This window comes from Ascaphus truei, chromosome 3, assembly GCF_040206685.1.
Source record: "Ascaphus truei isolate aAscTru1 chromosome 3, aAscTru1.hap1, whole genome shotgun sequence".
Taxonomy (NCBI): Eukaryota; Metazoa; Chordata; class Amphibia; order Anura; family Ascaphidae; genus Ascaphus; species Ascaphus truei.
In genome coordinates, this window is record NC_134485.1 from 342,755,340 (window position 1) to 342,899,518 (window position 144,179).

The following is a 144,179-nucleotide window of genomic DNA, read 5'->3' on the forward strand; positions in this document are numbered from 1 at the left end:
ATACACTCCACGACGGAGCAAACGGATGGCGGTCTGGATACATGTTAGGTCATGAGCTTGCTCATACAACGCTATACAGTATATTCTGTGGCATATTGTGGGTGTGCATTTGTCTTAGTTTGTGTTATTAAAACCTTGTACTCAGATTTTACACTAAGATCGGGCGCTTTTTTTTCTTCTTGTTTTTCTAATATATATATATATATAAAAAATAATTAATCCAATCAATATAAATATTATATCAACATAACAAAAAGTCCCAGTTTCATGAACAAGGATATAGGATGGATGGCCCAGTTGTGGTTTCGGGTCTGAGCAGCTTCTATGGAGTTAACCAGTTCCAAACAAATTAAAAAAAACAAAAAACAGAGGCGCATGCCCCATAGTGTATTACAGTTTAATACAATATTGGATATAGCGAAAACCCTCAAATGGCACGATGCCCTGGAGGAAGTCGCTTTCTATGCGATGAAACGTGTAGGGCTGTTTTCATTGGTGCTCCAGCAGGCACGTCATCTGATGCTGTGTGCATAGACACGGACTCAACAAGGGACTTTCAAAAGCAAAAATTGTTCTGCCAGCTTCTGTGTTTGTTCATCTGATGCTGCAGTGAGGATTCTCTGTGACTTTGCCGGAGTCTACCCACCCCCCTTCTATGCCCCAGGATATCCGAAATATACCTGGATTGGACTCGACTGAGGTTTTCCTTGTCTGGGGCATGTGGTGGTGAGGTGTTCCATCTATTCTCCTGCTTCACAGCCCAGCACCTATTCCCTACCTGTTGGCAGTTTTTCATTATTGCGGGTTTACAAAGATATATTTGTGAGTGAGCATTTTTAAGGATTCGCTCTAAATCCAATATTGTATTAAACTGTAATACACTATGGGGCATGTGCTTCGGTTCTTTGTTATATATAGCATCTTTCTCAAAATAAAACCAGTTGCTTTTGGTGGGGTTCCTTTGATTTGATAAATATGGTGCTGTTTCTTGCACTGGTTCTACCCCAGTTTTGCAGCCACATGAATATAGCAATGAGACCCCATAGAGTTGCTGCTAGTACTGCTCTGGAGGTGGAGAATTGTTGGCAATAAAGAATGCACTTACCGGGCTGTAAGGTCTTTATGGCAGACTAATCCCAGAGATGCTCTTTAGAGTGTTAGCTGAAGAGCTTCTTCTTGTTTGGGACAAAGAGAAAGGTGAGCAATAGAGATGTGCTAATGTCTACAAAGGGACAAGTGAACGGGAACATGCACATTTACTTTTAATGTGTGGCAAAATAAAATCACACAGCTGCCGCTTTTGCAATATTTAATTTTTTATTTTATTTTTTAAACCCTCAAATGTTGCCTCGTGCACAAACTTGCAAGAAAGTTAGCAACTCAATTAATCAAGAATATTTGTGCAGAGAGAGTGCAGTAGAGACACTTCTGATAGAAAAAAGACAGAGCTATGTAAGGTATACAGGTAGAGTTTTAAGTATATATAATGGGGGAGCAGAACAACTTCAGGAAGATGAAGACCATTTTGAATACATTAGCTGACAGCCAGAAGAGGGAATCGAGGTATGACGAGCTATTACTTCACCAGTGGTGAGATTATTGATAATTTAAATTCCTAAGATGTGTGATACTAAATTGATATATTTACTTCTGCTTTGTTCTTAGTTAGTTTTACTTCCGATGACCAAATATAGGCTGCCAGTATCACTTATATTATATTCACATGTGATCATTAAAGAAATATACCGTTTCCCTTTGTTGCATTATAGAGAGATATTATTTCTTTCTTTTACTCCCACGTTATTTCAGGCTGAAATCAAAACAATAAGAACTATTTTTTTTTAGCTATTGGAATCTCCTTTAGAGGTTAAGCTATTAGAAAGTAATACTAATGTAATATGTGATAAGCCTGTGATCATGAGCTTCCATCATCACATTTTTAACATCAATTGCATCATATTCTCGAGCAGGTAGGTTAATATTATTGTGACTTCTTCAGGCTGGAAGAAGAGCTGATTAAAGCCTGAAGCATCTGCTGCAACTTTCCTACTGATACTGTAAATGAATAAAGCTGCTTAATATTGTGAATTGCATCTGCGAAGCATATAGGATCAATCAGTATGCTGAAGGAGACTATCTTTCTTTTTGACTGATTATGGGATGGATAGGAGAGATCTTCCCACCTCCATGCACCATAATCATGACCACCACAAAGGGTGCTGTCTCCCTCTTTTCTCTAAAATGGAGATCCCCTGCCATTCATTATTCACATTGTTATGTTAAATGTACCTCTTCTGTTCGGAACTGTACTGCATGCATCCCAATAAAATCTATTTACAAAATACAACAAAAAGTACAATATTTCATCATTTTTGTTGTATATAATAGCAGTGGTAAATGCCATCAGTTTTCTGACCTCACAAGCAAAGTTGTTAGGTCATCATTTTCAATAACTGATGAAGCGTAGTGTCAGCAGTTACAGGAGAGTACCTTTCATTTAAACAAAGGACAATGCATTTCACAGGATTTAAAAGTTTGTATAATGATGAGAGGAAAATAGAGACCTATTCAAAATTGAGCTTTTGAGTGTGTTGAAGTACTAGTACATAAAAGAAGGCACACTTTAGGATTGTTGTACAATATCCATATGGAGCAATTATATTATCAACCAATTATAAGTGGGAGACAAAAAGTGAAAGTGGGTGTCACTAGCCAAGGCTTGAATCAAACCCACAAAGGTAAGGCCTTAACCACATAGATCTCATGCCAGTGCTTCACTTTGGAGTTTGCTCTCTAATGAAATAGTTGGCTGGAGATTCTGTAGAGACAGCAAGATCCAAAGGGTTGTGTTAATGAATCTATATGCTGCTGTCAATGAAGCTAGTTTTTGTGAATCTAATTGGAAGGAAAGGAATTAACTGATGTTGGCAGCAAAGAGGTCCCTGGTTAGAGCCTTCTTTTGTCATGGAAAGTGGGAGCAGATGCCTTTGGGGTAGAGAAGGGAGGGGAGGACCTGTTCAGCTGCAGCCCCATAAACAGTGACATCTTAATTTGATTGTCAAGGCATCTGACAGCCAGCATCACAGTTACTTGTTCCAATCACAACTTACTTTCTCAATTACTCTTGGACAGATTACCACTCTGTGGGACAACCAGAGTGGTAATTCCAAGTCTTGGTGGGTGATGGGCATGTATTTGCATAGGACTAGCAACCAAGTATTTTTCTAAGGCTTTCTTATTGCTGATGTTAGATCTTACAATGTCATTGCCAGAGATGTATTGAACTTTGGAGGTACATTACCATTAGGAGCAATTATGGTATTGTATGTACAATAGTATTCATATAAAAATAAACTGGTACAAGTCTCTGTGTGTTTGGCTATGTAGGAGTGAAAGAACTGTTGACTGTAGAATTAAATTACAGTGACATTGTCGTTTGTGGTTAGTACTGCAACACCAAAGGATGTAGCAGTGCAGGACTGAAGTGTGCACTGACCGAGGGTGAATTCCATATTATCAGGCATTTCTACAAGGTAAGATTGAGGTACAGTACTGTAGCTTGTGTTTTGGGATCAGTACTAAAGTAGCAGGGGGTTGCTAGGGTAACATTGGGGATGAAGACAGAGCTATTTGACTGTATTATTATTATATTTTATTTGGCGCCAACATTTTCGACAATGCAGTACACTGTGGGAGGGTTGACAATAACAATGTATGACAAAGAGTAAATATATATTAAGAAAAACTGAGAAAATAGAAAGGAGGCCCCTGCCCAAGGAGCTTAGAAGGATGGGAGAGGAGACATAAGGAATGGCGCGTGTGAGTTTCTTAGCAAGGGTTGGCTATCAAAAGCGGGAGAGTGTTGGATAAGTGTCCTTTTTTTTAAAGGAATTTGGAAATGTATGTATGGTATTGGAGAGTCTTATTGTGCATGGTAGAAAATTCCAGAGCTGGGGTGCAGCACGGGAAAGTCTTGGAGATGGAAGTTGGAGGAAGTAATAAGGGAGATGGAGAAATGTAGATCAAGAGCAGAGCGTAGACTGCATGTGGAGTGTACTATGAAATTAGGTCAGAAAGGTAGAGAGGAGCAGTGTTATGTATAGCTTTGTAGGTGAGCACAAGTGTTTTGAATTTGACTCTGTAGGGTATGGGTAACCAATGTAGTGACTTGCATAATGGTGCAGAAGTAGAAGTGCGGTTAGTGAAGTAAATGAGCGAGGCAGCAGGATTTAGAATAGACAGGAGAGGAGACAGGAGCCAGAGGTGAAGACCAAATAGAAGCAAGTTGCAGTATTCCAGTCGGGATATAATGAGGGCGTGAGTAAGAATTTTGGTGGATTGTTCCGTGAGGAACTGATATATTTTAGCAATGTTGATGAGGTGTAAACAACATGATTTGGAGAGGTACTGAATGTGGAGGATGAAGAAGAGGGAGGCGTCAAGAATGACACATGAGGCATCTACCTTTGAGTGTCGGCATTATGGTGCAATCATCTATTGTAAGTGAGAAATCTGTTACAGGTGTAGATTTGTACTGTAAAGAGGAAAAATGATAAGTTCAATTTTTGACATTTTTAATTTAAGCTTGTGACTGGAGATCCATGTGGAGCTAGCAGAAAGACAGTTAGTGGCATGGGATCGGAGAGAAGGGGAGAGGTTAGGAGAAGTAAATGTGGGTATCATCAGCATAGAGGTGATCATGAAAACCCAAAAATTGTATGTGATTAACTGGAAGTGGAAGTACTGCAATAGAAGAGGGAACTTCACTGATACGGATGTGCGGGAGAAAGTGTTCAGCCAGCACTGGAATAGCTAGTGCCAGATGCACAGAGCTCCATTAAGCGGGTCAATGTGATGATAACCTAGGCTAATATAATTTTTTGCCTTCAATGTTCAATACACCAACAGTCCTGTTTTCAACCAGAAAGATAATTGTGGTAATGATAATAACCGTTAGTAATGAAATACAAGAGAGGTGTTCCCCCTAATAGTGCATATCCACAAAGGTCCATTAGGCAAATGCAGGGATAAATCAAACCTAAAGGTAAATAAAATATTATATAAAATACGTGGAGAAATTCCTGTGAACACAATTGAACACAACTAAGATACCTGGGACATGTGCTAATTTTAAATTCAAAGTATATTCAAATGATTTCAATTAATATATTTCCCAGTTATCTCTCTCTCCTCTCGTTAAGACATGCTTAATGCCACATCAAGTGTTGTGCTAACTTAACATGACGTTAAGCCTGTGTTAATGAGATACACAACCGACTTTCCCCCCCCCATATAATAAACTTTGTGGATATGCGTTTGTTACTGTTTCAGGTAACATGATGTTATGAGCCTTGCATTAACCAAGCTTTGTGGATCAAGTATGCAATAAACCAACAACATTACTCAGTGACAAAGCTGCTTATTGGAAAATTGGAGGCAGTACTGCAATAGTAAGAGAAGTACTGTATATATGCATGTGAAGAAAAACAATTGGTGTGCATGCACTTCTGTGCAGTAGGTGTGTACTAGGTATAATATACTCTCTTCTATAATGATTGGTGCAGTATATATGTCTGTATAGTTCTGCGGAGTATGGATTGATGACCAAGTAAAATTATCCCATGGAACTCACTGACCATGTGAGTGGAAGCAACCACGTTAAGAAACAATTAGACACAATTTGAATTACAAATTAAATTCGATCAAGTAACCACGTGTGTAGTAAATAACCACTGATAGGACTATCCCTTAATAGATGCAGACCAATAGCTAGCACAGATATCAGCACCTAATTCGTTTCCTTAATGCAAATGAAATGGGTTTTTTTTTAAAGTCACTAATATAAATGTGGGAGGATGTTTACAATGTAAAGTCCTCCTCAGTGTGAGATATTCCTCATTTGTTGTTGGTAATTGATGCAGCCCCACAGAAGAGGATACCACTCCTCTTATTTAGAGAAACCTCAGGAAAAAAGAATTTGAAATGTAAATGCTGTATATGACACTTAGTTTAAATGATAATACACATACCAATGCAATGTTATACGCTCACAATAGCAATGCAATGGTATGTATACTCACACAAATACAAAAAATATTGTATAGCATTGTATTTACTTCATTCACTTTATCTAATACATTTGCTCAGATTGCTGTTTATAATCATAGAAAAAAGAAGAAAGCAGTGCACTGCCAGGAGTCAGGGGGTATAAAAATAAAATTCTATTTATTCAGCACAAATACAAAACATGACCCAAGGAGGTGTCAAGGAGTATACTCCTTGATAAAGGACACTTGTGTCTGAAATGTGTAGGAGGATTTTCACCTCCTTGGGTGATGTTTTGTATTTATGCTGAATAAATAGAATTTTATTTTTATACCACCTGACTCCCTGGCAATGCGCTGCTTTCTTCTTTTTTCTACTATTGGACTTCTGCACCAGCAGCCTGGCACGCCATTACGACTCTTCAAGACTCAAGGAGTGGGTAAGATCTTTCCAAGATATTCCTAATGTGATTTATGGTTATGGATGAGTACCAGTACATATTATATTTCCTCCAATAAGGTTACATCAAGGTGATATCCAGCATTATTGATTGTTTCCTTCAGGAGAAGTGTTATTGCATTTTGACTGGTCACCCACAGATCACACTTTACTATATACCCACTCCATAGTATAGTCTGTTGTAGGAGCCCTACATTTGAATGGTGGATGTTATTGCGTGAAAATTTCACCATCTTTGGAGCACCCACTTTCTATTCATATTGAATGCTCTTTATAATCAATTTATTTCCAGAAAACATTTAAAATGTGGGTGCAAAATATACAGAAGATGTTTCAGAAATAATGGTGATCCATATGATATAATAAGGGTTCATAAACTCAAGTCTTTTATCTAATAGAATCATCAAATACGAATGTGTTATTAACAGCAATGAAAACATACGTATACGTTAACAAACAGTTCTAACCACTGATAGCCATATTATCCCTTAGCCCAGACACTAATTTGATAGCCATAATTGATTAATTGGAACAGGTGACATTGATTGATTAATGATCAAACTATAAATAATGGGGCATGATGGGATGCAGACCCATCCCTGATGAAACCACACTAAGTGGAGAAACGTTGGAGGTAGCTGTAGCAGGCACAGGTTGCCACAAATCTCTTTAATCCAATCTATGCCTGCACCAAGTGAAGAGACATTGGGAGCTGTACACACCGGATGGATCATCAAGCAGGTCGCGTCACTTCCGGTCAGTGATGTCAGACTGGGAAGGAGCTGGGGGAGCAAACACTGCACAGGATACTGTTCAGGAACCGAAGACACCCTGGAGAGGAGTTGCAGCCACTGCCAGACAGCTGAGGTTTGTGGAACCTCAAACGGACACCTACCAGAAGTACTAATTAGACTGAACAGCCCAGCAGACACACAGGAAAGGCGTTGCACTCACATTTTTGGAGATCCAACCCACAGCTGATGCAAGAGAGAGAAGTGAAAACACTGAGACTCTTTTCAGGCAATTATGCCTTTTATTATTTTCTGAATTCATTCAGTTTTAACATTTTGTTTTATTATTTGTTTGTGTGAGTGCATACCATTGCATTGCTATGTGTATAATCATTTAAAGAGTCATCTCAAGCATTGGACATTTGTGCCCTTCAACTTCTTTCTAAATGCATGTGAACTATCTTTTAAAAAATAAATCAGACCACTCAATATACATCTTAGACAAGATTCACAACTTTATTGGAGTTGAGAAAGCTGTTTTGTTTCTGTCTTTTCTTTACAAAAGGATAAAACATTTCCCATTCAGTATAAAATAAAAATCTCAGGACTGGGACCTTGTGACTTCTTAAAGCCCCTACATTGCCAAGATGAGCATAGCATGGCTTTGCAATGCACCTGAAACAAATCCAGCAGTGAAGGGGCTACCTACTCTGTACAACATTTAAAATATCATATTTTTTTTAGGAAGGGATCAAGAGTTTGAAAGCATTGGCACCAGTTGCTTAACCCAGTTTTTACCTCTTCCTCACCTGAGAGATAAGTATGTGGGTCTGTCTAGCACTGAAGGGGTTACATGTATTCATGAAATTGCATAGTAATCATATAGTAAATAATCCAATTACCTGCCCCTTAAAGTTGGGGACATGCTGTTCTCAATATGTAATCTCTAACTCTTTTCTTCTTCACGGCCTGTAAAATGTCTTTTAACACTGGAATATGTCTCATGACATTTCATAGTTTAGTAAATATGGCCCCTAATGCTTCCTCTGTGCCGTCCGTATATGTAAATATGGTATCTTGTTATTGAAAACAAGTCATTTATTTGAAAACTGTAATCCAAAGACTGCATCTGGACTGCAAAAAATCTCCCTATGGCTTCTTCAGACCTACAAAACTATTGAATGATAATTCTGAATGATGTATTTATGTGTTCATGTTCAAATTTATCTTAGTGTTTCATAGCTCTTTTTAAAATGTAAGTATAGATTATGACAAATGCACAAAAATTGCTATGGAATATTTTGTGTTAGAAAATAAGAGGTGTTCACATACAGTACAGTATGGCCCTCTTCTTCTTAATAGCATTTGTTGCCTACAAATGACATTAACCCCTAACGTTGTGCACTTTTTTGCAAAGCCATTTACAGACTCCTTTGTGCTTACGATAACGCCCAAAATATACAGTATCAAGTGGAGATTCAGGGGGCTTAGTTCCACCTTGACCTTATGTTCTCTGCAATGTCTCAACATTTTTTGTCACGTAGCCCTTGTTTGGGTTGTACAGCTCAGTGAAATTAGCTGTCTTCTTTCTCACCACCACACATACACAACATAAACTACATGAGGGAACATCTCCTCAGCAGAGTTCTGTTGGTGTAATTAAAGTGACTATCACTTCACTGTAGTGACTGTATGGGGATCTGCTATAGACTAGAAAAAAAGGAGAATAGAAGGAAAACTAGAAGTGACAACTCCTCAGAATAAATCAAATAAATTAAAATAAATAATAACAGTATAAATAAAGATACAATACAAAAAAAAACATAGAAAATACACTTTCACACACCGTGTGAGGCAGCAACAAAGTAAGAGCATTTCTAATTTTTTATGCATAATTTAACAAAAACAAAATAAATAATACATTTTAATCAAATAAATAGAAAGTCAGTTTAAATAATAAATAGTAGGTGCAACCCTCTAGTTGTGTTTTCTTCATCTAAAATTATAGATGCAGCATCATGTGTGCATTTACACTACTGTATATGATCCCTGGTAAATGACCTTTAAAATGACCCTATTGCTACTGTATTCGCAGTGAATCACACAGTGCTGTTGAACTCTCAAACAGTTAAGGAATTAAGTATATTGCAGTATTTTTCTATTATTGTATGCATAAAAATGGCAAAGTAATTTTTAGGAGAACAGACTAAGGTTGAAACAGTGCTGGTAGATTTTTTTGATTAATAGGGTATTGGGGTATTGGTAGTGATAGTGCAAACAGCTCAACCCACACATACAAAAACAGTTTCCTGAAAAAATTAGCTATGAGGAACAGGAGCAAGGGAGAGCAAGACATTTAGAGCTTACATGAAACGGTGTCAGCTGTTACCATGCAATATTGGCAACCCTTTATTGGTAACCACTAATACATGTTTCTGAATGACTCTTGCACATTTGGTGTATCACCTTGAAACCTTTTTATTTTCTCAATCTTAAATAGTAAATATCTTTAGGGAAGGGATACTCTTCTCAAGTTGGGTCAATGATTATCCTGAGCTGACTCCATACTCTTATTATTATTTCTTCTTTCTGTGTTTGTGTGTTGTGTATGTACATGGTTAATGTTTTCTGAGACCTTATTCTGCATTCACATCACATGACTGCACTATTTTTTTTTTTATAAAATGTTGTCTTTCCAACCTCAAATCAAATTAATGAGGGTAGTACAATTCCTGCGGTTTTCTAGTGCCCAATCCTTGCATTCTATCCATTTGGCAACTACTCCAAGAGGGGTGAATATGCTGTACAAGCTACGAAAGAAAATATATATAGTAAGTATAATAGGAAAATTGAGATGACTGCAGACAGCATAGGAATAGTTTAAGAAAATAGAATATAAGCAGACAACTCATGCGATGTGCATGTGCAAGGAATATGCTAAGGAAATAGGAAATACTTGAAGTTAAGGTGTCAAGAAAGACATCAAATTTGTAGGATAATCTGATAATGACCTTACAGGAAAGTTCACTTCCAATCCAATAAATTCCCAGTTTAGGTTCTTTCATTAGGAGGATACCTGTTGAGGGTACCTATTCGGTGAAGATGGCATGATGTGGGTAAGACTCATAGGCCATGTCTATAGGAATTTCATATCTTGGAACAGCAGTTTGGAAATGTGACCCATGCCCATGAGACCCAGTAAGCCCCAGAGGTGGATAGTGTGACCGGAAGGCATAAGGCTTGTCCATATCTGTGGAGCCACCTTGCTTCAAGGAGAAGTTGCCGCTGATGCTCAGTGGGGGAGTTAGGGCATCTTCATAAGGTGGAGTGGTACAGTTCAAGGTATGGCTTACCATGGAAGGATCCACCACGGTTTTGAAAGAGGGAGGTTTTAAGTGCAAGTGGTGAGTCTCAATATTACCATATGGAGGACTTGGTAGACCTGGAGACTGGTAACTGTAGGTATGACCAGAGAGGGAAGACTCACAGATATGTGACTTCTCTTCATGCTTTTCCAAGAACATTGTCTGAGGCCCAAGTTGCAGACAGCCAGCTACTAGATTGCTTGTGGGTTGGGAAAGCCCTTTACAGAGCATTTCCAGGAAGCCCTTGCCCTCTGTAGTTTGCCCCCTTTCTAGTACCTCAGATAAGGCCCATATGTAGTTTCTGGCCAGCCTAAGGGTTTCAATCTTAGACAATTTCTGGGTTTTTGAGTAGCAAGGCATGACCGTCCTTAGGTTGTCCAGTGCATCATTAAGCCCATGCATTCTTGAACGCTCTCTGGCATTGGCTTTGACCCTGCGTACACGGAACCTCTCTATCCTAGCTTTGGTCATCTTCTTTTTCTTGGGTCCCCTCTTCTTTGGCTTTTCTCCATCATCCTCCCCTTCTTCATCTTCTTCCCCATCCATGCTCCCATGTTCCTCATGGCTGAGATCAGACAACATGTCATAAGCAGAATCCCGCTGACTTGTCTCTTTCATCTCATCCTGCAAGCTCAGGGCCTCCTCCATCCACCCGTGTACATTGACCAACTCTGACATCTCAGTGGTCTTATACGTCTTACTCATCAATATATCCTGCAACGAGAGACCAGAAGCCATTTAGTGTCAACTCAGAGCCTAGTTTTTGTTCATATTTGTATATACATATTAAGGATATAATAGCAGTGGGAGGATGGCACTCTCCCTAGTATATTTCCATGCCACCATTTTCCTGTAGATTAGATGTGAAATGTGTGCTGCTGCTATTTGTGCTAATTGGCAATATAGGGCTAAAAAATAAATAATACATATTTTCATTAAAAAGACTATACTGAAGTAATAAAATTGTTCTTTGGACCTCCAATTTGGCATGGGAAATATTTATTTTATAGTATTACTGATGGAATCACATGGAGAAGGCAGTTGAGCTACAAGTGGAAGCCACTCAACTGTAATTAACAATGTCCTACAGTGTGTCCAATAGTTGTTTGTTTTTCAGCTTCCTATTATTATGATCATTTTATTTATTATGTGCCAGTATATTCCACAGGGCAGTACAATGGGTGTGAAAGATAAAACAACATACACATACCATGTGCCACATACAAACATTTTACAACAGTTGCACAAACTGGTATACTAAGTTACAAGATCTGTGCTTGAAGGAGCTTACTTTCTGGGTAACTTCCACCAATAACTGACAAACAAAATGTTATTTTAACAATTACACTTTGCACAAGGCATCTTTTATATACAATGGAGCCTTATTAATAAATTTCGATATTGTCAAAGCAAAATCGTAAAAGACGGCATGTAATTTGAAGTGATACAAATGTGTTATTTTCGCAGTTCTTTATTAAGAATGATCTATGCATAAATATTGTATGGTTTGACATCTCATTTGCCTGTGCTTGCCGCCCGATTTGCTGCAATATCAGCCAGAAACTGACACAAATCTGACCTCATCTTACGGCAAAGTAAGGCTCTTTCACGCTCTTTCTCTGTTAATTACATCTGTGTGGCTCCCACTCATGGCTCAACTGCTTTCTCCATGTGATTCCATAGCAATTACCATAAAAAATATTTCCCAAGACAAAAGCAAGTTTGCCAACCTGAGGGAGGTGAGATTTCAGACCGCGACTTTCTGCAAACTTGCAGCTTAATGAATCAGTAATGAATATGTCATTTTGCCAATTTGCTTCATTTGCCCCCAAAATTAGCATACTGCACAGATATACATAGCAATCACTAGAACATATTTATTTGCACTGATCTTTCTTCCTGTCCATTAATCTGTTTGTCTGTTTTTCTCATCTAAGTTTAGTTATAAAATAGCACTTATTCCCTCCCCTGCTGTCTCTGTAAATTCCCCATCAAAACTCTTAGATTGTAAGCTCTTCGGGGCAGGGATTTCCTTTCTTATTGTCTGATTTTGCTGCACTTATTGTATTATTATAATTCCCTGTACTGTATTCTTTGTGAAGCGTTGAGTACACTTTTGGCGCTATATAAATAAAGACATACAATACAATAAAAGGGATGGTTAGGGAGACAGTGAAGAGGAGAAGTAAATCCCAGGGTTGTGCTTCCAATATCCAGGATAACGATTGCAATATAGCTTTAAAAGTCCAGGAACTTATATATCCATTAAAAAATGGTATGTGCAGTTGAAAGGCATAAGGCTCACAATAAAGCCATAATTAAGGACTTCAATGATAGGACAAAGCTCACTGTGGATGTAGGAATGAATTCCCAATGAAGAGAACCCACCCCACAGCCACTTTAGAGTAATAGTCCTCTGTCCCTAGGCTAGAGCAACCATAGCCTATCTGCATACAAAGTTATTTGAAATGTGAATGACTCACAGTAATGCTGTCCATAGCAGTCCTGGTTGAAGTGGCGTGCCTCTGTCCATAGAATGAGTGTAGATATCCAAAAAAGATGATGGAGCACTGCTTCAGAATGAAAGGGCTGGAGGCTGGCTTATGAAAATTAAAAATGCTTTATTCAGAGATGCATAGTAGCCATTGCTACAAACAGGGTCCTCTAACGCATTTCACGCCTGCGTGGCGCTTTGTCAAAGTGGACCCTGTTTGTAGCAATGGCTACTATGCATCTCTGAATAAAGCATTTTTAATTTTCATAAGCCAGCCTCCAGCCCTTTCATTCTGAAGCAGTGCTCCATCATCTTTTTTGGATGATTAGGGAGACAATTTGAATGCATTTAGGTAAAATACCCAGTATGTTTCACTCTGTTTTTTTTTTTTTTTTTATATATAAGGTAGTTAGAAGAGGAGTTATGGAGAATTTATCTTACACACATAATATAAAAGGATATATCAACATTTGCATCTGGAACCCTTTCTATTTTCTCTTTACAGTAGTTCCATCTGACAAATCTACGTTGAATAAGCTATTTTATCTAATGATCTACATCAAAAAATGAGGCCTCTTATTAACAAGTTTTTTTTGTTTTTATTAAATGTCTTTTCTCTGTGTTGATCCAGAGACCTGTGTGCGGGCATGTCACTTTTTTTTCCCCATGCCTTGTTTAACAAAACTCTGGGACAAGTCTTACTTGGTGCACTGTGAACGTCTATGACTAATGATGTGCATTAATTGTAATTAACATTGGTTAACACGCCTTCTATATTTGGTACAGAGATGAGTCTGTACTTTATGCACAGACACAATTTTCAGGACCTTAATATACAAAGCTGCCACAACACCCCTGTAACATTACGGGGTTGTTAGTCAAAATAATAACAGATTTATCAATTAAATCAAATCTCTTTTTACGCAGGTTTTTCAACTAGGAAACCTGCTAACTACAGTGGTTCTCAATTTAGTTCTTAAGATATGTGTTAACGTGTCTCAGTTGCAAAAAAGTAGAGCAACAAATAGCACCATAATCAAAATAAAAATGCTTTTGAAAGTAATACGCTTTTTTTTTTCTTTGCTAAATTAGACTTTTTCCTCCACTTTTGCGTTCACGAGCCATCACTAAAATATTGGCATTTTCTTTCTGCAACTTTTAATGAAAACAGTGCTCATTTTTAAAAATTCTTCCTGTTCCAAAAGTGGGCCAAAGTTGTGCAAAAACTAGGACAAAACAATAGAATATTTTTCTGTGATAAATCTGGTTCAGTTGTTTTGCACCAGTCCTCATTATTATCAGTGAATTTCCCACCTATTTTGATGTATGTGCATTCGTGTGCTTGAGTCATTAGAAGAGCATATGAAGCTTAAGAAGAGTATATCGTAATATGCAATTTTCTCTTTAATGTTCTCCTTTTCCTATAAACTTGTGTAATCAACTGTGCCCTTGGTGATGCACAGGAATGAATGTAAGGAAATTGGTGTGCACACTTTTCTTAGCATTGAATACATTAAGGGCTACTTATCATAGTAGTATGTCTGTAAAACTAGTGTAATGTTGATCCAAAATTTATCAAATAAAATAAATCCTATCCTAACTCTATCTAATGCTTTTTTTTATATGAGAGAGAGAGAGAGAGAGAGAGAGAGAGAGAGAGAGAGAGAGACCTGCTTGCACTTGTATTGCCTTAATTTGGCAACCATAAGACTTTGATGTATAACCACAACAGCTCCTCAGTTACATGTGAAGTGAAAGTATATGGAGCTACTGTGTAAAGGTTCCATGCTGCAATAGATCGTGCAATACTGGTGCAGGTAATTAGAATACAGGGTTATAAATTAGATTGTAAGCTCTCTGGAACAAAGACTGTTTGTGCCTGCCCTGGATTTGCCATGCAAAGCGTTGTATAAAAATAAAACGTGTCAAAAATTGATTTGAAAACTGTTTGGTGAAAGAAATGAATAATGCATACAATTCAGAAACTAACAGATGTGCCTGTGCTATGTTGTACTTTGAACTGCACTGATTAAAGCACTATTGAACATGAAACAATAATGAGTTTTTTCCCCACTGCAGTCTACAGTATGTCCTACTGCTCTAAATACAAATGCCAGATCCTTACTCTCAACAAGATACCCGTATAAGAAAATAAAACACATTCAAATAAAGACACTATTCTTGCCTTGTTCTTGAAAAGTGTACTCCAGGATCGGGACTTCTCCGCCTATACACAGCTCTTTCTTTAAACTGGCAGGTCGTGCTTGCGCTGTGTCTTAGCACTTGAGTTGTTTCAGGGAGATGGAAAGCTGGACAGCTCCCTGTGCTCATTTGCTGCTCGTCCTGTCTGTGGGACAAATGTACAGTAGCTTTGCAGCCTTCTTTTCCCTTACTAGGGTTGTAATTAAGCCCCTCCCCTCTGAGGAGGGTACTGGTACTCTCTCTTCTGCCAGTGCATCCCTTAACCCCTACACTGCCAGAGAACCTTGCATTGCAGGAAATGTAAGCACATTATTGCACTAATGAGAGAGAGGGAGGGAGGGAGGGAGGTATGGGTACCAACACTTTGTACCAACACTTTTTGTTTAACATCTAAATCCAAATGTTCACATAATTTGAAGCCTTTTTCAGTCAGGTTGGGTTATTAAAAGAAAAACATATTTAGCTTGAAAAGAGTCTCTATACAGATACAGGATATATCTAGTGTCAAATTGTTCACATTTGGGTGCAAAGAACTTTACTTTAAAAACATTTTTTATAAAAAAAAACTTTTAAATAAGAAACAGTATAATTTATCATTTTACCCAAGAAGTATATGTCTTGTGATATTAAAGTGAACAATTTACGAATGCGGCAAAAAAATATATCTATAATCTATCTATCTATCTATCTATCTATCTATCTATCTATCTATCTATCTATCTATCTATCTATCTATCTATCTATCTATCTATCTATCTATCTATCTATATATATGCACCCAGCATTGTAATGTTATGACAAAATAAAAAAGATCTGCTCATTAAATAATTTTCTTCAGGAGGGATTGCTGATATAATGACACAGGAGTGCCTGCTGTTTTGCTTCTAATAAAGTAGCCCATTTGAATCTGTAGAATTCTGATAATCTTTGAAATGTATTTGAGTTTTGAAAGTCATATTCCCCGACATGCATTTTTGCAGTTTAATGAATAACCCCCTCAGTGTGTACTTGCTTAGAAATAGCCCACAAAAACAGAACACTCCACGTCCAGCACTCATAGAGATGTGGTCTATCCAAGATTTCCTATCCCCGTCCCTCACCTGTAATATAGCTATTTTGTTTTGTGAAACTCACTGCTCTTTAGTACCATGTTAACTCCTGCAGTGTTGGAGGTGTTTGCAATGCATTGCAGATCATGGCCAGTCCTAAATATGTCAATGCACCTGCGTAAAAAAATAGGATGCATAAGCTCCCTGTGTGCCCAGTACTGTGACTTCACTGTGCTTGAAGCTCTATGACTCCTAACGTTGACTGCTGTCTGTGAAAATGGGATGCCCCTGCTCCTTGTTTTCACTGTTCTGTGGCTCCAAATTACATTTGCTACATATGTCTGAAAAAACTTTGCTATGTTTGTGCTAGTTTGTCTGCTGTTCTGTGACTCCCATACCCTATTCCTCCCTTTCCACCATATATCTAATGAGAGGATTAGATGTTGAGGCCCCCCGTCTGTGCACTCTTCCCCCAGCAGCATAACCATGAATGCCACTTTATGCATATTACTTTTCACTTCTTGGCAGGAAATAGTAATTAATTCATTAGCAAATACAACCATTTGAATAAAGCCACCAGCCACACCTCCCACGGCATCAGCAGTGAGAAATAATATGCCAGGATCCATAAATCTGTCTTTAAAACGGCTCCCTCTTCAAACTTTGAGCAGATGGGTGCAACAGGTTAATTTTTCCAGCTTCCCATGCTAACAATAGGGCAAGCGAGGTGGTAAAGGGAAAGGAGGGTTAAAAGAAAAACAGCCTGCAGTGTTATGACAGAGCTTTTTCCCCAACCAGTGGAGGAGAGCATATGGGGCTGCTATTTATCCCACTTTCTGTCTAACAAGTCAGCCTGTCTTCCCTTTGTCTCTCTTCCCGTGTCTCTGCTCGTGCCTCTCGTCTAAGGACCTATTGTCCTAAGGCAGTCACATCTGTTCCAGGGCCATGGCCAGACCAACCTTTCTGAAGGGACAGGACAATCTTTAACAGTCCTTTTTTTATGCCTGTCTTCCTCACCTACAGAGTCAGGGCTGTGATACTATTTTCATCTGAGCTGGATTTGAATCCATGTGCAAATCTAAGTTTCCTTCTAATATTTAGCATTCACTCGCTCATACTACAAACCTCTATATTTTTACTTACACAATTAATAGCTTCACATTTGAATGCTCCAAGAAGGGTCTTACTGTAAGTATCAAGCTCTGATATCTGCCCTATTGCCATTATATTGATACTAACAACATTACTTTTAACATGCATCTAATGTCAGTGTTTGAAAGTGATTTGTCCCATCTGAGCCAGTATACAATCTGGTGACTGACAATCTAGAGTAGGTAGGAGAAGTTAATCATGAAATACATGACAGATTTTTGTTGGATGTATTCATTTCTATGGTTGCTATGTATTAAAGTCTGGGTTAAAACATTGACACAGAATAGAACCCTAATAATGAAATCAAATGTCAGTTTACAATCAATGGGGGTTGAGTATAGATAGTTCCAGAAATATTGAACCGGATTCAGTTAAAAAAAAAAAAAATTGTCCCAGTTTTTGCTGCAGTTTTGCCTCAGTTTTATGGCATGGAGGACTTTGATATATAACCCTCAAATAATAATATACATTTTCTTCCTTTGCTAAAATCGGAAGCTACATTTTAAAAGGTAAACATTGTGAGGCAAATGTCTTTCAACAATAACAAGATGAAGGAGATTAGCACAGAAAACATATATACAGTAGCATATATCCAATATACATTATATACCATATATATTTTAAACTGAATGTAGCATTCCAAGGCGTTGGATACATTTTACTGTATTATGCATTTGCTGTATTTAAAAAAATGTTCTAGCACCAGTAGCAGCAAAATAGGGCACCAGAAGTTGTTACCCATTTTAGCCTGAGAGTTTATTACATTTGTAAATTGCGTATCATAAAATAATAATGCCACAATGGGCCAAGTAACCCCTTGGAAGTATTTTACTTCTGAATACCTGAAGTCCTTATTTTACCTGAAAGTAACCAACATGCTGAATACCTCTCTACATTATACTTTTACCTAACAGTAGCTCAATTTCTGAGTGCCTTTAACTTTATATTACCAGATGCTAACTCTACTCTTATGTCTATATCATATTAATAGTAACTCAATATGTGTACCTTGCTGGGGTTTTACCAGATCGTAATCCAACTCCTGTGTGTCTTATTACATTAGTACAGTGATGGCTTACCCCAACACATGAGTACACAAAACCGCGTCAATCATGCCCATACTATAGTGGAAACCGGGACATATAACTTGACAGTAACCCAAGAACTAATTGCCATATTGCCCCATCCATGATCTAATGGGTTATTTTTAATGAAGGTTTCCCAGCTGCCAAACGGTGACAAAAGTGGAGCAATACAAACACCATCTTATTTATATACCTTTCAACTGGATTTTATTTTACTTTGATAAATCTGTTGCCATTTTTTGGCTGTACTACCGGATGAAGCAGGACAATTATTGGCTGAAACTCTTCTAAAGCATTGCCCTGTGTCGTTTTCTCACAGCCCCTTCCATGGCCTGATCAGCCTGGAAGGTATTGCTTTGCTGAAGACCTCTCAAGGGAATACAAATTGAAAGCTGCCCATCTGTCAGCTTTTAGGTTTTCAACCGTCCTTGCATCGCCCCACTCTCCCTCTCTCTTTCTCTCCCCCTCTTCCCTCCCTCTTGCCTCTCACTCCCACTCCTCAATTGCTATGTTCTTCTCATTAACCTTTCCAGTTATATATTCCCAGCAAAATAGGGAACTTAAGGTGTTGAATTACCTTCTGCACTGCCACTGCTAGAGATTTTAACTAGATACTAAAGAGGGGACGTGGGTAACCAATTCATTAATTGATATGGGTGATCTCTGAGAGCCAAGAAGGGATTTGTCAAGGGTAACACTTGTTCAAGAAGAGAGTTGTGGCATATAAATCTATATTTCTTCTTTTGTCGTTGCAAAGTTGTATTGCATCAGTTTCATATCTTGTCAACTTGTGATCAAAATATGTAGCAACAGTGTAAAATGCAAAGACTATTTTCAATCTGTACTTTGTATTTTTAAGGTCAAATCAAATAAGCTTTATCGGCATGACGGAAAAATATTTCAGTATTGCCAAAGCATGAATAATAGTGGGTAGGGTATAATGATTATACAGTACATGAATAACAGGGGTTACGGTATAATGATTACACAATACATGGGTAACAGCTACACACAGGGATGTGGGGGTTAGTGGGCATCTCTCAGCCCACCAACCCCCATTTTATACTTTTTCTTTTTAAGGTTCTGTCTATAATAATTTACCTCATGTTCATAGTGCTTTAACATTACTTCTAACACTGTACACTAAGATTTTTTTGTTGTTGCTGGCTGTAGCATTGAATAGACACAATGGCCCATATTACACTCACCAGTGCTATTATACAGTAGCAGTGAGAAAAGTGAATGGGCTGTAAGATGTCTTCCGGTACTGAAAGATGTCTCATGGAATACCACTGCTTAATAAATATGGGCTGGTACCTGCTTGTTATGTTTAGATTTACAGGGATTGTACAAAATGACTGTTATTCTCTCTCATAGGAAGAGATTATTTGACTGGGTAATTATTAATTGTGTATCCTTGCATTTCTTAGGCATATTAGCACATAATTCTTAAGGAGCATTGTGACTAAATTATTGCAGAATTCTACATTTAGTTAAACATTTTGGAATATTTTAAAGGTGTGGTGCCTCTACAAAGACTGGGTAAAGCTCAGAAAGTAAAAGTACCCTGGAAAATACTATATATAACATTCTATTTTAGTTTCTTATTATATTTGACCTTTAATCCCCCAGCAGTAATTTCTATTACGTCAATAGGACAGAGGGCAATAACACGCATTAAAGTGGTTTAAAGCCTATAGCTTTCCAAGCAGGTACCTCTGGAGTGCTATGATATACAGCAGGGCCCCGCTTCTCGGTGCTCCGCTTTTCGGTGATCCGCTGATACGGCGGCACGAGAAGGGGGCCGCCATGTTGAATTGAAAATCGCGCATGTGCAGAACGGGCGGGTGCGCCCGGCGCGCATGCGCAGACCACCGGTTGCGCGCGCAGCCCTCAAGTCGCACATGCGCAGAACGGCGAAAATGCCGGTTTGCGCATGCGCAGCACTGAAAATCGGCGGATCCGCTTTCTGGCGATTTTCACTATACGGCGGGCCTCTGGAACGGAACCCGCCGTATACCTGGGGCCCTCCTGTACCATTAAAAAAATAAATAATCAGTGCACTGACTAGAAGGACTGTACGTTTAAGAGAACTTTAATTTTCTAACTTTCTCTCAAAATCCTTTTCTTTTTTGGAAGATTGCACCTTTAAGCCTTTTGTTTTTTTTGTTTTTTTTGATGGTGAGTACACATGTGTGAACCTGTCTGAATCTGACATTTTTAAAATTTTAATTTGAGATCAAATCCAATTTGTACTGTACATCAAGATCCGCAGAGTGACTTCCAATTGAGTAGTGTCTCCAGTTGTGTGTGTATATATCCCCTATAACCTCCCTCCAAAGAAATTAGGGAGAGATGCCTGTGCTTAAAAGGGAGCACACCTTAGGTACCCTGGGAGATATGCTAATGACTATGCAAAGTATATTTAAATGATTCCCATCCCACACTTCTTAAAAGTATTCCATACCAACTATATAGAGTTTATATGCCTAAGGCACCTAGTGACTGGAATCGTGTCAGACCCAACAATGTTAGAACCCACAACCACTGCTTTTCTCTGCAGGATCTCTAACATTGTGAGCCTCTCTCTCCTCCTCGCCTCTCTCTCCCCTGTCTCTCTTCCCTTGCCTTTCTCTCTACCCCGCCTCTCTCTAACTCTCTCCCCGCCTCTCTCTCTCCCCATGTCTCTCTCTTCCCATGTCTCTCCCCCTTCCTTTCTCTCTCCCTCTACCTCTCTCTGTCACCCTGTCCTCTATCTCCCCCTGTCCTCTATCTCCCCCTGTCCTCTCTCTCCCCTACCTCTCTCTCCCCTACCTCTCTCTCCCCTACCTCTGTCTTCCCTACCTCTCTTCCCCCGCCTCTCTCTACCCCTACCTCAATCAACCGCCTCCCCCTTTCACCTTCTCTCTCCTTGTCTCTCCCTTCCTCTCTTCGCCTGCCTCTCTTACTCTCTCTCTCCCCCTGCCTCTCTTTCTCTCCCCCCAGCTCTCTCCTCCTCCCCCCCCCCACATCTCGTACTCTCTCTCTCCTCTCTGCTTCTCTCTTTCTGAAGGTTGCAAATAATGTTTTGCCCATCTCTAATGGGTGAGAGGCCAGGAGTGTGTGCAGCCTTTAACCTTTTGGCTGCTAGCAGAAGCTGACAACATATTGTTGTAACATGCTAAGGCTGGTATTATAGTCTGTGCTACGGCCCTCGTGCATGCAACAGGAACAAAATTGATGAATCCCTATGTGGCCACCCCCAGAGCGTGCGCACGACGGAGCGCGATGGCGGGACCGTATTTTGAACGCATACGTTAAACCTGAAGAAAAAAGCAAGCCTTTGGCAGGGTCATTGTGGTACAGTAAGTTACTGCTTTGCCCTGGACAGATTGGTCACTTCTATTTCTGTGTTAATCTCAGGCTGCAAGGAAAACACTTGATTGATTGTAAACGTTTCTTGTCTGTGTTGCTATATCACTCATTATTGGTTTATTGCTTGTCTGAGACACAAAGGAATTTAGTGGGGTATCTAGCATTATTGGGGTTGCCTTTTAAGGACCAATTAATGCACTTTCTTTTATGCATTATTTTTTAACATAGATTTGAAGCATGGGGGTCTCTGGAGCTGAACCCCATTAATTTCAGCACTGGCGACCAGCTGCTTCTAGAGATAGTTACTTCTGCAGCGGGTGCTAGTATCTTTGCAAAGTTGAAAGCTCCCGCATCATGGGGGCCAATAGGAAGCCAAACCTGATGATGTCATGGCTTCCTATTGGCTCGCAGGGCGCGGGAGCTTTGAAACTCTGCCATTACGTGAACAATACTAGTCGAGCGGAGTGGCTTCTTGCACTCCCTATGGAGGTAAGTATTTCCGGAAGCAGGGGGTTCCCGGAGCTGAAATGAATGGGGTTCAGCTCCAGAGACTCCCTGCTTCAATTCTGTTAAAAAAATGGCATATTTGGTTTCTCTCTTTAAACCTTAGCAAATCACATTCATGGAGTCACTGAAGTAAGGTATCAACAAACATGTAAGCTGCCTGCTTTTGTCAGGCCTATTTTCTTTAGGCTGCGGCCAGGCAGGGAGCGGACGCGCTGGCGGTCATGCGCTGCGCCCTGCTCGGTCAGGTGATTCGTGGCCAGCTACAGTAGGTGCAAGCACATCTGGGGGCGCGGCCACGACGTCACGGAGCTGGTTCGCCTTCATTGGGCGAACTGCTCACGTAACGCGCTTATGAGCGGGAAAATCAAATTTGCTTGCTCTGCAAGCATCTAAGCGCCGAGCATGCACAGGCGCTCACTCACACTGGCCCCACACATTGCCTCAATGTGTTTCAGAGCGGCAAGCGTGAGCACGCCCGCCCGCTCAGCGCCACCCTGGCCGAGGCCTCATTAATCACCACAATAACACAGCCGTAGCAGCCATTAACACAATGCTGGCTCGTTCTTTGACAGTAACGCTATTGAAAACAGCAGTTAAGGAGACAACACATGCGTTATTAAACACTTTATTTTGCGTTAACAAGGGTAATAATGCCTGCTACATCTGTATGTCACTTCTGTAATTGTTTGTAGCATACATTTTCAATATCAAGTTATATATACAATGATAAATCTAATACTTAAGCTGTAGAAACCACCCCATTAATTGTTCTCCTACTCCCCATCTCTCTCTGGGGTAGATCCTCACATTTCCGTAAAATGTTTGATCGTGACGTTACCCCCATATAACGTATCGATAGTCTTAACATATATCCAATAAGGTGATTAGCGTTACGATGCCTTCACGTTAACCAGCGAAAAATTGGATCGCTAAATGCCAACAGACGTCTGACTCTCATAGGTAAACCCTATGCTGATGAGCTGTTAACCTAATATTGCAGATCCACAAACCTCTGTTAATGTTGGCTCATGGAAATAATATTACAATAATTAGGTCACATCAAAACCTGGCGTTACTCACATCCAGATTTTGATTATTACAGTGTTATTTCTGGGAATAGCCTACACGCAAAAATGGCAGGTCTAAAGTGCTACCCGATGATTGTAAGTATAAAACTTAACCCTTTCATTACATGTCTTACAAAGATACATTGTATATTATGGATCATATAAATAAAGAAAAAAGAAAACAGCGCAAAAAAACCTCATGGTGTAGTATTACAATTAAATTTTATAAAGTGAAATTGTGATTATTGCACGTACATCAATAAAAGCATAATTCAGCATGACATGTTAGGGACATGTTACCACTCGCAGGAAACAGCTACTGCTGCGGCCAAGTTTATTCGAGCATTTGCCCGTTCTTGGCCGCAGCAGTAGCCTGGCGCGTGCCCGAGAGTGACGGGCGCGCGCCGAAGCAGCGGAAGAGCGCCCTCCGATCGGGGCGCTCTCCCTACCGCTGCCGGGTCCGCCGGGTCCCCCGGAACCCCCTGCCGCTGTCCCGCGATCGCGGGACACCAGGGCTCCCTCGGGGAGCCCCTGGACGCGCGTGCAGGGGGCGCCCACTCCCGAAGACGCGTGACCGCGTGTCTATGACGCGCGGCACGCCGAGGGGCGGCCACTAGCAAGCCGGGAAATCTCCCGGCTTGCGGATCTGGCCGCAGAGTAATAAAGCGTGTCGGTAGTGTATGTGCAGGCTGATGTGTATCTGGATCGTCCTCTGGTCCTCTGTATACAGCTCAGCAAAGGGTTGCACGTCTCTTAGGAAATCCTCCTCGTGTGGTGTTCACCAGTCTCCGTCAAGCCGCTTGGTGGGAAGTTTGTGCCTCCTTCAGGGATCTCCCTGCAGCAGCCGTCAGCTCCGACACGATACTCTCACAGGCAGTTCCGGATTGACCGCAGTGGCGTCTGACGTCATCAGACGGCGCCCGTCTATGCTCGCGTCTCTCTGCTCACAATGTTCAATAGAGTGGGAGTCCCACAGGTCATATACACGAATTATGCAATGAAATGAAGCCGCAATGGGGTTCAGATAAGGATGGTATTGGAACGCGCCCTCTCCTACGCGTTTCGTAATGAATACTTCTTCAGGGAAAAATGGCAGGTCTAAAGTGGTACCCGATGATTGTAAGTATAAAACTTAACCCTTTCATTACATGTCTTACAAAGATACAGTGTATATTATGGATCATATAAATGTCTGAAACACATCAAGGGATACATCTGAGAATGTCATGAAGTTCATGTAATAAACTATAATATGGTTTTAGTGATTAAAGTGAATGTAGGATGTTTGTCTGACCTGATATGGTATATAATCTTGACTGTAAGAAGTATCCTGGGTGTATCCCTAGGTAGAGGTACTCACAATACTGAAGTACAATATACGCATCCACGGTTGCATGACCAGCTAAGTCCAGGGGGGACTCGTGTACAGTATGGAATGAATCACAAAAATGTTGGCACTCATGAGGTCTTTAAGTAAAGAAGAATATCAATTTATTAAATAAAAAGATCAATGTTTCGGTCCACTCTTGAGCCGTTGTTAAGTATGGGCGTACAATAATGTTTATCCATATTATAACAATAATTTCCAAGAGACAAGTTGGAAACACAACTTTTAATCACACACAGTTAATTGACTGTGTGTGAAAAATAAATTAAGAGGGGCAATAACCAAAAACTATGTACACAAAATCATCTCCTTTTGTGTGGCAGAGCTGCCAGGCTCACTAGGCCCCCTGGGTAACGCGTGTGCATTAATTGGAACAGGTGTTATAGTTTTGCCAATGCGCATGTGCAGTGTATTCATTAACACGTGTTGCGCAACGAAAATCCTTGTTAATACAGTTAACATAATGATGCTAGTTTGCTGAATGGACGTTGCTTTTCCATATCTTTAGCGTTAATGAACGTTACCTATTTAGGTAACATCCTGATAGTAGCCCAGATTTAACGGACCTCTGAGGATCAACCCCTCCGTTTGCCGACCCGTGTCCTCCAACCTCCTCTACTCTAGATTTAGGGTAGGTGGTCTTTCGGACCCAACTCATATGTACGCCCAGGTCCAAGTCAATCCCAATCCAACTCGTTTCATTCCACTTCAGTCTATCATAGGCCAAACACACAAATATAATTATAATCAATGTTGGTATGAGCAAAAATGTCTTAGGCGCAGGCCCTGATATACAATACCAGTCCAATAAAGAATACAGTCCTTGGATTATGAGGTAGGTTGAGACAGTCTTTAGTTGCAGCAGGACACTGACTATGTACTATTCACTCGATATCCATGCTGTATGGAAACAGAAAAAACAAAAACAACATTGCACAGTACCTATGAGACTTAGAGGCTCCCTCACCCCCTGCTAACTACTTATAATATAGTAGTAGTCAGCATACAGCAATTGGTATCTTTAGGGATGGGTCCTCTATGGTCATCAAATGTCAACCCTCAGATGTGATATGCTTCCGACAGTTTTGGATCCAGTGACTACAGATCAAACCTCCGTTCCTGGTCTCCACTTGTGTGACCTCGTAATATAATGATATGGAAAAACATGTGCGGTACCAAAATACAATTTATAAAAATATAACAATAAAAGACCCCAAACTATGCACTCACATGGTGTGGGGAATACTGACGTGTCTTACTAAGTGCCGTCCGCAGCTTGAACCTGAGGAGAGGGGAGAAGGAACGGGGGACAACCCTCCTCAAACTGAAATGGGTCGGGATAGGAGATTGTTTCTGATAAGTGGGGGTAGTAACTGTAGTTGCATTTAGTACGCAAAAACAAGGGATTTGTTCAAACCATAATCTAGTATTTTGTCTCTATTCAGTAAGATTATCCATGGATCCCGTGCAATCCTAATCCCGGTTATTGTTTGAATTCTGGTTACGATTTCTGTTAGAAAAGGACTAGTAAGTGTGTGGAAGCAGGAAGCGATCCCGTGTGGGGTCCGGAGGTGGCAGGACCTTCTGACACTGAAAGGAAGTAAAAGAGTATGTTGTAAATGGTATTGATATCAGGATATTTTCCGTGCCTGATATACACTGTTCAATAAAGAATGTTTACCAAGAGCTTCTTGTCTGTGTGATTTATTAATCCAACATTTATTGTCTATTTCTATATTCTCACAGTTATTTTTCTATTTGCACCCGCAATTTTGTCTTCTCAGTTGCATGCCACTCTAATAGACTACTGATTTGGTTAGCTAAATTAAACTAGTAAATTCTGGAGCCTCAGTCCCCATAATTGTTTCTGCCTGCAGTATATAAAATATATGAATGAACTCTGAGGTTTTTATTCTGCCATATACATTTATTAAACAGGTGTTTTATGGATTTTAGGAATTTGCAAGATAATTTTGATGAGTACTTTTTGGAACACATATTATTCCCAGTAGAACATTCATTTTAATTGTGTTTATTGATCCTACCCAATACATTTAGTTTTTTTTTTTACTTGTGTTCAGTTTCTTGGGGTAATCATGCTGGAAGAAGTGATTTGGTTTAGGAGTGATATTTATTCCAATAATATTTTACTTATGATGGCCTCCATTTAAATGAGAAATTGTCTTTTAGTGTTGCGATTATTTTATTTGACAGGGATACATCTAAAGCTTCTGATTTAGCTAAATTAATTTTAAAATCAGATATTCCACTGAAGGATATAATTTCGTTCATAGCATTGGGAATAGAGATGATTGGATTTGTCAAAATGAATAGGATATCGTCTGCGACTTATTTGGGGCCTAATTTGAATTCCTGTTGGTGTATGTCTGGCTTAACTCTTATACATTCTGCTAAAGATTCCACAATGAGAGCAAATATTAAGGGGGAGGGAGGGGGGTTAGTATGTCTGTGCTACTGAAAGTGTAACACTGCTTCCCCCCCTCTGGAAGATGTTGCTGCTACTACAGATGTTTATGGTGCGTGCGTAGCTGTGAGGGTTCAGGAGTACTGAGTGGTCCACGTTGTAGTATGGACCAGGGCAGGCTTGTAATGATCTTAGTGTTCTTTTACTGGTGACAGCGCCTCCAGCTCCAGTGGCTCAAGAATATCAAGAAACAGTCTTCCACTGAAACAGATTTCTCCCCCCCCCACCTCTGCCCAATGACTGAGAACTCAGGCAGGGGTATATAAAACAAAGGGGCTTTATTAAAGCAGTCACTACAGATGTTCTCACAGCGGATGCATGGGTCACAGATGCTTCCAGGCGTCTGGATGGTGCAAGCTCTCTTCTAATGTTGGCATCAGATCTTCCTTGGCCAGCCAGCTGTTACGCTTGTGCTCCCCACACAAGCGAGAGAAAGGAAGGGACCCGATAGCGAGGTGGGGAAGCCGCAGGAGACACGAATGGGAGTGAGTTGCCGTGCAGCTGGGGATCGGCGCACATAGTCACGTGAGTGCGCCGCGCGCATGAGAATGCGCAACGCGTCCGGAGGTGCTGAGACAAGCTCAGAGATACGACTAGCCCAGATGCATGTGTGCGCATGATCTGGCAGCAGAGCGGGGATGCAGGTGTCCTCAGACACCAACGCGGGGAAAAGTCAATTCTTCAGCACAGGAGTCTGGAACGGGAACCAGGAACTAGGAACATGGAACAGGAACATGGAAGGAGCCGGGGAGGAAAGAGTCCAGAGCACAAGGTCACAATAGAAATGCTTCTTGGAGGATGTCCAGCCTCCTTAAAGGCATAGTGCCAGTAACAGAAGAGTGCAGCAAATACTAAGTTCAAAGTAAGGGTACTTTAGTTGATTACTTTGGCCAAGGTATTGTAAGCCTAGCAGGAACCAGGGCAGGCAGCAAATGACTAATAGCAATGAGAAAGTCAGAGAGAGGCTTACTTCCTGACAGGAGGAAGAGGGCAGGAATTGCCAGAAAACAAGACGGAGTAGGAAGCTTCAGAATACTTAAAGACACAGGATCTTGACTCGCAGCTAGAGGGCAGCAATCAGAAGTTAAACAGGTAAGGAAGGAACACGCCGCAGGGGGCGTGTTCCGCTCATCGTTACAGTACCCCCCTCTTCATGATCGAACTCCGAGCGATCCAACAGACTAAGGGGTAGAGATGCATAGGAAGGTAGACTCGCAGCTAGAGGGCAGCGCCCGCCACACAGAGAATCAACAGGGAATCTTGACTCGCAGCTAGAGGGCGGCACATGCCACACAGACATCAGAGAATCTTGACTCGCAGCTAGAGGGTGGCGCACGCCATTCAGAGAGACAGGGAATCTTAACTCGCAGCTGGAGGGCGGCGCACGCCATACAGGGAGACATCAGGGAAACTAGACACACAGGTAGAGAATACGCCACAAGGGGGCGTGAAACTTGACTAACAGCTGGAGGGCGGCGCACGCCGTCACGTGTATGTGCCACACGTGAGAGAATGCGCAACGCGACCGGGGGTGGCCGGGCTCCGTGGTACGAGTAGGGAACCACGGGTGCGTGCATGCTCTATAAGGAGAGTGGGAACTGAGATGCGGCAGGTAAGGACGGAGCACGCCACAGGGGTGCATGTTCCCCGATTCCTTACAGTACCCCCCCCCCCCCCTTCAGGATCGAACTCCGAGCGATCCTTACTAGACAATGGGGGAATTTAGGATCTCCCAACCTTAAAGGGGTACAGGAACAGGAGAGAAGGCGGGGCCACCTCTGGGGGTCCGTTTGTTTGGCCGAACATAATGTTACGCTTGGGCTCCTACACACAAGCCGAGAGAAAGGAAGGGGACCCGATAGCGAGGTGTGGAATCCGCAGGAGAGACGAATGGGAGTGAGTTGCTGTGCAGCTGGGGATCGGCGAACGTAGTCACGTGACCACGCCGCACGCAGGAGAATGTGCGACGCATCCGGAGGTGCGGAGCCAAGCTCAGAGACACGACTGGTCCAGCTGCATGTGTGCACATGCTCTGACAGCAGAGCGGGAGTGCGCGTGTTCTCAGACACCAATGCGGGGGAAAGCCAACGCTTCAGCACAGGAGTCTGGAACGGGAACCAGGAACTAGGAACATGGAACAGGAACATGTAAGGAGCCGGGAAGGAAAGAGTCCAGAGCACAAGGTCACAATAGAAATGCTTCTTGGAGGACGTCCAGCCTCCTTAAAGGCATAGTGCCAGTAACAGAAGAGAGCAGCAAATACTAAGTTCAAAGTAAGTGTACTTTAGTTGAATAGTTTGGCCAAGGTATTGTAAGCCTGCTACCACGTCAATGTAAACCCTAATCAGCAGGTCCTACACTACCCGACGGTAAACTAACCTCAGTAGTAAATGAGAGACTGTCCCAGTCTTCCGGAATCCAAAAAAGATGAGTAAAGGTCCCAAGGAGGTCCAGGCAGGAACAGCATGCGATGGTAGTACTAGCAGGAACCAGGGCAGGCAGCAAATGACTAATAGCAATGAGAAAGTCAGAGAGAGGCTTACTTCCTGACAGGAGGAAGAGGGCAGGAATTGCCAGAAAGCAAGATGGCGTAGGAAGCTTCAGAATACTTAGACACAGGATCTTGACTCGCAGATAGAGGGTCGGCGATCAGAAGTTAAACAGGTAAGGAAGGAACATGCCGCAGGGGGCGTGTTCCGCGCATCATTACAATACCCCCCTCTTCAGGATCGAACTCCGAGCGATCCAACAGACTAAGGGGCAGAGATGCATAGGAAGGTAGACTCGCAGCTAGAGGGCAGCGCCCGCCACACAGAGAATCAACAGGGAATCTTGACTCGCAGATAGAGGGCGGCGCATGCCATACAGAGAGACATCAGAGAATCTTGACTCGCAGCTAGAGGGTGGCGCACGCCATTCAGAGAGACGGAATCTTAACTTGCAGCTGGAGGGCGGCGCCTGCCATACAGGAAGACTTCAGAGAAACTAGGCACACAGGTAGAGAATACTCCACAAGGGGGCGTGAAACTTGACTTGCAGCTGGAGGGCGGCGCACGCCGTCACGTGTACGCGCCACGCGTGAGAGAATGCGCAATGCGACCGGGGGTGGCCGGACTCCGTGGTACGAGTAGGGAACTGTCACTGAAGAAGCTAAGGGCGAAACGCGTCTGACAAACTTTGGGCACTACAGGCCACCGCACTGAGAAGTTGTAGCTTCATCCGGCTTGGAGGCAGCACTGCGACTGACACGCATGCGCATGCGCGAGAAGTGAGAGCGGGAGCTGCGTCAAAGAGGACAGTGAAGGGAGGAACCGGTCTGTGCACAAGTACCGGAAGAGCCCCCGTCGCTGACACATCTTTGCGGACCAAAACATCTTGAAAGCTGGAGCAGAACCCACACCGGCAGCCAGGGATTCTGGAGGACGACTTGTGGAGTCTGGATGCACTCTTTCTCATTGCCATAAACTGTTGGCTGTTTGTGAGTTTTCAATCTCTCTTTTTACTTTTTGTTTAATAAATGGTGTTACACTATATTTTCCTTTTCTCCTAATTTGAGGTAACATCAGGAAGTCTCCTTATCTCTACTGAGGAATCACTGGTTAATGTGAGTGTATTTCCTACAAAGACCAATCTTATATATTCTGCTGTGTACCTAACCACTCCTGATTGTGTTTTTTTTTCTCTTTTTAATTTCATGTGTCCTGGAGGCACAAGTGGAATAACGCGCCGGAGGATCCCTCCCCTTTTTATAACCGCGGGTGCGTGCATGCTCTATACGGAGAGCGGGAACTGAGATGCAGCAGGTAAGGAGGGAGCACGCCGCAGGGCGCGTGTTCCCCGATTCCTTACAGTAGCCCCCCTTCAGGATCGAACTCCGAGCGATCCTTACTAGACTAGGGGGGAATTTTGGATCTCCCAACATTAAAGGGGTAGGAACAGGAGAGAAGACGGGGCCACCTCTGGGGGTCCGTTTGTTTGGCCGAGCATAATGTTACACTTGTGCTCCTACACACAAGCCGAGAGAAAGGAAGGGGACCCGATAGCGAGGTGGGGAATCCGCAGGAGAGACGAATGGGAGAGCGTTGCCGTGCAGTTGGGGATCGGCGCACGTAGTCACGTGACTACGCCGCGCGCAGGAGAATGCGCGACGCGTCCAGAGGTGCGGAGCCAAGCTCAGAGACACGACTTGTCCAGCTGCATGTGTGCGCATGCTCTGACAGCAGAGTGGGAGTGCGCGTGTTCTCAGACACCAACGCGGGGAAAAGCCAACGCTTCAGCACAGGAGTCTGCAGCGGGAACTAGGAACATGGTACAGGAAAATGGAAGGAGCCGGGGAGGAAAGAGTCCAGAGCACAAGGTCACAATAGAAATGCTTCTTGGAGGACGTCCAGTCTCCTTAAAGGCATAGTGCCAGTAACAGAAGAGTGCAGCAAATTCTAAGTTCAAAGTAAGGGTACTTTAGTTGATTACTTTGGCCAAGGTAGTGTAAGCCTGTTACCACGTCAAGGTAAACCCTAATCAGCAGGTCCTACACTACCCGACGGTAAACTAACCTCAGTAGTAAATGAGTGACTGTCCAGTCTTCCGGAATCCAAAGGAGATGAGTAAAGGTCCCAAGGAAGTCCAGGCAGGAACAGCATGCGATGGTAGTACTAGCAGGAACCAGGGCAGGCAGCAAATGACTAATAGCAATGAGAAAGTCAGAGAGAGGCTTACTTCCTGACAGGAGGAAGAGGGCAGGAATTGCCAGAAAGCAAGATGACGTAGGAAGCTTCAGAATACTTAAAGACACAGGATCTTGACTCGCAGCTAGAGGGCGGCGATCAGAAGTTAAACAGGTGAGGAAGGAACACGCCGCAGGGGGCGTGTTCCACGCATCGTTACACCAGCCCAGGAGGGACTGACTGGCCTATCTCCCTCCCAGCCAGTAGGAGATGGCACACACTTCCACTCCCTAGAAGGGGTGGACGCAGACTCACTACAAATTTGCACTTCCTCCCTGAGGCTCAGAAGGGGAGGGCACATGATCTGCACCATGATAGGCTGCACACAGATTCCTATGTCACCACCACTTCAGTCACTCAGGGAGTCAGAATGAGGGGAGGGGGGCAATGCCCCCAGGATTGCCTGTCACAGCCTGTAGCTACAAAGGACTTGCGTAACAAGAGGCAGAGAGGCAATCTGGGCCAGCCATGTTACAAAAGTATTGAATGAATCTGAGATTGAACTGACCTTAATCCTAACAGTGGGATTATTATATAATGGAACATACTTTAGAAACATATATAAAATGTTTTATGTTTCTAGTTTTGTCTTTCATCGCTATACCAGGTATGAATCTAACTCGGTCTAAGTCGATCAGGTTGGGCAAGAAGGCTTTTAAGCGGTAAGCTAATATATCTTTAAATATTTTTTTTTCTACTGTAGCCATGGCTGGTTCTGGCTACCCATCTGCTCTCACTAGCACATAAGTCCTGGTAGATGCAGGCAGTGTGAGGCCCAATACTGGGTTTGCTCCCCCTCAAGCAGCTTCCCTGAGTGACAGGGGTGGAGGCGGGACATGGTCTCTGTGTGGCCAAATGCTGGGTGCAGACCTTGTACCCTCCCCATCTGTACTAGGGAAGAGGCAGTCCTAAATTAGAGGGAGTTGAGCTCTGACTCTGAGGAGTGAGGGTGTCTCGCCCTGTGAGGTGAGACTGTATGATCAGTCCCACTAGGGGACTTTGAATAAGGCCTAAAGCAAGATCTGACACAGCGCCCATCCAAAGGTCTGGCACCAGAGAGAGAAAGCAGTATTCGCTGTATGATCATGATGTATGCAGTGGATACCAAATAAAGAGCTCCTGTTCCAATATACTCCTGCAGTCAATCAGGACGGGTTCTACCATAGAGGCTACCTTCAACATTCCTGGAGCCTGCAGTGGATGGAGGCACTAGCACTCATAGACTGAACTAAGCATCTACCTCAAAAGCCTGTCCTATTTCCTCAATACCAACGGTGGAACCTCAGCTCCTCTGCAAGCCAACAGGTATCATGCACCACTACACACTGGGTAGCAGGTAGATCTCCCACAGATGGGGGGGAGAAGCAGCGCTACCCTACATTTAAAGAATATATTTGTCCACACTTCTGGATCTCTACCTGGTTTTGGTAATAATGCACACCAAATGTGTGCTTCCAACATTTGCTTAGGAAGTGAATTTGGAGATCGTAGAGAATTAAATGTAACCATGTATTATCATAACTCTGTGCCCGGACATACTTGAAAACGAGAGGTAACTCTCAATGTATTACTTCCTGGTAAAACATTTTTATAAATAAATAAAAATAAATAAATAAAGGCTGCCTTCAATTGTGAATGAAGAATATCAGAGAATTCTTTATATTAGATATGTATGAGTCCATCAGACCCAGTGCATTCGCCTGTTGGTAAAGATTTCAGAACCTCTTCCATTTCTTCCATTTCAATGGGTTAAACCCAGTGGTGCGCAAACTTTCCCCCCTGCGCCCCCCTGCCTGCTCTCTCTCCCTGCTCGCTGCTCGATTGTCTTCGGCATAAAATGCTGCAGTGGGGTCTCGTGGCGTAACGTTGCTATGGTAACATCACATCATGTGACCCCGCAGCGTCATTTGATGCCACGTTGCCATGGTGACGCGTTTGCCAAAGACAAGGTAAGGGAAGTTGCAGAGGCCTCACGCGATCCCCCTGGCATTTAATTTAAATACCTTGTGGAAGAGTGCGGGGTCTCAGCAACCGCTGCGCCCCCCCCCCCTTGAAAAATCTTGCGCACTCCCTGGGTTAAACCTATAACTTGGCAGCTTTATGGCTTATCTTCCTAATGTCTTTATTTTGTAAATATTATGTGATTTTACATTAATGTTATTTGTTTTATTCAAGTTTTATTGGTCAGAATAAAAGACCCTGAAGGCTTCTTTATTGGTCTCGGTGTTGTGTAATTACTGTATGCCCACTCTTGTTCTTATACTGTCCAACATCTGATTTTTTTTTCTTGTAATATCGCTACCTAGTCCATAAAAGGGCTTTTTTGCTCTTCATAATTCAGCAATGTTCAAGATTGACCCTCTAAGATCAATAAACTAAATCTTGTATTTTTTTTACGGATACGATTCATTTTTTATGTTATTTGTTTCCTTTGGGCAAAGCAAAATTTGTATGAATTCCCATCTAATAACATATTTGTGTGCTTCCCATTTAATAGCTGCAGACGTGTCTACAGAGTTATAGCGGCCCCCCTAGCCATAGGCGGGGGGGCTTCATGACCGGGGGGGGTCCGGCCTTCCCCTCGCTGGCCCGCCCCCACACCTCCCTCCCCAGGACAGGGGAGGAGTTCCAGGAAGGCCTACTTAAGGCCAGGCTGGCGGGCAGCACATCCTCTTTGGCTGCCCGCCAGACGATTTGGACGTCCCTCTCCTCCCTGCAGGTCAAATTAAGGTAAGGCCCCGAAAGGGGGGGTCAATCCTGGGCACTCCCCCCTCCTGTATAGCCGCGATTTTTGAATCGGCGGTGAGGGGGGAGGCGGGATGCAGGGAGGAGAGGGAACCCTTAGTGTAGCGGCCCGTCCCCATCCTCCATCTGCGGCGCGCAGCATGGAGCTGGGGGGGCCGGAGTTAAGCCTGTGCCATGAGGGGGGTCGGCGGCTGCAGGCGGAGAGTGGTGGTCTCGGGACAGAGGGGGTCTGACGGGCAGAAGGGGCCTGACGGGAATTTTCCCGCTTCTTTCCCTGGGGGTGGGGACTACCTGCTCCCGCAGCGTTGTGCGGGCGGGTGCCTCCTCCATCCGCATAGCCCCGCGGTGGCTGCCATCGGTAAGGGCACCCCGGCGGGGAGGGGGGGGGGATCCGGCCGAGGCATGCAGCCCGCGCGGAAATTCGCCGCGTGTGACTCATGCGGCTGCTCGCGGCCCGCTCGGGGGCTGGGGCGCAGTCCCACGTGGTGCGGGCCTTCCGTCTCCCGATGGGGAGTGTAGCGCGGGCAGAGGCCCCTCCTACCCCTCCCCCCTTTCGTTAGTGGTCTCGGGGCACGGGGGTTGGGGTGGACCGGTCAGCCATGCGGCTGTAGAGGCGGCTGCTCCCGCGCCCCCCCCCCTTCCCCCACACTTGTGGGGTCGTTAAAATGTATGCGTGAGGTGGGCTGTACAGGGGGGGCCGGCCGGGAAAAATCTATAATAAATAAATAACGTTGTATGGGTATATATGGGTGTGTATATATATATGTGTGTATATATATATGTATATATATATATATATGTATGGGGGTGTATATATATATATATGTATGTGTGGTATGGGTATATATATGTATATGTGCGTGGGTATATATGTGGATGTACGTACAGGTATTTATGGGTGTTATGTGCAGGTATGTGGGTGTGTATGTACATGTGTATATGGGTATGCACGTATACGTAAGTGGAGATATACGCATGTATAGGCTAGTGCAGCCGCTCTTAGTGGTTGCGGCCCTAGGCCGGGGGTAAGCGCAAAGAGGGGGCGGCCAAGGTTGGCGCTTCACGGTCTGCCCCCGCAGTTAGTTTCGGCGGGGGGACACACGCTGATGCGCTCGGGGCGATTATGGGCACACGTAGGCAGGTGCACGTGGATGCACGCGTGTATGAGCACGCGTGGATGCGCGCGTGTGTAGGGGCACACGTGGATGTGCGCGTGTGTATGGGCACTCGTAGATGTCAGTAGAGCTCTTTATCTAGTGACATTATAAACTATATAAATATACTGTAGTAATTATTAGATGATAAATACCACACGTAAATGCGCGCGTGGGTATAGGGGTGCATGTAAATGCGCGCGTGTATGTGGACATGCGGAAATGCGCGTGTGTATGGACACGCGTAAATGCGCGTGTGTATGGACACGCGTAAATGCGCGCGTGTGTATGGACACGCGTAGATGCGCGCGTGTATATGGGCACGCGTAGATGCGCGCGTGTGTATATGGGCACACGTAGATGCGCGCGCGTATGTATGTGGGCACACGTAGATGCGCGCGAGTATATGGGAACACGTAGATGCGCGCGTGTATATGGGTTCACGGAAATGCGCGCGTGTATATGGGCTCACAGAAATGCGCCCATGTGTATATGGGCACACGGAAATGCGCGCGTGTGTATATGGGCACACGGAAATGCGCGCGCGTGTGTATACGGGCACACGCAGGGCGCGCGCGTGTGTATACGGGCACACGCAGGGCGCGCACGTGCGTGGGTAGAGGGGCACACGCAGGTGCGCGCGGGTTTATATGGGTGCGCGCGGGTGTGTATGGGCACGCGGAAATGCGCGCGCGTGTGTGTATATGGGAACACGGAAATGCGCGCGGGTGTATATGGGCACACGGAAATGCGCGCGGGTGCGTACGGTTTGCTGTGCGGGGAGAGGGGCTGGCGGAGGCAAGCGGTCACAGCGCGTGAGGCCCTGGGTTGCTAATCCTGGGGCAGGCAATAGTCGCGACCCGTGCAAGCAGGGACGGGTAGGGACGGGCCGGTGCCCCGTCGCGCAAAAATTTTGGACAGGCATACGGGACAGGCACACGTAAATGCGCGCGTGTATATGGACACGCGTAAATGCGTGCGTGTATATGGACACGTAGATGCGCGCGTGTGTATATGGGCACACGTAGATGCGCGCGTGTGTATATGGGCACACGTAGATGCGCGCGTGTGTATATGGGCACACGTAGATGCGCGCGTGTGTATATGGGCACACGTAGATGCGCGCGTGTGTATACGGGCACACGTAGATGTGCGCGTGTATATGGGAACACGGAAATGCGCGCGTGTATATGGGCTCATGGAAATGCGCGCGTGTGTGTATGGGCTCACGGAAATGCGCGCGTGTGTATATGGGCTCACGGAAATGCGCGCGTGTGTATATGGGCTCACGGGAATGCGCGCGTGTGTATATGGGCACACGGGAATGCGCGCGTGTGTATATGGGCACACGGGAATGCGCGCGTGTGTATATGGGCACATGGGAATGCGCGCGTGTGTATATGGGCACACGGAAATGCGCGCGTGTGTATATGGGCACACGGGAATGCGCGCGTGTGTATATGGGCACACGGAAATGCGCGCGTGTGTATATGGGCACACGGAAATGCGCGTGTGTGTATATGGGCACACGGAAATGCGCGCGTCTGTGTATACGGGCACACGCAGGGTGCGTGTGTAGCGGGGCACACGCAGGTGCGCGCGGGTTTATATGGGTGCGTGTGGATGTTTATGGGTGCGCGCGGGTGTATATGGGCACACGGAAATGCGCGTGTGTATATGGGCACACGGAAATGCGCGCGGGTGCGTACGGTTTGCTGTGCGGGGAGAGGGGCTGGCGAAGGCACGCGGTCACAGCGCGTGAGGCCCTGGGTTGCTAATCCTGGGGCAGGCAATAGTCACGACCCGTGCGGGTAGGGACGGGCCGGTGCCCCGTCGCGCGAAAATTTTGGACAGGCATACGGGAAGCGGGCTGCATGGCAGCAATGGCAGAGCAGTTACGCCTTCTTCAAGTCGAGGCGGAAAACCATGACGAGGCATGGTTGGATCGGTGGCTGCAGGCGTTCTCTGTGAAACCAGCACGTGGCATAAAGGCTGCTCCCCGCGGGAAGGGGAAGCAGAGGGCGCTGCAGCACAACGCATCAGGCGACAGTCCTCAGGCAGCATTGCGCGCTAGACAGGCGGCATGTAGAGAAGCCGCGCTCCACAGGAAGGGAGCGCGGAGGGTGCTGCAGTGCAAGGCGGCAGGCGAAGTTCAGCAACCGCACGCAGGGCGGCAGCCCTCGGTCACGGTACCGTGAGGCAGGGCGTCAAAGCGGAGGGCGCTGCAGCACAACGCAACAGGCGACAGTCGACAGCCCTCAGGCAGCATTGCGCGCTAGACAGGCGGCAGGCAGAGAAGCCGCGCTCCACAGGAAGGGAGCGCGGAGGGTGCTGCAGTGCAAGGCGGCAGGCGAAGTTCAGCAACCGCACGCAGGGCGGCAGCCCTCGGTCACGGTACCGCGAGGCAGGGCGTCACAGCGGCCCTGTCGGGCCTCAGCGAAGGTGGGGAGGACTTCGACCGCTGGGCCGCAGGACACGGCGGATCGGCGCGCAGGTCGGCCCGCCAAGGAGGGGCGGCGACTTCCAGCCACCGTGACGCAGAACAGGGCGTCACGGCACGCCACACGGCCGCCCGTTGCTGACGCGGGCGGTGTCACTGTCAGGATTTCGCCTGCAGAGTCGGCAGGGCCAAGGAGACAAAGACGGCCAACCGCAACCGCGGTTGGTGCCAATGTGTTTCGTAGAGCAGAGAACCCAGCATGGTTCGACTACGTGGAGCCGGCATCGGGTGAAGGGCGAACCAAGTCGCAGCCCAGGTCTCTTCCTCACGGGAAGCCACAGATGGCCACGGCCGGGGTCACTGGCACCGCGAATCCCATTCCAGTACCAACAGCCATCAGCCGGACCCCGGTGTCTTTCAATTCTTCAGCCACGGCCGGGGTCAGGGGCGCGGTAGCCGACCCACCCGGCAGCATCACGCACTGCACAGATGGTGGAACAGCCCCGGCAGGCGGTTGATGGAGACACGCCGTGGAAGGTACGGCATATGGCGTATCGGGTAATGGTAAGGAGTCGCGTTTAGGGCGGTATCGAGGAGATGCGTCAAGGCTTGCAGTGGGCGACACAGAGCGAGCAAGGGAAGAGGCGTGGCCCAGTCCACTGCCAGGGTCGATTCCCTAGGGGTCACTGAGGGCGGGTAAGAAGCCTGCAGCAGTAAAAAAGGCGAAATCCCAGATAGCGCTGGGCAAAGGCGGCCTGCGGCTCCGGAGGTGGGTATGTCCGGGACCGGGTGAGGGATAGTGCAGCGAAAAAAGCGATTCTCAGGGCATCTTTAAAAAGCATGGCAAGTTGAGTAACTACTGCCCCAGGCGCGATTGGCAGCCCCAGGTGGAATGGAGAGGGCAGGCTGGGCCGGTAGAGGAGCATCGGTCCCGCTGCTAGGCATGCCAGGCGGGGTAGACTTATTTGAGTTTCCGGGAGGGCTTCGAGAGGGTCTGGAGGGTTGGCGGTACGGGCCTAGTTTAAGGGGGGTTAAATAGACCCGTCGGTGGCGGCTCTTGGGGGGTGGGTGCTTGTTCTTGCCAGACTGGGAGCTGGGCCGTTTGAGCCCGGGGGGAGTACGAGTGGGCAAGGTCAGTTATCCATGACCTCGAGAGCCCGCTCGCGTAGGGGACACGAGGTCAGCGGTTCGAGGGCCGGCTGACCGTCCCCTCCCCCTCCTGTCAAAGGAGCACACTCTGGCAGGGAGTGCGTTTACCCCATTAGGTTTTCTGTATAAATAAATAGCCGCGGCCATTTTACCTCCAGCTCCCGTTTCCTGTCTTTATTTGTACGTTGCATGTGGGTACAAGGCGGGGGGAGAAGGGAACCGCCTGGAACCTCCCTGGTCAAGCGGCACCCCCTAGCCATAGGCGGGGGGGCTTCATGACCGGGGGGGGTCCGGCCTTCCCCTCGCTGGCCCGCCCCCACACCTCCCTCCCCAGGACAGGGGAGGAGTTCCAGGAAGGCCTACTTAAGGCCAGGCTGGCGGGCAGCACATCCTCTTTGGCTGCCCGCCAGACGATTTCCCACCCACCCATCCCCTTAGTTAGTGATTGCAATCATGTAATGAACGGCAGCAGAAGGTTGAGCAGGGCAGGGTATTCCCAGGAATGTGGACATGTGCATTGTATGCCGTGTTAATGGTTCTTTGTTCCGTTACAGCACGAACAGCTGATACTGTGCTGAGTGAAAGGACGAGGTTCCGAACAGGAGGGGTCATTGACCAGTTTTGCCTTTGTCGCGGCGGCTCTTGGGGGGTGGGTGCTTGTTCTTGCCAGACTGGGAGCTGGGCCGTTTGAGCCCGGGGGGAGTACGAGTGGGCAAGGTCAGTTATCCATGACCTCGAGAGCCCGCTCGCGTAGGGGACACGAGGTCAGCGGTTCGAGAGCCGGCTGACCGTCCCCTCCCCCTCCTGTCAAAGGAGCACACTCTGGCAGGGAGTGCATTTACCCCATTAGGTTTTCTGTATAAATAAATAGCCGCGGCCATTTTACCTCCAGCTCCCGTTTCCTGTCTTTATTTGTACGTTGCATGTGGGTACAAGGCGGGGGGAGAGGGGAACCGCCTGGAACCTCCCTGGTCATGATTTGGAAGTGTTCATTAAGGGATATCCTAATTGTTTAATTTATTATTGGGTCTTTCAATAATGATTCCTAGTAGCCATGTCCATGTGGATTTTACATTTTCTGAAATATTTACGTTCAGTTCAATCAATGAGACCATGTCATTGGTCCGATCCTTATGCTTTTAATTCTATCAATGTTATATTGTTCTTCAAAATAGTAGTCCATTCTTGTGCAGATATTGTGTGTGTGCGAATAAAATGTGCATTCTTTTTCCGATTTTATATTCAGCAAGCGTCTCGAAGGTATGTATGTAGTATCTTGTTAATTGCTTTCATCTGTTGAAATGTCAAAGCCGATTTTCCGGCAGAACTGTCTATAGCGGGATTCAGCGTTATAACCAAATCTTCCCCCTACTACCGTACTAAAATTCCTTCCATAAAATCATATAAAACAGAAAAAATATGTTCTAGATAAGGCTTTTTTGGTCATTTGTTAGGTCTCAGGTGTGGTGTATATATTGGCAAATGTGTACAGTATGTCACATTTTTATGAGCAGCTTTTATAATTAAAAATCTTTCTACAGGATGTGTTTGTACTATTAACTGAAATGGAAGTTTTATTTACTGTGATACCAGCCCCATTTTGTATTTCTAGCTGAGCTCAAAAAGCTTGATTGATGTGGTGATCAATTCATTTTGGTAAGTTTGCTTTTTTTTTTAAAGTGTGTCTCTTGGACATAAATCACAATGTTTTCTGAATTCACTAAATGCCAACTTTTTTTTCTTAATAGTGTTTACACTTTTTACATTTGAAGAGATTATTTTAAGCCTCATAAGTAATTGCTATGTATAAACCCAAGAAAATGTCTTGGTCGGCGCTCCCAGTGCCTCTCAGTGAAAAAGTAAGGTGAATGTATTATACTGCAAATTCAAGTGGTATATTAAAGCAAGTAAAATATTAAATAATATCAATATACAAGTAGCACCCTTGCTACTTTCCCCTTGCCCTGCATGTTAGCCCTGGTAGCTGCAGGCAGTGCTGGGGTTAAACAGCCCTCATAAGGCCAGACGTGAGAAAGTAGAAGTGGCTACAATAATGTCTAAAATGTTTCCCCCTCAGGCCCTGTGACTTCTGCACGGTGCCAGAAGGTCACATGTTCAGAAGTGTGATCAAGTGGCAACAGGTATTTATGGCCAGATACTGGGGGCAGACTGTTGGCCATACCCCAGTTATAAAAGGTTGGGACCCACGCTTTTTATATCAGACCCCATGTAACATCAGGAAGATCCTGTAAGATCCAGGAGGATTCCAAGGGAGGTCTCCAGCCTAGTCTGGCCTGTAAAGCAGTTTTAATCAGGTAGTGTTAGGACCTGCTAATGGTCATGCCTTGATGTGGCTTGCAGGCTTATAATGATTTGGTCAAACGGTTTAACTAAATGACCCTTTTTCAAGAGAATATATAGGTATTTCACTGTGTATTTTTGTCATATTGGATGTTGCATTGGGCATTTCTGTCTTTTGATGTATACATTTGGCCACGCTCAGTAGCTCTCCTTTTGACACTTACATAATTGTAGCCAGGTCACATGATGGCTATTATTCTGCCCTTGGGCTGGCAGTAAACCCTGGTACAAGCAGGTTGCCAGTAGTTGTTATGGGGTTTTCCCCTCGAAGGAGCTGCACTTGAGTGACAGCAGGTTGCGTTGACATCAGGCCTGGGCATAACCAATCATGAGCCAGACCTGGTGCCCTCCTGGCTGTACTTAAGGTCAGTACCACCTCAAATTCTTGGGCAGTCTAGGCTTTTGAATGGGTGGTTCCCTTACCAAGCTTGCTAGAGAGGGTCTATGCCAGGAGCAATCAGGGTTAAATCCCCTGAGCAGTCCTGGGTACGCAAGAGCTCTAAGGAGAGTGAGCACTGCCTTTTTCCTTTATTAGCTGCTTTTCTACAAGCCGGCACAGACTCACCAATGACAACCCTGAGAAGATTAAGGTAACCACTGAGCTAAAACCCATGTGAGCAGGTGAAAACCCTGTCATAGTTATACAGACCCTGTCATAGTTACACAGACTGTTTATAATCTACCTCATATTATATGTATACACTATCCCTGTTCCCAGGGGGGACAGGGGTGTTACATATATGCATATATATAAATATTCTGTGCACAAACCGTGATAGTGGATGTGATTTAATAAATAATACAACAATTAAGACACATACATTGTGAATATGATGAAAATAGTGCCCCAATGAAACCTCCACTCAACCCTACAATGAGGAACCCAGCACTTTTCTCCGCACAGAGGACACTGTATCATGATACGTCAGCCATCTTGACTTTCCCGTTCGTGACGATAAGCTCATCAGAGGGTTTGTTGTGCACGTGCGAGACTCTATCATCGCGTCGGCTCTCCATCTTCAGAGCGGGTCTCTAGGCAGTGAGGGAGTGGCGACTTTTAACGACCCGAAAGGCCCACTTATCAGAGACATTCCGTGAGTGTATTCCTGTACATGCTGCGTGTCCAGATTCATAAATACTTTTTGCGCTAGTATTTCTTCTCTATTTATCCCCAGAGTATTTATCCCCAGAGTATTTATCCTCAGAGTTATTAAGAACCTGGTATTCTACCACTCTTGATTATTCCCCAGAATTTGTGAGTGTACCAACTAACCATTAATTAACTCATTTCATTTTCCACATGAAGTTACACTATGTTATTATTTCTGTTTCCATCTCTGTGATCCTGGGCGTTACTTTGCGCCTCGGATCCTTTTAAGTTATCTCAGCTCAAATTCTTCCTTTGTATAGATTCTGATGGATGGACATAATCTCAGAAGAGACACAATAGTAAAGATACTGTAGCACACAAAATATATATTTTATATTTAAAATATTACGAATGTGCACTTACAGTAAGCAAAATCTTTAGCGCATTTAAAAGCAGTTAGCAAACAGAAGCCGAAACTCTTGAATCAGGGACCCGCTCCAACCTGTATATGTTGTAGCAGTGTTAAATGAGAGGTCTCTTACAGCCGTTGACTTTTAGTTAGTATATATATATATTTTCAGTGTAGTATACACTGGTGAAGAAATGTAAACGTCCACTACAAGGGCCGTTATACACTGGAACATTACATGACTGATTGTCATATAGCGGTAATCTTTCAATTGTAAAGGTAAAACTTTATTTTATTATTCAAGTTAGAGATAATACAGTACTATTCAAAACACTAGTAATGCCTTTCAACTTAGAACAAATTCTAATATTTTAACTGTAAACAAAAGTATGTCTTATTACTGGTTTATCTTTTTCAGAATATGAGATGTCATACGTTACATCTTTTAGGTTCTCTTTGGAGGTCCAAACCATCCTGTATCCCTTCTCCTCACAGGTCTGCTAACTATGGCGATACTTACGCATCTGTTCCACCGATGTCTCCTTGGTAAGGCCATGGTCTCCGTGATCTCCATGATCTCCATGGCCAGTTTCTCTTTGTGTCTTTACACGTGGCATTGGTGGTATGTTCAACGTATTTTAGCTCACATCGCTTAAAGAATTGTGACAATTCTTGGGCTTACTTCTTTGAGAATCTACGAGGTAAATCAATTTGGTGGTTTTTTTTGCAGTTTCCTAACAGTCACATCAAACAGCTAACGTACCTTTCATTATGATTTAGTAAGAGAATAAGAATGATGGCTGCATTATTTCCTAATTGTGGGATTTTTTTTTATTAACACAGTTATAGCAAAACTAACTGTCCCCAGCGCTGCACCCATAAAAGCAAATGGCCGCGGTGCTGGAGACGGTGTCTGCTGCGATCGCGCTGCGGGGGGGGGGTCCATGCTTCCAGATCGGACCCCCCAAAGCATTCACCTGTCCGGGTTGCAGGATCGCGAGCCGCCTGCAGCAGCACGAACAGTAAGCTTTGCTACTGTATATGGACAACATTGTGCATTGAGTGAAAACTGCAAAGCAGTATGTGTCACTTACTGTAACAATTCACACACAAAAATCCCCCTTATATTCATTTGGGAAGGGGGGGGATAGAAAATGAGACGTAGGTTTCAGATCTCATGATATAATTTCTTTTCATTATATTACCTATGACTTGCCTGTAGTTTAAGCCCATAATCTGTCCATTAAACACATACTGTATTTTTCAAGTCTCCCTTCTCAAAAATGGATCCAAACAAAGCATATTTATAAAATAAAATGATTCCTATGAAAACAATGTGCTTTTTTCCCCTTTGGTAAACTAGAGCAGTGTTTTTCAACCACGGTTCCTGGGAAACCTTAGGTTCCCCCGGCATCCTATGGCTGCGCTTATAGTGCCTTGCGACGGCAACGCGACGTCGCTCCGAAACAAATACATTGACTCCATCGCAAGCGCTTATAGTAAGCGTGACGGGGACTGAGCGACCAAAAATGTTTTAGAGACAGTCGCCACATGTGACTGTCTCTAAACCAATCAAATTGTGCGGCATCGCTAAAAACCTAATTACAACTTTCGCTAATGGCGACGGCGACAGGTGACGTCATTGGTCGCTTCGCCGTCGCCAGCACTATAAGCGCGGCCTAATGGGTTCCCTGCAATTTTCTGGTCATTTGAAAATTGTATCAAATCCAGAAGAATTAAAATGCATCTGATCACAGACGTGCTATTAGAGAGGGTTGGGGGTTCCTCAGAATTTAACTTAGGGTTCCTTAACCAGAAAAAGATTGGAAACCACTGAACTACACGCTGTTTTGTTCCATTTTTTGGTGCATTTTCACTGCTGGGGGACTTAACCCTGCCTGCTCTTCCCATATGTGTTTTATATGCATTTCTCTGCTCAGCAACTTTAGCATGTAGTATTGAAAGATAGAACATCATATCAAGGATATTCTGGCATCATTTATTAGAGGATAATAAAAAACTTCATATATAGGGATTATGAAATTATTTGAAATAGGGGCTGGTTAATAATGAAGCATTTCATACTTGAGTATCTGAAAGATCCAGATCCACTTAGCTAATTATACTAGAAGTTTAGCTAATTATATTAGAATTCTATCTAAAAAAATATCATATTGGTCCTGTAATAGATATGTACAAGGACATATAAAACAATTATGAATTTAAGAAATGCAGAAACGTTCCTTCCTTCCCTGTTTCCGGCAGAGAAATCACATTTCTTGCATTTTATGCAAATCATTAGGCAAAAAAAAGTTCACTATACTTCACACTTAAGAGAAATTTCTGGTGCAGGATTGAGGGAAAAGCCTGACAATCCGAGATGTAGAAATTGATCACTGTTGAAAATGCAGAAATAAAGGGAAATTGTGAAGCAAAGTTAAAAAAAAAAAACCTCCATGATAAGCAAAAGGAAAAACAATTTTTGACTTTGATACTTAACTCCCATTACAACATGTACATTATTACATTATACATTGCAGGGTCATAAAATGAAATTAGCTTTTTAAATACAGTAGTAACAGCAGACCTATTTCTCACTGAAGTTTGCGAGCCAGGCAATATTTGGCAATGTTTGTTTGTGAAGACTGTCGAGAAGCACAATTGGAGACATTCACACAACTCAATTCTGTAGATATCAAATGTGTGTGGCGACCTCTAGTGGAGTCATTGCAGGACGAATGTGAAGATATTTTTGCTCAATTTTAGACGTGCAGTACATACTGTATAGGAGAAGATAAGAGAAGAGATATTATAAGCAGGGTTTGAATTGTTGTGGGACAATTCTTTATTTTTACTCCCAGGGCATCAGTACTTTTTTTTTACTTATGTAACGGGGTCACCCTTACCTGCCCACAGGATGGGGAGCGGCCCTGCATCGGCCCGCTGGTGCCCTGTGTGATCCTCGAGGCCTCCGTCGGATCGGGTCAAAGATGCGGTGGCCATCTTGGAATGACTCCGCAAGTAACGAAGTGGGACTACAATTCTCAGAAACCTCGGGGTGGTGATACGTCATTTGGGCCGTCCCAGCCAATAACATGTGTGTGGCCATTTTGTGAGACTCACGATATCCTTAGCAGGGCAGGAAGCATAGTCAGTCCTGAGGGAGCCAGCAAGGAGGACAGATGCATCCAGGGAGAAAGTAAGCCCCTGAACTAGGCCAGAACTTTGCCTTTGAACTTTGCACTCAACTCAAGGGTGATCGGGGCCTAACTGGGGCTTACCCCGATCACCCCTGAGTTGAGTGTTGCAGGGAAGGCCCTAGATAGGGACCCTCCCAATAGCGCTGACACCCTTTATCATTGCGTTGCCGGATGTACGTCCGCGCGGTGACCTGCTGCCTTCGGACGAAACTGCGCATGGCAGCCAGAAGCAAAGCACTCCGGCTGGAGCCAGCACCATGGGCGCGGCCTGGAACATAAGGTGTGAGGCGATTTATGTTGGAGACCCTGCTGGAGACCTGATCAAATTCTGCTACACACGTGTTCCCTGGTCAGGACCGTTGACCAGGAAGGTACCAACGTGGACCTACACTTCACGGGGTAGTGCTACCTCCCACTTTGGGGTGGGTCTGTTCTGCGGACACCAGGGTTCTAGGTGCCCAGGTCACATCAGTACTTTTGGGCCGTCCACATACTCATATAGTGCCCTTGCAGCTAGTCCCGAAAAGGAGCACCAGTAGGATGTCTATAATCGAGTGGGGCCTTTGGACATAATACGAGTGCTAATTGAGGGAATCTATGCTTCCGCTTTTCTGGACTCTGGTTCTCAGGTGATGATTATCTACAGGTCTTTCTATGATCTGCACTTCCAGCATCTGCCTCTGCAGTCAGCAGAGAAAATGACATTATACGGCCTCAGTAGCAAAGACTACCCCATCGACGGAGTGATTCAAGTGAGGCTGGATATACTGCAGCTTAACAGAAACAAGACTCACCCCATGGAAGTGAAAGCGTTGGTGTACCCTGAACCAGGGAACATCCAAATTCCCCCATTATATTAGGGACCAACGTTGATATGGTGCAATCCTTTGTCCTGGTGTACCTTAAAGGTGCCGGGGAATTACCCTTGTCTCTGAGGATTCATCCCACCTTAAAGGAAGAGTCTTACCACATTTCTGCCAAAAAAGGGTTTGGACAATTCTTCAACTTTGAGAAGGGGGTAACAGAGATTCCACCAAGGGGAGTGAGACATATGGCGGCTGTACCTACAGTAACTACCCTGCCCATGATGAAAAGGACTTGTACTTCTCACTGGAAACCACACCTGAAGAGGATGCGAAGAGAGGGTTCAAAGTGGTGCCAGAAATGAAGGAGTGGAAGTCCTCGCTTCCTTGTCGGTTCACAGTGTCCATCCAAAATATCTTGCCTCATCCTATTCAGTTTGACATCGATCAAGTACTGGAATATACCCAGTTGCTCAAGTAGAACTGGTTCGGAACTTTTGGGGAGCGCAGGTGTCACCATGAAAATAAAAATAAAGACTACATAGTGTAATCAATTTCCCATATATCTGCCAAATGGAAACTATCCCTTTACAGGATGTAATAAAGCGTTTCCCACTGTACATGTGGTATGAACAATAATGTTGAGGTACTCTTCTGTCAATGATCTTGGTATTCGTGGTCATTAGGTGATGTGTCCTCGATAAGAGAAATAACACAAATAGTGTAACTCTGTATTAGATCACATCTATATTATTCACAGTATTGCACTTTCATAAATCACAGAAGTAATAGGCAAGTAATGGTTATAGATGAGTGGCACGATCGGTTTTTCTCCCCTGTCCCATTCTGCGTCTCTTTGTCCTGTTTGCCAGGCTCACGGTAAGCGTTCCGTCACATCCGGTGGTGGACCGCGTCACTTCCGGTACCTTCGAGATCGGGATTGTGCAGGAGAATGGGTTGTGAATCATTTGGGGATTCCGGTCACGCCTACAGCAGCAACGCTCAAGTAGAACCACTGGTTCATGTGAATGCTGCTGCCATGTGGGAAGCCACTCCCGGGTTGCAATTTGACTTCGGAGAATTGTTCTTACCACTGGAGTGGAAGAAGCAGCTTGGTGACAAGCTCAGTGAAATGGATGTGGGCTGTTGCAAAAGGGCCCAAGATACGATTCAACTGAGCATTGTCACCCTGTAACGAGAACGCCCAGAGATGTGGATGATTTGAGGGACATCCTGAAAGAGATGGAGACTGCTAGCATCGTGACTGCCCTTACGTATCTCTTATTGTGGTGGTACGGAAGAAGAACGGCTCTGTGCGCCTATGTGTGGACTATCGCACCCTGAATCGCTACACGGTTCTGGATCAATACACCTTACCTCGGATTGAAGAGATCCTCAGTGCCTTGTCTGGCAGTCAGTGGTTCAGCATGCTGGACCTGCGGTTTGGGTATTACCAGGTCCCTATGAGCCCCGCAGACCAAGAGAAGATGGCGTTTGTTTCCCCCCTTGGGTTTTATCAGTTCATCTGGATGCCCCAAGGCATCTGTGGGGCACCTGCCACTTTCCAGAGATTGATGGAAAAGACCATCGGAGACATAAACCCCCAAGAGTGTCTGGTTTATCTAGACAATATCATCGTTTTCGGACAGGTGCTAGAGGAGCATGAAGAATGCCTCCTGAAGGTCTTGGATAGATTACAGAAGGAAGGTCTGAAGTTGTGCCTTGACAAATGCAGATTCTTCCACACCTCGGTCACCTATGTGGGCCATATAGTATCCGCAGAAGGAGGGGCCACCGACCCAGCCAAGGTGGAAGAGGTAGTGAACTGGCCAAGACCTGAGAACGTGATGGAACTCCGTTCCTTCCTAGATTTCAGCGAATTTCTCAACTTGCTGAGGATCTATCTGGAAGATCTTTGTCAAAAAGTAGCGACACCACGAACGCCGTTCGGCGACAAGTGGACATCCGCCTGTGAGAAGGTATTCATGGAGCTAAAGAAGAGTCTTACCGAAGCTCCTGTCTTGGTCTATGCAGATCCGAATCAACCGTACGCCCTGCATGTGGATGCCAGTTTCAACGAGCTGGGAGAGGTACTGCATCAAAAATTCTCTGTGGGCCTCTGGCCAGTAGCCTATGTTAGTCGCAGTCTGATGCTGAGCGAGCAGAACTATTCAGTCCATAAACTGGAATTCCTAGCGCTCAAGTGGGCTATTGTAGATAAGCTACATGATTATTTCTATGGGGTCTCCTTCGAGGTACGGACCGACAACAATCCTGACCTCCGCCAAATTGGATGCCACCGGTCACAGGTTGTTGGCTGCTCTAAGTACCAATTCAATACAACAATAACAATACAACAATACCAGTACCAGTAAAATACAAACCGGGCCACCCTGAACGTCGGAGCTGACGCTCTGTCCCGAAGACCCGGATTGAGCTCAGCACCTGACGATGGAGAATGGGAAGAGATTTCTGGTCCCGGGTTTCATGCTATGTGCTCCACAGCAGTTATAGGGGAGGACAAGGTAGCCTTCTCCGAACTCTGCGTGGTGGACTCTTTGGGATGCCAGTCAGGGGCACTCCCTGCGGCATACTACCATCCGGAAGCCATATCCATAACGCAATACTCCATAATGAGGTGGAAAGAGCTAGTTATGGCTCAGAAATGAGATCATGTGGCTGGAGCACTACGTCGGGCCATCCAAGGAAAGTATCTCTCCTTAGTGAAGCGTGCTTCGGCAGATACAGTCGCTATCCTCATGAGGGAGTGGGACAAGTTCCAAATCAACAATGGCCTCCTCTATCGAGTCATCCCCTATCACAATCACCCAGATAGGAGACAACTGGTTTTGACAAGAAGATTGCAGTACCAGATTCTAAAGACCCTACATGAAGACCACAGACACTTGGGAGTGGACAAGACCTTTGGACTCCTAAGAGACCGGTTCTTCTGGCCAAAATGCGTGAATCCCTAGAGCACCATTGCCGGAGATCCTTGCAGAAGGCGCTAGATAGGAACCCTCCCAATAGCGCTGACACCCTTCATCACTGTGCTGCCAGACAGACGTCCGCGTGGTGATCTACGGCCTTCGGACGGAACCGCACGTGGCAGCCTTAGGCAAGGCACTCTGGCTGTAGCCAGCACCATGTGCGTAGCCTGGAACATAAGGATGGAGGGGATTTATGTTGGAGGCCCCACTGTGTGGGATCTGATCCAACTCTGCTACACTAGTGTTCCCTGGTCAGGACTGTTGACCAGGAAGGTACCAACATGCACCTACACTTCACAGGGGGTATCACTACCTTACACTTTTGGGGTGAGTCTGTTCTGCGGACAAGGGGTTCTAGGTGCCCAGGGCCCTAGTGTTATTATTATTATTACTATTATTATTGTTATTGCATTTCCGTGTGTTATTATTGTATTGACCATACTGGAGACCCAGTAAAGAAAAAATATATATCTATAAATATATAGATATATATAATATATATATATATACATACATACATACATTCATGCATACAGTTGGGATAGTGTTTATTGGTTCCTATGAGGAGTAAATCCCACCTATGCTGGGGTCCTCATAGGTGGAGGCGCTGCACCGCGAGATATAGCATCACCGGCTCCCCAGAAGTGGAGACTTTGGCCTTCTGTGAGCCTCACAAGTAACAGCAGCATGCGTAATCGGTTTCCCTAAGCGAAAGAGGGTTAGGGCTGGGACCCGCTGCGCTCGGCGGCGCGGACGGCCATGCGAGCGTTCCCCACCAGCAGGGGAATCCTCCCTAGCCGGTCCCAGTCCCCCCTCGCTGACGGCTCACTACGTGCTGTGACGCGTCAGCCGGCAGGGGATTCAAGAAAATTGTGATCCCGAGCGGTGACGCGTCACGTGGTGCGCTGATGAGCCAATCAGCGGCGGGGGCGGGAGCGGGAGCTGTCATCAGACAGCTTCCTACTCAAGGTAGTGTGTGATTTTTTTTTTTTGTGGCAGAAGGGGGAGGGAGCTGCTTGCCTTACAGCAGCCCGCAGCAGCTCCCTCCTGCAGCCCGTGGAGGGAGGGAGGGGTGAGTTGCGTGTCCCTCCGCTCAAGCCACGCCCCCTCCCGCCCACCTCCCGCTCCGGCTCCCACTCCCTACAGACCGCATGTCGCGGTCTGTGCCTGTCAGCGCCCCGCCTGTCTGCAGTGCGGGCGCGTTGACTGAGGGAGCGGGGCCTTAGCCTAAGACTTACAAACCTACTATTCAACTTTATTTTTAAGGGACGTATTTTAGTAAACCTCTGTCCCTTTCTATCTATACAGCATTTAAGTATCATTATTGTGTTAACCACAGCGACCTCTGATTGTATTCCACAAAGACATGATTAGTAATGAGATCAGTAAATACTATGCATCCACTTCATTCTCTCTTCCACCACTACCTTGTGTCACAGCTGCTTGGCTGGACTGCAGCACTAGTGTCTTCCCCAAGCCTTATCATCATGTTCTTATTCAAGAAAGAGAACCTTCAAATATGATGGGGTGCAATAACACACTGATTTTGCATGATCAGGTAAACTATGCAATGTCACAAATTCTATTAGAAACACATTTGAAACTGTTATGACTTATATTTGCTGTTGATCTAACAACCTTATCCTTGTTTCCCGTCTTGCCCTTGTGCTTCCCTCCTGTAGCCCTGTCGTTCCTTCTCATTTTCTATCTTCTATCTTGTTTATGTTATTCTGCCTGTTGAGACGCATGGAACCACACAAACAAGCTATAGGGGTCTGCTGTATTTATGTGAAATATTGGAGCAGAACTGCACTGCAGTGTATTGAAAACTTATGCTGCTGTGAACAATTAGCCCATACTGCTGCAAAGTAATGTGTTGCAGATCCCTTTGGTATTAAAATGGTTAAAGCTTTAATGGACTGTGGAACAAAATAGAAACTATTTTTCTTCCAGAAATGCAGTCTTCTCCCCGCTTTCAAACTTGACGAGAAAATCCAATTTGCATGTGTTAAACATTCTGCAGTGGACAAATTGACAAGTTTGACATTTGCTGATATTTATTAACTCCCCCCAGACCCATCTAAATATGCTTAAACACAGATCCCCAATGCTGTAACAACTCATTACAGCTATTAACCCTTACTTATCTACTAATACGTCACAAAGTGGACTTGTTATGTTATATTGCTGTTAACAAAATGTATAAGCCCACCACCACGCTAGACATAAAGAACATTAAACATTAAAAGATACATTGTAGGACGTGCAATCAAAACAGTGATTTTTTTTTTGTGAATGACATTTTTTTATATATAGGGTTGAAGCAGGGGGTCTCTGGAGCTTAACCCCGTTAATTTCAGTTCTGGGGACCACTTGCTTCCGGAGATACTTAACTGCGAATTAGGTGTCGGTAGCCATTCTCCTTGGCTACCAGGGTTCACAATATGTCCGCTCTTCAGACATTTCCCGGCCTGCGAGCCAATAGGAAGCTGTGAAGTCATCGGTGTGGCATGTGACGCGGGAGCTTCAAACTTGAAAGCACAGCTTGCTGAGCCAAAGCAGCTACTGGCACCTACTTCAGAGGTAAGTATCTTCGGAAGTAGGGGGTCCACGGAGCTGAAATGAATGGTATTTAGCTCCGGAGATCCCGTGCTTCAATTCTGTATTTTTTTTTTAACGTTTTTTTTTTTAAAGCACCGTCTTGTATTGCTTCTTTAATTGGTGATGACATGGCACATATAAAGGTTTTTCATTTTGTGCCCAAAAATGTAACTTCAATAAATATACCTTGTAGTAAATTAAGAAAACAATAAATGGTTGACACTGTAATGGATTGTTGCAACAATGGGGTTCAAGATGTCTCCTGACATTGTGTTTGTATAAGGAATTACAGCTCAGCCTAACATTCAATAAGAAGCTCCCTGATTATTCATTGTTGATTTTAATAGGAGACTACTGCAGTGTTCCTGATAAGATGAAGAGCTTTCTATCTGACCTCTACTAGATGCCATGCTTCAGAATACTGTGCTTGTCTTCACAGTAACTACTGTACTTGGTCACTCATGCCTTGTATTTTGCACTGCTGCAATAAAAAACACAGTATTGCACTACATGTTGTAAATATGATATTGTAAATCGCTTCCCAGATATCTGCAAAAGCTGCATTAATGAGGCTGCAAATGAAGCACCTGGCATGGCTGGAGTCACATGCAATAATGTAATTACTTCGCCGTTTCCAAGATGGGATTGGGAAACCAAAATACATACAAAAGCAAAGTTCAAATGCTAAGTGGTAGCAAAGGATGAGAAATTGTAGCTGCACCGAACAATTACAATACTAGTACATTTTAGTTTTTAGTTTATTCATTGCATTTCTAAAATATGCAATATCTCTAGAAACAATTATGAAAACCTGTGTCATACACAAGACTGTTAGGGATTTTTGTTTTCTGAAACAGAGAGTTATGCTTTTAAAGCCTAGAAATCTGATTTACAGTACTAAGTGAACGCAGACCAAATCAAACACAGCACTTAATATAGATGGCGTAATGTCAGCTGGCAGTTTGTACATCTACTGTAAAATCATTTTTCTAGGTGAAAAAATAGCAATCTTAAGTATAATTTTGAAATTCAGATTCTGATAACCTGGTCAGGAACTACAACTATCCTCCTCTCTCTTGATCTACAGTACATGCACCTCTTTTTCTCTCCTTTTCTTGTCCTTCTAAACCCAGACCCTGGCTAAACTGCCACGCATGCTTCGCTCCTGCACTCGCTCCTCTGAACATCTGTGGAGGAAATCCCATACTCTAGAAAACTTCCTACACTACAGATTTCCCTACAAATGTATTCTATCCTGTTTCAACTCTGTCCTCTCCCAGGCTAAACAAACCTACTTTTCCACACTAATCACCACTCACAAGTCTAACCCATGCAGACTCTGCTCTGTCTTTGACTCTCTGCTCAGGTCACTGTCTGTTACCTATCTTTCTTCTTCAATTTCACCTTAGGACTTTGCTGACTATTTCAAGACAAAGTTGGATTCTATTCGGCAAGCCATCCCTTCGGTATCCTCCTCCCATTCTACACTTCTTCCTAACTCTCCTCCTGCCTTCCTCGACTCCTTTTTCTCTGTCACAGAGGAGGACGTGTCACTGCTGATCTCCTCTGCTCCCTTTACAACTTGCACTCTGGACCAAATTCTATCCCATCTCATCCAACCTCTTGGTCCTACTCTAATTCCTACACTCACACATATTTTCAACTCCTCCTTCTACTCTAGTACCTTTCCCTCCTCGTTCATGCATGCAACAGTTATACCCTTACTCAAAAACAACACGCTTGACCCTACCTGTCTCTCTAATTATTGCCCTGTTTCCCTCCTAGTAGTTGGTCTGCTCTGATCCCTAGTTCTCCTAGTATCCCTTATAGTTGATCTCTCCTGCAGCTTCTCAGTTCTCCCATGATTAGCGGGGTCAATAATTAACACAATAGCAAAATAAGGAAAGGGCAAGGAGAGAACTATCAATAAAAAGATATAAAGTGCTGTAAAAAATACACTTAGTTCAAACTTACATATCACAAGTAAAATCGGTTCTGCTCTCCCCCTTGACAGGCTCCAGTTGTAAATCAGCCAGGTCCTAGCCAGTAAAAGAAGGGGAAGTTGTCTCCCATATACTCAATTGCAAAAGCGGGTCTTGAGTGGTCATGGGAAAAATATGGAGGGTGATGGAGTAAAGGGAGTGGGAGGGGAACTGGGGAACGGACAGGGAGAGGATCCTGTCAGGATAGCTGCAACTGCAGCCGCGATTACAGCCAAACTGCCAATCGTGGCATCCTCGTGAGGAAGGGTATGAAGTGGGAAGGGGGGCTGGTGATGTGGGAGCTAAAGGAACGAGCAGGGAAAAAGTTCTGTCAGGAAAGCCGCAACTGCAGTCAAAATGCTGGTCGTGGCGTCCTCGTGGGTGAGGCTGGCATCAGAGGTCCGTCGTCACGGCATCCGGTGCCACGCATCGCAGAACTGGAAGACTCCAAGTCTCTATGCGTTTCGCGTCATGTGACGCTTCATAAGGAGGTGAGTCATTGGCTGTAGAGGCAGTTGTGTATATAGTTACTGTCTTCCCATAATGCCAATTAGTCTAAAAATCAAGCAGATGGTTATCCTTCCTACTTGTACAGTAATTCCTAAACAGACAACCTAAAAAACAAACTATAAGTAGCCCTACAGAACAGTATTAATATTAAAAGATACTACAAACATATCACCAACATACCATAATTACAACCAATAATTTAAAACCCCACTTAACCAATAATTAACGTTGAAAAACATTGAGAGAAAAGTAGGGGGGGAGCACCTCAGCATAAGTACTCAGTTGAAGCATGTCATTGCTATCCTTACTTCATTAGTCTTGGATTGTACCTCTCACTGTTCTACTCCTACAGACCATATATGTATATAATACATTAAAATGAAACACATTCCTACATGTTGTTAGAGGTATATCTTAGTACAGTCCTGATCATAATATCTAACCACATAATCCTATATTAATGCTATATAACATCTTATCACCTATATAACATCTTATCATCATTTTATATCCACATTTTGTCAATATATTTACACACTTGTATACCAGTGCATTATAATCATCAGCATCAAAGAATTATTTAATAAATACAGGTTCATTGTCAATAAACATCATATACAGTAATATATAGATACCAACAACCATTAACATTTGAGTTGGCTGTTATTTCAAAAGGGGTATCAATTCAACCAGTTCATTAAGCCCTGTTGGTGATTTAGTTTGGAGTGTATAAATCCAAAATTGCTCCCTTTGAAGGAGTCGTAGCCCCCTATCTCCTCTCCTGGTGTCCTTTTGGATGACCTACAACATTCTATAGTGTAGACTATCATGCCTACATCATGGTACTCAAGAAAGTGTTGGGCTAAATTGTTTGTTTTCTTACCACTTTCATGAAGCCTATTGGCATTCTTGATCCCATGAATGTGTTCCCCTGTTTCCCCCCGCCTTTTGCCTCTAAACTCCTTGAATGCCTTGTGTTCTCTCGTTTGCTCCATTTTCTCGCCACCTTTTCTCTCCTAGACCCCCTATATTCTGGCTTCTGCACTCCTTACTCCACTGAACCAGCCCTCACCAAAATAACTAATGACCTCCATTCTGCAAAAGACAAAGGTCATTACACTTTGCTCATATTACTTGACTTCTCTGCAGCATTTGATACTGTGGACCACCCTCTTCTCATTCACATTAGTCATACTCTTGGTATCTGTAACAGAGCTCTGTCCTGGATTTCTTCTTAACTTTCCCATCATGCTTTCAGTGTCTTGTTTGCTAACACTTCTTCCTCCTCTGTCAATCTCTCTGTTTTGGGACCATTACTCTTTTCTCTTTAGACATTCTCCAGGTGACCTTGTTACATCTCTAGGGTTCAAATATTACCTTTATGATGATGACACAAATTTACGTTTTTACCTCTGACCTTGCACCTGCTGTACAGACCAAAGTCTCTGAATGTCTTTCTGCTATATCATCCTGGATGGCCCTCCACAAACTCAAACTTAACATGTCCAAGATGGAGCTCATCATACTTCCTTCTAAGCCTGGCCCTACTGCCCCATCTACATTACTGTTGGCAGTACTATCATACACCCGTATCACAAGCACACTGCCCAAGGGTCACACTTGACTCCTCCCTCACATCCTCAATATAGCTAAAACCTGTCTTTTTTTCCTCCATAACATTTCAAAGATACGCGTTTTCCTCTGTCTCCCTACTGTAGGGTTGCCAGGTGGCTTGTCCAAAAATACTGGACACAATGGTAAAAGATGCGACCCCCCACCTCGAATACATATAACAAATACCTCCACACACCCCGATTACATATAACAAATACCCCCATGATCCCTGAATACATATAACAAATACCCCCACGCCCCCCGAATACATATAAAAAATACCCCCATGCCCCCAAATACTAATAAAAAATACCCCCACCCCCCGAATACATATAAAAAATAACCCCATCACCCCAATACATATAAAAATTACCCCCACCTCCCAATACATATACAAAATACTCTCAACTCCCCAATACATATACAAAATACCCCCCCCCCCCCAAGGTTGCGGAGAGTGATTGCTCCACCCGTAGGTTGAAGGATGCAGCCCCAGTGGTGGGTTTTCTGGGCTTCGGGTAGTTCCTGGAGAAATGACCATCCTGACCACAGTTGAAGCAGCTGGCATCTGGGCTTGGGCCTGAACTCCCCGACAACCTGGGGGCGGAATCAGGCACCACTGAAGCGGAGGTGTCTTTAACACTTTCGACCTTGGTTTTCTGAACCAATATTTCTTTGATGTCATCCTTGTGAGGTTCTTTGGCATTTTTGGGAAGGTGCAAACGAGTGTAAGCTTCATGCCCTTTCACCACGATCAGTAGATCTTCCAGCGTAGGGGGCTCCCCTTGTAGTAAGGAGCATTGAATCATTACGACATTGTGATGGGTGGGTATAGCCCCTCGCAGGAATTGTTTCAGTGGTACTCATTTACTTCTGAGGCTTTGATGATTTTGTGAGAGTGTAGGTCCCATAAAATCAACTGGATCCGCTGAATAAATTCAGATAGGTCTTCCCCCTCTTTCTGGCGAAGATGATAGTACATGGACCATAGCTCACTTTCGTCTTCCTCTACGCCGTAGGTTTATGTCAGTGAAGCCATCAGAATTTCTGCCGTTACCTCTGCGTGTTGGTCCCTGTACATTTTAATCATTGTAGATGCGGGAGGTCTAGACACTCCATTATCCTCTGTCTTTTCATGGTGTCGGGGCATGACCACTCCTCTGGAACCTGTAAGGTGTAGTCCTTCCATGCTTTGAAGGCCTCTTCGCCTGCTGGAGTGGCTTTGACCCCTGAAAAGGTTTTCAGCGTACTGTATTTCTGTGGTTGAGGTGGTTCGTTCTTGTTGACTCCCAACTGCTGTATGGCTTTTGTCAGCATTTGTTTGTCGCTGGAACTGCCAAGACTCGAGTGGCGGCTGGAGCAGAATATGATACTTTCCTACGCTTCCGCAAGGACTCCCTAAGGATGGTGGAGACATACACATAGCAACCTCTTGCAGTCAGTGGAGCTCCGCTTTCCATGCGTTTCGGGGTAGATGATAGGACACCCGCTATCTAGAGCTCCATGAGCCATAAGGTGAATGGCCTCCTTCTTCTACTAAATCATGTCCGCCACTTACTAAAACTGAGCACCATACTCCGTCTGGGTCTGTGCGGCGACCTAGGATTTTTGCATCCCTTAGGCCTGGCTACTGACCCAGTAGTAGGCATATGTCATAGGAGGAGGTGGTGGCGGGGACTTGTCCAACAGCAAGCATCTGTTGAGGTGGGACTTGTCTCTTCAATGCCAATTCATAGACCTCCCGGTGGGAAGGTAGTGATAGGGGAAGTGACATAATTTAGTAGCTTAGTTCGGGCACCCCAGGTCTGAATCTCAGCAGCGAGTTCAAATGTAGCCCTCTTTCCCCCTAAATAGAGAGGCTACCGGTGCTGCCGTTACCTGTTGGCTCACAGAGGGCCCAAGCCTCCGCCACGGGGAGCTTGGGGTGGTATAATTATTGTCTTGGTGCAGCGCCTCCACCTGCGAGGGATCCCAGCGTAGTGGGAAGAGCCCCTCATAGGAACCAATAGTAATAGTAAACACACGGTATATATTAACATCCTTTACTGACAGCACATATAACATAATACCACCACACTGTATAGTGAACACCCAGCCCAGTACCACCAGTGAGTGTCCCAAAGTACATTGGGTGCTAGGCACCAATTCCCTGATGTCCCTTTCCCAATGTCCAGCCCACCCAGGGATTAGCGTTATCCCGTGAACTGTTGGTGCACTTTATTGAGGTACATGCCGAGTACTCCAGTACTCGGTGCGGCTGACTTAGCAATGAGGATCCGTCTGATCCAGCGATGTGGGCCTCAACGATGACGTCCGCCTCTGCGTTGGGTGAACTCCGGTAGGAGGGTCTCACCTTTAAGAGTCTTTGATAACACCACGGTGGTCTGAGCCCAGACCACAGGCAACGATCACCGCGAGGCGTCTTCACTGTGCCCCTGACACTACACAAAAATGGGGAAGCGTCCATATCTAAGGGACTTCCCTGAAGCAGCCACAAACTACACGTGCTTGGGGCCTATCTGGGACCTAAGGGAAGTCTCTGGCCTAGTCTGAGTGCCACTGACACTCAGACCCTACCTGCCCATTGTCTGTCTTGGCTACAACTGACTAGCGTGTCTTTTGCCCGCGAAATGTATCCACTCAGGCAGGGGAATGCTGCAGCCCCATTGGCTGTGTGGGGCCATGTGTTTTCTGCAGCCCTAAAGGCTGCTGGGGGTTGTAGTCCACCCTGGGATCCTTTCCCTTTAATGGCCGTCGCAACCGCAACTGGTGACCTTCTGCGCATCCGCGATCCCTCTGTGCATGCACGGCCAATCACAACATGGCAGTGCCCTGCAAAGGGAGCTACGGAGGCTCTGCCGAGCCCATCGCCTACCGCACAAGCCGCCAGCACCTGCATGCTCCCGGCACTAATCAGAGGCACCTGCCGGCAGCCGCCCGTCCGTGCAACACTCCTGGCACCGGGGAGCAGAGGAACCCAGAGGGAGACCTGGCCACAAGTATAAGAAACGTGTTGATCATTTTTGGGGATTTAACAGATCTGTTTGACATGCTGTTTTATTTCAGCTCAACGTTGGCAGCAATTTTTGATGCAGGTAGAAAAACAACAGCCCTGCACACAAAAGATGGTGCTTCCCATCATCTTATACAGTATGTACTCTGTAACTCCTCCCTAAATCATTTTATTTCTCAATGTAACCACAAGGCATGTTAACCAATGACAAAGTGGCAGAATAGCTTTATACATTTAGGCTAAGAGACACAATATAAGTGTGGCCAGGTCTCCCTCTGGGCTTCCACTTGGGCCCCATAGGCGTCCCTTACCTTCCGATCCACTGCGGAAGGTGCGCAGATGCACCCGGTGGTTGCTGGGAGTTGCGGTGAGGGTTGGAGAGGCGAGCCGGTCGCATGGAACTTTGTGGCGCACGCGGCTAGTGGGGGCTGCCATCTTGATTTGTGCATGCACGCACAGTGTCACTCCACAGTCCAGTGGTCATCACAGACTTGCGCAGTACAACAGCGCAAGCAGCGGCCAATGGAGAGAGGGCAACATGGAGAATACAGCTCCCAGAATGAACAGGGGCAAGGCATCTCATGGCGCGAACCAGTCAATAGGGTTGTAGCATCCCCCTGCTCTTAGAATGGATACATTTGGGCCGCTGCAGACCAGTCGATGCTGGGACAGGAGAAGGGTTGGGTGTGCATGTGCAGGTTGTCAGTAACCCCTGCACTCAGCCAGAGACCCCCTTAGGCCCCAGCTAGGCCCCGACAACCTTCAGATTGTGGTCGCTGCAGGGACAGGCCCATAGATAGGGACACTGCCCTCTAGTGCCAGTGTAACACAGACATGACGCAACTGTATCCTGGCATCACGTGGTCTGGGACCAGATCACTACCTACAGCTAAGAGCCATTCTTCCTGGTGACACCTTCCATGCGGGATACCACCCAACCCAGAGGCTGAGGCTACTGCACCATCGCTGGGATCAGTGGATCCGTTTCATCTTCTGGCCATACCCGGTGCAGGAGCACCTGGGCAGGTACTCCAAGTGCACCAACTGTACACACATTAGTGGGGCAGCGCTGTCTCACACTTTGGATGGGTTATCTCTGTGGATACCAGGGTGGTTGGGTGCCCAGGGGCACCGCAGTACTTTGGGGTAAATCCCACCGGGGTGTGGACATGGTGTTGTGGCACGGTGTGGGGTTATGGCTCTGCGAGGCCTGAGTGGTTCTATTATTATTGTTATCATTATTCTCACGCGTTCAGTTAACTTGTTATACTATACCAGTGTGTATTACTTATTTTAAGGATTCTGCTCGATCTGTGCCGGGTTTTCACTACGGTCCAGGTTTTCTCTCTCTCCTGTCCTTTCTGCTCTCTGTGGCCATTTTGGGTACTGCAGCCTGCTTTATAAGGCTGCAGTTACCATAGGGAGTCGCCGAGCAAAGTTCTGTGTGTTTGCAGCTCCTGTCGGTCTTTGCAGTTATACCTTATCCTCTTGCCTGTTTTGAATTCCTGTTGCTGACCCCGGACCGTGACCCCGACCTCACTGACCTCCGCTTGCCTCCTCAACTTTGCACCTCTGTTGCCAGCCCTGACCTGCCTGTCCCCTGGACTTTGCTACTCTGCCAGCCCTGACCCCTGCTTCCATACCGACTACGGATACTCTTACAGGACTCTGTCCCTGGGCTGTGGTCGGTTTATTTGCATTCCTACCTCAGCCCTGCGGGTCCGCCTCCTGATTTGCGATGAGCACCGTCACACATATAGTGTCCTGCACAGGGTTATCTACACCGTTAGGATCCCGTGCGAGTGGAAGCGCTGTCACCAGACGGATCAGGTACAACCCAGGCTCCCAGTAGCGGAGGCTCAAACCTCCTGTGAGCCGCAGGTAAAGCAGCACATACACCGTAGCTGCCATATCTCCCAGGAGATGGGGGAAAGTGCGCTACATAAGTATCACCAAGTATTCATGCATGAAATGTAGCTTAACAGACAGAAAGTATCAATAGATACTGTATATTCACTATCTTTAGTGAAGTATCATTAACAAAGATTAACTCTTATTCTATACAATAAATGTTAATGACAGTTAACAATATATTAAATGGGAAATCCCTACTAGATCCAAAGGTAAGTGACAAGTTAAAGTGTTTGCATCTGAGTAACTGATGCCTTTTTTACCAAAATCTGACACCTACACATTTTAAAAATATTATTTCATGGTACAGTATGTAAATAGTGAGCTGAGACCTTGGAGGGGTGTGAATTCCTCCGACTGCTCCCTTTTGTGTGATGTCACTGTTTGATCAGTAAGTGATTTTACAGCCAGAGCTCTCCTCTCCCCTTAATGTTTGTAGAGTGTGGAATGGGACAGCCAAATACAGGTACCTCGACATGGCAGTAGGCTTTTGGCAAAAGTATGTAACTAAAAACTCTCTTTTAAAAGGAATTAAAACTAGGGTGACCAATGTTTTAAAAAATAGAAACTGGGACACATGCAAAAACAATATTTATAAAATAAACTACATCACTTAAAAATAAATATTATAATAGCGGCCCCAATTTTTGATGTATTATTGGTTTATTTCAGTTTAGTAACAACGCAAACTCTCGAATGTAGCAAAATGATGGTTTGGTTTATATTAATGTAACCCATCTACCCCCACCCCCGGTCGCAGATCGTACCCCTAGGGTGTAATGAGGGCTGGCTACATATGTACTGGTGGTGCATACCTGCTGGTAACAGGAGGGCCTGAGTCTCCCGCGATGGTATGGGGGATAACAGGGACAGGCTTCTGGGGTTATTTCCTTCATCTTCTAGTGGTACAGCGCCTCCATCTCTGGCAAGCCCTATCAGGGTAGGGTGAAATCCTTCCAGAGAAGCCCCTCAATGGGCGAGAGATTTCAGTCTCAGTCTCTTTGTAAAAGTAGCAAGTCTCTTTATTAGCACAACAGCTCACAGCTTCAGCAAATCATGTACAGTGGTCTCTTCCTCCTCCTTCTCCTCCAGACTGTACCCCTTCAGGATGGGCTGTCTGGGGCTCTCACTGCTCCCCGCCACCACCCCAAGGTACAGCCACTCAGGGTGGGGCTAGCTCTTCCCCCACCCCCTAGGCAGGGTGAGGGGCCCTGGTCCACCACAGTTCTATCAACTCTACTCAGGCGGGCCTGAGCTCCTCCAACTGTAATGCATTTCTCTCCTGGAACACACTCCTCTCTGATCCCAGGACAGAACTCAACAACTACTGTCTCTGACAGGAACAGGCAACTAACTTTAGACAGCCCCACCCATCATGATGTCAGCAGGCCCCTCCCCTGTGCCTCTTGCCTTCCACACAGAGTCAGGGGCCTACCTCCACCAATCAGGGCAGGGCTTGAGGCGGGGGAAACCCATGATAACTACTGGCGGCCTGCCCTTATGAGGACTTATACCAGTAGGAGGAAGATCTATAGCCCAAATTCTTACCAGGGCTACATTAATAAATCATTTCATTAGTTTACCAGTATATTTAAAATGTTTTTTCTTTGATATAAAATCGGTAACATAAAAATGCAGTGTCTATTTTTACGGGGTTAAGAGTTTTAAGTGAGCTTAAACAGGGTATATCTAAAAACCGGGACATTTGAATGATTTTGAGAACATTCTCAGGACATTTAATGAAAATCCGGGACATGTAGTCACCCTAATTATAACTGGATTACTGAATCCGGGACGCGTGGTGACCCTAATTATAACCGGATTACTGGAAAGCAGTCAGTATTCCAATCTATTTTGGTGTTTGATGCAGTAAAGAGAATCATGTGTATTGACATTGGGTTACCACCTTTGCATGCTTAGCTATCCCCACGGTTTAAAAGACCCATCCCCCAACATGATATGGTACAGTAGCTTGCCTTGTTTTCCAGGGGTCCAAAAGTGGCAGGTTATCTGGGTTAGAACAAGATGGCCACCAAGAACTTCACCGCTTCAGGGTCCGCTCTCTGAACATATCATGCAATTTTTAGTAGCCAGAATGTTCTGGTCAAACCTAGCGGTTGAAATGTGACAGTGCTGGGGGTATGGATTACCTCTGCTTTTTTTGTTTCTACACCAACACGAATACTACTTTTTTTTTATTATAAACATGCCGCACAATTACTGTCTTTGGAAAGAAAATTGCATTTTTTTTTTAGGGCCCCTTACTTATACAGCATGAATATTGATTAAATCACTGTAACTACAGTCTAAAGAGTATTGTCGCAATAATTCATAAATATAGATCTTTTTTTTAATTGCACTGCAGCTTTTTGAAGCCATTCTGACCACTGGTGGAAACATAAGTAACGCGGGTGCATTATTCAACCTCCCAGGCCTTTTTCCCACCATTTTGTCAAACTCAAGGCTGATATTAAAACAGAGGACACACTAAAATGAAGTAAATGCTTTATTATGGTATTTGACTCATTTTAACACTTAACACTATAATATAGTTCATAACGAATTAAACTATGACAATAAGAAAAATTAAATCCCAAAGTAGGGTAAATTCATTGTTTATAAACTATTTTGAGTTCTATAGTAGAGGTTTTAAAATTATATATATATATATATATATACAGCTAAACCCCGTTATAACGCGGGTCTCGGGGTCCACCCCGAGACCACCGCGTTACTAACGGGGTCGCGAGAAAAAAAAATGGCCGCCGCGCTTTAGCGCATATTCATCCCGCGGGACAGGAGATGGGAGCGGGCATGTCCCTCCGCTCCCCGCTTCCCCCTGTCACCGCGGGACAGGCCGCGGGGCAGGAGATGGGAGCGGGGATGTCTCTCCTGTCCCCGCTTCCCCCTGTCACCTCGGGACAGGCCGCGGGGCAGGAGATGGGAGCGGGGATGTCTCTCCTGTCCCCGCTTCCCCCTGTCACCTCGGGACAGGCCGCGGGGCAGGAGATGGGAGCGGGGATGTCCCTCCTGTCCCCGCTTCCCCCTGTCACCTCGGGACAGGCCGCGGGGCAGGAGATGGGAGCGGGGATGTCTCTCCTGTCCCCGCTTCCCCCTGTCACCTCGGGACAGGCCGCGGGGCAGGAGATGGGAGCGGGGATGTCTCTCCTGTCCCCGCTTCCCCCTGTCACCTCGGGACAGGCCGCGGGGCAGGAGATGGGAGCGGGGATGTCCCTCCTGTCCCCGCTTCCCCCTGTCACCTCGGGACAGGCCGCGGGGCAGGAGATGGGAGCGGGGATGTCTCTCCTGTCCCCGCTTCCCCCTGTCACCTCGGGACAGGCCGCGGGGCAGGAGATGGGAGTGGGGATGTCCCCTCAGGTCGCCGCTTACCTCAGAACCATGCTGCCTGCATGGAGGTTGTAGCGGGGGGTTTCTTCTCCCCACCGCTGTCCCCGGTGCTCCCGCTGCCTGCGCGGGAGGAGGGGGGGGAGCGGGTGGTGGTGCTGGTCGCGGCCCGTCTGTGTAGAGTGAGAGAGTGTGTGTGTATGTATATATGGGAGAGAAAGTGTGTGTGTGTATATGGGTGTGTGAGTGTGGGTAAGTGTCTGAGTGTGTGTGTAAGTGTGTGTGAGTGTGTGTGAGTGTCTGTGAGTGTGTAAGTGTGTGTGAGTGTCTGTGAGTGTCTGTGAGTGTCTGTGAGTGTCTGTGAGTGTCTGTGAGTGTCTAAGTGTGTGTGAGTGTGTGTGAGTGTCTGTGAGTGTGTAAGTGTGTGTGAGTGTGTGTGAGTGTGTGTCTGTGAGTGTCTAAGTGTGTGTAAGTGTGTGTAAGTGTGTGTGAGTGTGTGTGAGTGTCTAAGTGTGTGTAAGTGTGTGTGTGTGTGTGTGTGTGTGAGTGTGTGTGAGTGTCTGTAAGTGTGCGTAAGTGTGCGTGAGTGTGCGTAAGTGTGTGTGAGTGTGCGTGAGTGTGGTCAGTGTGTGTGCAGTGTGTCAGTGTGAGCAATGAGCAGTGTGTGTGCAGTGTGCAGTGTGTGTGCAGTGTGGCAGTGAGCAATGAGCAGTGTGTGTGTGCAGTGTGTCAGTGTGAGCAATGAGCAGTGTGTGTGCAGTGTGGCAGTGTGAGCAATGAGCAGTGTGTGTGCAGTGAGTGTGTGCAGTGTGCAGTGTGTGTGCAGTGTGGCAGTGAGCAATGAGCAGTGTGTGTGCAGTGAGTGTGTGCAGTGTGTCAGTGTGAGCAATGAGCAGTGTGTGTGCAGTGTGCAGTGTGTGTGCAGTGTGGCAGTGTGAGCAATGAGCAGTGTGTGTGCAGTGAGTGTGTGCAGTGTGCAAAAAAAAAAATGTAAAAAAATTTTTTTTAAAAAATTTTTTTTTTTTTTTTTTTTTTTTTAAAAAAAAAACGGGAGCCACGGGAAAACCGCGTTATAACCGAATCGCGGTATAACGAGGCGCGTTATAACGGGGTTTAGCTGTATATATATATATATATATATATATATATATATATATTTACTACTATTTTTTTCTTGATACCTTAAAAATTGTTGTACAACGTTCTACGCTAAATTAACCATTTATGCACAAAATTAACTAATTCCCTGATTTTGGGAATGTATTAATAGCTACATCTATTTATCTATCTATTCTATTTCCTACAGCGATTCTCAGTACAGTACGTCCTTTTTTTAAAATGAAAAACAAAACTGCAGGATTGTTTGCACAATAAAATATATCCCGGCCTTGCACACAAAGTAACATATCCAATACATGTAACATTTTAACCTGGGGGAGAGAGTTATCACCTCTCTTTCACTTTCCATCCATATCTAGGTGTCCCAGAATAAGCAGCTAAATATGTAGTACAGCAGGTGTGGGCAACTCCAGCCCTCAAGGGCAACCAACAGGCCATATTTTCAGGATATCCCTGCTTCAGCACAGGTGGCTCAATCAGTGGCTCACTGATTGAGCACCTGCACTAAAGCTGGGATATCCTAAAATCCTGAAAACCTGTAGTACCTGTAGTAGTACCACGGCACTATAAATCACAGCAGCCCCATGCTGTATACAGTATGTTCTTAAATATCGGGACGCGTGTGGAAAATCAATTTTGACGCTTAGGTTGTAACTAAAATCAGTGTAGTTAATAAGGTCTCCCAGCTTCAAACCTGGAGCAAAACCATTGCAACGGCAGAACCAGATTTATTAAAAGCAACTGGTGTATTTCCTCTGATTAATACTGGGGTTTGTCTCAGTTTTGCCACTAGGGGGGACTTTTGTAAATAAAAATAAAATTTAAAATGTAGGTATTTGAACTTTTATAGCTGGTTATTTACTTTTAATTTGTGTTTTGTTGAATGATAACATTACAGTATAGTCAACTGAGACCATTTATAGGAAGACAAAAAACACATTCATAGCATGCTCTATGCATACAACATACAATAAAACAAAAAATAAAATGAATGTGCTATTTTCCAACACATTACTGATGTAAGATCTGTCTAGCAGCTGGTATTGAAGCCACAATTGTACTCTTGAGGTGAATAAAATCCTTGATGGCAGGATTTTGCATATGTTTGGTAGTGCAATAAAGCCCTGTTGAACTTTGTTTACAGTGAGTGTCAAATTTGGGATGTCCTGGGGGTACAGCAACTGAACTCTGACAAGCAGCAACACATCCCAGGTTTGTTACGGACCAGTTTAACACACAGGGTAAGCCGTGGCAATGAACTTTTTGCCATTGCCGTAAGAGGTCTGGGTCCATGTGTAGGTTTGTATACTGAGAGAGTGTCCTCCCAAGCTGACTTTACAACTGCAATAAGAAAGACAGTTATAACATTAGTTACAAGTAATTTACAAAGAGAATGTGAAACAATGCCACAAAAACAGGACTATGACCCACAGAGTGCGTTCTTCACAAAGAGGGAAGACAAAGACAGAAAACACACAAAAGTAAATACAGGCATACCCCGGTTTAAGGACACTCACTTTAAGTACACTCGCGAGTAAGTACATATCGCCCAATAGGCAAACGGCAGCTCACGCATGCACCTGTCAGCACGCCCTGAACAGCAGTACCGGCTCCCTACCTGTACCGAAGCTGTACGCAATCGGGGACACTATAGAGCCTGTTACACATGCGTTATTTACATCAGTTATGCACGTATATGACGATTGCAGTACAGTACATGCATCGATAAGTGGGAAAAAGGTAGTGCTTTACTTTAAGTACATTTTCACTTTTCATACATGCTCCGGTCCCATTGCGTACGTTAATGCGGGGTATGCCTGTAGATCTCATATCCTAACTTTATATGTTAAGATATCTCTGACACTGATTGATGGTATATTTGGTGAACATATTGTACAGTTCCGTCTACTTTAGTGATAGAAGGCCTTACAACCTATAGGTAGTTTGTTTTTACTACCGTATAATCTCATGGCTGTGGAAAAAACAGTGCAAATGAATTGCACAGGATTATCAAAGGAAAACTCCAATTACTTCCATCAACATTCATTTTCTATGATAAATATAGGGGGGGTGGGGGGGTTGCCTACGTTTTGCAATAGGAAGACTTTACTGAACAATAACTATTGCTTTTCTATATCCACTATTTACTATTGTGTTTGAATTAATTAAACCCTCCTCGTATATGTAATAAACTAATAAATTGGGCAAATCAGACCTTTGACTTGAATTATGTTGAACTTGTGTATAGCATCTATGATAGGATTCTGTTCAAACGAAGTTACTTGTTTAGTATAGTAGTCTGGGAATAACTAGTATTATAGGCTAAAGCTGTTAAATTCCAGGCATTATTGAAATCCCTGCTCTCTGATTGGATAATGCTTGGAATTTTAACCAATCAGTAATGGCCTTGAATATTTTGCACCCTGCTTGGTTTTTCAGCCAATCAGCTTTCAGTTCTCATTCACAAAGAGCGAGATCAACTCTCAGACAGGGGAGGTGATTGGACAGGAGGCACCAGCAAGGCTTTTCTCCGCCCCCACCCTGCCTGCAGAGAGCTCCGCACAGAGTGAGGGGAAAGATTTGTGTGTTTTGTGGGTGTAAAGAGAGGCAGCAGTGTTTTATTGGTGTGTGCGTGTGCGTGAATACAATGTATATGTATATAGAGGTGGTTGTGTGTATGTACAATTTCCTATTAATATACTTGCAGTAAAAGCAAAAGAATGTAGACAATCATGCTGATAAAAAATCAATATGACTACAAAAGTGTATCTTTTTTATGAAAAATTAAAAAATAAAATAAAAAAAATAAGCCTACATTTAGCCTTATTAGGGCATTATTGGCCAGTAATGCCCTGGTATTTGGGGATTATTGCTTAATAATGGGCTGAAGGAGTGGCTCAGTGAGTAAAGAACTGATTCTGAGTTTGAGGGGAACCTGGTTCAATTCCCGCTGTCGGGATTTTGGGCCTCAGGCACCTCCCTGTGCCTCAGGCACCAAAAACATACATTGTAATCTCTACAGGTCAGGGACTGTGTCTGCAAAATGTCTCTGTAAAGCGCTATGTAAAATCTAGCAGTGCTATACAAGAACAAACAATGACTGTATTAATTAATATGTTTTCACAGGAGCCAGTAACTATTGTGTGTGTAGCTGATAACTATTACTAGTTACAACTTTGTACACTACTTTATTCATGATGAAAGTACTGTGAATAGGTAGAAAACGCTATCCGTAACTAATTTGATGTGTGTAACATGTAACCAGTGACGTGTATAACGGGAACTGGTAACTGGAATAATTCACATACATTGGTGGCTGTAGCTGGCAACTAGATCTATTTATATTTAACAGCTTTGAGAATGGCTACTAGATTTATGAGCAAAAGTGAAGTCGATAAGTACAGTTCAATACATTTTTTTACAAAGGAAAATAAAAATGTTGACTAGTTGTGTGTAACAGTAAATGTCCATATATACGAAGTGCCCTGATTCATCTTCTAAGGCTGTGGCCCCAGTACCTTCTACAGCGCACGCCTCGACGTGCGCTGTGCGTTCAAGCAATGACCCACCCAGTCAGTCCGGTCCCAGTTATTACCTTGTCGCGCACATTTCCTCAGCGGTCCGCGACAGGTTTTCAGTAAAGACTGTGAAATGGAGTTTAGAGTGTGCGACGGCGGCATAGCCACGCCCCCGCCGGCGGTTCAGCCAATGAGGGCGAACCAGCCGCGTGAGGTCATGGCCACGCCTCTGCAAACCCCCACCACACCCCCTCCCGTCGCAAACTCTCCCTCTGTCTAGGACCGCAGATCGCAGTGCAGCACTGTGCACGCACTGCCCCCCCGCCGGGCGCACATGCTACAGTGCTGACTGGGACTGCAGCCTTACCTGGATCAACTCCTCGTATTCCCTGGTGTAAGGTGCACTGGTAAAAGTATAATTGCGCTTGTATTTTTCTGGTGTGCTGCAAGTCTCTCTAAAATGTTGCATTAACTGTAAATCTCAACGTGTGTGTGTGTGTGTGTGTGTGTGTGTGTGTGTCAGAAGTCGTTAACGAAAACTATTTGTGCGGATCTGACATAATTGAAAATGAGAGGTAACTCCCAATGTATGTTTTCCTAGTAATATATATGTCAGAAGCTGTTGATTTAGCTAATTACTGTACTTTGGTGAGTGCCTGAAGCAATTGACTAGTTACACATATGAGTGTCATAACTAATTAACAAATTAACGAATCAAGGTGTTTTGTTTGAACTGTGAGTGCTAAGAAGAATATGTGTGTGAGCATGGTAGGAATAATACTTATTTGCATATGTATGTGAGATGGGCAAAGTGGTATTACTAGGTACTATATGTGTGAGAGTGCTATGGGACTTACATCCTTCCTGGTCGAGTGATAAAGCACAAGGAGTATACGGCAAAATCAAACTCAGGACTTGAGCCAATGAACTGAGAGCCCACTTCCTTCATGAAGCCATCCCAGTGGAACTGCTTTCCCAGTACATCGGGGTAACTGGTCCACTGCCAAGATAAGCAAAAGCGGATCAGTGGTTTTATTGGGGAGCAAACATCCTACCATTTGCATGCAAAAATAAAAAGGATGCAACACAAATAACTTGCAGCTAGACCCTTAAAACTGAAATTATAATAGAAATACATATTTTATTAGGCTATTTTGATGTGCAGAAAATAAAGAAAAATCACATAAAATCATCAGTGCAGTGAATCCTGGAACCAAAGTGTGACAAGTGCACGTAATTAAAGAGGAATGGGATAACTGCCGGGCAGAGAGGAGGGGGGACATCACACTGGCCCCCTGCAGCTGGCCTGGGATGTTTTATCATCACAATGAACATTGTGAAGTTAACCTAATTTGTCCTCACAAACCAACTCAGCTGAAGTGTCAACACCGTAGGATGCTGGCAGGTCGTAATTAAATTGTCTCCCAGCCATTTGGGACACAATCTAATTGTGTTGTTTGCTCTGCTGCTGTCTTTTGGGATGTAGGGACAGTCTTGAGACACAGAGGGTCTGACAGTTACTATCATTGTGAGAGGTGAAAAATGTTGGAGTTAACTCTCAGTGACCCGTGAACAGGAGAGAACATAAAAACACAGACATAACAGGGCTGGGGACAGAAATACGGACATAACAGGGCTGGGGACAGAAATACGGACATAACAGGGCTGGGGACAGAAATACGGACATAACAGGACTGGGGACAGAAACACAGACATAACAGGGCTGGGGATAGAAACACAGACATAACAGGACTGGGGATAGAAACACAGACATAACAGGACTGGGGACAGAAACACAGACATAACAGGGCGGGGGACAGAAACACAGACATAACAGGACTGGGGATAGAAACAGACATAACAGGGCTGGGGACAGAAACACAGACATAACAGGACTGGGGATAGAAACAGACATAACAGGGCTGGGGACAGAAACACAGACATAACAGGACTGGGGACAGAAACACAGACATAACAGGACTGGGGATAGAAACACAGACATAACAGGGCTGGGGACAGAAATACGGACATAACAGGACTGGGGACAGAAACACAGACATAACAGGACTGGGGACAGAAACACAGATATAACAGGACTGGGGATAGAAACACAGACATAATAGGGCTGGGGACAGAAACAGACATAACAGGGCTGGGGACAGAAACACAGACATAACAGGGCTGGGGACAGAAACACAGACATAACAGGACTGGGGACAGAAACACAGACATAACAGGGCTGGGGACAGAAACACAGACATAACAGGGCTGGGGATAGAAACACAGACATAACAGGGCTGGGGACAGAAACACAGACATAACAGGACTGGGGACAGAAACACAGACATAACAGGACTGGGGACAGAAATACGGACATAACAGGGCTGGGGATAGAAACACAGACATAACAGGGCTGGGGACAGAAACACAGACATAACAGGACTGGGGACAGAAACACAGACATAACAGGGCTGGGGATAGAAACACAGACATAACAGGGCTGGGGACAGAAACACAGACATAACAGGACTGGGGACAGAAACACAGACATAACAGGGCTGGGGACAGAAACACAGACATAACAGGGCTGGGGATAGAAACACAGACATAACAGGGCTGGGGACAGAAACACAGACATAACAGGACTGGGGACAGAAACACAGACATAACAGGACTGGGGACAGAAATACGGACATAACAGGGCTGGGGATAGAAACACAGACATAACAGGGCTGGGGACAGAAACACAGACATAACAGGACTGGGGACAGAAACACAGACATAACAGGGCTGGGGATAGAAACACAGACATAACAGGGCGGGGGACAGAAACACAGACATAACAGGGCTGGGGACAGAAATACGGACATAACAGGACTGGGGACAGAAACACAGACATAACAGGACTGGGGACAGAAACAAAGACATAACAGGGCTGGGGACAGAAACACAGACATAACAGGACTGGGGACAGAAACACAGACATAACAGGACTGGGGACAGAAACACAGACATAACAGGGCTGGGGACAGAAACACAGACATAACAGGACTGGGGACAGAAACACAGACATAACAGGGCTTGGGATAGGCAGTGTGAGGGTTACAACAAGACGAGAAGTGTTAGACATGTAGATATAGCAAGACTCACTGTCTACTGCCCTGCGGTCAAAAAAGCAAAAGTCTGCGGCGCCGAAGACAGTGTCAGCTGCGGGTGGTTCATGCTTCCATATCAGACCCCCCCCCCCATGCCCCCACAGCGTTAGTCTTTCATTGCCGGGGCCCCCACGGTCGCGACCGCAGATTGCCCCGGCACCAAAGACAGTCTCGCTACATTGGTGGGAAGTGTGCCAATTAGAGATGTGCAAGCTTTCTCGCGGTCTTAGTCGAACTTGATTAAAAGTGAGAGAAACGTCGCTGCTGTAGGATTACCTATATAATATGAGCAGAAAATGTAGTGTACTTAGGGATGGTGGACACTGTAATTCATTGACAACCAACAGTCCTATCCTGATTACAGTGTACACCATCCCAAAGTACACTACATTTTCTGCTCTTATTCTATAGGTATTCCACAGAATTGACGCTTCTCTCAGATGCTACCAACCCCTTTTATTTTAACCATCGTTATATTAAAGCTTACATTTTAGCATACTACCACACCCCTACTACCATTGGGGTATCGATACACTAATACTATTACCACATTGGGGTATCGATACACTAATATCTTTAAGATCATCCCAACACCCTGGTTTGCATTACTGCGAAGTTACTACCCTACCATACAGTGTGGGACATCGAGTGCATGTAATCTGGGGACTCTCTGACACTGCCTCTCTCTCTCTCTCTCTCTCTCTGAAGTAGAGTACATCAGCCTTTTAATTAATCTAGGGCATCGTTTTTATCACCACATAAAGGAACTCACCGGCCCATCGAAGTTGTGACTGTAATAATCTACCAAACCCTTCTTTTCCAGGAGATAGAAGCGGATCCAGCTGTGGAACCCGGACACTTTGCCTTTCTTCACTTCGCCTGCGAAAACACGAGACCGGAGGTTTCAAATGTTTCACATTTTCTTACAGTTTCATTGTGCCTCACCTTGGTAATATACACTGTACTGCCACTCAAAGTACCTGTGTATTTGATATGAATTAATTTGGTATTATATTTCAATGCTAATACGGCCCTAGTTGATATAACAGAATACTGTACATTGTGATATTACAGCGTTACTTTTACCTGCTCTATCATATGTACCTGTGATGTGTGGTGCTGTGCTGGATTAGGTATACAATTCCCCTTTCCAACATCAAAGAGCTACTGTATAAATGATACCCTATATATATGGCAACACATACCCACAAACACATGCTCAAACCCGCTGGAATCTGCCTCTCCTGAAGATCGAGTGTAAAGTCCAAACCACATGTTCTGCAGGTCTTTCACAAACTCTTTCTCTGTCTGGTATATGCCTAGAACGGAAAAGCATGAGCAGTCGTACTTGTAACGTGGTTGAATATGACCCAAGAATCATTCTCAGAGTAAGAAGGTCCACCCTGCATTCTATACCAATAGCGTGCTCCCAATCACATAAAATATAAGACATGCATTTGTAAAAAACATGTTAAATGCACTTGTACCCAATAATGTTTTATTGATTATTCCAACCTGGCTGCAGGTAAAGTTTTTGAAAGAACAAAAAACAAACAAAGATGCCCAAAGCTACTTTTTGTCACATTGGAAGAAGCTTTGGGCATCTATGTTTGTTTGTTGTTGTATACATTTAGCCACACTCTCTAGCACTCCTTTTGACACACACACACACACACACACACACACACACACACACACACACACACACACACACACACACACACACACACACACACACACACACACACACACACACACACACACACACACACACACACACACACACACACGTATGTATGTATATATATATATAGAGAGAGAAAGAGAGAGATTTTGATATATTGTGGTAATGTTTGGGGTTTCTCAGAGCTTGTTGGGTATCTGTATGTTTATTAAAGTAATTTGAAAGTCCTGTTCTATATTGACCCATCTAAAACCTCCTGAAGGTTCAAGCAGAACTGACTTATGGAAGGAGGCAGCCAGCAAGACAAAAAAATATAATAATAATGAAAAATAAAGAGCTAATGAACAAAGAAAAGCTGGGAATAATGTACAAGATAAAATGAGAATGATGAAAAATATTTATTTTATCTTGCACTTTATGTTAAGCTTTTCTTCACCATTTGTGGAGGCACTTTTTCTTAACCAGTTTTAACTGCACTGTAGCTCATGCATAGTGTTTATAGGGGGTAGGTCCACAGAAGTCTGTGACTTTTGCTCTAATAATGTAAAGTAACGTCCGTTAATAAAAGTAGCAGCGGGATTAACGGTGATTTTCATGTCGCAGAGACGGGTTACACATTCGCATTGGCCAAACTATAACGCGAGGTAATTAACACATGCGTTAAAGACACATTACTCATGTGCGTTATCTAAAGCTAATGCAATTATTGTAATTTAAGGGATAACTTTAAAAAATTACACTTTTCCCCCTATTATTTATGGTGTTCTTTCATTTATTTTAATTGTAGATTATTAAAAAAAAATATTATTATTATTGTATAGGTATGTATGGATACACATTATTGTACAACCATACTTAATACAGTCATGAGTACAGTATATACCATATTAGATCACACAAACATATCACTTAAAATCACTAAAAACCTGATGGCTAATTTTATATTAGTAGTGTAGATAATGCGCAAATACTCTCTGTTCAGTTTATTTTTTCTTTAGTAATATATAAAATACCAATATTAGGCTAGTATACTGTTTGCTCCTTTTTGCTATTTTTTCCTCGGCTACAATACAGTGCTACATACAGCTCAACCCCGTTATAACGCGATCCGTTACACCGCGAATCCGCTTATAACCCGATGCAAGCGTGGCTCCCAATTTTTGTATTTATGAATACTTTACAACACGATGATTGGTATCTTAAATACTTTATTGTACAATGCATACAATTGTACAATATTTCTAACGCGATCCACTTATAATGCGATGTGATTCTTTGGACCCCAAGCACAGCGTTTTAAGGGGGTTGAGCTGTAGTTAGTGAAGCAGTGATGTTTAACTTTTTACAGCCAGATTGTCTTGCAATACAATAAAGGAGATATTTAAGGTATGTTAGTAACATAAATTGCCATAGTTAATGGTACTTATTAATGCAACAAAGTTTGTCAGCTTACATTTGAAACTTATCTTCATTGACTATTCTTGTTCCTTGACTTTTTCGCTTATGCTTCTATTGTAGTGAAAAATATTGCAGGGAAAGGAGCATGGCTTACCCTTCTGGTGGAAGAAGTTATAAAGCTCTTTCATAAGTTCGGTCTTCATGATCTCATGCAAGAAATGGTCTTGCTCCTTTATTTCGGCCTCACTGTAGGACTCATCTGTCCCTGTCTTTCTGTCATAATTATCCAGCAAACAGATGTATGCAGCATAGGTTGGACGTGAAAATAGTTTCTCGTTCACATACTTATACAAGCTGTGAAAGAGAAAGGGTTCTGTTAACCAAGGGGTTATTGTAATCATTGGTTTCTGTATTGTGCTAACTGGGGCTAGTAGTACTGTAGGAACGTACATAGTATATTTTTGTCATGTGCACATTTCTGAAATATGTTATTAGCACTGCTTTTTACAATATACTGTACAGTATTAAGGGACTACTGCAAACAACTGTGTATTCACACTGATAAGCAGGCACTACAGTTGAATATGATGGTTTATTTTATAGAGAGCAAGGAGTTGGTTGGTAGATACCTGTTCATCTTTTTGAGAAGGAAGAGAAGAATTAAAGATAGTTTTGCTTTATGTATTTGGGAAAGTAGACTGACAGCTATACTTAAAGCTGCAGACCAAGCAATATCCTACAGGTGTGGTTTAAAAAAATAAATAAAAAATCAGTTCTGTACTTTGAGAAAATACTTGTAGCATTTTTTTTAAACAACTCTGAATTACATTTTTAATGTATTATAATGTAACAAGCATTTTTTGTTTCTATAGCAACCATTTACAGTCACACCTCCTTCCTCTTCTGAAACAGGTGCTGGCACGCCCCTTTTTTGAGCCCTGCCCTCTCTCTAGCAGTGCACCAATTGTATCTAGTGAATGCTTGGTCACATGATCTTCCCACAGAACTTAGCATCTTTGGTCCTCTTCTGCTGCACAGACAGCAATTTAGTGAACTCCAGAGCCGAATCTTCGCCGATCGATCACAGGAGAACGGATCGATCAGCAACTTAGCTAATCACTTATCAATGTGTGGATGGTATTGATACACATGTTAAAGGGAGAAAAAATTAAATTGAAAAAACCCCCCCGCAGATTAGACTGCTGCTATAGGCTACGGCCCCAGTATTTACTGCTGAACGCTCACCTGGCGGCGTGTGCACCGATAAAAGCCATGATCGTCAGTATGTAGGGGAGCGATGGGATGTGCGGGTGTGGGGCTATGACGGGGGATGTGGCCATGACGGGGCATATCTGCCCTTCCATTGGCTGCCCGCCGACCACATGATCGCATTGTGGCACGAGAAGACAAACTTCGTGTCTTCCCTGCCAGCGTACACATCATCACGCTTTGCGCGCCCACACACACGACCACTGGGGCCTGCCTCATAGAGGGCTGCGCTGTGGTGTGTGGCGTGCATGCTGTAGCGGCCACTGGGGACCTGGCCTTAAGGAGCAGATTGGGTGATACTGGGCAGCCTAATGTCAGACAGACGCATAAGTAAGAGATGACTGTTAATGTGATAATGCACGAGGAGTAGAAATGGCGCATATTTTTTGCGAATTTGGATCCGTAGCGGATCGGCCGGTTCCTTTGGTCCGTGGATTTCAGCAGATCAATGTCAAAAAGGGCAATTCGCGTTGAGCTGATTTTTTATTATTATTATTATCAATACCGTGGACAGATCCAATCAGCGGATTCCACAATCCATTGTTGAATTGTATCCAATTGCGGATTTTGATGAATCCATGCTAATTAAAACCGCTCAAATCCGTTTGCGGATTTTAGACCGCAAAATACATTTTTGGGGTATCATCAGCGAAAATCCTGGAAATGGATTTGCCCATCTCTAATGAGGAGCAGATTCAAATTGTGTAGTGCAGCAGGAGCAGAATAAACGATAAGAGTACATATTCTGTAAATTATGCACATCTCCCTACAGTATCTGCTCTGCAGGAAATGGATTGAGAAATTGCTATGGATACTGTTAGGCTTGTGATGATCACAGAACAAAGCTAGAGTGCTGTGAATGAGCATATTAAAGGTTAGTTGTGCAGACTAGAGCGCATTATAATTTGCATGTAGGATAATGTATGCTAATTACCATACTAGTGTTAGGCCTCGGTCCCGCTGCGCTCGTTGGCGCGGGCGGCCATGTCGCGAGTTTCCCACCAGCAGGGGAATCCTCGCGAGCCGGTCCCGGTCCCCCCTGGCGGCACAGCTGACTACACGCTGTGGCGCGTCAGCCGCTAGGAGACACAAGAGAATGGTGTTTCCTAGCGTTGACGCGTCACGTGGTGTGGCTGTGAGCCAATGGGGAGGGGAGGCTTCGGGAGGAGGAGAGGCTTCGGGGAGCGGGGAGGAGTGGGGAGTGAAAGCAGGTGAGTGCCTGTCTGTGTGTGTGTCTGAGTGCGTGCGTGCGTGCCTGTCTGTGTGTGTGTGTGTGTATATGAGTATGAGTGCGTGAGTGCCTGCCTGTGTGTGTGTGTGTATGAGTGCCTGCGTGTGTGTGTTTAAAGTTACCCTCAGCAGCTCCAGCCCGAGTCCGTGGAGGGAGGGGGGGGGAGAGTAGCGGGTCCCTCCGCTCAAGCCACGCCCCCCCTCCCTGTCAAGCCTCCCACTCCCGCCCACCTCCCGCTCCGGCTCCCGCTCCCTACAGACCGCATATCGCGGTCTGTGTATCTCAGCGCACCGCCTGTCTGCAGTGCGGGTGCGCTGACTCTGGGAGCGGGGCCTTAGCCTAAGGCCAGATTGCTTATAGACATAGAAGGTCAGGGCACCTATAGTCCGTGGTAAAGCGAATACTTACGGTTTCTCACACAGATCTTGTTTGGGTCCGTTCTTTTCTACCATTTCCTGTTTGTTCAAAATAATGTCAGACTCTGCTGCCTTGTTAATGTCCAACTTATACAGTTTCTCTGATATCGTGTTTATCTCCTCATTGCTGATATCTCCATCTGGAAAAGGAAACATAACATTGGAACTGAAACCATGACGAGTTTTGGGGGGCTGAACCCTCTTGCTCTCCCTTTCAAAATTACATAAGCGTTTTAAGGGTTTAGATGGAGTATTCACAAGAAGAAGAATCACTGAAGGCACACTGGGAAATCCCTAGTTTTATATGCGGATTTGACCCAGACCATTCAGTCATTCAAAAGCCATTATACTCTTAAATATTTAATGTTTCATATTTGTGAGGATCGGCGTAAAGTCCTGCCCCCGTCACGCATCTCGAGACATGCGTCAGCCACAACCTGTGTTACTAGAAGGGGAGACACCGCAGGCTCCGCCCCAGAGACGCATCTGGCGATGTCAAAAGTGACGCACGTCAGCCACAACCTGCGCGCAGGTGCTGATAGGAAGAGACACACCGCAGGTACCGCCTCCAGGCTCCGCCTTCGTGACAAATTGGGTGACGAATTGGGAAGTCTACAGCTCGCTCTGACTACGTGCAGATGCGCGGACACAGGCACTCAAGGGGTTAATTCTATCCATTATCCCACAGCTGCTACTGACTCCGTCCATGCCTATCAGTACACAGCATACCTATGATGCTCACTCCCTGCAGCCTCCCCATTGGCTCTCTGTGCTTTATATGCTCAGCCAGCCCCTTGGCAAATTGGCTGAGCATAAACTTTTTTTCATTTGTGTGCTTACCTCCAGCTCCCTGTTGCCTTGTCTTGTTTCGCTCTTTGTATTTTGACCTCAGCTTGCACCCGGACTCCTGACTTCTCTGACCCCTGGACCATGGCTACGGACTCGACTAATCTACTCTCTCTACCCCTGGACCCTGGCTCTGCATCAATGACTATCCAATATCTCCACCCCTTGACCACGGCAAGTACCTCAACCAATCTGACCTCTCCTACCCTGACCCGGCTACACGACTACCACTCTGCACTCTGGACGTGTCTGCTCGGTGGCTATTAATATCCCCACCTCAGCCTCGCGGTCCCGCCTTGTTTATGGTGAGCACTCCGTGACAATATTATCCAAATCATTTAAATCCTATCCCTGAACTTGGTGCTGCCTTGAGCCATTAAGTCCCCTCAGAGTCTGAGAAGTGACGCTATCCCTATTCTTGCATCTGTCCTTAAAGCTCAGATGAAGGTCCATGTTGGACTGAATCATCTGTGATGTGATTCAATAAAGTAAAACATTTTTATACTCATGTGCCGAACTTCAACTGCCTCTGTAACTATTGGGGAGACCCCATTGAAGTCTATGAGATTCTGATGTGAACAATCACTGAGACAATCAGTAGAACTGGCAAACAAATCAATATAAATTATATAGGAAATGCAGAATAATCTTCAAGGAGACCAAATACTGATATACACAAGTATTAATTGTTATTGGAGTATTACCTGATTTTCCAGAATGGCAATATGTCTCTGAAGCATCTGCAAAAAAAGAAAGAAATCCTCATATTTAGTAAAAGTGAGGCCCTATTTCAATATGGGACAGTACAAATATCTCCACCTATTCTGGATCCAGGGTCATGTCTGGGGTATGAATGAACCCAGCTAGCTTCAACTCAGCCCTCTTTCCAAAGCACAACAAGTCCTGTATATTTTCTTCACTTTATTTAGGAAGGCAGCAATAAAAACAGGCACTTGTGGATAAGATGTTTGTGTTGCAAAGGTGTATCTCTGTGGGTGCTTTGTAATAAGGGCAGATGAAAAGAATTGACCTTGCCATAGGGGTGTAACATGAATGTACTAACTCTGCCAATGTCAAGAAGTAAAAGACAGTGGGTACTGCTTGTGACACAGGGATAGGGGTCAGGCCATACTAACTGTCAGCAGGGACAGGGGGGAATGGGAAAGCCCATTAACTTGGAGGACTGGAGATGTTGCCAGGGCAACCAGGGGTGTGACAGACTGGAAGGAAAAAAGGCAACATAATGTATCCATTCCATCTGCAATGGGAGTGAAACTGCAAGGAAAGTAACATCCAAATACAGCTAGCAGGCAGAACTGCCAAGGAAAGGGGGGGGGGGTGAAACAGAGAAGGCAGGAATGGGTATTTCTGCTCCATGACACTCCCCATCTGGTATCTGGAGATACCACTATATAACAGAATATGTGGAACATATGTGCAATGCAAACATAACATAACAATGCAAAGGTCCATGTCAACATAGCGAGGTGATACTGGCTGGTACCACTGGCATCAAAGTCCTTTGGCCAAAACCTTCTGGTAAGGGAGGCCAGGTGGATGCACAGCTCCAGGTTAGCTGGTTTCACCACAATGTCTTTGTGTAAAGGTCTCTTGCACTGTTTTCTTTCAACTTTGTGAGAGAACAGTCCTTTGTCTCTGTAGTTTCCTCTACAGAGTGCATCACCTCGTGGATATGCCAGTCATGGTAGTCTGTCACCCTATCACCTGGTGTTTGGCGGAAGGAGATGGCCTTTGACTCTTAGCAGAAGCGGATCAATGCCCCTGGAAGACTGGTTGTCAAGTCTGATCCAGTGAGTAGTGCGCCGTTTGGAGAGGCTTCCTGGTGCTGAGCATTGGAGCTGAACGTTACCCAGATCTGGCTGGGTTTCTGACGGTGGTGGACACCAGATGATGGGAGGTGCCGACATTTTTTACCTTCCTTCAGTGAAGGCGCTAGCTCTGCGTGTCCACTAAGGAATCTATTCCGCGTGAAGACCACAATTTGATTCTTGGTCTCCGGCTCCCTTTGTGGGTTGCGGCGGAGCGAAGTGAGCCTAGAAATGGCATGTTCTCTATTGTTCGGGAGGCGTCTTCTTGGTGAACAGAATGGTAGCGGAGTCACCCAACTGCCCGGTCCGTCTTTGGAGAGCTCCTTGACTGTTAACCTCGGGAATCTTCTATCTTCCCTCGATGGTGTTTGCGTTTCGTCGTCCCTTGTTGTCTGGAACGCTGTGCACCGTAAGTCATCGGTGCATTCCTCTTGCACGAGAACATCTCCACGTATTTTGGTGAAACGCTTTTGTGTCTCTTTGTTAACTGCCATCAGGAGGTTATTTGTCCCCTGGACGTGATGAAGAACAGTCTATTTTGCCCTTGTAAATCCCTTTATGAAATGTCTCTGCGACTGTCTCTTTTTTGCACCTGTGGCTTCAACCTGCGGGGTGCAATCTTTTGCAGCTGTACCAGCCGTGGCGGCTGGCTGCTTTGCCACTTGGTATTCTGTGGAGAGGAATGGCTGTACGTCTTAGCTGTGCCATTGCTCGCAGGAGGACCGTTCGATCGTTTATTTTCTTTTGGGAGATCCTTTTATTGGTCACCTTCAGGAGGTTACTTTCTTCCTTCGGTGGAATCACCTTGTCATCCTTAGTTGTCTGGACTACTAAGCATCCTAGGCCATTGTCACATCCCTCTGATGTGAAGATGTTTTTGTTGATCTCGGGAGTATGATCTTGTCTCTTCTCTTCACTTGGCCTTCCTGTAACTTGGAGATGGCCAGGACACGGTTCGGAGAGAGATGTGTGTCCGCATTCTGTTATCACCGTTCTGCAGGAGTTGACATAGTCTGGTTCGTGTCCTTTATCAGTGCACATGTTGCCCACTATCATCCATCCTAGGTCAAGTCTTTGGGCGAATGGTGCGTTGTGGAGTCTGTTACGCTGTTTACGGACTGTGTGTACCCTCAAGATGTCCCTACTGAGAAGCAGCAAGATCTTGGCGCCTTGTTCTACCGGTGGGATGCAGTTGGCTATTCCTCTGGGGTGCACGTGATGACGTGCCACGTCTGGTGTGGGAATCTCGGCCCTGTTTGCAGCCATGTAGTTGCACTCAATGAGGGTGGGGAGAGCTATCTTCACTCTGTTATCCCCTGAACGTATGATGTAGCCGCTTGCTCTTCTCCCTGTTGTCTCAGTTGACCCTGCAAAGATTCTGAGGGTATAGGGTGAGGCATTGTCTTGTGAGTTGAATAAGTTGAAGAATTCCGTCTTCGCCAATGATCTGTTACTTTGATCGTTGAGGATTGCATACATCCAGATAGCCCTCTCAGGTTGTCCCTGGGGGTGCACTGTGACAAGGCATATTTTGGAGCAGGATATTTTGTCACTTCCTTTTCCGCAAACCTCGGTGCACTGAGACGTGACAGATGTTGGCTCTCCTTCTCCTTCCTCCCCGCCATGCTCCGCTATGGAGGATGGGTTGTTGAGTTGGTGGAGTGTCAGCGCCTCTGGATGTAGAGATGTTACATGCTTGTCACTTTTGCACACTGCACATTTGATGGCCTCTTTACAGTCCTTGGCTAGGTGAGTCGTGGAGTCACAGCACCTGAAGCAGTCTCCGAATTCTCAGAGTAACTTCTTGCGTTACTCTAGGGACTTCATCCTGAACTCAAAGCATCTGTTAAGTGGGTGTGGCTTCTTGTGTATGGGACATTCCCTGTTTGGGTCCCTTGGTTTCTCGTCTCTGGCGACCGACTGATGGGTAGTAGTTTGGGTCGTGGGAGACACGTCCGTCCTGTGGACCGAGATGGGTGTTTGAGTGTTACCGTATCTCGCCACTGGTCTCTCATTCCTCAGGCTGCTTGCACTGTGTGTGGTTTGCGCACCCAAGATGAAACTGGGATTGTTCCTTGTCCTTGCTGCTTCGCGGATGAAGCTCAAGAAGAATGAGAAGGGAGGGAAGGCGACTTGCTTCTCCCTTTTGTATTTGGAGCCTTGTGAAATCCATCTTTCTTGGAGGTTGTAGGGTAGTTTCTCCAAGATGGGTCTCACTCCACGAGCTGAGTCTAGGACGTTGAGACCTGTTATGGAATGGTCTTTCCTTGCAAACTCCAGCTCTTGCAGCAGGTCCCCGAGCTCTCGTAACTTCGAGTAGTCTTTAGCTGTGATCCCGGGAAAGCTGTCGACTCTCTTGAAGAGCGAAGCTTCGACTGCTTCGGGGCTACTGTAGCTCTCTTCTAGCCTTTCCCATATTAGGTCGAGACCTATTTGGGGGTGGTTCGCGTTTGCCGTCCGAAGTCTCTTCGCGTTCTCCCTGGATTCATTTCCCAGCCATTTGGATAGCAGGTTGAGCTCATCCCTTGCTGAGAAGCCCAGGCTCTTGATTGCGTCCTTGAATGTGAACTTCCACATCTGGTAGTTCTTAGGACGGCCGTCAAAGTTGGTGAGTCCTGTTTGCACCATGTCACGCCGGATCATGTACTTGGCCATGTTTGTCAGGCCTGAGGCATCGGCGTGTTGGTTGCGCTCTGAGGTAGTTGCTGGGAGGGTCCTTGCGGTCACCTCTTCTTTGGTGTGGATGCGTGATGACTGCTGGTCGGTGTGAGGGGCTGTGTTTTCCCGTGTGGGTGTACCTGGATTGCGAGCCTGTTGTAGTGCATCCGTGTGCGCGCTGGCGTGTGGGTCACTGTTGCGGCTGTGGCTATCCCAGGTAGCGTGTACCCTTAAAGGAACGGCATCTTCTCCACGTGAACCTAGCAAGTCTTCTGTGTCTGTGAAGTCACTCCCTTCGTACTGAGATGGTGTGCTGATGTTTACACTAAAGGGCTCCTTTACATAGTCTTCAGTGTGCTGGGTTGGATCCTCTGAGGCTATTCGTCTGTACGGTTGCTCCCCGCCATCCTGTTGCACGGCTGCTTCTAAGACTTCGGCTTGGGCTATGGCGGCAGCAGCTTCCCTTTCTTGATTTAGGGCCTCTAGGTTAACGTCCACCTCTGTCTTTTTCCGTGCAGCGGTGGCAGTGGCTGCAGCGGCAGCTGTCTGCTTCTCTTCTATGCGGGCCCTTTCTAGTTTCATGGCTGCCTCTTTCTGAGCGTATGCGGCCCTGGCACGTGCGGCCTCTGCGGTGGCTCGCACCTTGGTGGCGTTTGCGCTTGCACTAGACACATGAGATTACGCTGATCTTGCTGACCTTGACGAGTGTCTGGATATGCTGGAGCGCTGCGATGCGGTCTCCAGGAGGAGCTCTTTTCTCTCGCTTTGGGCATCCGTGATGGCGGTTCGCACGCGCTGTCACGTGTCAAGTCAATATTATGCTGTAAATCCCTTTCTTGCAGGCTTTCGCCGGTGTTGGCCCTGGCCAAGTAAGTGACGTATGCCTCTGACAGCTCTTGGTAGCATGAGTGATCTGTCTTTAATTGAGTTATTGCCTGCTCGAGCTGTTGTACGGAATTGCCAGTGCCGGCGACATTGCGTATTCCAAGTGTGGTTGTTTCCCAGGCCTTCTCTAATTTAGCGCGGTGCGCTTCAATGTCAGTCTCATATTTTTTGCGGGCCTTTTGTGTCGGTGTAACTATCCGTTTAGGCCTTGCGTCTGCCTGCGCCTGCAGTTGCGCAGCGGTCTCTGTGTCTGAGTGGTCACTCTCCTGCGCGATGTCTGGTGAGGATCTGATTTCTGCCATGCTGCAGGTGTGTGTAGTCCTTTAGCCAGTGCGTGTGGCGTGTGGTCTGTTTACCTGCGTCAGCGATGGATGACTGTCTCGGATAGTGCCGGTAGATGTCCTGCAGCAGTAAGCGTAGGAGTAGCTGTACTTACAGGTGTCCGGTGGCTCTGACCCGTGTCCTGGCGGTGTACGGTGGCGTGGCCCTTGGTAGCTCTAGCCGTGGGCACGTGCGCAGGGTAAGGTGAGATGGTAATTCCTCACTGTCAGGGTGTGCAGAGGGTGAACTCAAAGACAGAAAAGAGCAATCAAAGTTCTGTGTATAATGCACTTGTCTGACTGCAGTGTGTAGCCTGGTGTAAAGACTGCTTGGCTTTGTGTGCAGTGTAAGCTGCTTGCTTGTACTGCTGCAGAAGTTGTGTGCAGTGTAAACTGCTTGCTGTACTGATGCAGGCTGTGTGCAGTGTAAGCTGCTTGCTGTACTGCTGCAGGCTGTGTGCAGTGTAAACTGCTTGCTGTTTGTAAGGCTTTTGCTGTAGAAAGTCTGTGCTCTTTGGTATAAAGCCTGCTGCTCTGTCTGGGGTGCAGAGACTATTCTGTATAGCATAAGGGTTGTGAGTAGCAGTTCCTGTGTGTGTGTCCCCAAGACACACAGTCTTCTTTTCACTATTCTGGATCCAGGGTCATGTTTGGGGTATGAATGAAACCAGCTAGCTTCAACTCAGCCCTCTTTCCAAAGCACAACAAGTCCTGTATATTTTCTTCACTTTATTTAGGAAGGCAGCAATAAAAACAGACACTTGTGGATAAGATGTTTGTGTTGGAAAGGTGTATCTCTGTGGGTGCTTTGTAGTAAGGGCAGATGAAAAGAATTGGCCTTGCCATAGGGGTGTAACATGAATGTACTCACTCTGTCAATGTCAGGAAGTAAAAGGCAGTGGGTACTGCTTGTGACACAGGGATAGGGGTCAGGCCATACTAACTGTCAGCAGGGACAGGGGGGAATGGGAAAGCCCATTAACTTGGAGGACTGGAGATGTTGCCAGGGCAACCGGGGTGTGACAGACTGGAAGGAAAAAAGGCAACATAATGTATCCATCCATCTGCACTGGGACTGAAACTGCAAGGAAAGTAACATCCAAATGCAGCTAGCAGGCAGAATTGCCAAGGAAAGGGGGAGGAGGCTGAAATAGAGAAGGTAGAAATGGGTATTTCTGTTCCATGACACCACCAAAGTAATAAGACACAGGGTTTGGGCAACTATCACTTTTAATCACAGAGCGTAATTATTACTTAATATTAACCCAATTCCGGAGAGCACCTTCTGCAATAGATCTGCCCTGTAGTTCACTTATTTTTCTTCCACCAAGTTATCAAAATGAGATGCTACTCTACGGGTTCTGAGGACCATTACATTTTTATTTGCCTACTACTAACACTACTTTTTTAATGCCACATTTACCAATTATCCCTGCCATTAATTGGTAACGCCTTTTAGATGGAGCCATGTCAAAAGAGTAACGGAGCCAAGAAGTTGCTAGAAAACAGAGAAATAGATGTCTACCAAAATCAGCAAGATCTGGAGTTCTAAAGCAAAAAGGTAATTTTAATGAACTAGTCGTGACGCTAAGGGAGACCCAATTGAAGTCTGAGACTCTGATGTATCAATCAATCACTGAGACAATCAGTAAAACTCACACAATCAATATAAATGTGGGGGGGAATTCAAAATATCTTCAAAGAGAACAAATACTGATATAACAGTATTAGTAAAGTTTCACTAGGGGGAGCAGTAACGATATTTATGAGAGAATGATTGAGCGCAGAGGCTGCTGTAGTGTCGGCTATATGTTGCACAGGAAGCAAAGCCGTGCATGTTATGTCCTAAGACAGGTACAGAATTTATGAAAGAGTTCTCTCGGAGAACAAGGCACCAAAGTAAAATATACGTTAAAAATAAAAAAAATGTAATAGCTACTAGTGCCAAGCATAGAGTTTAGTCCAGAAGGGACAGGAGGCTCTGAATGCATGGACATATGGACATACGCCTATAAAAACATAAAATAAAATAAATAAATAATGAACTCCCCCCCTTATTTATTAAAGATTGTCTCTTTTTACAAGATCACTGGCAGATTTAGTTGGTTTGTTTTTGATTTGTGGAGTGCAATCAAAGTTGTTTCTAAGCAGAAGTGCAGAACTAGCATTTGAAGTGAAACCATGAAGAGACTTTGTGGGCTGAACCCTTTTGCTCTCCCCTCCAAGATCACGTAAGCGTTTGAAGGGTTTAGATTATTATTTAATTCACATGAAGAAGAATCACTGAAGGAGCACTGGGAAATCCCTTGTTTTATATACGGATTTCTATCTCTGCACTTGTTGCTGCCTTAAGCTATCCAGTCTCCTCAGTCTCCTCAGTCTTAGGCTGGGGTCATGGTACCACAGACAGGGTGGAGGCGTCCGCACACTGAGCGAACAGACTGCCTTAAGGCTGTGTTCGCATTCATGTGGCGTGCAGGTGCGTGCGCGAAGAAGCGGGAGGAGGTATTGCGCAAGAAATCAGTTGAAACTGATTTCTTGGTGCGACAGGCCAGTCACGTGAGCGGTTCGCCCAATGAGGGCGAACCAGCTCCATGATGCCCCTTGGCACACCCCTAGGAATGCCACCCCCCCCTCCCTATTGCCCCCCCCCCCATAGCTGGGAAAGCACCCGCTTACCACACAGCCTCCGCGCGGGCGAAGGCACCATGGCCCCAGCCTTAGAGGTGAAAATACCCTATCCTTGCACTTGTCCCTATCCCATACCAATCTATTTCCCTTAGAATCTACATGTGGCTGCCTCTTTTGGTTACATACCATTGCTGTGGCTATTGCTGCTGGCACCACCACATAGGGTGCTATAGTCACTGCAGCAGTTGTTGAATTTGCCACACTTTTTGTTGCAGTGGCAATGGTTTTTCTTGTTGAATTTCTCTCCACACCTTCCCTGGCAGGAGTTTTCTGTGTAAAGTAAGGAACAGGTGAAGTACAGTAACAGAAGATTACATTTTCAGAGGGAATTAGACAAATAATTAAACACTTTTGTTAATTGAGAAAATAGTTAATACTGTATACCATTTGCAAAGCTATAGTCACTGAGAAGAGGGGTTATTACTTAGAAGTATCAGCCAGAGGCGTCATGGTCTTACAATAAGGAGAAGGTAGAATGTCACTGCTAAATCAAGAAGGCACCCAGAAGGTGGGTCAAAATAAATATTGGAAGAAAACGTAATACCTGATTTGCTGGAATGGGTGAATGTCTCTGACGAAGGTTCAGCATCTGCAAAAAAAAGATGGAGACCGCCATATTTAGTAAAAGCTGAAACTATGCCCCATACAAATTTTGCTACCAAAGTCAAAAGGCACAGGAGTTGGGCTACTATCAAGTATAACCACGAAGAGGATCATTATTACGCAAGAGTATCACTAGGGGGAGTAGTAACGATACTTATGAGAGAATGATTGAGCTCAGAGGCTGCTGTGCTGTTGGCTATGTTGTACAGGAAGCAAAGCCGTGTTATATAAGACAGGTGTAGATTTTATGAAAGGGGTTCTTTAGGAGAACAAAGCACCAAAGTAACAAAAATATAAATATAATATCTACTAGTGGGAAGCATAGAGTTTAGGCCAGAAAGGACAGGAGGCTCGGAATGCATGGACATAGGGGCTCATGCAGAGAGCATAGATAAGGATATAGCGCCATCTTCTGGCGAAAAAACTAGGCAGAAATCCTGAAACTCGGGAGAAAATGGCGCGATTTTTAAAAGTGCTCTGAAAATTTTTCAGAGCTGTAAAACTCGGCAAACTCGTGGCGAGAACCTGAAACTCGCCATGCTAATATAGCGTGGTATTCCAGAAGCTCCGAATCGCTGGAACACGCCAATATGTGCATTAGTATGGCGAGTTTCAAATAGCCAGGAAAAGTTGGCCGAAATGAGTTAACGACGTTCTCTGCATAACACCTTCACTAAGGCCAATCTGTGGCTATTTTACAGCCATTTTAAACTTTTTTAACGTTCCTCTCTGCATAAGCCCCATAGTCTTATAAAAACATCAAAGAAAAAATTTATTAACTTCACATCTAACCTACACTTATTTATATTAAAGATGTTACTTTTTTTACTTGATCAATGCTAGATGTCATTGGTTTGTTTTTGGTTTGTGGAGTGCAATCAAAGTTGTTACAAAGCAACAAGTGCAGAACTAGCATTTGAACTGAAACCATGAAGAGACTTTGTGGGCTGAACACTTTTGCGCTTCCTTCTAAAATCACGTAAGTGGTTGAAGGATTTAGATTTCGTATTATTTGATTCACACACAGAAGAATCACTGAAGGAGCACTGGGAACTCCCTAATTTTATATACTGATTTCAACAAGACCATAAGAGTATTGATGCTTTGAAAATTACATACAGTTCCAAAATCATCATTATTCATTTTTCACCTTAATAAGACATCACGGGATGGTATACAGTATAAACATTAGACACTTGAATATTTTATAATGTTTTATATTATCCAAACCATTTCAGTGCAATCTCTGCACTTGTTGCTGCATTGATCAATCCAGTGTCCTCAGTCTTAGAGGTGAAAGTACCCCTGTCCTTGCACCTGTTCCTATCCCTTACCAATCCACTTCCCTTAGAATCTACTGGTCACATACCATTGCTGTGGCTATTGCTGCTGGCACCACCACATAGGGTGCTATGGTCAGTGCAACAGTTATTGAATTTGCTACACTTGTTGTTGCAGTGGCAATTGTTTTTCTTGTTGTATTTCTCTCCACACCTTCCCTTGCAGGAGTTCTCTGTGTAAAGGAAGGAACAGTTGCACTCAATGAAGTACAGTAAGAGAAGATTAAATTTTTGGAGGGAACCAGACAAACTATTAAACACTTTGGTTAATTGAGAAAAGTTAATATACCATTTGCAGAGCTATAGCCGCTAAGAAGAGGGTTAGCCCATAGAAGTATCACCCACAGGGGTCATCGTCTTAGAATAGGGAGAATGTAGAATGTTACTGCTAAATCAAGAAAACACCCAGAAGTTGATTAAAAATAGATATTGGAGGACAACTTAATACCTGATTTGCTAGAATGGGTGGATTTCTCTGAGGATGGGTCAGCATCTGCAAAAAAAAAATGAAGACCGCCATATCTAGTTAAAGCTTGAACCAGGCATCAATACAAATTTCTCTACCAAAGTAAAAAGACAGGTGCTATACTGCTATCAAGTATTGTCACATAGACATAGACGATAATTATTACCCAAGAATATGCCTATTCCAGAGAGTCATTTGCCATAAATGTACAGTAGCTCAGCCCTGAAGTTCACTTATTTTTCTTCCACCAAGTCATCAAAATGAGATGCTACTCTTTGGTTCTGAGGACCATAACATATTTATTTGCCAATTACTACCGCTACTTTTTGAATGCCACATTTACCAATTCTCCCTGCTATTAATAGGAAACACCTTCTAGATGTAGCCTTGTTTCCCCCCTCCTCTGGGAGATTCTACCTGTTGCTACATGGTTGGTGTATGTATGGTGCTGAGCATACCTGTGAGGTGAGGAGAAACTGATATGGGGCAATAGGACAGGCCTTTGGGGTGGTCTTTAGTTCTTTACTCGTTGGTACAGCGCCTCCAGCCGTGATAGGATCCTATGGGTAGGATATCAGCTCCCATCACTGCATTCAGTCTCCCTCCTGCTCAGTAACTGACACACAGGCAGGGGTATTGTGAACATACAGCTTTATTATTAATACTGCAGCAGCTCCTTCTTACAGCATAGAATACTGTCCACAGTTCCAGGAACTCTGGATGGTGCTCGCCTAGTATCATGGGCTCAGTTTTGGTGGTCTCTAGGCCAGCCGGCCTAGAGTAAGCATGCTTTCCAAGCAATGGGGAAGACTGACAGCTCCTTCCTTACTCCAGGAGGAGCAGAGGAAAAGACTGTCCCTCCTCACTCCATGGGGAGCAGAGTCAGACTACTAACTTTTAGCTACTCCCATAGAAAGCTCTGGAAGGGGCAGACTCATGGACTGTACCTACCTACAAGGGGTTGTACACAGGCCATGAGTCACCACCTACCTTCCTTCACATTCAAGGGAAGCAGAAGGGGGGGGGGGTGTCACTGGCCCATAGATTAACCTGCTAATGCCTGGAACTTAACAGGACTTACATAGCAGATACACTATGTGGGGAGAAACAGGTACTATGGAACATACTATGTTATATAGATGAAGCCATGACAAAAGAGTAACTGAGCCAAGAAGTTGCTTGAGTACAGAGCAAGAGATATCAACCGAGATCAGCGAGATTTGGAGTTCTACAGCACAAAAGTCATTTTAATGAACAAGTTGTGATGATCAGTGAGACCCCATTGAAGTCTATGAGATTCTGATGCTATCAATCACTGAAACAATCAGTAACACTCACACAAAATCAATATAAATGATGCAGGAATTCAGAATACAGTTTCTTGAAGGAGACCAAATACGGATACACACGTCTTAGTTAAGTTACAATTTACAAAGTTAAGGACAATCTATTATCTGATTTACCATGATGGTGAATGTCTCTGCATAAAAAGAATGAAACCACCATATTCAGTAAAAGCTACTGTAGAACCAGACTCCATTTCAATGCAAATATCTTCACTAAAGTAATAAAGAGTCGAGCCACTATTAAGTTTAATCACAAAGAGTGTAATTATTACCCAATATTAACCCAATTCCAGAGAGCACCTGCAATAAATATAGCTCAGCCCTGTGGTTCACATTTATCTTGCCCCAATCTATAAATGAGAGAGGAAATTCAGAATGTCTCCAATGTAATCAAATACTGATACACATGTATTAGTGAAGTATCACTAGGGGGAGTAGTAATGGTATTTATGAGATAATGATTGAGCTGAGAAGCAGCTGTAGAGAGATCTCTAGAAACGCATCTCACATGGAGATGCTGGAATGTAAATTCTTATTTTGATAAATGATAGTAATGACATATTTGGTGAGTGTCTATCAGAGGTGTGCTGTGCTTCAGATAATCTGTGAATGATGACATTTCAACAATTTAGACCAGACATTTGATTTATTGTGTTCTAATACTCATTAAAGACTACGATACAAGTGATTCCCTTTGCTACCTACCTCCAGATGCAATAAAGTGAAATAATTCATATACAGTATGTTAGTCTCCTCTATCATTTGTAACATTCCATAACAGTATATTTAGGGCTAATTTAACGGCATATAACACAACATTATTCGAACTTATAGTTTCACAGTGATCAAAGTAGCTCTACAAAGTATTGATACTGGGCCTGATGGGGAAAAGCTATCTATCTTAGATGCATCAAACTGCGATGGACCAGAAATGCTTTAATTAACGGCAAAAAAATATGCATTATTAGTAACCCAAGCAGCCAGCTACCGTAGTTATTGCCAACCCAAGAATAGGTGACCAATAAGCGTTATTACGGATTAAACTACACTAATTACCCCCCTTGCATACCTAAAGGGCTAATAAGGCACTGCATGCCTATGATTTACTAAACTCTAAGGCACACAAGGGGTTCACCCACCACCCCCCACCCAGGAGACTTAAACACCCTCCTGAGACACCTACCTCTAAAGTCCCCTCCAATGTATCTTAGTTATATCTCTAGAGGTGGTGGTTGGGGGGCACAGCCCTTTTAGTCAAAGGTGGCTTATAGAGCTATAGACTAATATACTAAGCCAATATATTATATTATCAATGATTAAAAACTTAAACCAATTACACAATTACAATGTTTTGCATATTCTATATTCAGTTTAAACAATCTAAAAAAGAAGCATTACTGTTAGGAAAAACATTAATGTGATCCCCTCTTTCTTAGACGGGGTCCCCCACTGTTTTGCCTCCTCTGCTCATCGCCCTCATCCACTCTTTCCAACCCCTCCACTCCCTTCACCACCACTTTGCTCATCGCCCTCACGGCCACCATAATTTCTTCCACTCCGCAAACTTCCTCCACTCCTAATACTCTCCACACTCCTCCCCTCGTCCATCTCTCATAAAAATCACACACACTAACAATAATACACAATCTCACTACAAAAAAACAGAGACACAACCAACTTACAAACAACTCCCAAACTACAGAAAGAAACCACACAATCACCCACAAAAACAAATAGCTCAAGACAAACCACATATATATGGCAAAAACAGTAAAAAACAAAAAACAAACTCACAAATCTTCCAAATTCTTATGGATTTATAAAATAATTTAAACTAGGGCCAATAATATTACTAACCGGATTGCACCAAGCATTCCAAAAGTTGGTGAACCAGGTGAGAGCTGGTTAGAGAAAATACGTATTCCTGACTTTGTGAAATGCGGAAGATGTACATTTTGCTATTATGGAACTAGTAATAAATCATTTTTTTCACAGTACACTAAACAAACCTTCAGAATTAATACACCTATTAATTGTGGTAGTGAAGGGGTTATCTGTTAACTTGTCTCTGTAAAAAAAAATATGTTGGAAGAAATAAAAGATGCTTGAAACAAAGAATAGGAGAACATTGCAGAAATATTTTGAAGGGACTTTACACTCATAATGTGTCAAGTCATTTCAAGAGATATCATAATAGCCAATTGGATGGGCTAACCTTCATGGGTATCGGTTGAATAGAATTAGGAATTAGGGAGGTGACATAGTCCAGAAAATTTCCCTGCGAGAAACAATGTGGATTTTCAAATTAAAAACCCTTATTCCTATAGGATTGAATAGCAATATAGATCTGACCAGTTTTCTAAAGTAACCTTGAATTCTCTCTGAAAGAAATAATTTCTAGGAATACCATTGCAAAAATGACCCTCCGATTTTGTAAGAAATTCCGAAAGAATAGGAGGTTTTCTCAAATGTTAACCAATGTATATCATCATATGTTTCCTAAATCAGTCTTTTATTTTAATGGTTGGTGTAAGAGATGAGTGCAGAGGTACGCAATGGAGACTGGTTTTAAGGTGAAATTAAATAAGGCTTTATTGCGCCTGTTGCTTTAAACACAGCAAACATGTGAAAATCCACAAACAAAATCTGCTCCACGTTGGAGTATATTTACACTTGTAGTCCAGCGATTCACCAGCCCAAATCATAGAAACATTTATATATGTATAGAGAGACATAGATAATCGGTCTTATAAGAAAAGTCTTATCTGTCTCGTAATTGTAGGGGGAAGGCTTCTCTCTTTCCTGGGTTGCTGCCTTTTCCTCAGGCTATCTCAGCATTCAGGTGTAGAAGTCTTGTGAGCTCCAGACATATGTGATCCCTCTGTCAGTCTCATCTGTGAGACTCTGGAACCTCTGCTCTGTCTGTTTCCTAGGTCAGCCCAGTTGTGGACTAAGGAATCTCTCCTTCCTGTCTCAGGAGGAGCCTTTTCTCTAACAAACCTCCAATCAGCCAGTTGCTGGTCAATTAACCAGCACACTGCTGGATTAGAAGCAAGTTTTCTTAAAAGAGATGAGCCCCCTGTTGCATACCTCCCCTGTTTGTGGGAAGCTCGGGCTTGCTACGGCCAAAGCCCATCTTTCCACTCTCATTTGAGATATCTCAGTGACTTGAATGAGAGTGGATGCAGGAGGAGAACCCTCAGTCCCGCTGGGATTGGAGCCCTTCCTCCAGTTTAGTAGTGTCTCCTCTAGAAGGTTCTTGAGATCAGCAGTCCCCAGTCGCTCAAGGAGAACCTTTCTACTGACCATGTGGTCATGAGCTTTCCCTTGTGTCGGGCGCTCCTCTTTTTGTAGGCAGACTGTATGGTGACAGTTGCAGAGCTTTTATGCCAATCGCTTTCTTTCGCCATCTTCCCCATGTACTCCACTTTAGCACCAAATGTCCACTTCATGGTATCACAAGAGCGCCCAAGAACAGCCCCCGGAGCCCTTAGTTCATGAAGCTGTCTTCCTGCACTTTTCCCATTCAATGTAGTTTCCAGTTCAGCTTCTTTGGGATTGAATTGCGATGCGATTCCAGCTCCATTTCCAGAGAACGTCCAATCTTTTCAGCTTCCTCAGCTAAGGATTCTTCTGGCTTTGATTCTGCACTCCTACCTCTACCCTGTTGGGTGGCTTCAGGTTTGGCTAGTGCCTTCTTAGGTGGCTCAAACTTTGTAATCTTGTTTTGAAGGTGAGTGGTGTCCCCAGCTCTCACTGTACCCTTGTCCTCACAGGCATTAGTTACTGTGGGATACCGATGCTTGGGCAGAGCCAATACCTTTTTCCATATTGAAGCATCTGTAAGTTACTGGTCTGCAGAGTCTCACTCTGTTTCTTGAGTGTATCCTGCCATTCTCCTTTCAGGGTCTTTATTTCTTCCCTGTGCTTTCTCTGAGCTTGCTTCCACCTATCATTCATTATTTTGTTGAGCACTGTGAACTTCTTCGCTTGGGCCGCAGACACTCGTCTCAGTTTCTGGACCTTTTTACGCTCCCTCTTGTACCAAGTCACCTGGCCTCTAAGCTTAGCCTCTAGCGATGCTTTGGTGATGGTCAGGGTAGCCTTCAGTTTATCATGCTGCTTTGCGCGGACACACTGGGTAATCAGACGTTCCTGCAGCACTTGTATGTCATTAGCTGCCTGCAGATTTTCTTCCTGCAGAGTTTGCTGCTTCTCGTTGGCATTCTGGAGGTGTGTATGCAGACCTTGCAGTTGGTTCTGCAGTCGGTGCTCTGCTTCAAACGTCTCCTCTTCCAACAGTTTCTTTATTTTTTCAAGCTTGTGCAGCTTTTCATTCTTTCCATTGACGTGGTCTGTCAACTCAGAATTTTCCTTTTTTAATCTTAAATGTTCTCTTTTTTCAGTCTCTGTACTATTCAGGGCCTCCTTGCAGTCCAACTTCCATTTTCGCACATCTGCTTGGAGGCTGGCTGTCTCAAGGAGTGAGACTTCCATCTCCAGGTTGAGGAGAAGGTTGAAGCTCCTTCTGAGAGACTTTGAGATCTAAGTTAAGATGGAGAATAGTTTTCTTTGAAATGTCCAGCTCCTCAGCGAGACTGTGAAGTTCCTTTCTGGAGACTTCCAGTTCTGTGCGGCAGCTGTTGATCTCATGATGTGAGGCATCCAGTGCTCTGCGGAGTGTATGAACCTCCTTCTGAGATACGTCCACCTCTGTCCGGACACTGTTGACCTCCTGTTGTGAGGCATTCAGTTGTATGCGAAGAGTGTGAACCTCTTGCTGAAAGACTGTAATCTCCTTCAGTGCCTCCTCATACTTCTGCTTCAGCTTAGCCATCATTTTATCAGATTGGCTCTGCTTTTCCACCATGGTGGCATTAGTAGTGTTTGCAGCATCTAGCTCTGTCTTGAGATCGTCCAATTCTGTCCTGGCCAAAGAGTACATTGTGAGCACATATTTTTGATGCTTCACGTTATTTTTCAGTAGCTCTGCGTAATCATCTTTCTTTCGTTTCAATTGTTCACGGAGCATATCCCACTTCTCACACCATATGTAAGAGATGTGTGCAGAGGTACGCAATGGAGACTGGTTTTAAGGTGAAATTAAATAAGGCTATATTATGCCTGTTGCTTTAAACACAGCAAACATGTGAAAATCCACAAACAAAATCTGCTCCACGTTGGAGTATATTTACACTTGCAGTCCAGAGATTCACCAGCCCAAATAATAGAGACATTTATATATATATATATATATATATATATATATACACATTGGTCGACAAATCACCAAAAAATCTACTCGCCGACCAAAAAAATCTACTCGCCACCTAGTACCACACGTGTGCTGCTTGGGCCAATAGGAGCTCGCCATGATGTTAAATCCACTCGCCCGGGGCGTGCAAATGTATAGGTTTGTCGAACACTGTATATATATATATATATATATATATATATATATATATATATATATATATATATATATATCACAAAAAAGACATAAAATAATGAAGCAGCGCCTCTAATATATCCTAAACAAAGCTGAAGAAGAATGAACCTGTAGATACACCCAATGGGGTGATAAGAAAAAAGCTAATTAAAAAATGAACCCAATTATATAAATGTGATAGCAATCAACAACAATTATTGATAAAACATAATACTAATAAAAACTGTAAATATAAAATAGTTGTGATGCCACAATAAGTAAACTTGTTACTAAAAAACCTAATTTTAAAAGTCCTTTGAAAAAACACAGTCCTGTTCCAAAAGTAATGTCTCCAGGTGTTTTGCAGCCCGTTTCAAGGGTTCACTACTCCCTTATTATACCGATGAAAAGAGAAAAAAAAGAAAACAGGCGCACACCTAGTGCATTAACATAATAACAAGTGTTTATAGAACATTAAAATCAACAAATGCCCACTCACAAAAGTACTGATTAAAATAGCAGATATGAGATTGGCTCTCATGTGCCAGAAGTGCCGTCCGATCAGGGTAATGGCGTCCGCTCGCGTCTCTCATCCATGCAGTCAAATACCGGAAGTGATGTCTCTCCAGATCGGCACTTCAACACAGGAAGTCCCTCTGGGAACCAGCAACAGCCACACCAGGTTCTCAGTGCCAGCAATACAACACGGCGGAGCAGGAACCAAAGTTCTTACACCAACAGCAACAGAAGGTCATGGGCAAGTGACGGCTTCTCTCAAACCACCTGTGTTGAAGCGCCGATCTGGAGAGACGTCACTTCCGGTATTTGACTGCATGGATGAGAGACGTGAGCGGACGCCATTACCCTGATCGGACGGCACTTCTGGCACATGAGAGCCAATCTCATATCTGCTATTTTAATCAGTACTTTTGTGAGTGGGCATTTGTTGATTTTAATGTTCTATAAACACTAGTTATTATGTTAATGCACTAGGTGTGCGCCTGTTTTCTTTTTTTTCTCTTTATATATATATATATATATAAAGAGAAAAAAAAGAAAACAGGCGCACACCTAGTGCATTAACATAATAACTAGTGTTTATAGAACATTAAAATCAACAAATGCCCACTCACAAAAGTACTGATTAAAATAGCAGATATGAGATTGGCTCTCATATATATATATACAAATAAATCTGTATGCTCATCTGCATGTCTTAGGCAGGTCTGCAACCCTACCTTTCACCATTATCATCCAGCATACAGCACTTCCACTGCAGCAAGGGATTCTGGGAAATGACATGCAAATGAGCACACAGTGCCACTTTTTGCTTCAAAAACCATTTTTAACATGGTTCCCTATAGGCTTAAGCTTGCTGAATGGTCACAGCTTTGAGCACAGCCAGGGTTAAGGTGCATACCCAGAAAACCACTCACAGACAGCTGTTTCGACCTTAATGGGTCTCATCAGTGTGGGGTTGATTGACTGGGTATGCAAAAGAGGCTATGGGATATATATATATATATATATATATATATACATGGATATACATATACATATTATCTATGTCTGTATATATATATATATATATATATATATATATATATATATATATATATATATATATATATATATACAGACATAGATAATCAGTCTTATAAGAAAAGTCTTATCTGTCTCGTAGTTGTACGGGGAAGGCTTCTCTCTTTCCTGTGTTGCTGCCTTTTCCTCATGCTATCTCCGCATTCAGGTGTAGAAGTCTTGTGAGCTCCAGACATCTGTGATCCCTCTGTCAGTCTCATCTGTGAGACTCAGGAACCTCTGCTCTGTCTGTTTCCTAGGTGAGCCCAGTTGTGGACTAAGGATTCTCTCCTTCCTGTCTCAGGAGGAGCCTTTTCTCTAACAAACCTCCAATCAGCCAGTTGCTGGTCAATTAACAGCACACTGCTGGATAAAAGGCAAGTTTTCTGAACAGGGATGAGCCCCCTGTTACAGTTGGTTTTGTAATGTTTGATATTTTAAGACTAGGGTGTATCCATGTTCCATAGATCTCCAGATATATCCCAGTCACTGTGTTTGCATATTTTCAATAAAGTTTTTTTTTAGTGTAAGCACGGAAGTGAGTATATTAGGAGGGGAATCATGGACATTATTTATATACCCCTTAGGAAGAAGGAACCCTCCTTCGAAATGCGTAGGGTGATGGAGGACCGGATACTGTGTGGCACCCAAGAACCGGAAGTGACGCAAGACGCCGGCTGGTACGGCATGGTGGAGTCGCGATGACCGGGGGGAGCTGATAGTAACCGACTGATTCTCTTTTTAAAGTGTGTATACGCAGTATACGTGTGAGGATATACCTTTTTGAAAAAAGCTTTACATAACGCATTATTTAAAGAAGGAGCTTTGTTTTGCCTGCCAGTTATTCTCCTGCTGCATGCTGTTGAGAGGGAGCAAAGAAACCTTTATGTGCCTGAACGCAGGCACTTGCATGTAAGTGCATATCTCACCATTTGCATTTGTGGAAATCTCCTTTGAACGTGCTTCAGAACTATTTCTTCTTTTTTTATTTCTTTTTTATTTGAGGTGCGCTGAATCATTTTTCCTGAAGTCGCTATTGCCAGCGAGGCTACCACTGGCTGCATCATCCCCCTGCAACAGGCATACCTTTACTCTAATGCATGAGCCGTGAGGATTGCACACTCCATGATTTTGTATCATCTCTCTCACTTTTTCATGGGTTTCTCCCCAACTAGCTAATTACAGCTTCAGTAAAATGCTGTTTATGCCCAATACATTGTTCTATTTTTTTCTACTTGCAGTGCAAGATCAATCTCCTTCAATTTCAAAAGTTTAGGCAGATCTACTACCTGATGAAAGGTTATGTGGGCTTGAAACATCGTTTTCCTGAGGTCTGCCTACTCTTTTGAAATGAAAGGTGCGCTGTTCCCTTATCCCCTTCGTTTGTTTATATCTCCCTGGTTACAACGGGGTTAGAAGTTACATTTTGGTCCAGATTCAGCATACCACACTGGCTTCATCCTTGGACCTTAGCCAATATGATGATGAGAGAATAAAGAATAAATGCAAGTGTTTTGTAGCTATCTGAAATGTATTTGATTGATTGTGACCTTAATATACTGTGAAGTGTTGTCTACTTTCGATATCATACAAATGTGCTGGATGTGAGTCAGTGCTGGTACGGAGTGAGGATTATTGGTTAGGCTCTTTTCTTACATAGACATAGGTGATAGTCATGGCAGCAGTCCTCAAACTTCTCACAAGGCTCATTGCACTGACAGCTATAGGACTTGTTTGGCTTGTCTCCACAGCGATTCTTACATGAGTCCTCGCAACCTGAAGAAGGAAAACAAAAAGCAGAGGTCACATCTTCTCTGTAAACAACAGTCCTAAAGACTCTGTGTTTGTATAGAAGGCATGTACATGCTCATGCTAAATCCATGTAATCCTGAGATTAATATCAAGTCCTTGTTTTCTAACATTATTCTGTATTTCTCTGGAAAATAGAGACATGTAGAAACTATACAGAGGTATAATCTCATGCTGACATGGAGTCATGTTAGCAATACACAGTAGGATACAGAAACACTGCAAAATACACACATGTAAGTCCCACTTTATTATGTAAACTATACTGATGTCAAATAAAAGTCCCTATGTTATTTTTCTTCAACATCTACCTCTCTATCCCTTATGGACTTGGATGGTGCCCACACCTGGCAATTCCAATCAGGAGTTGAGTGTTAAATAACACTTGAAAAAACATGGTTTTATTCAAATGTTAGTCTTCCCATAATGATGTCTACACAACCCATGTCTACACAACCTTCAATACCAGACTGGCTTGAGCTGAGGTGCTACCTATGGTAGAGCTTTATGATACCATATGGATTATTGGATGACAGGCAAGCCGTTAGAGTATAGTGAAATCGTTAACGTCAATGGAGTGACGATGCCTTTTCCAAGATGTGTAATTAATAGTTAGTGCCTCTATGCACTTCTTTAGGAGGTAGCTGTTAACCACTTGACTGTCAAAGAAGTCAACCTACATACTTGTGTACTGCCCTATTGTTATAGAATAGGAAGAACAACTGTAGCCTTGGCTTCACAGTCATCTGTTCACATATTCAAGTGTATTGCTTTATTTAAACTTCTTGAACAGCAAGAAATCTTTGCTCACAAAAGCTAGAACTCATATTTCTACATATCTCTCACAGTATATGTGGTGCAATTCAAGTCAAAACAATAAAGTTTCAATTAACTCATGATCCAGAAAGCTTGCAACCTTCTATAATCCAAGGCATACAGATAACCTCACTCCAATAGATGCCTTATATTTTGATAACCTACTCCTTGGGAGAATCAGCTGTGCTGAAGGGGGTGATGCTTAATGCACATTGTTGTAAACCCTGCATGTTGAATCTGATTATGTCAGCCTTCAGACCCCAGATCCCATCTGCTTGAACAGCTGAACAGAAGCTTCTGGGAGCTGTGCTGCTATAACTATGTAGGGCAGAGCTAAGAAAGTCCTCTCAGGGCACAGCTCTGTATTTGGCAGTGAGCCTCATTCAATAATGCTGCCTGACTGTCCAAAGGCCACTTCTGCATCCCTAGCTGGGGATGGCAAGGGAGTCCCTGAGTAATGTAGGCTTTCCCCCCCTTTTCCTTAGAGCTCAACGGTTACACAATTATCTAGCTATTAAATGCACAATGCACGCATTCATTCTGCCACCTTTTTTGCATTTTGTAAATACTTTTGTTAGTTATGGATTTTCAGTTTTAAACAAAGGATGGGGGAAGTGAGATAGAGGGATAAAGAAACTAAAAAAAGAGAGGGGCACATGAAGGAAAGAGAAATAAAGGGGAACATACAGTTGGTTTGCATTCATCTGAATGATTCTGCTACTTATTTAATGATTTGAATAGTTACACATTCATTCCCTTACTTTCAAACACACAATTAGGCCTCGGACATGGTCAAAAAGACCGTGCTGAGCCGCGCTGAGGGGAAACATTATCCCTATCAGCGCGGCTTTAGACGGCGCTTCCACAGGCGTGCGGAGGCGTGTGGAAATGCAGGAGACAGGCAAGTTTACATTTTGCCGCTCATGCAAGCGCAGGGCCGGTCACGTGACTGCCAGAAGCCAATGGCAGTCCGTGACGTCGGCGCCGTGACGTGGTGCGCTGGCCCCGCCTCCCAATCCGCCTCCAGGCCCGCCTCCGGAAAGCCTCCTACCCGGCACACAAGCGCGCTCGCTGACGCTCATGCAGGGACAAGAAAAATCTCCTGCTTGAGCAGGAGAGCATGAGCGTCAGCGCTGCCCAGCGCCGCTCCCTGCACCATGTCCTAGGCCTTACTGATATTCATATACTCAGTTGCATAACCAATGTTACTCAGTTAGTTACACTTTAAATTATTCATAAAAACAGTGTAGAACCCTTTATGCAAAATGCTATTATTTATCCATTTTTTATATTAACTGAAAACAACCAACCTGTAACTGTGAAGACACAATATGAACATACCAAGTATATACACGGTTGATCACCCTCTTCTCCTAAACATTCTCCACTCCATTGGCCTCTGTGATGCAGCCTACTCCTGGCTTAGGCCCTAACTTTACAACGGCTTCTTCTGTGTTTCCTTCTCCGGTTTCTCCTCTTCTTCACTCCCTTGGAGTCCCGTGAGACTCTGTCCTTGGTCCTCTGCTATTCTAACTCTACACCTCTTCTCTTGGTGAACTAATACAATCTTTATGCCGAAGACACACAAATGTATCCGTCCTCCGCTGACCTCTTCCCACTCTCCTGTCCTGTGTCCCCAACTGTCTCTCTGCAATCTCCTCCTGGATGTCTCTCTACTACCTGAAGCGTAATATGTCCAAAACAGAATTAATATTCTTTCCTCCTTCCAATGCCACCGCTGCAACAACACTCTCCCTCACTGTCAACAACATCACAATTTCCTCAACACTTCAAGCCCACTTTATAGGAGTCATCTTTGACTCTTATCTCTCCTTCATTCCTCACATTCAGTCCCTCACAAAATCCTGCCATCTCCACCTCCGAAATATCGCCCTTGTCTCACTTACGATGCAGCTAAAATGTTAGTTGGCTTTCCTCTTGTCCACATGTCTCAACTTCAATCCATCCAAAATGCTGCTGCTAGACTTATCTACCTCACTCACCGCTACACTTCTACTGCTCCACTTCGCATTGCCCTACACTGACTTCCCATAGCCTCTAGAATTAAATTTAAAACCCTAGTAATGACTTACAGAGGTTTCAATAACACTGCCCCCCCCCTAGGCCTTGGCCATGTTTGGCGCTTGCTGGCGGAAGCGTGCTGCCGCACGCTCCCGCTCAGCACTGAGCCCCTACAGCCACAATTAGAGCGGCTTGCGGAAGCACAGGTCTTAGGGGAATTTATGCCCATGACATCTGCCTTTCTTCCCACTTTTATACCTCCTCCCACTCTCATCTGCAAGACTTCTCCAGTGCTGCCCCCTCTCTCTGGAATTCCCTACCACGTATCATCACACTCTCCCCCAGCTTTCAGGTGTTTAAAAACTCCCTGAAAATTCACGATTTCATGGAAGCCTACTCGCCATACCTCTAACATTCAACTCCCCTCCCTCCAACCCCACTGGGATCAGCTGTGTGGCTGGACCAATCTCCACTCTATGTAACATCCACCCCCCAAAAAAACCTTAATGGCTTCAGTTGTCAGACTGGGACATATTTTAACCTGAACTACACCTTATCACACAATGAGCAGCAACCTTACCTTCCTGTTTCAACATTGTCCCTCATTCCCCCTAGATTGTAAGCTCTCATGAGCAGGGCCCTCGTTACCTCTCTGTGAATGTTTGATATGTAATTCTGTATATGTAATTATCAATTCTCTGGGCCCCCATTGTACCGCGCTGTTGAATATGTTGGGGCTTCATAAATAAATGTTAATAATATCATTACTAGTCGGTACTCCACTTAATAGTTAGGATTCCGTCTAATTTAATTTATTGGAAGCCACAAATAAAAACATTTTTAAATGCACTATACAATTCTTCATTCCCATTACTTCTGTGGAAGGCAATGGTCGCCTTTTTAAAAGTGGCCAAAAACCTATTAGTTTACAGATATAAGACCTATTTAATATGCCATGAAGCAGTTTTGCAACGCTGAAGATGACTTCATCTCCATTTAAATGAATGAGACTAACATCCAGCAGAGGGAAGCCATTTCAGAGCATACTAAATAAGGAGCAGGTAACTAGAGTTCAGAAGTAACATGGAAATGAAAAGAAACACTCACTGCAGACTGCGTAAAATAGTTTGTTGTACATGTACCGCAAAATTAGAAACGAAAGGTATACAGGGATATATCCAATAAGTAAACACGGGAAGGATCTTGATCCAGGGAGAAATCTGATTTCCAATATTTGGAGTCAGGAAGGAATTTATATTTCCCCTTGTGAGATATCATTAGATAATGTTTCATTGGGGTTTTGTTTGCTTCATCTTAATCAATATATATAAATATCTGTAATCTAAATTTAGCATACAGTAGGTTAAATGTGATGGACGTACAGTATGTCTTTTTCAACCTCATCTTCTTTGTAACAATGTAACTAAAAGTGAGTATACTGCAATATATCAATGCTCTTTATGGTAGCAACTACTAATTTACTCAGATACAATACTACGCATTTAAACAATTAGTTTAGTGATTTTCAACCAGGGTTCTGCGGCTGCAGGGGGGTGGGGGGGGAAGCGTGACCACATGAACTGAACATTTTGTCTCCCATTTTCTTGGGTTCCGCACATTGTGGATCAGGTACACAGATTGTTGGGTGGGGCTGGGAATGACCAAGTGGTCTTGGTACAGGTTGGCACCAATGTGAAAGTTAGAGAAAGATGGGGGGCCTTAAAGAAATATGTCAGGGATTTAGACCACAAGCTTAAGGACCTCCAAAAGTAGTATTTTCAGAAATACTACCAGTGCCGTGTGCTACTCCAGGGAGCCAGTTGGAGCTTAGGGAGATTAAAGCATGGCTAAAAAAAATGGAGAATGATTTTTAGAGTACTGGGAGCCCGTCTCTGAGAGGTGCTATCTTAATAGTAGGGATGGATTGCACATCAACGAAGAGGGATTGTTGTGCTATGGAAGGAGAATGTTAAACAAGGCTGGAGAAGGTTTCAAACTAGGAAGGATGGGGGAGGTACAAGCAAGAGGTAATGGACTGGACAGAATAGGGAGGAATGGGGAAATACTGTAGCTATGGGTCATGGGGGTAGAGTGGGGAGAAGAGAAAGATTAGCAAGCAGGAATGCACTAATATTCAATACAGATAATACTAGAACCTTTCTAAAGACTAAAACCAATCAGAGGAGAAAGACAGGAGCAGATAAGATAATGTTGCAACCAGACTGTGCTTTTGTTAAGTGCATGCTTGCTGTATAGAAGCCTGACCGATAAAATGGGAGAGGCTGAATTAATAGCTAGAAGGGAGCAGTATGATATCATACAGTAGGTATTACTGAAACATGGTGTGATGAAACTCATAACTGGGCAGTTAATTATGGAAGAATAGAGCGAAGAGATGGTAGAGTAGGTTTTTACAGTATGTATTATACGGTACGTGAAATGTTTACAGTATGAAGGGATTGGAGGGAAAAGTACAAAGAAAAGGTTTGTAGGGATAAACCACCAAATATCTGTGAGATTGAGGAAGCCAAAATACTTTTGCAAATTGAGAAGGTATCAAAACTAGGTCATTTTTACATAATGGATGATTTAATTATCCGGAAATCGAATGGAGCAATGAGATTAGCATTACAACTAAAGGGAACAGGTTTTGGGTGTACTTCAAAACAATTAAATTACCCAAATTATTGATGAACCAACCAGGAGTCGGGCAATAATGGATTTGATAATGTCAAACAATGTAGAAGTTAAATAAATATTCAGGTACGGGAACATTTAGGAAACAGTGATCATAACATGGTTTAATTTGAAATAAATTATCAAAAAACATATTACATGGGTTCAACAAAGACTTTTAATTTTATAAAAGGCAGTCTTTAAAATATTGTTAGAAAAGCACACTTATCAGTATATACCTTTGGGTAATAAATATAAAATAAATAAGTCTATACCAATATGGCTAAATAAAGAGGTATGGGAGGAAAAGAAGAAGAAGCAGGGATTTAGATTCTTAAAAGTCAGAAGGGACAGAGGCATTATATCAGAATGATAAAGAATGTGACAAAAGTTGCAAAAAGGACAATCAAATTAGCAAAACTTGAAAATGAATGCAATAGAAAGTAAGATCAACCCTAAAAAGTTATTTAAGTATCTTTAAAAAATAAATATATATATATAGGACCCTTTCAGTGTGAGATGGGCAGGCAAATTATTGGTGATAAGAAAAAAGCAGAGACATTAAACAAATATATTGCCTCTGTATTTACCAGGGAAGAATCAATTGCAATAATAGTGACGCAGGAGGAAGCCACAACCTCTCTATTAATGAACAATTGGTTAACTGAGGAAGAAGTGCATAGGCTGCTTCATAAAATTAAAGTTAACAAGACACCTGGCCCTGATGGCATATATTTAAGAGTTCTTAAGGTGCAAAATGCAGTAATAGCCAAACAATTACAGTTAATATTCAAGGACTTTATTTCCACAGTCTCAGTACCACAAGATTGGTGTAAAGCATGTGGTGCCTGTATTTAAAAAGGGGGCTAGATCACAACCGGGGAACTACCGACATGTAAGCCTAACATCAATAGTGGTGAAGCTACTTGAAGGATTAGTGTGGGATAATATTCAGGAATACCTAATGGAAACAAAATTATTAGTAATGGTCAGAATGGATTTCTGAAGAATAGGTTGTGCCAAACTAACCTTATTAGTTTATTTGAGGAGGTAAGTAGAAATTTAGACCAGGAAATTCAGTTGATGTGGTCTACTTAGATTTTGCAAAGCCTTTTGATACAGTTCCAAACAAGAGGTTAGTGTACAGAATAAAGCAAATTAGACTCAGTAAAAATATTTGCACCTGGATTGAAAACTGGTTGATGGATAGACACCAGTGAGTTGTCGTAAATTGAACGTTTTCAGATTGGGCTAAAGTTGTGAGTGGAGTCCTTAGGGATCGGTACTGGGACCCCTGATTTTGAACTTGTTTATTAATGACCTTGAGGTTGGCATCTAGAGCAAAGTCTCCATCTTTGCTGATGATACTAAATTGTGAAAGGTAGTGGAATCAGAGCAGGATATGATTTCTCTCCAGAAGGACTTGGAGAGACTGGAAACTTGGGCAGGTAAATGGCAGATGAGGTTTAGTACAGATAAATGTAAGGTTATGAATTTGGGGAACAAGAATAAACACGCAACTAACTAATTAAATGTTGATCAATTAGGAGAATCCTTGATGGAGAAGGATGTAAGAGTGCTTGCAGACTTCAGGCTTAGCAATAGTGCCCAAAGTCAGGTGGTACAGTAGCTGCAAAGGCAATCAATATCTTATCTTGCATTAAACAGGGAATGGATAGAAGGGAAGTAAACATAATTATGCCCCACTAAAACCACACCTTGAACCTGGAGTATAATTTTGGGCACCACTCCATTGAAAAGACAATATGGAACTAGAAAAAGTGCAGAGAAGAGCCACCAAATGAATAAAGGGGATGGACAATCTATCTTTTGAGGAGAGGCTACCTAAATTAGATTTGTTTATATTAGAAAAGAGGAGTCTAAGAGGGGATATGATAATTATATAAAAAATATATTCAGGGACAATACAAGGAGCTTTCAAAAGAACTATACATCCCAATGACACAACACTGGGTCATACCTCATATTGTTGGAAAGGAGATTTCACAAGCAACAAATAAAAGGGTTCTTTACCATAAGGGCAGCTAAAATGTGGAATTAATTATCTATGACGCCTGTGATGGCAGATGCAATAGATACCTTCAAAATAGTTTGGACATCTTTTTAGAAAGGAAAGATATACAGGGCACGATATACTGTAGCAAATAAGTACAAATGGGAAGGATTCTGATCCAGGGAGTAATCTGATTGTCATTATTGGAATTTATTTTTCCCCTTATGAGATATCCTTTGATTATATTTCACTGGCGTTTTTTGTTTGTCTCTCTCTGGATCAATATACTGGAAGTACAAATATGGGATAAAGTATCTGTCATCTATATTTAGCATACTGTAGGTTGAACTTGATGGACGTACATCTTTTTTCAACTTCATCTACTATGTAACTATGTAAGGTAAGGAGTCTACAAGGAATCAATTTGGATTAGGTTCTTGCAACAACAAACAAATATGGAAGAAAATGGACAGTCTTTAAAACATTGGTGTATACCCTCGGGAAATAACGAAAAAAGTCTAAACCAATGAGGCTAAAATAAACAGGTAGGTAAAGAAATTGAAAGGAAGAGGCAGGCATTTAGATTATTAAAGTCAGAAGGGACGGAGACATCTTATGAGAATCATAAGGAATGTAACACAAGTTGCAAAAGGGTAATTTGTTTAGAAAATAATTGAACATGAAAAAGGATTGCAATAGAAAGTAAGCTCAACCATCAAAAGTTCTTCAAGTTCATTAATAACAAAACGATTAGAAAAGAGAATATAGGACCCTTACAATGCTAGATGGGCAGGTAAATGATTAGATATAATTAGAAGGCGTAGGTATACATTCTTTGCCTTTGTATTTACCAAGGTGTAGTCTTTGCAAAAATATTGCATCAGGAGGAAGAAGTGCAAAGGTGTCTATGATAAAATAAAGATAAATTAAACACCTGGCCCCGATGGTATGTGCCTAAAGGTTCTTAGGGATCTAATTTCAGTAATAGCCAAACAATTACATTTAATATTCAAGGAATCAATTTCCACAAGCTCAATACCACAAGATTGGCAAAGAATTTGTGGTACCTGTATTTAAAAAGGGAACTAGATTACAACCAGAGAATTACAGACCTGTTATTCTGACCTCAATAGTGGAGAAGCTACTTGAAAATTTAGTAAGGGATAATATTCAGAAATACCTAATGGATAACAAATTTTTTAGTAATAGTCATCATCGATTTATGAGCGATAGGTCATGCCAAACTAACCTTCCTGAGTAAAAATATTTAGGTAGGCATTATTTATCTTGCAACCTGTATATGCAGCCTCAAATATGTAGGCAAAACATGGAGGGAATTGAGGGTAAGTATTCTCGAACATCTAGGCACCATTTGGAATGCTGTGGACGCGCCACGTAAGAAACAAACATGTAGGTGACATAGGTTAGTATCATGTTTCAAGGTACTGATCATATTCCGCAATCTATAAGAAGAGGTGATTGGGATAAAGCGCTGCTACAAATGGAGGCTCACTGGATATATATTTTAAACACTCTGAGCCCATCAGGGCTTAATGAAGGGTTTATGTACGCTCCCTTTCTGTGAGTCAATTTTCCTGACTGTTCTTAGTCTCAGCTATTACACCACTTAGTTATTTATATGTAATACCTTTATCATAACTATAGGGATACACTCCACCCCGTAGTTAGTAGTTTTGCAATTTAAGCCCAGCACAAGGTGTTTTATGTAACTAGCATCACGGGCTGCCATGACAACCCTGTTATGTATATAGGGGCGGACGTTAGCGCTAATATGCTCACCCCAGGAAGAAGGCGTGTCCTACGCTGAAACGTACATCGGGTACAGTGTTCGAGCAAGGAGGTAGTGCAGCATGGAGCTCTCTGATGTCTGAGCCAGCTGAAGCGCTTTCACAGTAACACTGAGTCAAAAATATGACTCCAACCTTTAACTAAATAGGTTTGACTGAAACTAACAGTAGTTTTTGTTTGAGCCCAGCTGCACTGCTGTCCCGTGGAGCAATACGCTCCTTTTATAAGATTTTTAGATTTGCAAAGTAAAGGGTATTGTTTTTTGGAGTATTTTGCGAGGTTGATACTCAACCTGGTTTACAGCCACTATTGTAATATCCCAAACATAGCGGTTTCTGTCCGCTTATTTTGGGTTATACTGCGATATGCCTTAAACGTGGCATCAAAAAGGTTGATCACCCAGGAGTACAGTATGTGTTGCTGGTATTACTAAAACTGTAAATTACCACAGGTGATTATCTGCAGGGAGCAAACTAACTAGGGAACCAAGCTTGATGATAGGGTTTTCTGTCCGCTTATTTTGGGGGGTATGCTATGATATGACTTAAACACGACATCTAAATGGTTGATCACCCAGGCTTGAGTGCTGCGGTTATTATTAAAACTGTAAATTATCATAGATGATTATCTGCAGGGAGCAAACTAACTAAGCCACAAAGCTTGATTATTCAGCCTCTCATGCAGAATGTCCAGCCGATTCTGGTGTGGATTATGATATTCCTTCAATATTGCATTTAAAAAATTGATTACCCAGGAGCCTGTGCGGCTTTTGTTACCAAACTTGTGGATTACTACAGATGATTAACTGCAGGGAGCAAATTAACTAAGCTTTAGCTTCAATCATTCAACCCTTCATGCAGACCTTACCAGTATATACAGTATGGTTATAGTTTCTATGGTATACTGACTGCACAATAGGTATTTACACGTTAATTAGTGTGGTAGGTTCAAAGAATGCCTTATCTCCCTTATCAGCACTGAGTGTTTAGTGACTAATTGTTCTTACTTCCTAAGGCTAGGGACCCGCTGCGGTGCCCGCGGCCTCGCATGCGCGGGCCACCAGCTCCTTTCCTCCAGTCTGGAAGTCCCCGCTGGCTTCTTCCGACATGGCTGACTGCGTGCTGTGATGCGCCAGCCAGCCGGTGCTGCAAGCTTCTGGTGATCAGAAGCGCTGATGCGTCACGTGGTGCACGAGTCAGCCAATGAGGAGGGGAGGAGGGAAAGAGGGGAGCTATGGGAGGGAGGCGGCTAACGGGAGGGAGGTGTGCCTCTGTGTGCAACCTATACCTCTCCTCCCGGACCCACAACCTCTGCGTCTTCACCCTTAACCTCCTCCACCCCGCCCCGGGTTCAATGGCCACGCCCCTGACCCATTTTGGCCAAGCCCCTACTTGTATGGAGTCCCTTAGAAAGTGATTAACCTCACTGGGTTTATACTGAACACATTAACATTTAACAAGCTTGTGCACGCTATACCAAACCTTCAGTATTAACTTTGTGCAGATAAAAGCTACCATCAACTTAATAGTGTCAACCTCAGACTTATTCCACACCCACATCAATTTTGGGTGTTTTATATATTAAAGAAGCAGTTCAAGCAATATCCTACATGTGTGTTTTTTTTAATAAATCAGTTCTGTACTATGAAAAAATACTTGTAGCATTAAAAAAAATGTTTTAAAGACATTTTTAATGTTTCTAATGTAGGAAGCATTTCCAAATTGACAGCCCCCTTCCCCTGATAGGCTCTGCTCTTGAGCCCCGCCCTGTCCCTAGCAGTGAAGCAATTGTATCTAATAACTGCCCAGTCATTCATATTCCAGGAACTACATTGCCCAAAATGTTGTGTAAAAACTGAATTAAATAGCCCCAAGCAAGCAATTTATTACAGTCGATTACAGGAGAACGGGTCAATCTGCAGCTTAGCTAATCACATGTCAGTGTACAGATTGTGTTAATGCACATATTGAATGGGAAAAATATATATTTTTTTTTTAAAAACGGCAGCTTGAACTGAAATTATCATTTACCCCCCACTTTGAATTTATGACCAGACAGGTTAATTTGTTATCACACCTAGAACTGGGATTTGTCCACGTTTTTTTTATTCTACTTGCTTTACCTACTGTAAGTGCCAATGGTTTTTAATGAATTTGGATTAAATGTTATGTTTTAAATCAAGTACACTTAAAAATTATTGTGACTTTGGTGCGCCACATAGGGAGTTCTTTCTATAGTGCCTAGCGGCACTCATTTTGTTTGAAAAATATTTGCACCTGGATTGAAAACTGGTTGATGGATAGACAGAGAGTTAACATAAATGTAACCTTTTCAGATTGGGCTATGGTTGTAAGTAGAGTACCTCAAGGATCGGCCCTGGGACCCTGCATTTTGACTCGTTTATTAACTATCTTGAGGTTGGCATAGAGAACCAAATCTCCATCTTTGCTTATGACACTAAATTATGTAAGGTAGTAAAATCAGATGAGGATGTAATATATCTACAAAAGGACTTGGATAAACTTGAAACATGGGCAGGTAAATGGCAGATGAGGGTTAATACAGATAAATGTAAGGTTATGCATTTGAGAAGCAAGAATAAAAAGACTACTAACAAATTAAATGGGACAGAATTAGGTCAGTCATTGGTAGAGAAGGATCTAGGAGTGCTTGTAGGCAGGAGACTTGGCAACGGTGCTTAATGTCAGGCAGTAGATGCAAAGGTGAATAAGATATTATCTTGCATAAAACTGGGTGTTCAATGTAAGGGAATATTATTATTATTATTATTATTATTAGAAAGCATAATTTTGCCACTGTATAAATCCTTAGTAAGACCACACCTTTAATATGACTATAATTTTGAGCACCACTCTCCATAAAAAAAAAAAAAGACATTATGGAACTAGAGTAAGTACAGAGAAGAGCCACCAAATTAATAAAGGGGCGGGGAGGTCTGCCTTGTGAGGACAGGTTAGCTAAATTGGATTTGCTTACATTAGAAAAGATGCATCTAAGAGGGGATATGATAACTATTTACACATATATTCAGGGACAATACAGGGAACTTTCAAAAGAACTATTCATCCAAAGGCCAGAACAAACAACACTGGGTCATCCCTTAAAGTTGGAGGAAAGGAGATTTCTTCAGCAACAAAGGAAAAGGTTATTTACCGGAAGAGCAGTTAAAGTGGAATGCATTACCCATGGAGACTGTGATGGCAGATACAATAGATATCTTTATGAAAAGGTTAAACCTCTTTTTAGAAAGGAAAGGTATGCAGGGATATACTGTAAACATGGGAAGGATGTTGATCCCAGGATACATTTTATTGCGATTACTGGGGTCAGGAAGGTATGTCATTTCTCCCCTAATGAGATATCATTGGATAATGTTGCACTGGGGTTTTTTGTTTGTCTTCCTCTGAATCAATAAACTGCAAATACAAATATAGGAGGAGTATCTAAAGTTTAAATGTAACATTGGTTGAACTCAATCAACATATACCTTTTTTTAAACCTCATCTATTATGTAACTATGAGTTTGTATAACACTACTAGTACTCGGTCACCCAGTATACAAAATAAGTAGTTGATCAATTATTCTTTTAGTCTACCATTAGTTACATTTACGCAGCTATTAAAGATTGTTTAGAAAGTTACTGAGTGACATTGAACGTTCCATAGTACCCTTATTCAAATTGTTAGTTGGTTAAATTTGGGGTAATTTATCAAGGTCTTCCACCTGCAACACCAGGGCAAAAATACTGCATCAGCTTTATCAGGGGAAAACATCCCAATTGAATACGAATGGTTCTTTAATTAACGTGGCAGTATTTTGGCACCAGTTTTTACCCAGTCCTTGGATTTGATAAATGACTCAAATTGATACTTATGAATAGTCAGGTTTAAGATCAAACAAAAAAACAAATACATGGCAGAGTGCCACTGAATTAAAGCAATTAAAGCATATGCAGGAAAAAGACTCCCCTGTTAGCCCTAGAGACAAATTCTATATTGAGATTTGCTCTTTTAACTTTCTGATGCTGAACTATTCCTTAAACCAATAACTGAAGCTACAGCATAAGATATTTTGAGGGTTGATTACAGAAATCCTCCCGAAGAATCTACAGTACGTATCATTATAAAAGATTGTGTTAAATGGATGCTAAGGGTGGTATTTACAGTGTGTGCAATCTGTGTCGGCTTCCAATGTATCAATAGAAAAATGAGAGGTTAAGGAATGCATTATAATTATATGTACTGTATCAAATGTAGTGTCTTTTTTCCCCCCCGTTTTCAACCATTTGAAGATAATGCTGGTCTGGGGTGGCATAAACCTCTTTGGCAAAAAATATACTGCAGTTTGATTTTAGGTTTGCTCCATACATTGAGAGCAATTTATAAATAAAAATATACATAGAACTTGAGCAACATGTTTTTTTATTTTTTATTTGAAGCAGTCACAATAAAAAATAATAATAATACAAAATCTAACTTAATACATAGACTCCCTATGACTTTTGTCTGACTAACCAAGTTTTAGAGCAAACGAGTTCATCCTTTGGCTTGACTAAAGCCATGACGATAAGGGTCAACTAAAATGTACAATATAGGATCCAAAACTTACTGTCACTGGGGCAGGTTTCAAAAGCCAAGATGCTGACGCTGACCACAGAGAGAACGAGGAAGAGCAGAAAGTTCTTCATGGTGGAAGAAGAGATGTGACCAGTCATCTCTTGATTCCAGGTGGTACTGAAATCTGTTTACAGAAGGGTGTGGTTTTTCTATGGTAATTTCTCTAAGGTGAAGGAAGAATATGGTAATAAAAAAAAACACACACCAGCCTTGTAAGACTATTGTAATTTATAAGGGAACCAGTTGAGACATACATTTCCTCCTGCAGCTCATAATTAACTGATTCCCTCCCACAATTACTGCCCAGCATTTATTATTAACAAGGACATTTTGTTTATGTTTAATAAATAATTTTCCATCACAGAGTTAAAAATAGATTGGGGTAAAAATGAGCAGCATGGGAAAATCATATGATGGAGAGGTGACGTGTGTGACTTTGGGTAAATAGATTTGTCTCCCAATTGATAAAATGGCAAAACAATTTTAAAAGCTTTGTGTTGCTGTACGACTGTCGCAATAATTCAACGTACAGTAAAAGAATGTGGCCATTATTCGGCCAAATGTATTCTAGCAAATACGTGCATTTTTGTAAAATTAAAAGCCCTGCATGGTTCAAATGTCTTTCTGCGAATGTTTCGTTTTATGCTTGGTGCTCTTATCTGGGAATCATAAATTCCATGTATGTATGTATTTATGTATATCTTTATTTTCATAGCACCATTAATGTACATACTGGTAGTGCTTCACAGCAATAATACACGTGACATAATAATAGAAATAACAAATAATACAAATAACATATAATGGGAATAAGCGCTTCAGACATGAATGTAACATTAGGGAAGGAGTTCCTGCCCCAAAGAACTTACAATCTAATTGGTAAGTAGCACTCCTTTTGACACACACAAACACACATATATATATATATATATATATATATATATATATATATATATACTGGTAATTGTGGGGAGTTTCTGAGAGCTTGCTGGGTATCTGTGTGTTTGTTAACTTTGTCAGCTGGTCTCAGCTATTTTGGAGGTTAGTGGCTCCTCCCACCTAGGGTTTAAAGCTCACCCCTCCCCACCTTCCAAGTAAGCAGGTTTTCTTTTCATGCAGCTGGTTGTGACAGGTTTAATGCCAGGACCATCCTGCCTCTAATTATAGAGGTAAATAAGGATTTTAATCAGTTAGTGTTAGGACCTGCGAACTGGTCATACCTTGAAAGTGGTTCGCAGGCTTATACGCTTTGGCCAAAGGGTTAACTAAATGACCCATTTTCAAGAGATATATAGGTATTCCACTGTATATTTTTGTCACGTTGGATGTTGCTCTGGACTTTTGTTTCTTGTTTTATACAAGTAGAAAGAACATACAGAGGACAGTAGGAAGGTGTTCTGTAAGTGCATCTGCAAGGGGCCACGGTCGATGTATAAAGTGCATAGTATCAGCCACATAGCTACTCATATGCTTGGTTAAGGTGGGAATTGTAGATAGGTCTTAACGGTGGATAGAGAGAGTGCCAGTCAGATATTGAGGGGAAGGACATTCCAGAGGTGTGGGGCAGATAGTGAGAAAGGTTTAAGGTTGTAGAGGGCTTTTAGATACAAAAGAGGTAGAGAGAAAACATCCTTGATGTTGAGATGGTGTATAGTGAGAAATTAGGGCTGAGATGTAAGGAGGAAGAGTGTATATCCTTACAAGTGAGGAGTATTGTGTGTGTGATATCGGATTTGATCGGAAGCCAGGAGAGGGATTTCATGAGGGGAGACGCTGAGACAGATTTAGGAGAGTAAAGTGATTCTGGAAGCAGCGTTAAGGATAGATTGTAGGAGAGACAGGTGAGAGGCAGGAAGGCCGGACAGTTGGTGGTTACAATAGTCAGATCGGCGAGAATGAGGGCATGCGTCAGAGTTTTAGCAGAAGAGCAATAGAGGAAAGGACGTATCTTTGCAATATTGCGGAGGAAAAAAACGACAGGCTTTAGCTACATTTTGAATGTGAGAGGAGAATGTGAGGGAGGAGTCAAATGTGACACCTATGTAGCGTGTTTATGATACTGGGTGCATAATAATTCTTAAAAGAGTAATGTAGAAGGCGGTAGTAGGGCCAAGTTTGGGAGAAGCTCCATTTTTGACATGTTAAGTTCGGCAGAGGGCCATCCTGGATGATATAGCGGAGAGGCATTAAGATACTTTGGTCTGTACAGCAGGTTTAAGTTCAGGGGTTAAAAAGTAAATTTGTGTGTGACCTGAATAGAGGTGATATTTGAACCTAAGAGATGTGATAAGGTCACCTAGAGAGAGTGTGTAAAGAGAAAAGATAAGATTCTCTCCACAGAGAGATCGACAGAGGAGGAGGTGTTAGCAAACGAGACTGAAAGTATGATGGGAGAGGTAAGAGGGGATCCAGGATAGAGCTTTGTTACAGATACCAAGAGTATGGAGAATGTGAAGGAGAAGAGGGTGGTCCACGGTATCTTAGGCTGCAGAGAGGATGAGCAATATTAGTAGAGTGTAGTGAACTTTGGCAGCATGGAGGTCAATAGTTATTTTAGTGTGGGCTGAATCAGTGGAGTGTGTAGTGCAGAAGCCAGATTGTAGAGGATCTATGAGAGAATAGGACAGAAGAAAAGGGAGCAAGCAAGAGAATACATAGTGTTCAAGGAGTTTAGAGGCAAATGGTAGGAGGGAGACAGCATGATAGTTAGGTTCAAGCTTGCTGTTTTTGAGTGATGGTATAACTGTTACATGTTTGAAGGAGGAGGGAAAGCTACCAGAGTAAAAGGAAGAGTTGAAAATGTGTGTGAGTTTAGGCATTAGAGTAGGAGAAAGAGGTTTGGGGAGATGGGAGGGAATGGGATCAAGACGGCAAGTGGTAGATGGAGAAGAGGATATCAGTAGCAATATATCCTCTGTGACAGCAAAACATAGGTTCTTTTAGCCTGGGAGAGGGCAGAGTTGAAACAGGATAGGATACTTTTTAGTGAAGGAAGTCTGCGAGAGTGTGAGATTTCCTCCAGAGGCATTCAGAGGAATGAGTGTAGGAACGCAGCATGGGTGTGTGGCATTGTATCCAGAGTCTGGGGTTTGAAGGGTGTGAATGGCAGAGAGAAAGAGGGGCATGTAAATCAAGGGTTGGCGATTAGGGCAGAGTTGTAGTTCGTGATCAGGTTGTCAGAGTTTGGGGCAGAGCTGAGAGAGGAGAGGGAGGAGCACAGAGTGGAATCAAAAGTTGGTAGGTTAATAGAGTGCAGGTCTCTGTAGAAGTGAGGGGTAGATTGAGGTGGAGAAGGGGAGAAGTGAGAGAGACAAAATAAGAGGATAGGATGGTTAGAGACAGGAAGGGGGGAAATTAAGAAATCAGAGAGAGAAAAGTTTTTTTGAGAAAGCCAGGTCTATGGAATGTCCATCCTTGTTGGTGTTGGCAGCGGTCCATTGGTGAAGGCTAAAAGAAGAGATAGAGAGAGAAAGTGGGAATCCTAAGGGAGGGAAGGGTCCTCAATATGACACTAGAAGTCGCCAAGGAGAAGAACAAGGGAGTCTGAGGAGAGAAAGAAGGAGAGCCAAGATTCAAAGTTTGAGAGAAAGACAGAAGGCGCATGAGGTAGGTGGGCGATAGATGACAGCCACGTGGACAGGGAGTGGAGAAAAAGTTGGATAGTGTGAGCCCCAAAAGGAGGGAAAAGGAGAGAGAGGAATAGGAAGGGTTCGGTAACAGCAGATAGGAGAGAAGCCCACGCTCCACTTCTGCCATCAGGTCGCGGAGTGCAGGAAAAAGAAAGGCCACCATAAGAGAGGGGAGCTTACAGTGCAGAGTCAGACTGAGTGACCCAAATTCATGCACAGAGAGAAACTTGTTGGGAAGGGAGCGAGCATTCCAAAGAGCACAGGACAAAGGGGGAGAGGAGGGAGGTTGACAGGGGATGGGTATGAGGTTAGAGGGGTTTATTCCACAAGGACCTGAAGTTGCATGTGGAAAGTGAGGACGAGAGCACGTAGAAATAAAACAGGGACCAGGATTGGGAGAGATATCCCCAGAAGCAAGGTGGAGAAGCATGGAAAGAAAGAGAATGTGTTGGGAGGACTTATAAGGGTGTGTTTTAGTGCATGGGGTATAGCTGTGTAGTGTCAGAGGGTGCAGGTACAGTAGGAAAGGATTTCATGTTAACTGAGAAGTGGTATAGGATACAGTATATGTTGAAAAAATGTTGTGAGCACTTAATAATTGATATTCAGTTTTACAACATTTTCCTACGGTTACAGTGCAGGTACCTACAGTGTGAGGTATACTGAAAGCTCTATATAAACATGGTGATGATAATATAGACACTTCAAGAGATAAACAAGGCTTAAATAAAGGAAATCGTTTTAAGTACAAGTCAGGTGCAAATAATGTCACAAATCTGTCTTTAATAGGAGTGCTTGTAATAACAAATCTCCAGTGCATGTTTCATTTATACACATCTCTTCTGCTCGCATGTGTCATGACTTTGAACTTCTTCTAGGCATTCTCTCCTGCGATCTTCCCCAATCTGTGTGTTTGTGAGGCCCAAGCCATATCACAACACCAACACCTGTCTCTAAATGCCAATGAAACCTATCATTTGTTAAGATTTGTCTGGCTGTGACAAAACCTGCTCGGTCAGTATGCAGGATTGAAATGAGAAAAAGAACAGTGTGAGCCTACAGCACTTTTGTTATTTCGTAACCAGTAACGTTGACACGAAATGAAGAAACGTGTTTATCATGTTGGATTCATTTGTATAAGATTAGTTTGTGCTAAAAAAAACCTAATGATATATACTGGCGCACAGAGCAAAATGATTTAAAGTGAACAAAATAAGGCTCAAACAAAATTGATATTTTGTGAGCAAACTCAAATGCGGCCTAATCACCTGCGGTAACCCAGACCGCAAAACACACTAAACTAAGCAAACTGGTGTTCGTGGCGCAAACTTATTGTGAATATAACAGTGCAATTTAACCTTTCAATATACCCAGTGAATATAAATAGACACTGATATCACTTCTACATGAGTAAATCGTACAGGGGGAACCACTTCGGAGGATCATGTTCCATGGAGTTGCAGTATAAGTGATATCAGTGTCTATTTATATTCACTGGGTTTATTACACGGTTATATTGCATTGTTATATTCACGTTCATTTTGCGCCACGAACAACAGTTTTTTTTTAGCACAGAGCAAAATGACTGCAAAGGATGTAGAAATGCAACTCAATACAATATATACAGCATGATTTAATAACTGCACCGTTTCTCTGTACTCTCCCAGCTGAAGGAGAAGTATAGGACCTAGATACATTGGAGCTTATATATACATGATCAAATGTATTGCCATTAATGTCATGCTAAACAAGACATTGTGAGTTTATTAGATGGCTTCTTTATTCCTGATACATGCTACAAAACAACTAACTAAAAATCATGCTTTTCAATCTATTTAAAATATGCACACAGAGCACAAGGGATCAGTGTAAAATGGACGTTTAATACAGGTCCCATAGACCTAACTAATGTAATATGTTTGGTTATTTTAACTAATAAACTAACATAGCAAGATCTGATAGATCACACAAAATGACAATCTCAAAAATAGAGACAAACAGGAATGATTAAAGACACACAAATATAACTCAATAATAAACTAATACAATAACGCCATAAAAATGCGTAGAAGAGTGCAAACATTGTAAGTCAATTGCAGTCTAATGCAATGACTACATGTAAGCAAAACCATAGTGGGGGAACAGATGCTAACCGTGAGCTTGAAAAGCGGATGGCCAAGGATGGTGCCGTTGTTAGTGTCCATACTGCACCGTCACTCGGTAGATCTTTCCTCCACTCGAGCTTCCTGGTTCCTCTTTCCCAGCCAATGGGTGTGTGCACTGGAACAGCCTCACATAACCTCAACGCATTTCGCAACTGTGTGATTCATCAGGGCGTCACATTGGAGGCTGTCCACGCACATTAAGTATCCCCTTCAGCTAATGGAAAAGGGCTGTATAGAAAACAAGCGCTGACATGGAGCAACAAAAATGGCAACAGGTGTCGATACAATGTACTCAATAGAACAAACAAAACATCCACAAATAATGACATTCAAACCTAAAATGTATCAATGTAAAACTTATGTAGCCAAGTCTCCATAGGCTACTAATTCTCTGGCCCAGCACAGTAAGTCCCAGTAAAGAACGGGCTGTGTTAGGAGTAAATCCTTCAGGGGCTGGGTATGTTATTATATGTGTGTTACCTAATACAGTTCAGGAGTAGCCTGGTATTAAATGGGGTCTATGCATGATAGGAGGACGGCTTTCAAGCCACTCCCCTGGGAAGGAGGGGTACTCCCTCTAGAGGTTAGAGTAAGGGTTTTGGGAGTGAGTTCTGTGTTGATCTCCCTGAGTGGAGGAAGCACCAGAAAAGCCTCTCCTGGGCAGGAATAGGCTGAGGCCTTGCCCCGTTAGGGGCAAGGTGTGCTGAGGAGGGGTGCCTAGGGCCTCAAGCCCGGGGTACTGCCTTCAGGGAATGGAGCCTGTAATGCTGTACAGAACCAATAAAACCCAGTTATATAATCTCTGGTGTGATGCTTGCTGTGTGAGCATGTGAGAAAGGTCTGTGAGGACCATCCTGGCTGCCCCAGGATCCTCCTAGGATGACTGTGCTGCGCTGACAGAACCATCCTGGAGAGCCTGTCCTTATGCCGCCCCATACCATCACAGAGTTCCTAGGTCTTCTGTCCTACCCAACAGGTATGCACCGCACCATCATGCACTTGGTAGCAGCTAGCATCTCCCTCCAGGGGGGGTAGATGGGCTACACTTATAACGGGAAAAAAACATATATTCAGTGTAAATTAACAAGTGCAACACTGATGGACTAAAATACCCAATAACCTAGTACCCTATTTAGTGATGAAATGTAACAAATTATGATAAACAGTACTCTTACTCCTTTGTAAAGTAAGTTGCACAGATGATGCAAACAAATATTAGGAGAGCCAAATGGCACTACTAATACAGTATAATGAATAGTATGAATCAATCGTGAAAAATGCTACAAAATGAATAATATTATACCTTGATACAAACATGATAATACTACATTCTTAATATCAATTGTACAATGATAATACGTGTCTATTAATAAGCATAACAGACATTTACACAAAAGGGACAAGCAGGTTCCACTCTCGCATGACTTAGCTGAGAGCCAGATATTAGCGCATCCCAAGCTTATCTCAGAAATTTAGTTAATTCTACATGTTCATTGAATCTACAATTATTTAATACAGGAATCTACTGTCTTCGTGTTTGATGGCAGATATTATTTACAGATGCAGGTTATGGCCATCGTTGCCACGTGTGCCCAGACCTACAAATGTCTCCACCTGGGTTGATGGTAGCAATGGGTGATATTTGACATAGGTGGCTTTGGGGTACAGGTGGCACTCTGGCTGAGATATACCAATGATATATTTATGATTTGGGAGAGAACTATGGATGAGCTTACAACGTTTGTAAGTCTCCTAAATAAAAACGATCTTAACCTCAAATTATCTTGTTAAAACAGCAAAGAACAGATAGTTTTCCTGGATTTTTTCATCAAGATAGGTGACAGTAAGCCTACAGTACAGCTTCAAATAGCTTATTAAAAGCAGCTAGTAAACATATGTCAGCTCGTTAAAAGAGTATCCCGGTGGGCAGTTCCTTTAGTTTACGAAGGAATTGTTCACAGCTGCAGCAGATTCAATCTCAACCACCCCAGTGTACATCTGCGTTGCCCCAAAGGCAGACAGCCTTTGGCGCAGCCGAAGGGAAGCCAAAGGCTGTGAGCCATTTGCTGCGGTTCGCTGATGTTAAAGCTGCTCTATTCAATCTGAAACTCATAAGCCCTTTATCCCTTGTACCCAATTTATCAAACTCTATCTGTGCATGAAATGTCTGTGAATTCACTGTATAACCCTGTTCTTTTAATGTAACCATGTATTTTTAATAACTTTGTGCCCAGGACATACTTGAAAACGAGAGGTAACTCTCAATGTATTACTTCCTGGTGAAACATTGTTATAAATAAATAAAATAAATAAATAAGGACCTCTTTGAACTTCAAGCAAAAAATTTACTTTTGGCAAGATTCCTTGAAAAGGGATATTCTAAATAATGCATTAAAAGAAAGGTTATTTTAAAGCTAAACATATGGATAAAGAGACACTTCTTTAAGGTAAAAAAAAAAGTAATTAAAAAAAAATGAACTATAAGATTCATTAGTCAATATGGACCTCATTGGAAGCTATTAATGATTATGATCTTTAAAAGGTAATAATATGAGACTATCCACAAAAATTGTAGCCAAAAGTGCACAACATTTAAAAAATCTTTTAGTACTGTAAATACAGTAGCTTCCAATGAAAAAGGAGAATCATCAACCTGGTTGAACAAATGTTGAAGGTTAGCGACCTCTCCTCCTGGTCCTAAAGCTCGCCCTTCACACTTTTTAAGTAGCAGGTATTTTCATGCTCCTGTGGAAGACTGGCCTATTAAGACTTCCTTCATTACAGAGATAAATGACAATTTTCACAGTTAGTGTTAGGACCTGAAAAGGGGGCATGGCTTGGTGTGGATGCAGTCTCACACATCATTTTTGAGGAATATTGACCTATTCCTCCTTACAGAACTGCTTCAACTCAGTGACATTTGAGACATATCCAGATTTTGACAAAGCCATTCTAAAATGCAGAATTACTTCCTCTGCAGCCATTCTTTTGTAGATCTGCTTGTATGTTTAGGATCATTGTCTTGCTGCATGACCCAGATTTGCTTCAGCTTCGGCTCACGGACGGATGGCCTGACATTCTCCTTTAGAATCTTCAGATACAATGCAGAATTCATGGTTGTGTCAATGATGGCAACCGTCCAGGTCCTGAGGCAGTAAATCACACTCCCACCACCATGCTTGATGGTTGGGATGAGCTTCTTCCGTTCGAACGCTGTGTTTGATTTTCGCTAAACATAACGTTTCTCATTGACACCAAAAAGTTCAACCTTTGCCTCATCTGTCCAGAGAACATTGTTCCAGAAATCTTGTGGATCATATATGTGCTCTTTGGCGAACTTCAGACGGGCAGCAATGATCTTTTTAGAGAGCAGTGGTTTTCCTTCTGGCTATCCTTCCATGAACACCATTCTTTTTCAGTCTTTTTCTGATAATTGAGTCATGAACACCCACATTAGCCAAGGCGAGAGTGGCCAGCAGATCCTTGGATGTTGCTCTTGGTTCCTTGTGACTTCCTGGATGATTTGCCGTTTGTTCTTGGAGAGATTTTAGTAGGACGACCCCTTCCTTCTGGGTAGAGTGACTGTGGTCTTGAACTTTCTCTATTTGTCCAACAGTGAATTGGTGGATCCCCAAATCCTTAGAAATGCTTTTGTGAACCTTTCTAGACTGATGAGCATCAATAACTGCTATTCTGAGGTCATCACAGATTTCTTGTGATCGTGGCATGACATGTTTCCACACACATGTAAGGTGAAGACCAACCCCACAAAGTTTCTGATATTTATATAGGGAGTGGCCTTCCAAACTCACACCTGATTATTTACCTAATTATTACCTGATTCTAATTATCCCCTTTCATTTAGGTGATAAAACCAAGGTTTCACTTACTTGTTCAGATACCCTTACTTTTAATTACACATTTTGTCTAATTAAGACATTATTTTATTTCAAAAGTCGTGGAATCGGTTAATATTAACCCTATTGCATATTTAAGAAAAGACTGGTTTTGATTCAAGAATGTTATCATGGAAAAAATTATGGAATGTCCGTAATTATCATTGCGGTCAACAAACTTTTTCTTGCCACTGCATATATATATTATGTAGCCCCTGTAAGAAATAGTGGGCTACCAATCCTTCTCCTACTGGAGCAAGCCCTGGTAAGGGCAGGCGCCAGTAGTAATCATGGGTTTTCCCCCCACCAAGCCCTGCCTTGAGAGATAGAGGTAGGCCCCTGACTCTGTGGCAGGCCTGAGACAGAGGGGAGGTCCTGCTGACATAATAAGGGGCATTACTGTATCTATTTAGTGGGCTGCTCCTGTGTGTGTCTGTGTCAGTCTGGAGTATGAGTCAGTTCTGTCAGTAGCTGGAGTGTGGAGGTCGTGGGACTGATGAGAGAGGAGAATGTGACAGATAGTCCAGTCTGTCCTGGGAGACTGATGAGAGGAGTATGTGAGCTGCACAGTTCAGAGAGAGAGAGCTGAGTACATTTGGAGGAGACAGGAGAGAAGAACGCAGAGCCCATCGGAGTAGAGCTGATACAGCTATAGTGGACCAATGTCCCTCACCCTGCTGAGGGGGTGATGGGGAGATCTAGCCTCACCCAGAGGGCCTACCTTCGGGTGGAGGTAGGGGTATTGAGGCCCCGTTACAGCCATCCTGCAGAGATACAAATCCTGGAGGAAGAGGAGAGGAGGTCAGATACCTGTGTACTTCCGTGACTAATACTGCCCATGAACTGCTGCTGTGTGCTGCATCACTGAGAAAAGACAATAAAGACATTGCTGTTTTATATAAGACTGTGTGAGATTGGATTCTCTCACCCTGGGACCAGGGCTTTCTCTTGGAAGATTCCAACCTATCCCCTAGGTTTTGCCAGAGAATGGAGGCGCTGCACCACAACCACTAAAGAATGGAGGCATATACCCCAGAAGCCTGGCCCTGTTATCCCCCACACCAACGCGGGAGACTCAGGCCCTCCTGTTCCAAGCAGGTATGCACCACCATATACATGTAGCCAGCCCTCAATACACCTTAGAGGCACGATCTGTGTCTGGGGGGGCGAGGGGAACATGGGCTACATTTGGAGGCGAGCTGCTGAGATCCAGAACAGGACAGGCTTTCAGCAAGGCAGAGCGGGAAGACTGAAGTGCACTTCCGTGCAAGTACTGGAGAGAGTAGGGAAAGTAATACCAGGGGTAGTGAGGGGATCGTGGATTTCCGCACAGTACGCCCTGGGTGCCCTAAGAGGGTGTTGTAAGATGGTGTATGGCTATTGCTGTTCTAGTCCCTTGAGCCAGATAGTGTGAGGCAACTGGGGGGGGTTAGCCTGTTAACTTGTCCAGGGACCATGGCCCAGGGCCCGCACTATTGGTGGCCAAAAGTAGGAGACGCCCGTACTTAGGGAGATGACCGGTACATTAGCCAGCACCCACATAAAACACACCACAGAGTACTTGTAGGAACCGTCAGCGAGTGCGGTGCACAGAGAAGGAGTTCTGCCTAGCCTGGGGTACGCCACATCATATCAGTGGGTAAAGCACAGAGAGAAAGTATGCAGAGAGCGTTCAGTGAACAGTTTGAGTATACTGTAGTCAGTGTCTAGGAACGAGTTGTGCACTAGACACTGAGAATAGCGGTGATATACATTTGGTGGGCTCATCAAAGATGGCGACCGTCACTACATGTGCTCCGCTGAGCAAGAAAGAGTCCAAAGTGGCGACAGCAGCGCCATCCCCGGCCCAGCAGTTGGCAGCCGAGTTAAAATGGCGATTCCCGCCAAACCTGGAGCGCGCACGTGAATCGTGCAAAGAGACTGTGAGAGAAATGTGGAGGGAGATGTGCAGGGGTTTGGCGCCAAACCCAGATCCCCTGGAAAAGGAGCGGCGCGAAAGCCGAAAGCCCACCCACCTGTGCTGTGACTGGCCAACAGACCAGGCCACGTCACACTGAAAGAAGGAGTTTCCCTCCTCTTGTTTCCACCAGAGGGAGGGGGCACAAGGAGAGACAATCAGGAGCGTCCTCACCAGCAAAGGGAGGGACAGGAAGTGAGAGTGAGGAACTTCACTTTTGCCAGAGCTGAAACACTGAACTATTCCACCCCTGAACTAAAAATGTCCGAGCTAAGCATGACCACGTTCCAGTTCCCAGGAGGCTTCCTGGTAGTGGAACTCGACGGCCAAGAGTACCTCCGGTCCCAGTGCATACACTGCAGGACACCCGGACCGGCCCCAAGCACGAAGGCACGATGCCCTCAATGTGGCACGTTCTACTTGTGGCCATTGAACCGTGGCCCATGATCAAGACCCCTCGGGGTGCCTCTCCGGGAACCCTAACGGGGACAGACGACATACGAGGCTGTACACATAACCTGTAGATTCACCGCTCTCCTGGACAGATATAATAATGCTCAAACAATTCTATATTCCCTGCCGGTGCAGACAAGGATAATGTAGGCAAGCGACAAACAAATAAAAGTGGGTATAGAGACCCACTCAAAAGATCCTTATTGAGTGCACACTAGGCCAGGGATAGTGTATACGGTATAATACCTAGGTTCAGTCAACCTTTACAGGGAAGCAATTGCTCACTGCATTGAGTGAGGACAATTGCCACTAAAATGCCGTAGCCAAAATAACAAAATTTTATTAATTATCAGCAAAACTCACAACATAAACGGCGCATGCTCTAAACTAACTAAAACCAATTAAAATCTGGATCCGGGAAACAGTCTCAATAGTAGCGGTCAGAATATTTTAACATCTATTGACTATATAGGTATATATACTGTGCCACCATTCATTAGTTATAGTTGAAATGACTATGCAACCCTAATGTATAGGTGTGCATAGAATAAATGCACAAAGTGGCAGCACAGGTAAAAACCAATACATGAATGCCCCTGTGGCTTAGTGTATCCAATAGTACTCACAGTTATTATGACACAATTATGGTTTATACCTAGACTGACTGCTTAGGCAGCAGGGCGGCTTTAATCATTAGGCTTAAGGTATCACCCTATGTAATCAGTATTGATGGATAATACCCACTTCTATTGATGAGTGTGTAGGTGTGTGTGGAGCAATTGTATAATATTGGTAGCGCTAATAAACAATACAGCTGCACACCTCAGTGATTAACGTGGTGTGTGCAGGATCTATAGCAGCAGTGTATGTTACCCCCTCCAGCTGTTAGTGTAGCGAGGCGGTTGCGCATAAAGAACCATGCAATATTATAATATGTAAATGTAAACTCCCACGCAATTCGGTATAACCCGATCACATACACACTCGATACAAGTCAGCCTGTATATTTTTAACCCCGCTGTAGCCCGATGCACGGACTGGTCTCACCGGATTCCTGCCTCCTTCAAGACGTCAGCGTAATGACGTCACTCCGACGTACGTTTCGCGCGTAGGGGGGCCTGCGCTTTCTCAAGGGTGTCGGTTTTTGTGTCTTCTATCAAATATAGAAAATGTATGATTTACTTACCTGCGTGCTGTTCCTTGATGTTGTGTTGCAACCGGTATCACATGGTCTATATATATATATATATATATATATATATATATATATATATATGTAGCCCCCTGTATACAGCACAGGCTACACCTATCTTCCTTGCTGCTGTGGTAAGTCCTGTTAAGATCAGGCACCAGTAATTATCCTGGGATTTCCCCCTTAATAGCCCTATCCTGAACGATAGACGCAGGTGTGGACTCTGCTGCAGGCGTGAGCACGAGGGGAGGTTCTGTTGACATCACGAGGGGCGGGGCTAGCTCTATATTTAGCAGCCAACTCCGGTGAGTAGTGGTTCTTCGTTCGAGAGTAGTCAGAGTCTGGAGTTGCCGGTTAGTTATGCCGGGAGTATGCAGTGCCGCTAACAGGCCATGAGTCAAGAAATCTTGCGGATCGGTCCGAGGATTTGGAGGGGCCTACAGTTTCCCCTGCGCAGAGTGCAGTGAAAGCAGAGCGGAAAGAATCAGCGTCCTTTAGTAGAGCTGATAGAGTTATAGACTTGGTGGACCAATGCCCTCACCCCACTGCCAGGGGTGATGGGGAGAATCCAAGACCCACCGCGAGGCTAAACTCGGGGGTGGGCCACGGGGTATTGAAGCCCTAGCTCAGACCATCCTGCCAGAAGAGTGACTTGGAGGGAAGGAGAGGAGGAATTATCCGGGCGAAGGCGAGCCGTGTATAGCCCGTCCTGGCTATTGTGTTGCGGCTGTTGGACGCCCTTATCATTGGAATATTGTTGCTTTGTCAAATAAAGAGACTATTCTTCATCTGTAAAGACTGTGTGTGACTTGGAAGGTACTACCCTGGGACCCAAGGGGTTCTTCTATACCGGTCCTGTCCCATATTCCTGGGAGTATAGAAGATGATGGCGCTGCACCACTAAGAGATCATGGAGGCTACCACCCCAGAACCTCGGTCCTGGCTCCCCCACAACATCGCGGGAAGCTCAGGCCCTCCTGTTCCTCACAGGTACGCACCACACCGCATGTAATCTGCCCTCATGCACCCTAGACACCACCGTAGAGTCTGGGGGAGGGGGGGAAGCAGGGTTACATTTGGAGGCGCTGCTGAGATATGTCAGAACAGGACCGGCTTATAGCAAGGCGGAACAGGCAGAGTGAGATGCACTCTCCACGCAAGTGTTGGAGAAGGATGGGCGCAATTGCATATGCCGAGGGTAGTCAGGAGGAGCGTAGACTCTCGCACAGTACGCCTTGGGCGCCCATAGGAGGTGGCGTAGGAAGGGTGGATAGTTAGAGCTGACCAAGTCCTTTGAGGCAGGTAGCGTGAGGCAACTGGGGGGGTCAGCCTGTTAACCAGTCCAGGGACCATGGCCCAGGGCCCGCACTATGAGTGGCCAAAAGCAGGAGACGCCCGTACCTAGACAAGAGGTACCATAGCTACCACCCACACACACGCACCCCAGAACACTTGCATGGTAAACATCCAGTATAGTGCATGAAGGAGAGGAGTTCCGCTGAGCCTGGGGTACAAGCCACCTCAATTTAGTGAGAAACAGAATGCAGAGCACACCAGTGACAGTCTGTCAGTGTATTTTAGGTACGAGATACCTGTTAGACATTGAGGATAGGGCACATGGACATTTGGAGGACTCGTCCAAAATGGCGGCCATCCCCACATGCGCTCCGCGGAGCAAGGACAGTGATCTAAGATGGCCAAGCCTGGAGCAAGCACGTGCGTTTTGCAGAGACAATCAGGAGAATGTGGCGGGACATGTGTAACAATTTGGCGCCAAACCGGGATTCTTGGCAAGGGGAGCGGAGCGGTGCGAAAGCCGAAAGCCCACCCACCTGTGTAGTGAATGGTCGAAAAGCCCGGCCACGTCACGTTGACAAGGAAAAGATCCCGCTTCTGGATTCCACCAGAGGGAGGGGGCCCAAGGAGAGCCAACAGGAGAGTCCTTCCCCGCGAAGGGAGGGACCGGAGAGCTGAGTGAAGAGCGTCACTTTTGTCTGGCATTCGAGGAGCAAGGAGCTGGAACACTAAGCTGTCTTCACTCTGAGCGAACCATGTCCGAGATGAGTACTTCCATTCACCAAGTACCGGGAGGCCTACAGGTAGTGGAGGTAGCTGAGCACGAATACGTTCAGTGTTTGTGTGTGCACTGCGGGATACCGGGCGCGGTACCAAGCACCAAGGCCCGATGCCCTCAATGTGGCACGTTTTACCTTTGGCCAAACGAGCCGCGGGATTTGTTCGGAACGCCGCGGGGTGTCTCTCCAGGAACTTTGACGGAGGTGGCGGAGGACAAAGAAAAGACTGCCCTGGGTCCCCGTTATACCATATCGGGAGGAACCAAGGCTCAGCTAGCTATTGAACTAAGCAAGCTGGCAACCAAGACAAGAGCGACCGCAGTGGAGGTGCACAAGCGAGAACATTTTGTACCTATACCCACTGGTCGTATCGCTGAAGAACCAGGGGACTCCCCAGCGAAGGAACCGATCGTGATTTCTTCGGAGGAGGAGATTGGTGTAACATCGCTGGTGATGCGCCTACCGGCGAACCACCCCAAAGGCATGAAAAGAGAGCAGACAAGTCCGGGGACCATCCGACGGCAAATGCTGGTGCGGCCGGGGACCATCAGACGGCACCGCCGTGGTGACTCCCAGTGCAACAGAGACGGAGACCGAGACGATCCTAGAGGAGCCCGATGTCATCAAAAAGCAGCGGAGTGGTAAGGAGACCCCACCACCCCCTTACTCCCGCCAGGCACAGACCGCACTCACGGTGAACGAGAAAGAGAGGCTTGAGGCCTACTTGTTCGACCGTGTATCGGATGTTCCACCGCCACCCCCGTGGGTCTTCGACGCACTGCCGTTGCGTGACCCCAGGGCGGATGGGGACTCTGCAGGTGATTCGGACAACATCGGTTCCACTTCCACTGGGAAGAAGACAAGTCTGGGAGGGATATTCTCCCCTCAACACATAGCCACTGTCATGGCCAGGGCTTACCTACAGAATCGAGGCCCCTCTCGAGAAGCCCAAAGTATGAGGGGGAGTGCCGCTAAGAAAAAGTTCATTGGGCGGGGTGTCACCCGTTTGCTGGACAATGCTCTGGACGTTTCCCCAACCCCGGCCCATAGCCCCCCTGCCCCGGCCACTGCCCCTGCCCCGTCACAATTGGTGCCACCGGGACCTACCAGGGATAAGTTATGTAAATTCCCCAAATATGCTAATGACTTGTGGGACTGGGAGTTGAGTGAAGGGTCGGAGGGGGAGATACCGTATTCAAGTGTTATGCCTGTACCTGTGCCGTTTTCTCCTGCTGCTAGAGGGAGGGACCGTGAGGCTCACACTCCAGTAGAGACTGGGTCTACTAGTGAAGTGGTGCACAAAATGAACCCCACTAGGTATTATAATGCCAAGGGAAGTAGAGATTGCTCGCGATCTACTGATGCAGGTACGTCCGGTGTATCATCACAGGTAGAGTCTGATGTAGAACGCACTAGTCAGGGCCGCAGAGTACAAACACCGTGACAAATGGTGGGCGCCTTTGTTCGCCGGATACCATGAAGGGATGGACCGTACGCGGTTCTTGTTAATTAAGAATGATGTAGTAGATCATTGGTGGGCGGCTGGTTCTTTCACTCCGATGGAGATGGAGGATGAGTTAGATCACCGGTTTAGGGAGATAGAACAGAAACGTATTGTACCTCAGGGCCCCAGTATATTGTATGACGAGGTAGCTCCAGAGGAGCCTGTATTTTGGGTACTGCAAAGCAGGGCAGGGCACCGCACACTTACCAAGCTAAGTCGAGCTGACCTGGACATAGTCGCTAGATACCGGCAGTCACACGGGTATGAATATCCCTACGTGCCGGAGCCCATCATGAGAGAGATTGAAGAGAACCGAGACAGTTGGTTAGGGAGGCATATGGTAGCCACAGATGCAGGTGATGCAGAGCACAACAAAGGTACAGGATACACTGGAACAGCAGCAGTAAAATAAAAGTCCTTTATTATAACTTCATGGTGCAGACAGGGATGAGTGCAAAAAGCCTCCTTCTCTTACGCGTTTCACGCCTATAAGGCGCTTCGTCAGAGAGTGTAGGTAGGTGTGCCTTGTTCCCCCTCTTATACTGGTCTGAATTAACCACAATTGAAAAATCCCCGTTTGCAGCGAAAATCGGAAGTGACGCGGTGATCACCTAAACCGGAAATGACGTCGCGGGATGCGCGAGGCTGTATGGTGGATAATATACTGTAGCTTGTTTGTAATATATACACGATCATTTCTCAGAGTGTGGCAGCAAGAGAACTGTTTAAGGGCTAAACTTTTTCTCTGCCTCTAGATCAATGAGTCTGCTGCGATCGTCATTCTAAACCGGAAGTGACGTATCCCATTGATACAGGAAATGATCTGTGTGTATAAACAATGTGGGTTGTCATAGCAACCCAAAACAGCAAACTGTTCAGTGGGGAATATAGAAAAAACTGATAAATAAAGGGGGAATATGGAACAAATATCTTGCTGAATAATCAGCTGACTAAAATAAAGCAAGATATATTAAAAACAACTAAAAGAAATACATATGCAAATCGGAGGACATAATGACATCACAGTTCCAAATAAAAAATAGAAAAATGCTAGGTTAATCTATATAGATGTATACTAGGAGCAGAATATTGCAAAAATAAAATGCAATTAACAACCATATATGCCGAGATTTTGGGCTATGAAAAATCCTATTTTAAAGAGAAATTTCCTAATCACACTCATTAAACAAAAAATGCAACATAGTCATTAATCAGTACACAATTATGGTTAGGGAGGCAGTCCAAGAGTACCTTCGGACCAAGTTCGGTCGGGCGGGGTATCACAATGAGGATAAGATTAGTGAGCTAGTACGCATATGGAGCATCGGTAGGTGTATTTACATGCACAGTGTTACATACAGGCCTGAGCATGGGCCGGTTCAGTCATTCGCTGTGACTGTCACTGATCATAATGGACGACGGGTAAGAAAGCCTGATCCAAGGCATTATCTGTAGGGTTCTCCATGTCGGGAGTACCTGGGTGTACTTGTATTAACCTACCTCATTATGCATTTATTATGACAATGTTATGTGTGCTGTTTCTCAGGTGGTTCGCCGCAGGATGGTTCTGCTAAAGATAGGTCCAAGTGGGGACCATTGGATTCCACCATAGGGAGAGTGTAGCCCCCTGTAGACAGCACAGGCTTTACCTATCTTCCTTGCTGCTGTGGTAAGTCATGTTAAGATCAGGCACTAGTAATCATCCTGGATTTTCCCCCTTAATAGCCCTATCCTGAATGATAGACGCAGGCCTGGACTCTGCTGCAGGCGTGAGCACGAGGGGGGGTCCTGTTTACATCACGAGGGGCGGGGCTAGCTTTATATTTAGCAGCCAACTCCGGTGAGTAGTGGTTCTTCGTTCGAGAGTAGTCAGAGTCTGGAGTTGCCGGTTTGTTATGCCGGGAGTATACAGTGCCGCTAACAGGCCATGAGTCAAGAAATCCTGCGGATCGGTCCGAGGATTTGGAGGGGCCTACAGTTTCCGCTGCGCAGAGTGTAGAGAAAGCAGAGCGGAAAGAATCAGCGTCCTTTAGTAGAGCTGATAAAGTTATAGACTTGGTGGACCAATGCCCTCACCCCACTGCCAGGGGTGATGGGGAGAATCCAAGACCCACCGCGAAGCTAACCTCGGGGGTGGGCCACGGGTATTGAAGCCCTAGCTCAGACCATCCTGCCGGAAGAGTGACTTGGAGGGAAGGAGAGGAGGAATTATCCGGGCGAAGGCGAGCGGTCTATAGCCCGTCCTGACTATTGTGTTGCAGCTGTTGGACGCCCTTATCGTTGGAATATTGTTGCTTTGTCAAATAAACAGACTATTCCTCATCCGTAAAGATTGTGTGTGACTTGGAAGGTACTACCCTGGGACCCAAGGGGTTCTTCTATACCGGTCCTGTCCCATATTCCTGGGAGTATAGAAGATGGAGGCGCTGCACCACTAAGAGATCATGGAGGCTACCACCCCAGAAGCGCGGTCCTAACTCCCCCACAACATCGCGGGAAGCTCAGGCCCTCCTGTTCCTCACAGGTACGCACCACACCGCATGTAATCTGCCCTCATGCACCCTAGACACCACCGTAGAGTCTGGGGGGGGGGGGAAGCAGGGTTACATATATATGTAGCCATGCATAATAATGACTGCATACATCTTCTCTGTTGGCAGTAAGTCCTGGTACACACAGGCCTGCCCACAGTAGTTATGGAGGTTTTCCCTCACACCCAAGTGTGGTGCCCTGTGTAAGGATGGGAGTGGCTGTATGCTCTGAGTCCCTGGATAGTGACCTCAGAGATGCGCCTGCCCCCTGAGGTATAAAGGGCACAACACTGACAGTTAGTGTTGTGTTCGGAGCAGAGAGAGTAAACCGAAGATACAGATATTGAAGGAACACTTTTGTGACCCTAGTGCAGTAACTAGCGGGAGCATAGTGATAATTCCAGTGTGTCTACGCCACGCTGTGTCCAGGGACCTGGCACAGTGGTGATCTCCCTAGGAGAAAGGGAATCCCACTTGATTATTGGAGGGCGTACCTGGCAAAGGGACATCACGCAGAGATGTGCGGCTAGAGCTGGCAGCTGCATGGGGCAGTCTGCTACATCCCTGTACTCAATAAAGATGTCCTTGAAAACAAGAACCCCACTGTGTGAGTGTGAGCTTACTCGACAGTGGATGGCACCAAGAAGGAGTTCCTCACCAGGACCATCTCAATGCGGAAGCACAGATCCTGATGAGGTGGAGGCGCTGCACATGATGTAAGTTGGACTCGTACCCACTACCTCAGCTACCTGTCCTGATTGACATCCCCTAATAACACCAAGCGGGAGACTCAAGAGTCCTGTTACTTGCAGGTGCACCACCACACACGCCTTGTAATGGGGGACTGGTTAGACTACACGGGCCAATATGAGATTGGGTGGGTCAGGCCAGAGGGAACACCCGTTACATATATATATACTGTATACACAATTCCAGCAAGCTCTAACACCAGAGCCCACCACATCATATACAGTATATATATACGGATGCAGTTGCCCTTATTCGAACACTTCATGCGGTGTATACCTCGGAATACCCATGTCATGGCGCGTGATTTCTTCCAACCGTACCGCCTTAAGACGCGAGTGCAGAATATGGCATTTTAGTGTTCTGGCTTTTAAACACCTGAAATTGACACAGTAGCACAGTACTGTACAAATTACAATTAATTCATTTCATTGCATTTAATTGCACACAATCCATGAAATTTAAACAAAGGAACCGCGATAAACACGTGTGGGGCGATTGGCCGTGTTAATGCCGCGTGGAGTACAGCAGCGCACATGAAATATATATACATATATATATATATATACTAGCTGAAATACCCGGTGTTGCCCGGGATTTAATTTTCCTGCTCCCCCTCAGTTTCCGCTCCCCCTCACAGCTGCGCCCCCCCCCCACGTTCACATGTCCGATTTCCCCCCCTTTCACAGCTCCATTCCCCAACCCCCCTTTCACATCTCCAATTCCCCCCCTACCCCGCCTTCATAGCTCGGCGGCGGCGGGTCACTGAGGGGGCGGCCGAGATTCCCCCTCCCCCTCCCTTGACAGATAGCCGGCGGCTCCCTGGGTGGGCAGGAGGGTTGTAATCCCCCCTCCCTCCCTTCAGAGCTTAGCAGCGGTGGGTCACCTTTGGTTAGTGATTTCCTCCAACCCCCCACTTCAGAGCTCACACATACACACAGTATATATATATATACACACAGTATATATATATACAAACAGTATATATACACACACACAGTATATACACACACACACAGTATATACACACACACACACACACACACACACACACACACACACACACACACACACACACACACACACACACACACTATATATATACACACACACACACACACACACACACACACACAGTATATATACACACACATGTAGCCCATATCCCCCCCCAATCGCAGATGGGTGTATATGAGGGGATCTATATGCATTACCCAGCGTGGTGCTTTACCTGTTAGGCTCACAGGAGGCCTAAGCCTCCGCCACGGAGAGCCTGGGGCACGTATGACACAATATGAACAACCTCGTACTTGGTGCAGCGCCTCCACCTGCGACAGCTCCCACCAGAGGGGGAGTGGTTCCTCGCAGGACACTATATATATCACGCCACACACAGTATGTAAAACAACAATGAGGAGACACTAACTACTGCGTCTCGCAGGACGCTACCTCCACCTCCACCGGATGATCCCACCCAGTGTCCAGTAACCCCACACAGTATTACCCCACCCTCAAGTGAGAGAGATATGTGTGACTGCGCAGTCACTATGTCCCTTGTGAATGTGATATGACTCGTTGGTGCACTTGTAGATTACCTGCCGGGCACTCCGGTGCCCGGGCCTGCCAAGGAACTTCACAAAGGATCCTGATGTCGACTTTACACAGGAAATACGGTCCGGGGCGATCCCACCCGGATGGCTGATGCAGCAATAGTGAAGGTCTGAGCCCAAACTTCTGGACGGACGCGCAGCGTCTGCTGGGCCCCTAACTGACTCTAGATAGTAAGTGGCAGGGTCCCTAACCTGGGGGCTGTCCCTGACACAACTCTCACTACTGGGCGACTCAGGGCTAGCTGGGGCCTTAGGGGCTGCTCGCCTAATGCAGGGAGTCACTGACTCCTGCACCCTACCTCCTTCCCCTAGCTGCTCCTGGTGCCAACTGACTCTCTCCTCCAAAACCCTGCGAAATGTATCCCTTCTTGGTCTGCAGGACAATCCTCCAGCCCTATTGGCTCCCTGGCGTCACATGGGGTGCTGCTGAGGCTCATGGACTTGTAGTCCGTTCAAAGAGCCTTCCCTGGTAGGCTAGCGTTTGCGCGCTTATCACTGCGCATGCGCGACTGCTCAATGGCTGCTGCAACTCCCTGGCTTCTTCCGCGCATGCGCGCGCAACTACAATGGCGGCCCCCGCTAGCCGGGTGCGCCGCCGAGCCTCCTAAGGCTCTCACCGCTCCCTGCTCCGGCCCCCACCTTTGGAAGCAGCCGGCGGGTCCGTCGCTGGCTCCGGCGGCACCCGCGACCGTGCTGCCCCAAAGGAGGGGGGTCTCTAGGAGCCGCCGGGGACCAGGGCTAAAATCTCCCCCTGGTGAAATCCCAACGACCTCGCTTGGGTAGCCGACATAACCATGTACAAACATTATATAATAAAAATGCAGTACATAGAATATACAACGTATCACATGTGCATTATGTGACTTGGTACACCTCATAACAACCACAGTAGTACCCGAGGCCAGCTGAGGGTTTGCTGTTGCCGAGACCAAGCGTGGGATACCCCTAACTGATCATGTGGGGGTACCTCACTTTGACTTTTGTGAGCCTCCGCCATGATAATCTCTTAAAGATCATGCTCAGAGGTAACAGTTGCTGGGTCCTTAGTACTTCCTCCTCCTGGTGGAAGGAATAGTGCAATGTCTCTTGGCCAGACCTTTACCCAGCCACCCGCCTCGCACATGCGGTATACCGGGAGGTCCTGACCTTATCCTCTGTCCACTACATGATGAACAAAACGCTCCCTGTGGCGCATGAAGGCAATAGTTACCACGGTGGTCATAGCACAGTCTTTGTTGGCTCCATTAGCCACTTCTGAAGTGATGCCTTCGGGATACATCACGAGCTCTGGGTCTTGAGACAGACGAACTTGGTGACCCTTTGCGTAGAAGTAAGCACCGGGCAGGGCCTCTTCACCGGATATCTCCATCTCGTTCAGATCACCTTCCATCTTCTTCTTGAGCCTGCTGGCCTCGTTCCTGGCTTTGGTCTCTGCATCCAGACTGTCCTGGATGGAGTCCATAGCCCACTGGTGGTTCGGTCTTAGATTTTCGATCTCTTCATCTTTTTCTGCCAGTTTCCGATCCACGTCGGCTTTGATCTGAGAAAGTTCCATCTGGATCCTCAAAGTTTTGCTCTCTTCATGCTCCAGCGCTCCCCCCGCTTCCTCCAGAGCTGCCTGGATATCACTCTTCTCGCTCTCCAGAGCTTTCTTCACCTTTTCTAGCTCATGAATAATTTTCCCGCTAGCGCTGATCTGATCAGTGAGGTCTGCAATCTCCTCTTGCAGGTTCTTGTTCTCCCGTCTGAGGGTCTCCAGGTTGTCCAGAGACTCCTCATACGTGTTCTTCCACTTGAAGAGCTCGTTGCTCAGGCAGCGGGACTCCTTCTGCGAAGACTCCAGCTCAGCCTGCGTCTCTACTTACTCCTGCTTCCACTCCGACAGAATCCGGTCAAAGTTCCGCTGCTTCTTGTCCAGGACGGCAGCTGCGGAGTTGGATCTCTCCAGGTCACTGACCAGATCCTCAATCTCTGTCTGTAGACGGTGCTGGGTCTTCTCCAGTGAGGAGCACTTGGCATGGGCTTTTGAAAGAGACCTCTGCAGTTTGGCTTTGGCTTCCTGGTCCTCCTCATATTGCTCCCGCATGAGGTCGCAGTCATGCTTGGATGATTGCAGCACGTGCGCCAGGGCATTTTTCGACTTGGTCTCCTCCTCTAGCTGCCTCTTCAGTTCCTCGATGGTCTGGGTGAAGGAATCTTTGCCCCAGCTCAGCTGGTTCACAAGAGATTCCTTTTCCTCCAGGAGACGGGATAATTCTCCATTCTCTGGCGGTCCTGTAGTCTGTGGCAGTCTGGGTTTCAGGAACTGTACCTCATAGTCGGGGCACTTGGGCCCTCGGGTCAATTCACCGATGGGGCAAGCACATTCATTCAGACGGCCGTGCAGGCATCCCTCCCCATCTACCACGGTTGTCGTGAGCGCTACTGGTAGCGTAGAGGACCCGTCCGCCCAACCACCAGTCACATTCCAGTCTTTGACTACACATGGATACACTACCAGTTGCAATCTTGACGTTGGAGCCCGTAGTACTCTATACAGCCAGGGGTGAAAGTCAGAGCAGGGGGTACCTCCCTTCTGTGTGTAGAGGCCACTCACATCTTTCTCTGCTGGTTGCGGCTCTGGGGCCGACTCTGGAACTGGATCTGGAACCACGGTTAGAGGGCAAGTGTCCTCCGAAACGTCGGTGAGGGGGATAGATGAGTTACCGGGATTGACATGTCCAGAATGGAAGTCGATCGCTTCCTTCTTGGCGGGTTCCATAGTCCGCAGCAGCCCCGGCTTCAGGAACTGTGCTCCGCAGCAGGCACACTGGGGTCCCCAGGTCAATTTGCCACCTGGAAAGTCACATTGGTTACAGACACAACGTATGCACCCCTCATCATCCACTTCTGCCACCTGATATTCTGCCGGTAGCTTAAAGGGGTCAAAATCCATACCACCAGACAATTTCAAGTCCTTTTGTACACCTGGGCACAACAGAAAGGGTACGTCCCCTCCCTTTCTTCTCCAGATTCCATGCAACTGAAGATGCTGTTTGCGGCAGCTTTTGCCTTTCTTAAGGGGGACAGAAGTTACTGACTGGGGATCACTGAGCTTCCTCCCCTTGGTGGAATCCAAAGGAGGGACACATTCTATCAAGGGGGTATTCTGTCTCTGTGCTGAGCCACTCACCTCGGAGGAGCGGGACTCGGGTTTGCCCGCCAGACCCGGACAAGTTTCTGAAAAACATTTTGGTGCAGGCTGGTGGCATGCAACATGTGCGCTCTCCTGACTCGGCGCGTGACGCCATTTTAGGTGGGACTCACTGTTAGCATTTCTTGATGGAGCCTCCATTTTGATTACAGTCCTTTCAACTACACTAGGGCTCTTTCCATACATAAGGGGGTAGCCTTCTGGTAGGGCATTTTCCCGGCATATTTCCTGATCTGCCGACATTCCGTCTAGGCCCAGGATTTCCTTTAGGGACTCTAGAAGGGCACTCCCTTCCTCATGAGCGGGACCATTCCCCAATGCCTCCACTTGGCTATACAGCTCCCGAACCGTACTGACCCAGATATGAACCTCGTGGCTTGTGGTTGGTAACATCTTTCCTTGCGTACTTTTGGTACTCTACAACAATTGGGGCACCCCAGGTCTGATCTCAGCAGCGCCTCCAAATGTAGCCCATATTACCCCCCCAAACGCAGATAGGGTGTATATGAGGGGATCTATATGCATTACCCAGCGTGGTGCTTTACCTGTTAGGCTCACAGGAGGCCTAAGCCTCCGCCACGGAGAGCCTGGGGCACGTATGACACAATATGAACAACCTCGTACTTGGTGCAGTGCTTCCACCTGCGATGGCTCCCACCAGAGGGGGAGTGGTTCCTCGCAGGACACTATATATATCACTCCACACACAGTATGTAAAACAACAATGACTTTACTTGTGAGCATAGGAAACATACTTTTGCATATAACCAACAGGTGTCCCTCCCTAGAGGAGACACAAACTACTGCGTCTCGCAGGATGCTACCTCCACCTCCACCGGATGATCCCACCCAGTGTCCAGTAACCCCACACAGTATTACCCCACCCTCAAGTGAGAGAGATATGTGTGACTGCGCAGTCACTATGTCTCTTGTGAATGTGATATGACTCGTTTGTGCACTTGTAGATTACCTGTCGGGCACTCCGGTGCCCATGCCTGCCAAGAAACTTCACAAAGGATCCTGATGTCGACTTTACACAGGAACTACCGTCCGGGGCGATCCCACGCGGATGGCTGATGCAGCAACATCGAAGGTCTGAGCCCAAACCTCTGGACGGACGTGCAGCGTCTGCTGGGCCCCTAACTGACTCTAGATAGTAAGTGGCAGGGTCCCTAACCTGGGGGCTGTCCCTGACACAACTCTCACTACTGGGTGACTCAGGGCTAGTTGGGCCTTGGGGACTGCTGGCCTAATGCAAGGAGTCACTGACTCCTGCACCCAACCTCCTTTCCCCTAGCTGCTCCTGGCGCCATCTGACTCTCCTCCCAAACCCCGCGAAATGTATCCCTTCTTGGTCTGCAGGGCAATCCTCCAGCCCTATTGGCTCCCTGACATCACATGGGGTGCTGCTGAGGCTCATGGGACTTGTAGTCCCTTCAAAGAGCCTTCCCTGGTAGGCTAGCGTTCGTGCGCTTATCACTGCGCATGCGCGACTACTCAATGGCTGCCGCAACTCCCTGGCTTCTTCCGCGCATGCGCGACCCCAGCGCATGCGCGCACAACTACAATGGCGGCCCCTGCTAGCCAGGAGCGCCGCCGAGCCTCCTAAGGCTCTTACCGCTCCCTGCTCCGGCCTCCACCTTTGGAAGCAGCCAGCGGGTCCGTCGCTGGCTCCGGCGTCACCCGCGACCGCGCTGCCCCAAAGAAGAGGGGTCTCTAGGAGCCGCCAGAGACCGGGGCTACACACACATATACACACACAGTATATATACATTCAGTACATATACACAAATATGCACACACACATATTATATATACACACATAGTATACACACACACACACAGTATACACACACACATAGTATATATATATACACACACACACACACACACAGACACACACACTATATATATATACACACACTGTGTATATACACACACATACACACAGTATATATACACACAGTATATATACACACATACACACAGTATATATGCACACATATGCACACAGTATATATACACACAGTATATATATATATACACACACACACACACACACACTATATATACACACACACACATAGTATATATACACACACAGTATATATACACACACAGTATATATACACACACACAGCATATATACACACACACAGTATATATACACACATATGCACACACAGTATATATGCACACAGTATATATACAAACATATGCACACAGTATATAGACACACAGTATATATACACACACACGCACACACAGTATATAGACACACACACAGTATATATACACACACACGCACACACAGTATATATGCACACAGTAGATATACACACAGTGTGTGTAATACATATATATACACACAGTATACACATATACACACACACAGTATACACATATACTGTACACACTCACAGTATACACATACACACACACAGTATACACATATACACACACACACAGTATACACATATACACACACACAGTATACACATATACACACACATATACACATATACACACACAGTATACACATATACACACACACACATATACACATATACACACACAGTATACACATATACACACACACACATATACACATATACACACACAGTATACACATATACACACACACACACACACACACACACACACACACACACACACACACACACACACACACACTAGTCACACAGTAGTCACACAGTAGTCACACAGTAGTCACACAGTCACACAGTCACACAGTCACACAGTCACACACACAGTCACACAGTCACACAGTCACACAGACACACAGGCACACACACAGTCACACAGACACACAGTCACACAGTCACACACACACACACACACAGACACACAGACACACAGTCACACAGACACACAGTCACACACACAGTCACACAGACACACAGTCACACACACAGTCACACACACAGTCACACAGACACACAGTCACACACACAGTCACACAGACACACAGTCACACACACAGTCACACACAGAGTCACACAGTCACACAGACACACACACACACACAGTCACACAGTCACACAGACACACAGTCACACACACAGTCACACAGACACACAGTCACACAGACACACAGTCACACACACACACAGTCACACAGACACACACACAGTCACACAGACACACACACAGTCACACACACAGTCACACACACAGTCACACACACAGACACACAGACACACAGTCACACACACAGTCACACAGACACACAGTCACACACACAGTCACACAGACACACAGTCACACACACAGTCACACAGATACACAGTCACACACACAGTCATACAGACACACACACACACACAGATTTTTTTTTTTAAATCCCCATACATATAAAAATTCCCCAAGCCCCCCAATACATATTAAAAAAAAGACTTACCTTGTGGATGATCAGGCCGGGTCCAGTAGATGCCGGTAGGGGGGGAGAGAGGGGGGGGAAGGGGGGGATAGGGGGAGGGGAGAGGGCCGCTGCTGCAGGGAGGGGCCTGGGGCTGCAGGGGGGGGAGCTGGTTGCAGGGGGTGGCACAGTCCTGCAGGTAGGGGGGGGGCGATGCTGCAGCCTGTGTTGGAGAGGGGGGGTGGGGGTGTGTGTGTGTGCGTCTGTTAGACCACACTGGCCAATGAGAGGTGTGCGGGGGCGGGCGGGCCAAGGGAGCCATCTCATTGGCCTGAGGCGGAGTGACGGGCCAAAGGTCCAATGTGATTGCCCCTAGACACAGGGACATACAATGTTTTAAAAAAAAATATATATATATATATATATATATATATAACACACACAAAGATGTAGCGCTAAGGTTTTCACACAAAGATGTGATATATTTGTGTCAAAAGGAGTGCTACTGAGCATGGCCAAATGTATACATCAAAGACAAAGATACCCAATGTTACATCCAATGTGACAAAATACATAGTTAAAGCTGTAGTTCAAGCTCCCGTTTTTATTTTATTTTTAGGTTTTTTTTTTTACTTCAATAGTTTTATGTGGGCAATCTCTACTTACCTAAAGAACTGCATAGCTGCTGGTCAATTCGTTCTCCGTCTATTGATCGGCAAAGTTTGGTGACATCTTTAAATATGGGGAATGTAAATGGTTGCTATAGCAACAAGCATGCTTTTAAAAATAGAGTACAAGAAAATTGGTCTTTCAAAGTTGTTGTTTTTAAAACAGAAAATGCTAAAAGTATTTTTTCTT

The 144,179-nt window shown here is 44.6% G+C and overlaps 2 protein-coding genes across 5 annotated transcripts; both read right to left on the reverse strand.

Moving 5' to 3' along the window:
* Positions 1 to 7,726: 7,726 nt before the first annotated feature.
* On the reverse strand, positions 7,727 to 15,468 carry NEUROD4 (neuronal differentiation 4). Its single transcript, XM_075591700.1, has 2 exons — positions 15,280 to 15,468; positions 7,727 to 11,314 (listed from the first exon to the last, which is right to left on the reverse strand). The coding sequence occupies exon 2, from the start codon at positions 11,303 to 11,305 to the stop codon at positions 10,325 to 10,327; it is 981 nt and encodes a 326-aa protein (XP_075447815.1). The 5' UTR covers positions 11,306 to 11,314; positions 15,280 to 15,468; the 3' UTR covers positions 7,727 to 10,324.
* A 51,294-nt stretch (positions 15,469 to 66,762) lies between these two features.
* Positions 66,763 to 115,139, reverse strand: ENDOU (endonuclease, poly(U) specific). 4 transcript variants are annotated; one of them, XM_075591701.1, is made up of 13 exons: positions 114,983 to 115,139; positions 100,863 to 100,982; positions 90,834 to 90,878; positions 90,415 to 90,558; positions 88,987 to 89,031; positions 88,569 to 88,712; positions 80,764 to 80,799; positions 79,206 to 79,353; positions 76,452 to 76,651; positions 74,421 to 74,534; positions 73,988 to 74,094; positions 70,918 to 71,060; positions 66,763 to 67,883 (listed from the first exon to the last, which is right to left on the reverse strand). In XM_075591701.1, exons 1-13 carry the CDS (start codon positions 115,086 to 115,088, stop codon positions 67,772 to 67,774), a joined length of 1,464 nt encoding a protein of 487 aa, XP_075447816.1. In that variant the 5' UTR covers positions 115,089 to 115,139; the 3' UTR covers positions 66,763 to 67,771. The 4 variants fall into 4 exon arrangements, with proteins under 4 accessions (XP_075447816.1, XP_075447818.1, XP_075447817.1 ...); XM_075591703.1 differs by lacking the exon at positions 90,415 to 90,558; XM_075591702.1 differs by lacking the exon at positions 100,863 to 100,982 and having other exon boundaries at positions 114,983 to 115,136.
* Positions 115,140 to 144,179: the final 29,040 nt, after the last annotated feature.

Coding starts and splice junctions, on each gene's coding strand:
- NEUROD4 (XM_075591700.1), bottom strand. CDS start 11,305: ATGAGTAAGACGTATAAGACCACTGAGATGTCAGAGTTGGTCAATGTA.
- ENDOU (XM_075591701.1), bottom strand. CDS start 115,088: ATGACTGGTCACATCTCTTCTTCCACCATGAAGAACTTTCTGCTCTTC. Junction 90,879..100,862: donor TGACTATCACCTATGTCTAT/GTAAGAAAAGAG, acceptor TTTTTTTTGCAG/ATGCTGACCCATCCTCAGAG. Junction 90,559..90,833: donor CACCCATTCTAGCAAATCAG/GTATTAAGTTGT, acceptor TCCTTTACACAG/AGAACTCCTGCAAGGGAAGG.